Below are 109,272 nucleotides of genomic sequence, written 5' to 3' on the forward strand. Positions count from 1 at the left end.
CATCATCTGGATCTGAGAGCAGACCTGGGGGGAAAGGACGCGAAGAGGCCTGGGGAAGACGCTGGAGCGAGGGAAGGCGCCCCAGGAAGAGGCTGAAACTCAAGAGTCCAGCCTTTCACAAAAGCTCTTAAAACTAAGCTTCCTGCTCTGCTGCCTCTGACCCGTGGGGCTCCCGCAAGAATGCAGTGCCCCCAGGACAGTTGCAGACCAGGCCCCCTCTGGGTTGCTGGGCTTAGACGGAAATCAGGAAGTTTCCTGTTGGATTTGAAAACACGGCCGCCGGTCCTGGTGGGGTTGCCTGGGGACCCCAGCCAGCCGCACCGCGTGGTTCTTCTCACAACAGTGCTGTGATTCCTACTGTGTCGGGGCTCTGGTACTCTGGCAGTGGACTCAGCACCCTGATTTAATCTTTTTTAGAGCAATTTTCATTTAATTTTTGGCTGTGTTGCGTCTTCATTGCTGCTTGCGGGCTTGTCTAGTTGCAGAGAGGGGGAGCTACTCTCCAGCTGTGGTGCCCGGCCTTCTCATTGCCGTGGCTTTCCTTGTCACGGGGTGCCGGGTGCACGGTCTCAATTGCCCCTCAGCATGTCGGATATTCCCGACCCAGGGATCGAACCCGCGTCCCCTGCCTTGGCAGGCAGATTCTTAACCACTGGACCACTAGGGAAGTCCTCCATGATCTAATCTTTACTCCGGTGCAGTATGCTGTGGCTCAGATCACAGTCACCTCTCCGATTTTATCTCTGCCCCCTCTCCCCTTCCTTCGTGGCGTCCTGCCCATCTGGCTTTTCTCTTCCTCAGCCGCACTAAGCTTGTTCCTGCGCCAGCCGCCTTGCGTGCACCGTTCCCTCTCCTCAGATCTTTCCCCTGTCCCCTCTGTGTCCATTCAGCCTTCAGATCAATGGGCACCTTTTCCAAGTGGTCATGCTGCCCCCGGTCCTTTCCTATCCCACCGTCAGCCTCTGTTTTCTTCTTAACACTGTTATTTTGGAGAAGGGAATGGCAACCCACACCAGTATTCTTGCCTGGGAAATCCCATGGACAGAGGAGCCTGGCAGGCTATGAGGTCACAGAGTCAGACATGACTGAGCGACTATCACTTTTTCAAACTACTTTGTTTATTTAGCCACGAACTGTCTAACTCCCTAACCAGAACATCAGCTTCACGAGGACAGGGTCAAAGGCCGTTCTGTTCTCTGCTCAGACCTGACAGCGACCGGGGGATCCACCCAAGAGTCCCAGACGGAGCCGCCCTCGCTCTTCCTTATCCGGCCTTCTCCTTCTTCTCCTAAGTGGGGTGAGCCAGCGGAGAGGGCCCTGCGTGGGCAGCATGCAGAGCAGGCTTCCTGTCTAACTCAGCAGTTTCATTTACCAGGTGAATCGGGCTTCCTCCTCTCCCCAAGTCTGCAGAAGGAACAGACTAGACCCACTGAGCAGAAACTCAGAGAGACAGACTTGAGATGGATGTCAAGAATACTTTTGAACCCTTTTGAATATTCATTGGAAGGACTGATGCTGAAGCTGAAGCTCCCCTACTTTGGCCACCTGATGCAAAGAGCCGACTCATTGGAAAAGACCCTGATGCTGGGAAAGATTGAAGGCAAATGAAGAAGAGGGTGGCAGAGGGTGAGATGGTTAGATAGCATCATCAACTCAATGGACATGAATCTGAGCAAACTCTGGGAGACAGTGAAGGACAGGGAAGCCTGGTGTGCTGCAGTCCGTGGGGTCGCAAGAGTCAGACACGACTGAGTGCCTGGACCACAGCACAACAGCACTCTTGAGCGGGGCTGTCAGTGACTGAAAGACGACGCTGCTGCTTACCCGGGCCAGCTTTACACGTGGCCCATCCTTTCTCGGCCCATTCACCTCCCTCTGCCTCCGTGGGGCCTGACTGCCAACCTGCAAACTCACTGGGCTCACAGGTTCTCGGAACTGGTCCCAGGATGGATGCTGGGGACTTTGCATGGCTGAGGGAACTAGCTCAGACCATCTTTGAGCCATTTCCTCTCCCATTTCAGGGCCTTGGTGGATAGGAATTTATTTCTAATCCTCAGCCGGTGGCCTGCAGGGCCTTCAGGGAGTGACAGACTGGATTAAGATGCTAATTGTGTGCCAGGGTTAAAGCTCGGTGACCCACAGTGCCAGCACACCGGTGACTAACCACGTCCCTCCCACCTGCTGTTTGCTTTGCACTGAAACTTGATCGCCTGAATCAGGAATGCAGAGCCTGGGGAAAACACGCGTTCCAGGCCTGGTCCTCTTGCCAGCTTACTGTGTGAGCTTGACTAGGTTCTTTCCTTCTCTGAGTCTTGGTGTGTGTTTCTGGAAAAATGAGACTATTTGGATTCAACTTAGATGCTTTTAAGGGCCTCTCTTGGCACCCTAACATTCCAGGAGTGAACCTCAGACTTGTGGTCAGGGCTTGTGCCAGCCTTCAGTTCTTCAGCAGGACATCTTTCTTGGTGGACAGCCTGGCGGGGAATCAAGACCGCTGACCTCCATCATCGGAAGCTCAAGTCTTATTGGCGTGTCTGGGTTTAGTCACAGCTCTGGCTGGGCAGAGGACATCGGTATGGGAGCTGTCACTGGGCAGAGCCCAGGATGTCCATCAGGAGAGAGGTGAGCTGAATCTGGCCCAGAATCACCCTGGAGGTTGTCCCACCATCACCCCTGACTGGGCTGCTCATCCAGAGAGCAGGCAAGGGACTTTTTCTTCTAACTGAAGTATAATTGATTTGGGCTTCCCTAGTAGGTCAGCAGTAAAGAATCTGCCTGCGATGCAGGAGACCCCAGTTTGATTCCTGGATCCAGCAGATCCCCTGGAGAAGGGATAGGCTGCCTATTCCAGTATTCTTGGGCTTCCCTGGTGGCTCAGACGGTAAAGAATCTGCCTGCAATGCGGGAGACCTGGGTTTGATCCCTAGGCAGGGAAGATCCCCTGGAGGAGGGCATGGCAACCCACTCCAGTATGCTTGCCTGGAGAATGCCGTGGACAGAGGAGCCTGGTGGGCTACAGTCCAGGGGGTCACAAAGAGTCAGACACGACTGAACGATTAAGCTCGGCAGCATAATTGGTTTACAGTGTTGTGCTAATTTCTGCTCTGTGGCCAAGTGACTCAGTTATACGCACACGCGTATATATGCTCTTTCTTTTGAAATGTTCTTTTCTATTATGGTTTGTCCCAGGAGGTTGGATATAGTTCCCTGTGCTTTACAGCAGGACGTTGTCATTTGTCCATTCTAGCCATGGTCCGCATCTACTAACCCCAAACTCCCGATCCATCCCTCTCCGTGCTCCCTCCCCCCGGCACCCACAAGTGTGTTCTCTAGGTCTGTGAGTTTGTTTCTGTGTTTTAGGCAAGTTCACTTTTTTGAGGGTCCCCGTTTAAGTGATAACATGTGATATTTGCCTTTTTCTGACGCACTTCCCTTAGTATGATAATCTCTCCTTGCATCTGTGTTGCTGCAAATGGCATTACTCTGTTGTTTTTTGTGGCTGAGTAGTATTCCATTGTGTATATGAACCACGCCTTCTTTTTCCATCCATCTGTCCGTGGACATTTACGCGGCCTTCCTGTCTTGGCGATTGTGAACACTACCGCTATGATCATGGGGGTGCAGTACGCATACCTCGACAATCAGAGCATAGATTCTCAGAGGAACAGACCTTTCATGATACAGAAATCCTTCAGATCACCGCTAAAAGAATCGATACACTGGCTGTAAGAGAATATACCTCTCCTATTTACAAAACAAACAAATACTAAAATTTAACAAATGAAGAAGACACAGTCGGTGCTCTCAGAGAGTTTGGACAAATTCTTTCACATCCTCTAAGTCCCAGTCCTGAAAAAGGGGTTAATATTCCCCGTCCACCTTTTTTTGGTAAGCAGCTAAAGGTGACCTCTGAAAAATGGTGCACTATTCACTTGACCCAGAAAACCCCACAAAATCATGCAAATCAGGAGGTTCAGAACTTCATGTTCACTTTAAGGACACGCATGGAATTGACCAGGCCATCAAGGGTATGCATACCCGGAAAGCCACCAAGTACCGAAGGCAGTCGCTATAAAGAAGCAAAGGTGTGCAGAGGCCAAACAGTAGGGGCTGGACGCCGGGTTGGTGGCCCCAAGAGATACTGGATTTCCACTGCACGTGCTCCAAGATGCAGGGAGTGATGCTGAACTTAGGGGCTTAGACGTAGGTTCTCTGATCATTGAGCACCTCCAGGTGAACGAAGCCCCCGAGATGCAGGCACAAGACTTAACAGAGCTCACGGTCGGATCAACCTGGACCTGAACTCTGCTTGGCACATTGAGAAGCTCTTGACTGGAAAAGAACAGATTGTTCCTAAACCAGAAGAGGAGGTTGCACAAAAGGAAAAGATACCCCAGAAGAAACTGAAGAAGCACAAACTTGTGGCCCAGGAAGAAATGTCTCAAAAAATAAATGCAAATAAAAGTAAAAGAAAAAAAATCCCTGTCCAACATTGTTAGACTTAGCAACAATCTCAATTTCAGATAAACAATGAATAATACTTTAGCATAGATATGTCCTATGCAATATGTGGGATACACTTATTATAAAAAAGAAACTATTTACTTTTTATTTTTTTTTAAAAGAAACTATTTATTATTCATTGTTTATCAGAAATTCAAAATTGACTAGCATCTTGTATTTTATCTTACAATCTTACCCCTGTCCAAGCTAGTTCAGAAATTTTATGAGGTGCAAAAAATAGTATGTGAATTAACAATGTATAAAAGTACAGTTTACAAAATTCTATGTCAGCAGGATGACTTGGGGTTGTACTGCTTTGATGGAAAAGCTTCTCTTCCAGGCCAGTGAATCTGTTTTCAGAAGACGGTGGGAGAAAGATTCTGTCTGCATCCAGATGAACTCTTTATTCCAGGGTATGTCCATGCTAAGTCACTTCAGTTGTGTCCAACTCTTTGCGACCCTCTGGACTGTAGCCCGCTAGGCTCCCCTGTCCGTGGGATTCTCCAGGCAAGAATACAGGAGTGGATGGCCGTGGCCTCCTCCGTGGGATCTTCCCAAGCTAGGCACTGAACCTGCATCTCTTGTCTCCTGCCTTGGCAGGAGGGTTCTTCACCACTAGTGCCGCCTGGGAAGCCCCTATTCCAGGGCAGTGACCCAAACCAGTAGCACAGATGGAGCCTGGAGCAGCACGTGCAGAAAGGTCCCAAGAATCTGCTTCACAGAAAACTCAAAGCAAGACCGACTAGGGTAAGAGGCTGTTGCTGCTTCTCAGCACCCCCGGCAGATGAAAAGGGGTAGGAATGGCTGGATTGGAGGGGGGGAGGGTAGAAACCATTGTCCTGGCTGGGACGGGAGTGACGAGAAGGGTTTAACTCAGAGATCTGTGGACTCGGGAGACAGAAGCTGTGGGCTTCTCATCTAGCATGAGTCCTGCTTTCTGGAAGTGCCACTGCCATCCGAGGTGGCATTTTTGCTTCAGTCAAGGGCTCCAAGCAGACATTCTTTGGTGTCCAGAAGTAGGGCACCAGTGGCGACAGCAATTGTTCAAAACGTGAAGGCTGGGAAGCCCTGGGAGCCCCTCACTGCTCCCTCCTTCCATCTTCCAGTCGGGGACACTGAAGACGGGCTGAGAAGTGACTCGGAACCACGGAGTAAGTCAGGGGCAGACCTGGGAGTGGAGTCCGAACCTGCTGCTTCCCAACTCAGGGTCAGATGTAGCATCTGTCCCACGGAGTTCCCCACTGTTGGGGCAACCCCCCGCCCACAAGTAGCCGCTGTCCCCCAAGACCAATAATCCAGAGACACCGCTGACAAACCTTGGTCTCTCAAACCGTTTCACCGTGGCGGTGATCTTCCGCTGCAGGACGGCACGCAGCAGTCTGCAAAATACTTTCACGCCATTTATCCCCCCTTCCGTTGACCTCTGCCTTCCTATGTCCTCTACTCTCTGCCCTTGTCAACTCTTTAATGTGCCCGACTCTCCCAGGGAGAGGCGGTCCGTGCGATGGTTGGGACATGGCTCTGGAGCCAAACCGCATGACACTGGAGCTTGGTGTGAGACGGTGTGGCCTTGGGCAAGTGATGGAAGCGGCGTTCACTGCCCCTCAGTCTCCTCATTCATGAAGTGGAGATGACTACAACAGCACCTACCCCACAGACTTCTCACGTGAGGATAAATAAGTTAACTGGTACTTTTTATTATTATTTTATCATTTTGGTCATGCCCATCAGCTTGTGGGGTCTTAGTTCCCTAACCAGGGATTGAACCTGGGACCTCAGCCGTGAAAAGCTTGGAGTCCTAACCACTGGGCCACCAGGGAATTCCCTTAACTCGCACTTACAACAGTTCCTAGCACACTGTTAAGGGAAGACCCGGTGGCTCAGCGGTAAAAAATCTACCAATGCAGGAAGCCTGGGTTCAGTTCCTGGGTTGGGAAGATACTCTGGAGGAGGGCATGGCAACCCACTGCAGTATTCTTGCCTGAAAAATTCCTTGGACAGAAGAACCTGGCAGGCTACAATCCATGGGGCTGCAGAGAGTTGGACGCGACTGAGAGACTGAACGGCAACAAAGCTTGCTATTACGGTTTCACAAACATCACTTACTGTTACTGTTATTGCTGCTGCTGTGTTCACTTCAGTGCTCTCTTCCGTGACCCCGGAGTCCTCCGCCTCAGTCCTAGTCCTTCTCCAGGACTCAGCTCAAATTCCCCTCCTCTAGGAAGACCTCTTCGATCCTTTTCCCTTAGCAGAGTTAGATGTTCCCTAACATCTTCCAAACTCATTTAAATGCCCACATTTGCCTGTTTTCTGGTCTACCTGCCTGCCTAGCATTCTCTTCACCCCTATCTTTATCAACAACAAGGCGAATCTGTGCGCTTCATGGATGTTTGTTCAATGGCTGATTCCATTGATCTCCCATCTAAGAATCATTTTTTTGTTTTTAACCTCATGTGCTCACTTCTGCGGAGAAGACAATGGCACCCCACTCCAGTACTCTTGCCTGGAAAATCCCATGGACCGAGGAGCCTGGTAGGCTGCAGTCCATGGAGTCACTGAGAGTTGGACACGACTCAGCGACTTCACTTTCCCTTTTCACTTTCATGCATTGGAAAAGGAAATGGCAACCCACTCCAGTGTTCTTGCCTGGAGAATCCCAGGGACAGGGGAGCCTGGTGGGCTGCCGTCTGTGGGGTCGCACAGAGTCGGACACGACTGAAGCGACTTAGCAGCAGCAGCAGCTCACTTCTGGCTTTATTCTTTTTTAAAAAATTTATTTTTAATTGGAGGGTAATTGCTTTAAAATGTTGTGCTGGTTTCTGCCATACAGCAACATGAGTCAGCCGCATGCGTACATATATCCCTTCCCTCTTGAACCTCCCTCCCACCTCCTGGAAACAGTCTTGTTTTCTTTCTTTCCTCCACCCCACACCCAATCTAATAGCAAGTCTTGACATCCCATACCTAAATCAGTCATGAATCACCTTTAGGCCAGTGCAGGCTGCCGCCTTCTCGCCTCTGAACCACTCATTCTTCTCACTGAGCTCTTGCCCTTGCTGCTTCTGATTTCACCTCCATCCCCTCCTTAGAAGGCTCCAGGGACTTCACATTTCTCTTAGAAGAAAATCCCACTACTTACATGGCTACGTCTGTGCATGCTGAGTCTCTTTTTCAGTCGTGTCTGACTCTTTGCGACCCTATGGGCTGTAGCCTGCCAGGCTCCTCTGTCCCTGACATTCTCCAGACAAGAATACTGGAGTGGGTTGCCATGCCCTCCTCCAGGGGATCTTCCCAAGCCAGGGATCGAGCCCGCACCTCCCTCGGCTCCTGCACTGCAGGTGTATTCTTTACTGCTGAGCCATGGGGAAGCCCCACATGGTTACAGAGCTCTGCATTTCCATCCCCCACCTTATTCTGGACCACTTAGTATGCTCTCCCTCACTTAATACACTCTACCTGTTCTGCCTCCTGTCAGACCCTTTCCCACCTCATGACGCTGCACTGGCTGCTCCTTGCAGTTTTTGCAGAACTAGCTGCTTCTTTTCATTTCAGACTGCATGCTACATCCTCAGAGAGCCTCTCCTTGGCCGCCCTAAGGAAATGTTTCCCAGTTTCTCTTTGTCACAGAACCCTTTCTTCTCCTTTGTACTATTTGTCGTAGGCTGTAAATATCTTGCTTACTTACATGTTCATTGCTACTGCTACTGCTGCTAAGTCACTTCGTGTCCAACTCTGTGCAACCCCATAGATGGCAGCCCACCAGGCTCCCCCGTCCCTGGGATTCTCCAGGCAAGAACACTGGAGTGGGTTGCCATTTCCTTCTCCAACGCATGGAAGTGAAAAGTGAAAGTGAAGTTGTTAACAGGTGTTAATTGGCTATCTCACTTGATGCATTGTAAGCACCACAAGGGCAAAGTACTTGCCCTTTTAAAAAATCTTATTCACTAGGATATCTCTTAGTCAGAATTTAATACATTTCTGCTGAAGGAATGAATGATTAAATCCTCCTAGAAGCAGGATGTATAAACCAGGCATTATACTCTCACTTTACAGATGTCAAAACTGAAGCTTAGCGGGTGGATTCTTGCCCTAATGACATAGGCTGGAAGTAGTGTAGCCAGGCCTCCAGATCATGTACTTTTCCTGCTAGACCCTTTCACCCTGAAGGGAGATAGACTCTGGGTGGGGTCCTCAGCTTGACTGATTCATAATCTAATTTCCCAACATGAGACCAGAGAGCCAAGATTCCAAAGTTCCTGTCTCTAAAGAGGTGTCTGTATGTGGCTGAGGATTGCAGTCAGTTCCAAATTCCGGGCTGCATTGATGCATACACCCAGTAAACACTCAATGATCACAAGAAAAGTGCAGTGACTGAGGAAGAAAATCAGACCCACAGGCCTGAGCGCTGGATCTCAGGCCTAATCTCCCAGGATGCTCTTAGAGCTGTTCTAATTTAGGCCTGATGGAATGGGAAAGATGTTGTTTCTAGCTCCTTTAGTTTAGTGTGGCCTAATTTGGAAGATTTTGCCATTTTGAGGTCTCAACTACTGCCTGAGAGCAGACCTTGGTTATTGTCATCATTTAAAAGACTACTTTGGCCATCAGTAGAGAGCTAGCAGCATTTCTTTGATTCCAGGAGGAAAGTTCCTGGTGAGGGAGCCGGGTGACATAAAAGGCCCTGGACCCAGACACCAGAAGGGCGGTGCTGTGCGTGGGAAGGCCCTGGGCCCCCACCAGCAGACTGTTGGCCCCTCACCGGCTCCCAGCTTCCTCCTCTGTAAGGAATGATGCAGGTCTGATGGTCGCCTGAGAGCCAGGGGGTTTGGATCTGACTCTGGCTCTGTCACCAACGTGGAGCGTGGGATCCGGTTAAGGCCCTTTCCTTCTCTGGGTTATCGGTGGATCATTGTTATGAGTTCAGGTTTGGCAGGGCGGATTCTTAAGTCCTCTTCCAGCTCTGATATTTAACTCATTCTGTGGCTTTTTCAGGGAAACATTTGCTCCCCCAAGAATTGGGTTTCCTTATTTTCCAGCCCTTAGAAATCAGCATGAAATCCACATGGCCACCTCAAAATAGTTCAACAAAGAGCATCTTAGTTCCAAAGGCCTGGGGTTCTTAAAAGTACCTGAGGAATCAAGTGCCCCCTCCTGCCACTCTCCCAGCCCTAAACACCAATCCAGTGACAGGTACCCACTCCAATGAAGGGAGCTCTTCAAGAAGGCCGAGGTCATGGGAACAGGTATGGGGAGTATAAACCCACTGAGTGCCTAGACGCTCTGGCCATTAACCCCCAAGGTCATTGTATTCACTTGGTCTTGACCCGCTATGTGAAAAGACAAGGTTTAGGAAAGTCAGATATGTTCCAGTGTCTTTTGAATGTCTACTGTGGGGCAGGCCTTGGCTCAACACTTGTACACACTGTTTGTTCAACCTTGACTTGGGAGACAGATATTATGATCCTCATTCTACAAGAGATGATGTTGAAACCTGGAGCAAAAGTGAGTTGTCCAAAGTTATATAGCTAGAAAGACCAGGACTGAGCCTGGAAAGTTATACAGCTAGAAAGACCAGGACTGAGCCTGGAAAGTTATACAGCTAGAAAGACCAGGACTGAGCCTGGCACCCTTTACTGCTGTGCTTGTTTCTCTCCTAACAACAGAAATCAAAAGTAAAGTTGAGAAAGCTCAGTAAACTGCTGTGGAAATCACTCTGGATTTGAGGACTGAAAAACTGGTTATGAACCCTAGTTCTTCCATTTACTATCTGGACTTCCTTGCTGGCTCAGATGGGAGACCTGGGCTCAACGCCTGGCTTGGGAAGATCTCCTGGAGAAGGAAACGGCAACCCACGCCAGTACTCTTGCCTGGAAAATCCCACGGACGGAGGAGCCTGGTTGGCTACAGTCCATGGGGTCGCAAAGAATCGGACACGGCTGAGCGACTTCACTTTCACTTTCTTCCATTTACTAGTTTGGTGATCCCGGGTTAGCCAGTTGACTCTTTTAAGCAGCAGTATACTGACCTATGGGCGTCCCTGGTGGCTCAGATGGTAAAGAGTCTGCCTGCGATGAGAGAGACCCAGGTTTGATCCGTGGGTCTTGAAGATCCCTCGGAGAAGGGAATGGCAATCCACTCCAGTATTCTAGTACTCTTGCCTGGAGAATCTCATGGACAGAGGAGCCTGGCGGGCCACAGTCCATGGGTCGCAAAGAGTCAGACACAACTGAGCAACTAACACTTTCACTTTAACTATATTGACCTAGAAAGTGGGGATAATCACTTCTATCTCACAGTATAAGGTTAAAAGGGAAAATGTGCATGAAGGGTTTTAGCATGATGTCTGGCATATAATGAGCGTTCAGTAAATGTTAGTCCCTACTACGATTAGTATACTGCTACTGTAACTCTTAGTGGTACAGTATACCCGCTATATCACCACTGATATCACCGCCACCTTCTCTCCAGAGTGGTCCCGAAGCTTGAACGACACAATGACTGGGAAAGCTGTGTGTGTCCTGCACCTGTCGGTAATCCCCTGTATTATAATTATAGCAAGCTAAGGGAAAGAGTTATTTGTGAGGCCCTGACCCCGTTCCTCCCCCAGATGGTTTAGATTCTTTGCTCTGCAGCCAGCGGTGATGACGAGCAAGGGTTTGACTTGGTGCCCACTGTGAATGACGTCCTTCAGTGGATCACTGAGAAGGACAGCAAATGCTTTTCTGAGCTTATTTTAGCATCAGAGGGACTTTGAGGCAGGATTTCAGCATTTAGTTTCATTGGGGAAGGCACTTTGCCATTAATGTGAATTTACAACTTCAAATTTTCTCCTCCTCATCAACTTTAAAAAGAGATAACGTGGAAGCAGATCTCGGATATGGCTGGCAGACATATCCCCAGATCCAGATGAGTTCTGTTGTGGGTTATTCCTGATTATTTAAGTAATGTGTGTTTATTGTTAAAAAAGAAAAAGGAAAAATGTGAAGAAGAAACAATCTGAATACCCATAATGCAATCATTCAGAGACTAAAAGTGTTCGTATTTTGTTATACTCCCTTTTAGACTTTTATTTTGTGTCTATATAAAACGTTGTATTCATATAGATAGCATATAGAATTAGTAATATATTCATCTATTATTTATACTATGTAAAACAGTATATGAATGTAGGACGTCCCTGGTGGCTCAGACGGTAAAGCGTCTGTCTACAATGTGGGAGACCCAGGTTCGATCCCTGGGTCCAGAATATCCCCTGGAGAAGGAAATGGTAATCCCCTCCAGTACTATTGCCTGGAAAATCCCATGGACAGATGAGCCTGGTAGGCTACAGTCCATGGGGTCGCAAAGAGTTGGACACGACAGAGCAACTTCACTTCTTCACTGCAATAAAATATGAATATATTCATATATTTACATAATTGAGATCATAGTCTAAATAACCATGTAAAGTATTTTTTAATAAAGCTATTTTTATTGGAGTTTTTGGTTCAAAGCAAAACTGAGCAAAAGGTATAGAGATTTCCCACATATCCCCTGCCCCGCACACACAGTGGTAAAGAACCTGCCTGCCAGAGCAGGGGACATGGGCGATGCGGGTTCAGTCCCCGGGTTGGGAAGATCCTCTGGACGAGGGCACTCCAGTGTTCTTGCCTGAAAGATTTCTTGGACAGAGGAACCTGGCGGGGTATATATAGTCCATGTAGTGGCAGAGAGTTGGACACGGCTGAGCAGACACGCAAAGCCTCCCTCACTACTAACTTCCCCCACCAGGGTGGTACTCTTGTTACACTTAATGAATCTGCTTTGACACATCGTATTCATTCAGCCTGTTATGGTTTACTCTTGGTGGTGGGCGTTCTGTGGGTTTGGATAAATGGTAATGCCTGTAGCCATCCTTGCAGTATCATTCAGGGTATTTCTGTTTGCCCTAAAAGTGCGCTGCGCTCCGCCTGCTCATCCCTCGTTCCCCTGCCACACCCTGGCTACCGCTCGCCTTTCACCGTCCCCGTCGCTCTGCCTTTTCCAGAGCATCATTCAGGGCATGAGCTTTTCAGATTGGCCTCTTTCCCTCGTAATATGTGTTTGTTTCCTCCATGGCTTTCCCTGACTTGGCAGCTCATTTCTTTTTAGTGCTGAATAATGTTCCGTTGTCCAGATACGGACCTGGTTTATTCATTCACCTACCGGAGGGCATCGTGGCTGCTCCCAAGTTTTGGCAGTTATGAATAAAGCTGCAGTAAACATCCTTGTGCAGGTTTTGGGATAAACAAAAGTGTTCACCTCCTTTGAGTAAATACCAGACAACACACTTGCTGGATCATGTGGTAAGAGTATGTTTAGTTTTGTAGGAAACCACCAAGCTGCCTTCCAAATGGCTGTTACATCTTGCCTTCCCACCAGCAGTGAATAAGAGTTCTCTTGCTCCAAATCCTCTCCCACATTTAATATTGTCAGCATTTTGGATTTTTGGCTCTTCTGGGAGGTATGTAACCTATTTTTCCATAATTTTATATTGCAAGAATTTCCTTCACGAATATTGTTTCTTAAAGATGTATAGGGTTGCAACATAGGGATGACATAGAGCACAAAGTGTTTAATCTCTCCCTATTGTTATCTGTTTGTTTATTTTCTTTGGCCGAGCCATGTGGTTTGTGGGATCTTGGTTCCCTGATCAGGGATTAAACCAGGGCCTTTAGCAGAGAGAACTTGAAGTCCTAACTACTGGACCACCAGGGAATTCCCTGTTATCTGTTTAGACTTTTCTAATTTTCAGTATTATCCATAACGCTCTGATGAACATTTTTGTATATAAAGCTTTATTTACATCATTGTTTATTTTCTCTAGGGCTGATTCTTAAAAGCGAAAGTAACAAGTTAGAAGACAAACACTTCAAATTCTCATCAATTCTGTGGGGCATTCCCCAGGCAGCAACAAGTATTACCATTTTTAAAAAGTTCTTGCCAAATCAATAGCTAAAAATAAAAAAGTAAATTACTGTTTCAGTTCGCAAACCTCTGATTACTTAAGTTGAATACACAATATTTCATGTATCTTAGCCATTCACGTTTTCCTTTCCATGAGTTGCAGGCGTCCTTTGCTGAGCAGAATTTGTTCATAGTGGCCCCAGTCACTAAAGTTGTCTGCAGATGATGCTAAACTTTGCATCTGGCCACATCTGATAGGCTCCGGCAGGATTAGAAATAGTCCATGTCAGCATTGCTGCTTCAATGAAACCAGAAAGGGGAAAGTTTCTATGTTTTATCAGAATCCAAGAAATGAAGTTATTTTTGCTGATTGTATTATTATGCCTTCTTTTCTTACTCCCAAAGCTTCTCTTTTTAAAATGCTGCTCTAGCAGGAAGGTTAGATTTAGCGTATACCTATTCTTTCTTTCAGTGTGTGTTCACTGACCGCCTACTATGTGCAAGGGCCAGGGGCCACAAGGATGGCTGTGGAGTCTGAGAACAGCCTGGGTTTTGGAGCTGGGCAGGGGTTGGGCAGGGGCTTCCCAAGTGGCGCTAATGGTCAGGAACCTACCTGCCAGTGCAGGAGACATAAGGATGCGGGCTTGATCCCTGGGTCGAGAAGATCCCCTGGAGGAGGGCATGGCAACCCGCTCCAGTATTCTTGCCTGGAGAGTCCCATGGACAGAGGAGCCTGGCAGGCTACAGCCCATGGGGTCACAAAGAGTCAGACACGACTAAAGCAACTTAGTGCGCGTGCGCACACATACACATGCACACACAGGCGTTGGGCAAGTCCTTTAACCTCTCTGAGGCTCTCTTTTGCCTTCTTTCAAGCACAGGTGATAACCCTACCTTTGGGGAATAAATGAGTTACAAATGCAAAACTCCTGGAATGGTGTCTGCCACATCCCAAGGCCTCATTTAGCTCAACAGAAAATTCTTGAGCTATTTCTTTTTATTTGCCACTGTGCTAGGTGCTGAGGATCCAAAGAGGGGTCAGCTCTCTCTGCCCTCTGCTGCTGTGTGCATCCCTCCCACCGATTAAGTCCAGTGGCCCCGGACGCCAAGGATGGGTTGACAGCTCTCTTTAGAGCCCTGGGGCTTAGCTGCAGTTCTGGAGCCACAAGAAAAGTATCAACCAACACTGTGTTACACAGAGAGTCCTAGCCATGATTTTTATCTTCTCTTTCCTTAACATATCGTCAGCATTTTCCATTTAGAGCAGTTGTTGAGGGTGCCGGCTAGCGTGAGCCAGCCTTAGTTTGATTTCTGGCTCTATCACTAAGTAACCTTGGGCAAGCTGTTTGACATTTCGATGGTCTAGTTTTCTTATCTGTAAGGGGGGGGGGGATATTAATAGATGGTTAGAGAGCATCACTGACTCAATGGACATGAATCTGAGCAAACTCCAGGAGACAGTGAAGGACAGGACAGCCTGGCGTGCTGCACTCCGTGGCATCGCAAGGAGTCAGAGATGACTTAGTAACTGAACAACAACAATAGTATCAATACCTACTTCCCGAGGTCTTTCTTAGGATTAGACAAGAGAGGCCATATGCAGCTTTTAGGGTAACACGTAGCACACAGTAAGAGCTCAATGGTCGGTTATTAATATTTCTATAATGTCTTCATAGCCACCATTACAATGACTTTTTATGATTAAAAGAGATATAACACCTGTCTCTGATGTTGGTATTTGGAGCGTTCCTAATTTTTAAACACAAACGTAAAATATTATTCCTAAGAAACCAACAAAAAGTCGTCTTGTAGTTTAGAGATAAAGGCAGGACAAGAAATTTAAGTATTCAATGGGAAGTGAATCCACATCAAGACACTTACATTGCCTTTCCAGAAAATGCAACACTTACTATACATGTCAACAGGGTAATTAACTCATTTTAGAACCTGCAGTGGGGGTTGACCCCTGTCTGAGGCAGGGAGCTAGCCTAGATTACTTTGGCAAAGACTTCTAGTCTTTTCTCTGTGATTCTCCAGGCAAAGAAGCTGTATCAGCTTTTCTTTTGTAGTGCCAGAGAATCTCTGATATAGCACAGCTCAGGGCCAACCCAGAATTTTTCAGCTATCACTTGGCATATCTGGTAGGGTGGCTGTCAGGCCATGTCACCTGATGCAGAAGTTGTTTCTGGGTGTGGTCCTTCAGCCAGCCAACAAGGCTCAACGTTAGCACTGGCATAAATGAGACTGAGCACCTTCTGCATGCCAGGCTCTGTAAAAACATTCCCTTCAGGCCTCAGCTTAGCTGAGGCAGAATTCAGTGGTCCCATTTTATAGATGAGGGAACTGAGGCTCAGAGAGGTCAAAGGTTTTTCCTCCAAGGTCACACAGCTGGTAGAGTCATGACCCAGCTCTGTTTGACTTTAAAGATACAAACTCTTCCCAGGGCACCACAGGGTCTCTTTGTGATGTAATTCAAACTAACCAGCATGGATTAGTGCTCACATGGGTTCCCCCTGCTAAGCACTGAGAACAGAGAGAGCAGCCTAATAGGGGAGAGACAGACACAGAAATCCCAGGTTCTAGAATTCCCACTGATGCATGCCTGTGAGAAGTAATAAAGCCACGGGGGCAGTTCAGTTTATCCTGTGGTATACATTTCTGAAAGCCATCCTTAATCCTTTCAGGAAGAGGCAGGGAGTAGATAGATTGATAGATCAGGGCTATAATCAATGAACAAACAAAGGGCAGTGGGAAAATAGGGAGAGAGAGAGATTCATTCCCACTCGGAGATCCAGAAAATTCTCTTAGAGGATATGGTATTTGGGCTGGGGTTTGAAGGGTTAGAAAGAGTCAGCAAAAGACTATGGGGGAGGGGCTTGACCTACCCCCTCCCTTGGCTAAGAGAAGTAAAAACAGAATCTTGATTTGTGCTTCCTAAATATTGGCCTGAAACCAGAACCCACGCACGCCCCTCCCATTTCGCTCCCTCCCCTTACATACATAGAGGGACCTATTAAGATACATTCATGTTGCTGTTGTTTAATTGCTAAGTCCAGTCCAACCCTTTGTCATCCCATGGACAGTAGCCCACTAGGCTCCCCTGTCCATGGAATTCTCCAGGCAAGAATACTGGAGTTGGTTGCCATTTCCTCCTCCAGGGGATCTTCCCAACCCAGTGATAGAACTGATCTCCTGCATTGCAGGCAGATTCTTTACCATCTGAACCACACATAGGTACAAATGTAAAAACACACAGAAAATACACATAAAACACACACCAGTCCACGTGCAGATATTTAAAAACATACAATATGCAAAAATAGATACCAGCTCCCGTACTCAAAAGATCATACAAATATACGCTCATATATACAGACTCACAGGCATGTTTATGTTTCATTACACAAGCACATACATGCCCTCTCCCCACCCACTCCTCATTCAGGTAAACAAGTGCATTTTTAATTAACATGTACACAGGTTCGCACGCAAATGTGATCGCCCAGTTCTGGTTGGAGGCCGGGGACTAATGGGAAGCCATGCACAAAGGAAGCGTCACGCAGGGGAGGCCAGGAATGGGTTGGCAGTGGGGCTGGGATTAAGCCCTGTCAGATGACAAGCGCGCCCGGCCCGGCTGCAGCGCCTATGCGAGCTCTGGATCCTGGGTGACGGTGCGAGGCTGCGCATCGGAATTCCAGCTTTGCACAGGGTTTAGTGTCGCCCAGGGTCAAGCTCTGTGGTCCGACCCACCCCTAGCCCTGCCATAGGCAGGCGGCTCTGAGGACACGCAGGTCTGCGGCGTGGGGCTTGTCCTAGCAGGACGCTGGGTGTAGGCAGCATTAATGAGGGTTTACTGTGGGTCAGGCACTGCGTTAAGCCCTTTCAGGGCATTACTTAATGCTCACATCAGCTCTGTGAGAGAGGGGTGGGCGGTGGGATGTTAGCTGCCATCAACCCCATTTTAGAGGTGAGAAAACTGCACTCAGGCCACAAAACCACTCAGCAGGAAGCTTGGAGCTGAGGTTGAACCCTGTCCATCTCACTCTCCTGGGGGTGTAAGGTGAAGTGTGCATGTGAGCCTGTCACCCTCTCACGCAGGAAGCTTGCACCTTCGACTCCTGACGGGTCCTGCCAGGTACAGCGCCTGGCCCAAAGAAGGTGCCTGGTGAGGGCGTGGGTCTTGGCTCGGTAAGGTCCTCAACAAGGGCCTCAGTTTCCCCATCTCTGAAATGGGAATGCAGCGAAGACCTCGCAGGGCAGAGCTGGGGCCGGGCACTCTCGGGCAGCAGAGGAGGTGCTGCGCTCTACATCCTCGCTGCGGCCACCCTCGCCCACCGCGGGGGTTCCAGCTCCGCCCCAACCCGAGCCCGGGAGAGGCGCTGGCGCCCCATTGTTTAAGAGAGCGGGGAAGCTCCCAAGAGCCGAGTCCCCGTCCCCGGGTCGCGCTCGCCGCCCAGTGGAGCAGACGACTTGGCCCGGCGTCTGCCTCGCCGGGCGCGTCCTTTGTCTGCTCCCCGGTGCCCGGGGCCCGGGGCCCGCGCCCCGCTTCTAGGGCAGACAAAGCCGGGGCTGCCGCTAGTCTGACCGGCTGGAGCGGCGCTCGCTCCACCCACCTCCCGCCTTAGTACCGCCCCCTCTCCTCAGCGCTCCCTGATTGGCTCGTGGGGCCACAAAGAGGCCGGGAAGCGGGCAGGTCACGTGAGACGGCGTGGCCTCCCATAGGCCTGGCCAAGCTGCCAATCAGGGAGGGCGGGCCGTCCGCGCTCGGCCCGGTCGCTCCCTCCGCTCCGGGGCCCGCCCGCCGGGCCGGCCGCCTGTCAGAGGGAGGTGGCGATGGTGCGCCCGGTGGCGGCGGCGGCTGCGGCGGCTTCCCGGGTCCGAGTGCCGCGAGGAGATGACTGACCGACCGGCTGACTGACTGAATGAATGAATGGCGAAGCCGAGCGCGCCATGAGGAGCCTGCCGAGCCTGGGCGGCCTCGCCCTGTTGTGCGCCGCCGCCGCCGCCGCCGCCGCCGCTGCCTCAGCCACCTCGGCGGGGAATGTCACCGGTGGCGGCGGGGCCGCGGGGCAGGTGGACGCGTCGCCGGGCCCGGGGCTGGGGGGCGAGCCCAGCCACGCTTTCTCTAAGGCCACGGTCCCCACAGCCCAGGCCCCGAGGACCGGATCCCCGCGCGCCACCCACCACCGAGCCCAGGCTGCGTCTTCCTCAGCCCAGCCCCCGGAGACCACCCCTCCTCCGACCACTGCCGGGCCAGCTCCGACCACCGCCGCCGGGCCCGCTCGGACCACCTCTCAGGCGCCGCTCGTTCCCTCGCGAGTCACACCTCCTGCGGTGGAACGTACTCCGACTACCCCTCGGGTGACAACCAGACCCGCGCCAGCCACCCTCTCGACGACCACTGGCCCGGCGCCGACCACCCCAGTAGCGACCACGGTGCGGGCGCCCACCGCTCCCCCGAACCCGACCTCGGCTCTCCCCGGCGGCGGCGGCGGCGGCAGCAGCAGCAGCAGCAGCAGCAGCAGCAGCAGCAGCAGCAGCGTCCCACCCACCCCACCTGCCACGGAAGCCCCCTCTCCGCCTCCCCCAGGTGAGTCCCAGCGCCTCCTCGGCCGCCGGACCCTCCCCGCGGCTGCCCGTCCTTCTAGCCTGGGGTTTCTTGGCTGGGGTGGAGCATTTCTGGTCCCCAAAGGTTCCCCAGATTTCGACTTCCAAGGGGAGGTCCAGGCTCTAGATAGCCTGCCCCACCCCCCTCCCCAGCCCCCAGTCTGGAAAGCCTTTTGTCGCCCACTTGGGCTGTGCTTCCTTGGGAGCGGAGCGACTGCTGCCTGGAAAGCGTCGCACCTCCTTCCAAACAGCGCTCTCTGGCCTTTGTCAGACGCGCTGGATGGGCGCAAACTTTTGGGTTCGGTTCGCTCACCGTGCCCCTCCGCCTGGGCGATCTGGGGAAGTTTGAAAACCAGCACAGTACCTCCGGCGACCAATAGGTCAGAAACTGAAGGGATTCCTCCTAAGGCTCCACTTTCCTTGTTCATGTAAATATCAGATGTGCATGTGACAGGTGGAAAAGATATTGAGAGGATTTTGTTTACAAACAGTAGTACAGACCACTTGAGGCCAAAAGAAAAAAGAAATTGTAATCCATGTTTTCCCTGCAAATGAATGGATTCAGTAGTCATTTGGGACAGGTGTGTATCTAGGCTGAGCACATTTGTAAATTAGGTTAAATCCCTTCCTTGCACCATTTTTTTTTTTTTTTCTCTCCTTCCTCAATTGCAAGTCAGTATGTTTGGGCAAATACACAATTTAAGCAGGGAGGCCCATTTTTTCCCTTAAGGAGGGGAATGTTCAGTTTTGCTGATGTTGAGAAAAGCCAATTTCTGTCTGAGTCCTGGTGAAAAATAAAGCTCTTCTTCCTGCTGATTGAAAGTCTTCAAGCAAAGTTAGAGACAACTTCTGTTCTTTTCCTCTTGAGATCTAACGTGGGCCTGGAACTAAACAAATAAAACCTGCCTTGTCAAGATGTTAGACAAGAGTTTCTGAATTCCTTTGCTTTGAGTTGGGGTTTGATTTGTCCAAACCATTTCGCCTTTAGCTGGATTTATATTAATGGATCTCTGACCTAATTCTTAGGCTCAGTGATTTACTGTGGGGTCAGGTATGGACTTTGGACTATAATTGAATTTGTAGAGAGTTTTCCCACATGATTATGAGTCTTAATACAGTCCTGTCTTGAGTTGGAGCTTGGCATTGACATAAGTAGGAATGCAGATTATTCACCCATAAAAAGCCAAGTTGGTATTTCTTCCAGCATCAAGGAGTGTGCTACCTGGCTGGATTTTGACTGTAACCTCTCTTGGCCTCCCTATGGAGAGACTGACATGATACTGTGAGGCAGGAATCGTAGTGTTTGAGCGTGTGGACCTGAGTCCATTCTTAGTTTGAACCCTAGCTCCGCTGCCTTTTATTAACTGGGTAATTTGGGCGGGTCAATTAACCTCTCTTCATCTGAGAAATGAAGATAATAATAGTGTTTAGCTCATAGGATTGCTGTGAATCCTATGAAATTTGCTGTGAAATACTGTGAAAATTAACTAAATGCATTTATAGTGCTTAGAACAATAGTTCTGGGTGCAGAGTAAATTAGCTCTGTATGTATCTTAGCTATCATTATGATAGTTTTTTTTTTTAATGGGATAGAAAGCATTTGAGAAACCTAATAGAGACATGATGATTTTTATTTGTTTTAGTAAAATGTGATGGTAGTATGTGTGGTCAGTCATGTCTGACTCCTTGCGACCTTATGGGCTGTAGCTTGCCAGGCTCCTCTGTCCATGGATTTTTTCAGGCAAGAATACTGGAGTGAATTGCCATTTCCTCCTCCAGGTAAAATGTAATAGGAAAGGATAAATTAGATTTTCCAAAGTTTGGAGCACACAGTAGTGTTTATGTAGGAAGATTCCTTCTTTTGAAAGGTTAGTATATCATAAGTCTGTGTAATTGATGTTATTTTACCTTAAATTTTGCATTGTTATTTTTAAATCACAAAGGTAACCTTTTTTCATGTTGCTTTTTTTTGGTGATAAAATATACATAACATAAAATTTACCATTTTAGCCATTTTTAAGTGTACAGTTTAATGGTATTGAGCACATTCAAATTGCATGACCATCACCACCATCCATCTTTAGGGCTCTTTTTTATTTTCCCCAACTGAAACTGTATCCATTAAACACTAACTCCTCAATGGCCAGCCATCTACCTTATTCCTAGCAACCACCGTTCTACTTCCTGTCTCTGTGAATTTGCCTGTTCCAGGCTCCTCATATGGGGAACTCATAGCATTTGTCCACAAAGATAACCTTTACCTGAAAAAATTACAAAGACCCAGAAGTCCACAAGTAAAGAGTGAAAGTTCCCCCCCACCCACTTTGCTACTTCCCAGTTCCAGTCAGTCCTTAACTGTTACTGCTATTAGCAGTTTGATCTTTTCTCAGAGGCAAGTTGTGGCATGCAGGATGCGTTCCCTCACCAGGGATCGAACCTGTGGTCCCTGCATTGGGAGCGCAGAGTCTCAGCCACTGGACCACTAGGGAAGTCCCTAAACACAGGATTATTAAAAATAGTTTTTAAAAGCTCAAGATGAAATAATATATACATTACATATATTAATATATTAATTATGTATATATACTGCAAGCCATAGCGTTTTGCAACTTGCTATATCCACTTAACTGTGTATCATGGTCTTTTTCTTCATGTCAGTACCTAAAGTGTACCTTATTCTTTTCAGCAGTTGTATTTTTCATCATCAGAATATATCATAATCTATTTAACCAATCTCTTGTTTATGGATACTTAGATTGCTTCTTGGCTTCACTTTAAAAAGCACAGAGAAGAATGTGTTCTTGTTTAATCCATCATATTATATTACTAGTCCATCATATTATATTCTCTAATACCTTGTCTGGAGTTTTGTAGACTCCAAATCGACTGTAAGTAAAGCAAAGCTGGATTGAGTAATATTTGCCACTGGCCTTTAGTAACTTCAAGGCCTTTAGTAACTTCCATGGACTACCGTATACCTATGTCTATGATGGTCTTGGGCAACAGAAATTTTAAGATGCTCAATTTGGTAGCTCTGCTGTGTTGTAAATTTTCTGTAGCATTAGTTTTCTGTGAATTCACTATGGACAGCCTCTGTCTAGTTCTCAGCAGCTGAGCTGCCTTTGTGGGCTTACTGCTTTACTGGGCAATTTCAGCTTTACGATAATGTAGTTGAGTATGGTCTTTCTATCCGAACATGGGCTCTAGTCTACTTTAAACAGTAAATACATCTCCTTGACAGAGGAAAGAGATTTGAAAGACCTGGTTCTAACTGAGTTTGAAAGACCTAGATAGGTTGGCAAAATTGGATTCTCTGGCTTTTGGGAAGATGAGTATAAAACTGAACACCATTGATAATATATTATGTGTCTAGGTGGGTCTTCTGGCTGCTCTTTGAATTAATAAGAATTTCTTCCATAAAGATCTAGTTGAGAGCTCTTGCCTACCCCTCAGTAAGGGCCCTCTTTTGTTTACAGGGACACTGATCTGCAAACTGAAACTAATTGCCCAGCAAGCAAGCATTTTCCTCCCACGGTCCTGGCAAAACATTCAACTGATTGGTTGGCTGGGTAGGACATTTTACGAAGGGTGAAGGGAGAGGCTGTGATACTAGAGTGTAACAGTTATTGATAGTAAGAGACTGAAGTGATGATAAATGTTTGATTTTTAAAATTATGGACCTTCAGGGCTAGATAGGACTTTAGAAGCCAGTACCTCCTAACGAGGCTCTGCATTGCAAGAAATGCTTCCATGGACTTAGCCGAAATATTTCTCTCTGTGGTTAACACCAGCCGGTTCTGACTCTGCCTTTCGGGGCCACGCAGAACAAGTCAGCTCTCTCTGTGCCCTGACAGTTCAGGGATCTGCGGGCAGTGATCGTGTTCCCTCGGAGTCTGGACTAAATAACTTCAGCTCCCTCAACTGTTCTTTATGTGAAATGGTTTCAGATTCCCTTAGACTCTGCTGGTTGCCCCTCTTAGGGAGTTTTTCAGTTTTTCTGTGTCTCTCCTGGAGTGTGGAGCATGGAACTGAAGATGTCGCCCCCGATGTGCTCTCACCCACTCGTGGTAGAGAGGACAGTTGCCTCGTTCTCTCTGGATGCTGCACTACTGTTGATGCGGTTAGCTCCTAATCACAGTAGCTTTTCTGGCAGCCACATTACGTTGTTGACTCATTGAGTCCATTAAGATCCTTAAGTCTTTTTTTTTTTTTTTAAACACGTACTAGACGAGTCTTTCTTCATTCTGGACTTAGAAACTCTTTGTTATCCTGTAAAGTATAAACTGAGACAGTTGCCAAGCATGTAAGATGTACTGTGTTAGGTTCATGCCATCACTTTGGGCCTGCAGCCTGTCAGCGTACCCCACCCAGTCTCTTCACGCTCACCTGCAGGCTGTTCTGTAGACGGAGTCCAAGGACACGTTAGGGCAGGTCTTCTTACCTCACAGGAGAGAGTACATTTAGGGATGATGAAACAGTTTGGAAGGGAAGAGATCGTGGTTTAGATTAGTTCTCGAGGGTCCACCTCTACAGTTCGGTGATGATTTGGTACCCGTGATTCAGGGCACATGACTGCCCCCCAAGGAGCCTTAACCATTTATTTGTGATCTAAGTTAAGAGACGAGGCTTTTTTTTTTTTTTTCTTCCCAAGCAAACCCTAGAGTTTGAAAGCTCTGACTACTGTGGCATGTAAATAAAATATTATGAATGGATTTTATTTGAAAGGAACATTCTGGAAATCAGGGCCCTCCTGTCAGTACTGGGAAATGTTTTCTTCATCCTAAAATTCTGTACAGCTAAGTTCAGGGTGTTGATTTGCTTATAGTTATTCAAGAAGATGCCATTCATTTTAAGGACACAGAAATTGTTCAGACTTCAAAGATAATGTCTGTTCATAACCTTTTATTGAAAACCTGTGGGGCTGGGTGTGTTTCAGAATTTAGAATTTTTCTGATTTTTAGGAAGTTAATAAGTACACCCCAGTGAAGTCTAGGACAGCATCCTGTGTAATCAAACACATGAAGGTATTAGCAGCAAAAATGTGTGTATACTCACACTGAGTGGGTTTTTAAAAAGGCTATAAATAACCTTGCATTTGTTCAGGTCAGGTTTTGCTGCCAAATGAATAACAGAAAAACTTTTGGTTTTTTGGATCTTCTGGTGTTTACATCATCTCTGAGTGAGTGTGGACCACTGAAATAGTGCTCACACTCACACACAGTACTTCCGATGCTGCAGATGCTGTCTTAAGTGCCTTGCATATATTACTTTACTCAGTCCTCACAACAGTTAGGTCTAATCGAGTTAGGTGTTATTATTATCTTCATTTTATAGATAAGGAAACTGAGGCTCAGAGAAGCCCAGCTGTGAGGGAGTCTGCATTCAAACCTAGCCTTTCTGGTTCCAGAATCCATACTGTTGGCATTTAAAGAAGGAGTCACATAGAAGATGAGGGAAGGAAACCGTTTTGCTAGAAACATTCGTCCTTGAACACGAGTCTGAAAGGTTCTCAAATGTTCTCGAGCATTTACTCTCTCCCTTCTCTTCTGTGCTGCTATTCACCTCAGATCTTCTGTTTTACAGCGTTTTACAGTTAGAGCCCCAGTTCTTCCTTTGATTAGGCTCTAATGTGGCCTATGATAGAGAAGATTGTCTGTAGTCTTTAGGGCTAGGCCCAGGAACTTCTGAAGTTTACTCTGTCTTATTCCTGACCCAAATGCCTAGATTTCTGCAGAAATTCCTTAGTGTGATTAGTTTTTGGAACAGCATAGTTAAACTCCAGAGCATTAGTTTCAAATCTACTGAATTCTGTCTCCAGGAAGCCTTCTGGCTAGTTGAAAATTTACACACTGAAATAATCTGATTATGTCTTTTTATCTTGATTTGTTTTAAAGACCCATAAAATTAAAGTGAGCATTACTTTTCATCTCAGAATTTCTAAACATGTATATATTAACTTCCAGACATCTTGGCACCCTTATAAACAGAATGGAAGAAAAATATCATGGTACTGTTTTTACTGATGGGTAAATTATGGGTAGAGAGATTACTGCTCCAGGGCACTTAATAGATCAGAGGGGAATAGAAGTGTAAGATCTTATTTGGGAGAAAGTGTTAGATGATGGTTTTAGTTAAAAATAGCTTCAATTCATGCTTTTTGCCTTGATCTTTATTTTTGTGTGTTTTCTTTAGATATAATATAAACATCCTTAATAATAATGTTGAAATTATATTTCAGGTATCTCTTCTGTAGTCACTCAGCCTTTTTCTCAAGCATGAGTTTTGGTTTATCTGCTTCTCACTAGAAACAACTATCCTAACTGCGTTAGTAACTTTGAGGGGAGATTTTTTTCTTAATTGTCATGAAAAATATAAAAATTATGTCTGGATACATATGTGTTTGAATCACAGTAAAGGTTTACTCAAATCTTTTTACCTGTATCTATTCAAGTACATGTGATAAATGTGTGTCAAAATAATCCCTCTAGTAATGCCACTGTTCCACAATAGATATTTCTCTCAGAAAAATCTTTTCCTGTTATTTTCTTCACTAAGATAAAAATCTCTCTTCTGTTCTTGCTCATTTTTTTTCCACTTGAAACTCCTCTGTATGTCCCACTTTCTCTCGTCTCTTCTTCTTAGACCCATCCATTCTTTCATGTTCTTTAAGGAGCCAAATTATCCTCTCTACTTAACAGATTCCCGCTTTGTCCTCCTTCAGTGCCTCCTCAAAGCCTAATTCTTCTAAGAAGTCTTTGCCGGGGAACAAAAGGTCCTTGAAGATGTCCTGGTAACAGGGTGCATGAGGTTGAACACTTTGCACTCAGAACAAAACCTGTCTTTCTCTGTGACTTTGACTTTTTTTCCTATGGATCTGCTTTTAAAGTCTGTTTAACTTAGATTATTAAGCCCACTTGCAAGAAAATGTCATAGTTTATACAATATTCAGGATGTGGTATTAATTCTTTTAAAAAAAATGAAGAGATTTTCTTTTTGTTCTGTATCTTCTTTATTGCCCAGCTTTCCCCCCGCGTCTCCTGAGGAACAATACAGAAAAACCAATTATCATAGCAGAAGTTATCTGCCTCCAAAAAAACCCCACAGAATTCCAGTACTTTAAATATGTAGCAGATTTCTTTGTTTATGAGTAATATGAGTTGTTTTTGTTAGGTAGATGGATTTGGGCTAACTAGCAATGTAAATGGTTTAATTTGGTTGAGAAACAAACGTTTGATTTTTTTTGAATGACAGAATTAATTAATCAGCTCCTCTCTCATCTAATTTATATATTGGATTTGTTTTTTCAGTAGAGATTTTTGAAATAGGAATTTTCCTACTCTAAAATTCTATAATAAATAAGTTATGGTAATCTGCAAACCATATACATCTATTAAAATGCTTACATTATGTTAAAAGCCATATCCATAGGAGGAGAGAAATATACCAAAATAATTAGGTGGCTGAAGCTAAGTAATGTGAGTATGGGTCGTTTTCATTTCTTTGTGTTCTTCTGGATTTTCCAAGTTGTATTTTTTTTAATCAGTGTACCCAGTTTTATAGTAATAAAAATAAGTGAATAAAATATAAAAATGAGTAAAACGTTATGACACACTTGATGAGCCTTCAGTTATATGTGATCAAGCCAAGCGATGTTACCCTGGGCCGCTTAACTATAGTTTCTGTGATGGATTCATCAGCTTTGATCTCCCTCAGACGTTTACTTGGTCTCGGTGAGTTGTGGTTCTGAGGAAAGGAGGCTGCGGAAGACAGTGCCCAAGAAAGGAGACGGTTCCTGACGCCTGAGAAGTCAGGGTTGTGATGACACAGCTAAGACCTGGTCCCTTCAGGGAAAGTTTAACTGAAATCTTAGCAGAGTCTGAAAACAGCTGATTCTTTACCCATTTCACTCTGTAGAAGGCAGTGGCACCCCACTCCAGTACTCTTGCCTGGAAAATCCCATGAACTGAGGAGCCTGGTAGGCTGCAGTCCATGGGGTCGCTAGGAGTTGGACAAGACTGAGCAACCTCAGTTTCACTTTTCACTTTCATGCATTGGAGAAGGAAATGGCAACCCACTCCAGTGTTCTCGCCTGGAGAATCCCAGGGATGGGGGAGCCTGGTGGGCTTCTGTCTATGGGGTCGCACAGAGTCGGACACGACGGAAGCGACTTAGCAGCAGCAGCAGGGAACTTAAAGCACAAACTTAAAATTAATTAAAGCAGCTTATGGAAATAGCTCTTGTGTAAATTGTGCAGAATTTGAATTCGTGACATTGTCCACAGCCTTTACCAACAGAAGATCTTTGGTTGTCTCTTTCTCTACAGATACAGAGCTCCCAGAAGTTTGGTTTCAGTCTGTGCATATGTTTTCCAGTCAGATCAGATGGGATTGCTTTTAGACTGGTAATACAGCAGCTGCTCTATATGATATCCTTGCCAGGGAGACAGCACTGAGGAAAGGGGAAATTTATTCAGTTGGAAAAAGGAATGTATCCTGCCCAGTCACAGGGCAAATGGTCAGGGGTAGGTATGTTTTCAGCCTGGCTGTAAAATGTTCAATAATCTTTCTTTAGTAGATTTTAGACTCCTGAGATAACTGATTTTGGAAGCTTTTGTTTCAGTCTTGCATGCTTAGAAACTGACATATTACCCAGGACCTTATTAGATTTTTATTTTTAAAAATCTGTAGTTTTTATCTGATGTATGTGAGCAAAAAGGAGAGGTTAGGAGTTAATCACAAGGAGAACAGCACATTCTCTAGTTCCTCTGGTTCCTTTTTAGAAATGATCTTTTAAAGTGAAATTCCTTTAGAACTTCCTTCAAACATTCTAGGGAAAGTTGTCTTCTCTGAAGGAAACTGCATGAGCTGAGTAGCTTTTCCATTCTCTTCAGTCCTGTCCATCGTGTATGGAGATGAAATGCCAGTTTGGGAAGGGTTATTAGCGGTAACAGTGAGGGGGAAGATGGAATGCTTCATATTCAAACATACTCAGTTTTGCGTCTGTATCGAGGATTGATTAGAAGAAGGCGTTGGGCATCTTTTTTCTTTTTTTTGCTGTAGATTTCTCGTGTGACTTCTTATTCCTTATAAGTCTACAGTGTATTTTGAGTTATCTGTTCTATATGAACTGCTTTAACAACAGAGGCCCACCATCCCTTGATGTTGTGTGGGTTAATGAATGGTTATAAAGTGTACCAGAGCCACAAAGCACACTAGCTGTTGGGTATTATTACACTGAATTGTTGGTGTGTCGCCTGCAAACCCATCCTGTTCAACTGGTTTTAGTTTTAAGTTAGTTTGTTGCTTCAACTTGTCCACAAAGGCAGGGCTGAATGGTCCAGCTAATCAGGGGAGTCGCAGTCAGAAGAGATCATTCCAGTCTTTCTTTCCACTCACTCTGTGAGTTCCCGAGCTCGGTTTTGTTTTTCGTAAGTGGGTCTGTGCCTTAGTTTCTCTAACTATAAAATGAAGCCTGTTGCATGCACAGATGCGGTGCCCCTCACATATCTATACCACTGGCTTCTAAACCATCGTCTGTAAGATGAGTATGATAGTACCCACCTAATAGGGTTCTTGACTGTTGACCTAGAATTCAAACCTAGCATTGTCTGACTTAAAAGTCTGTGTTTTTTTTTTTTTTTTCCCTTCCGACTAAACTGTGCTGCAGTGCCAAGGCAGATGGGAGAAGCAGAGAATGAATAAGCATTCCGTGGTTCCAGAGCACATTCTGGGTTCTATTCTTGCCGCCTCCCGAGCCTCCCCCGGCAAGCCCATGCACTGTCCTCCTCAGCACTAGTTCTGAACTACACAGTTTGATTCAGGTTTGATTGCAGGAACTGGTGTGAAAATCAAAATTAGATCAAAGAGTGTTTCTCAGAGGTAAATATGGGTGTGGAGTGTAGGTGGCAGAGGGGATGATGGTAGAAATCAGATGAAAGGACGCGGGCAGACTCAATGTGGATGTAAAGCAGAGCTGAGCAGTAGCTATGAGATGGTCTACCCAGCGCCAGAAGGATTAGGGCAGAGACAATGTAATGCTGATTAGCATTTGGCAAGACACACCACACACTGCAGAATGACGGTATTGATTGTTGTCAGCTTGACAATGACACCTTTCATCTCCAGCTTCATATGGACTCTAGATCAAGATGCTGATGCTAAACTGTGTTGCAGAAAGTAGCAGGTGATATTTGACGGTATGAAAGTCATGGAAAAATCTCAGACTTGTTACTTCCGCAGTCACCTGAGGATGCGTTTCCCCATCCCATTTTATAAACTTCCCTCCTCACTGGGAGGGAAGGTTGTCTCTCAGATGAGACAAGGAGAAGCTATTATTTCAAGTTAGAACCAGCCGTTTCTGAACCAGTTGCAAAGATATTGATGGATGATATACAGAGTGTTGGAGGATTTGATTTGGAATCAAATAGCTTCATAAGTGGGAAAGAGAAAACCCAATATGGCATAGTAACGCATACATGTGTATATATGTGGGATCTAGAAAAATGGTACCGCTGCACCCGTCTGCAGAGCAGGAATGGAGACACAGCCGAAGAGCAGGGACACAGGGACCCAGCGCGGGGAGGAAAGGGTGGGCTGCACCGAGGGGGCGGCGTGACACACAGACAGCGCGGCGCGTGAAGGAGCCCGCCAGGGGGGAGCTGCTGCGCTGCGACGGCGCCCAGGCTGGCGCTCCGTGACTGCCCAGCGGGGTGGGGCGGGGAGAGGAGGGGGCGTGCGTGTGCTTAAATGAGTCACGCTGTCGTCCGCCAGAGACCAGCACCACACGGTAAAGCAGTTATCTTCCAGTTAAAAAGAGTGCACACCACCCCCCCCCAAAGAAACAGCTTCCCTTTGTAATCATTATTACATTCTGCGAGTGCTCAAGCGTCACACTGTGGTCAAGTCGAGCTATGTGTCTATAGTTGCGGCGAGTGTGTAGACAGTGCGAAACCTGGTCACATCAGTCTTCTGGTTAGTAATTTAAGATGATATTTATACTTCAGTGTAATTCTCCTCTGTATTCGCCATGAGTGACCCCAGCCCATTAATGCTTAGGTTTCCTGCTGCTGCTGCTGCTGCTAAGTCGCTTCAGTCGTGTCCAACTCTGTGTGACCCCATAGACAGCAGCCCACCAGGCTCCCCCATCCCTGGTATTCTCTAGGCAAGAACACTGGAGTGGGGTGCCATTTCCTTCTCCAATGCATGAAAGTGAAAAGTGAAACTGAAGTTGCTCAGTCATGTCTGACTCCTAGCGACCCCATGGACTGCAGCCTACCAGGCTCCTCCATCCATGGGATTTTCCAGGCAAGAGTACTGGAGTGGGGTGCCATTGCCTTCTCCAGCTTAGGTTTCCTAATACGTCTTAAAACTTCTCTATAGTCTGTCTCTGTCCTCATTTCCTACCACCCTTCACCTTGTGCTTTAAACTCCAACAGATTCGAGTTGCTTCTGTTTCCCCCCAAATGCCATGCTTATTGTCGTCATCATTATTACTAATAAGACAGTCATCTTTGGAGGCTTTCCTCTGTGTCAGATACTAATGAGCTTTAAATGAATTATAATGACCTTGTCTAATTATCTCCATTTTACTAAGCAAGAGTGGCGGCTTTGAGAGTTGAAATCCATTGAACAAGGCCTCACAGCTAGTAAATGTAGAACCTTGATTTAAATTTAGATCTGTGTAGCCTCAAAGCCTCCTCTCTTAATCGCTAGGCTGACTGGCCTCTTGTTACTTTGCTTCTGCTGTTCCCTCAGCCTGGAATAGCCCTTCTCTTCAGTTTTAATACAGGGCTTAAAACAGAAGTGAATGCTCGTTGATTTAATCAGAAATGGACTTTACTAAACGATTAGTAAAGAGTTCACAGAATCTCCAGGGGAACCAAATTCAGGACATGGAGCTAGAGATTATGCCTAGGGAAAACAATAATCTGGCATTGAGAACCTTTGTGGTGGAATAGCAAGCCTTAAAAATTGGAAATTGGAGAATTTCCCCCAAATAGGAAGGAATTAGTAGCAATTATACTATGATACTAGGCTGCCCCCCCAAAAAGACAGGGGTCTGCCACATCCCTTTTTTCACCCAATTAACTCACTTGTCCCTGAGAAACATGCAACCTCCTATCCTGTTTTACCTTATATATTCTAATATTACTGTACATATTTTTTTGATTACTTGCTTTTTAAGGATTCTTATTTTAAGTGTTACTTGTTCATGTAATTGATTCCTCTATACCTTATTCTTTAGTGGCTATGTCTTAGTGATGTTTGTACTCTCTAAGATATCCCTGAGATAGTGTTCAGCATCTAGTACAGAATCACTGCAGATGGTGACTGCAGCCATGAAATTAAAAGACGCTTACTCCTTGGAAGAAAAGTTATGACCAACCTAGATAGTATATTCAAAAGCAGAGACATTACTTTGCCGACTAAGGTCCGTCTAGTCAAGGCTATGGTTTTTCCTGTGGTCATGTATGGATGTGAGAGTTGGACTGTGAAGAAGGCTGAGCGCCGAAGAATTGATGCTTCTGAACTGTGGTGCTGGAGAAGATGCTTGAGAGTCCCTTGGACTGCAAGGAGATCCAACCAGTCCATTCTGAGGGAGATCAGCCCTGGGATTTCTTTGGAAGGAATGATGCTAAAGCTGAAACTCCAATACTTTGGCCGCCTCATGCGAAGAGTTGACTCATTGGAAAAGACTCTGATGCTGGGAGGGATTGGGGGCAGGAGGAGAAGGGGACGACCGAGGATGAGATGGCTGGATGGCATCACGGATTTGATGGACATGAGTCTGAGTGAACTCCGGGAGATGGTGATGGACAGGGAGGCCTGGCGTGCTGCGATTCATGGGGTTGCAAAGAGTCAGACACGACTGAGCAACTGAACTGAAGTACTCAATAAATAGTTGAGCTGAATTAAGACATAAATCCTCCTTGCCCACCACCGCTAGAATGTAAGTTCCAGAAGGGCAGGGATTTTTGTCTTTGTCTCTCTGTCTCTTTTTTTTTAAACCACTATCTCCCCAGCACCTAGATTCATTCCTATCATATGTTGGGACCTCAGAAAATAGTTAAAGAATAAATGAATATTCCTAAATAAAAATTCTTTATTTCTGGAAATGACACTGTCGTAAAACCCTTGACCATAGCCTTGACTATACGTACCTTTATCAGCAGAGTAATGTCTCTGCTTTTCAACACGCTGTCTAGGTTTGTCACAGCTTTCCTGCCAGGAAGCAGTCGTCTTCTGATTTCATGGCTCAGTGACCATCCGCAGTGATCTTAGAGCCGAAGAAGAGGAGATCTGTCACTACTTCCACCATTTCTTTCTTTTTTTTTTTTTTTTGCCATGAAGTAATGGGGTCAACCTTCTAAATATTTGCTGTTCATTTCATTTTTATATTTTGAATACCTATTTACTTATTGGAATGCTACTTATAATCATTTTAATTCTTCACTACTGCTAATCCTTTCCATTCCAATTTAGTAGTAATACCCCATTTTTCAAAGAGCCTGAGTCTGAGATGAGGTTAAGTTGTTTGCTCAATAGCCACATAGCTTGGAAATACTAGTTAGCTGGAATTCAACCCAGATCCCTCTTTTTTTGGAAGTGCTTTCTATTATGGCAAAACAATGTGCTAAAAGTAGGGTATGGTCTATTTTATCCTCCCAACCCCTGTTAGTTTTTGTTTGTTTGGCCACAGTGTTGCAGACAGGATCTTAGTCCACTGACTGGGAGTCAAACCCTGGCCCTCCTGCAGTGGAAGCACAGCGTCCTAACCCATGGGCCCCCAGGGAATTTCCCATAACCCCTGTTAGTTTTAATGCATCTTTTTTCCCCTGCCACCTCACTCTTTCCTGATCTGTAGTCATTGTTTTTCTGTGCATACCGTAGACCTGTTTACCATCCTTTTTGGTATTCCTCTTGATTCTTTTTTGTAGTAGTAAATATGTATTTTATTTGAGAGATCAAAGCACATCCTCACATATTACTATGCCTGTTTATTTTAATTTCACTTTCATTTTTTTGTTAGCTTTACTGATCTGTACAGTGGATCATTTCCAGAAAAGAAGATGCAGATATCTGTTATGAGTCAGATGAGTAATATTATGCATTAATCAGGATGGCATTTAAGGATAAATAGCATACCCCCAACCAAGGGCCATTTCAGCTGGTAGGACAGGTGAAACCCAAGATTATCAGAAATAGATACGGTAACAAATAATGATACCGAGTTACTACAAAAGCTTTGGAACCTAGTGAAGTACTTTTCTGTGCCTTTATCATTGTTTCACTTGTGAATTAAACTTCTATTGAGAAAGTAGAAATGGATGCCAGACATTTGTAGCCAAAAAAAAAGTTTTATTTAAAATTAATTTCAGAAATTTATTTTTCTTAGCATATGATCTTTCTTGTTAACAATAGTCCTTTTTTAAACAGTTGATCAGAAAGTAAACATTTCTCTTTGCTCTATTTCTTTTGGTTGATAATAGATCACTCATTTAGAAATAAACAACTTAAAGTCAGTGATTAAGTAGTCTTCAGGAAATAAAGCCACAAGTGTCGCAAGCTGTTACTTTGTATTTCCTTTATTGCTTAATCAGTCTGAAGTGGTACCTTCCTCTTTCTTTTCTTTACTTCCTTTCTCTTTCCTCTCTCCCTTCTCTCTCTCTCTCTTTTCTATTGTTAATCATACAAGATTTCAGATCCTTTTTCATGTGGTTTTTTTTTTTTTTTTCCTAGGTGAGGGTTCTCGTCATGTTAAAACTGGCCTTTCAACTATGTTTCATCAGATGGTTCAGCTTAAGACTTTACATTCACTTTTATTTAAGTAATAGAGAAAAAGGTATGCTTTGTCCATAAATTTACTCTGGGCTTTCTGTGTCAACAAAATAAAGTTTTTTTATTCATTTATCAGATCATTGTTGGTTACCTGCTGTGTACCTAGTGCTGGGCTGGATAGATGCTAGAGAGACAAGTGAAATGTGTTTGTTTTCTGTCCTGATCCAGAAAATCAGACTATAGGTGGAACAGTTCCGCCGCAGTGGTGTGCACACACGCCGGGAGCAAAGAGGGCACTCCTCACTCAGACTTGGAGTGGGGAGCCACGAAAGACGGGGTCCTTTCTGGAGGAACTCTTCTCAGAGCGGAGTCTTCAGAGCAAATAGGACTTAGCCAAGTGGAGGAGGGGAAAGTGTGGCAGTGAGAAAGCAAGCACATGCCAGGCCTGTTGAGGGACGCAGAGTGCTGAGTGGCTCAGAGGAGAGGGGCGCGCGTGTGCGGCTGGAACAGGTTGGTGAGGTCTGAGGCTGGAACAGCCGGTGCGTGCCAAACCAGGCGGTGCTTTGTCTGTCGTGCTCAGAAACCGATGCTGAAAGCAGTGAGGAGCTGTAAGCCCTGAAGTGACATGGTGGGGTTTGAGTTTTACGTCAGTCTGGAAACTGCAGGATACTCCTAAAAGTGATCCCCAGCAAAGATAATTAGAGGCCACTGACTGCCTCTCTAAATCTTTCCCAGCATTAATTTTGGATTAAAGGGTTTAAATGCTAAGATAATGTAATAATAGGAGGGGGACATGAATTGGCTTTCTATCCTCTCTTATTAAGCAAACATTTGAAACCTATTTTGCTTGTTGGTATAACACACGGACTTAGATGACTAAAATGAGAGACCCGACACACGAAGCCAGCAGCTGGTGCTCGGCCGCTTAGTGGGTCTGGTGTGAGACTGAACAAACCCAAGGGCTTCCTGTGTGCCAGGCGCTGTGGAGCTGAGAACAGAATGGCGAATGACTTAGGTGTTTACAGTGTGCTGGAGGGATAGCCTTGTACACACATGCTTTAGGAGATGTAGGTATTAGATTCCTTTACTTAAATTTTCCTTTTCTATCCTTATCTCAAACCTTAAAAGTGTGCATGAGGAAATCAAGGATAACAGATTCCGCCCCAGATTTATTAAGATATAATTAATGTATAACATCATATAAGTTTAAGGTACAGAATGTGATGGTTTGATGCACATTTATATGTAAAACATTTATCACAATAAGGTGAGTTAACATATTTCATACCGTTTTATTGTTGTTATGATGGGAATATTAAAGTTCTACTAAGAGAGGTATTTGTGTAATAACGAATGATAAATAGCTACAATTCAGCATTCCGTTTACTTAGCTCCAGAGTTTTCCCTTTTTTCCCATCATATATTTAGCTTCCTGTGACAAGGTGTGCGTGCCTGCTGAGTCACTCAGTCATGTCAGATTCTTTGTGACCCCATAGACTTTAGCCAGTCAGGCTTCTCTGTCTGTGGGATTCTCCAGGCAAGAATACTGGAGTGGGTTGCTATTTCCTTCTCCAGGGAATCTTCCTGACCCAGGGATCGAACCTGAGTCTCCGGCATCTCTTACAGTGACAGGTGGATTCTTTACCACTGAGCCATGTGGGACACCCTCTCTAACAAAGCAAAGCATATATATTTTCAAGCCTGAAAGTAGTTTTCTTCCCATATTCTCTTAATTCTTTCCAACACTACCCAAACTAGGTGAGCCTCAAAGGATCCAGCCATTACGGGTTAAAAATGCAGGCTCTAAAGTCATATTGTGTGGATTCAAATCCTGGTTCTATCACTTACCCTCAGTCCGTCAGCCTGCTTCATAGAGTTGTGAGTCCTGTTATGAGGTAATGTTAAAACAGTGGAAGCATAAGGAAAGAATTCCCTAAGTGTTAGTTGTTAAAATTGTTTCTGGAATAGCAACTCATATTTTTCCAAACACTCAGGAAATTTTGTTAAACTGAGTTTGAATCAATCTACCTTACTCAAATTAATCTTGGTGAAGAGCTTCCACCTAGCATGCATGTTTGAAATCTGACCTCTTAAACAAGAGGGGGTCAGTGAGTGACCTTGGTATCACAAAGGTCTATGAAAATATGCCTGTGAAAGTAGCATAAAGACACGTTAAACTTTTTTTATTGTGTAATATTTTGAAAATAAAAGATGACAGGACAGTGTAATGACCTCCTTCACACCTGTGTCACACACCTGGAGAACCATGCAGGCCAACCCTGCCTCATCCACACCCCCATCCATTCACCCCTCTCCTATTTTATTCTGAAACAAATCCTAAACACCACATCATTTTGTCTATGAATATTTCAGACAGTATTTCTAAAATGTAAAACTTCTGTTTTTCTTAAGTATCTAAATGAAAATATGAATTTTTTTAAATATCATCAAAATGCTTTCTTTATGATTGGGGAGAGGAATCCTTCCTTTTTTCTGGCTTGTGGGATCTTAGTTGCCCCTGCGGTGAAAGCACCAGTCCTAACCACTGGATTGCCAGGGAATTCCCCTTTCCTTTTTTTAGAGCTAAACCTAGAGACATGATCGATCATTTTGGGGGAGTGGTAATGAAAATTGGTTATTTTTTGTTATCATTTCTGACATTGCTAAATACCTCATATAGCCCAACTGTTAGTTGAAACTAACAGTGTAAGGACTCCCTTAATTGGGTAGAATAAGGTACGGAAATTTCATTTTGGGTCGTGCTGGGTCTTTGCTGGGCACCCGGGCTTTCTCTAGCTGCGGTGGGCGGATGCCTCTTGCCTGCGGAGCGTGCGCTTCTCCCTGCGGCGGCTTCTCGCTGTGGAGCAGAGGACACGGGCTTAGCTGCTCTGAGGCCTGTGGTATCCTCCCAGACCAGGGGCGGAGCCTGTGTGCGCTGCACGGGCAGGAGGATTCTCGTCCCCTGTGCCACCAGGGACGTTCATAAGTATTTGCTGAGTTCAAGAAACTTTCCTATTTATATTCCTTTTAAGATGTCTGTGGCCCATGTTATTTTTGTAACAAGGATATTCTTCCTTTCAATCACCTAATTTCTTTTATCTTTCGTCGCTTTAGAATTTTAAAGTAGTTTCCCCTCCTATCTCCTAGCCTAACTTTTAGCTGGTTGGAGTGACTTTAGGGCCAATACAGGGGAAGTTTTGGTCTCCAGCAGAGGGTCAGTTGCAACTATGAAAACAACTCAAGCAAACAGTCTATTGATAGAAGAACATTTCATTATAAAAAGTTCTTTCCAAATTCCAGGATGTGGGTTGCTTGGTCACTGAAGAGTCTGCTCCATTCACTAGCACCCTGGGTGTCTCAGCAGACCTGGTTAGGGATGTGCTGCCCATTTTGAATGAGAGAAAAGGATAGAGAAGCTGCCCACACGCTGCATCACTCAAGTCAAACATTTTACGTCTGCTACACAGGTGATACAAAACCTTAGTCTTTTAGAATTTACTCTAACATACAGATAACTTCCATTTTGAGTGGTGCCAATTTTGATTACAAAATGCCCCAGCGTACGAACCTCTAAATTCCCATTCTCTAATTTTTAAGCCCTTGGACCTCATAATTTCCCGAATATTTTACATACTGCCGACTCAACAATTAGCAGAAATGGTCATGCTGATGAAACAGGCCTTTGATATTGGTTCAGTTATAGATCTGGAATGTTTATTCCCCTGGGCTTTCCAACTGAGGGATTCCCAGCATGAACTCCTACTTTGGAAAATGTCTGAGTAGGCAGCCTTGTTTGCCACATTGCCCTCATTGTCTCTTTGTTTACTCAGCTGAAAAGCTGCGCTTGTCTCTTATACAGTCAGGCATGAATCTCTAGGTCTCAGAAGCTGTTAAAATGGATGGAAAAATGGGGAAGGGAAAGGATGCAAATTGTTATCGGATACTGACAGGGTGTGCCGTGAACATGCTCGCTCAGGGAAGAGCATTATGACTTTCAGGTCATTACCAAGCACAACTCTGATCACATTTTTATAGCCCTGTTCTATTACGGCCTAGGATTCAATGCAGTTTTCCTGCCTTCTGGGTAAGGGACATTGATAATTCATTGGCACATGTGATTTGTTTCTGCCGTAATAGAGAAATGGGTTTTGAGAACACGAGCCACCATCTGGCCCAGCAGCGCTAGCTTCTCTCTGAGTATGATAGTGCGCACGTGCTCTGGCACCAACTTTTCTGGCTGCCGACTGGACTGTTTTCTTTTAGCAGGTCACTAAAGGCCTCTTTGCCTTCATTCTTTCCCAGTCCATTCTCTACACACAGGCAGAGTTATATTTCTAAAATGAAGGTATGGTCGTGACATGCTTTTTTGCATAAAGCTTTCCATGGCTACCCAGTCCCCTTAAGAAAGCCCTTAACCTATCACCGTACTGCCGGGGTCCAGCCCCGGTGGATCCAGGGTGATTCGAAGGTGGGGACGGAGTCGGCGTCTTTGGAAAAATACATATTTAATCACAGATAGAGAGAGATTAGAAACGGATAGTGTAGTAGGAAGATTAGTGGAGAAAAAGAGGCTGAATAACTTGGATTACGTGGAATTGTATCCATGCTCCAGATGGGAATTCAGCCAGAAAAACGGGAGCAAGAAAGAAGCGACATGGGGGAATCAGTCTTTCCGGAAACTGATCCGATTTCTTTATTTTTGGGTTTGCTTATATACCTTTTGTTACACATAGGGATGAATACAGAGTCGTGCGGGAGTCAGCAGTCCTGACCTTTATCAAAATCAGGTGCTTCACATAAATGTATAAAAAAAAGGTCTTAGGGATATTACATCATCTTCTGGCCATGAGTGAGACCTGCTGACATTTTATGATCCTTTCTTTCTGATAACCAAAAACTTATTTCTTCCAAGGGTGTTTTTTTCTTAAACCAGGCACCACCCTCCAAATAAAGTTACATTCCTATAGGGTGAGGGTGTAGTGAGTTACAAGCAAGAAAGGAATTTATTTAACCCAAGGTTAACATGATTAGTCTTAAAGGTTAACACTTATTTCTCCTATATGCTTAAAGGTTAATACTTATTTCTCCTATATGTTAGTTATATTCATTATAAGGGTAGGGAACATGGAGATTTAGCAGCAAACATCAGCCCGACAAATGAAAATCCTTTCACCAATGCTCCCCTTAAGATCTATTTAGTCTTAAGATATGATAAAGTTACATTCTTACATAGCAAGGACACAGTGATTTATAACAAAGTACAGTGATCTATTACAAAAGAGAAAATCCATTAACTCAAAAAGTCTAGTATTGCTAACATCAAAAACTACCATATTTCCTTTGCTATATTCCAAATACATTGATTAATATATTCCCAGGTACCTAAGGATATGGAGGCCTGGCAGTCATTGACTCAACAAGAAGAAAAAGTCCTATGCTAATTAAGACTCTCAAAATACTCCAAAACTCTCTGTGCTGTTTATGGTTGAGAGGTAGTAAACAATCATGTGCCTAGTGGCAGTAAGGATAATCCTGTCACACAAGCTAGTCTGTCAGCAGAGAGGTTTGACCTGAAACATCCTTGTCCCACCCAGAGCAGGGAATTAGCAGCAATTATTGACACAACAAATGAAGAACCCTTCACCAAATAATTCCTAACCAACCCATTATACTAATAATTTCTAACTCCCCAAAAGAATTCGCCTTTAATAAGTCTAAAACATCTCGTGCCTCTCAGATTGGGAGGCTGTAAACAATCACATGTGGCCGGACAAACCTATACAGGTGGGCTAGATAACTTTCAGAGGAGTCCGTAAGCTGAAACACTCTTGTCACGCCCAAGAATTTTTATTGCCTTGGAGCTGCGCGTTTACTCCTTCTCCGAGAGAAACGGTTATGGGGAGAGCCCCCCGTAAAGTCAGAGGGGTAGGTGAGAGCATAAAACAGACTCTGGTTTTGGGGTTAGATGCTCGGGAACAGGGGGTTTCCTGAGGCTTGATCACGCCTTTGCATATGCCAAGCCTCCTTCCTCATGACCTTTGCCATGGGCGGAATTCCTCACGCTGGCCCCTGGCACCGTACGTGCTTCCTATTCTGGGTCAGAGCTGAAATGAACTTTTTCTGGGTTCTCTGCCCTGTTTTACTCCCGGGTCACTACACGTGCTACCCGTTGCCATTCGGGATGGTCTTCCGTTCTTAGCACGGCCATACCTTCTCGTTCCTCGTGTCCCAGTCTAGATTTCTTCCTCTGGAAAGTCTTAAATAGGCGTCTTTCCCTGTGAAAACATACCATGCTTTTGCGTCCGCTGTGGCATGGCTCCACCTGAGTACTTTCCATACTATATTGCTGCTTTGTTTTTGTCTCTGCTCTAAGACCTTAAGCTGCATCAAAGCAGGAACCATGTCTTTTTTCCACATCATGTGTTTTAGCATCTAGAAATTGCATTACTCATTTCTAATTCAAAGCTACTTTGTTGATAATTGAATTAATAAATTATGAGCTTTGCCAAGGATCGTTTCTCTAACAAGATCAGAGTCTCTGTTTTCATGTTCTTGATATTTTTCTTTTCATCTTCTAGTCATATACATTCGTTCGCTTACTCACTCATTTAATTATGCAACAGAAGATTGCTTTGAACCTTTTCAGCCCCCGTGCCTTGCCCGGAGCATGTGGAGAGAACAGGCAAAGGCAGACTCCCGCTCATACATGCCGTGTGCGCTCCTGTTGCCCAGCCTGTGGAAGCTGGGCTCTTCAGCACTCAGGTGCACAGCCCTTCCTCTCCTCCTGCACAGCCACTGGGCTTTGCTTTCCTGCATTGCTTTTCCTTCTTACTATTTAGCTGCCTCCTAACATACTAGGTATTTAAGTTGCTTATTGTGTGTCTTCCTCTGCTGCGAGGCGAGGCCACAAGGGCATGAGCTTTGGTTTATTGAGCGCGGCACCCCCAGCCTTTAACGCCGTGTCTGGCCCAGAGTGAGTCAGTACATGTTAAGACTTGCTGAATGAAGCAATAAATCCATGCCCTTAGACGCGCTTCTCTTTCTTCTTTGCTTTCAGTGCACCTGACTCAGTCCTGCTTCCAGTCCCGTGCTGTGTGTGTTCTTTTACTTTTAGGACTTTACATTTAGTCCTTATCTTGAGGCCATAGTCTTAGCCACCCCAGGCAAAGATTCTGTTTATCCATTTATTGCCTTGGGTGACCATGACTTAACTTGAACCTGACGTCCGCATCTCCTAACCTGGTGTCTGAAGCCCAGAGAGCCATGATGTGTGTTTTGGGGAGGGGCGAGTGTGCACTCAGAGATGGATCAGATGTGAAACCTGTTTTTCTAGAACCCAAATAGGACAGGTAGATTAGTAACTATAGTACAAGGTCAAGTAAGATAGTGTTAATAATGAGGAATATTAATCATTGGGGAGTATGTCTTGTAAAAAATTATGAAATACATCAAGCTTCCCGAAAAGTATAGAAAGTAAGATAGTGAACATCCCCTCTGTACCTAGCTTTTGGCTTTGTAATATCTGAACTGTCTCCCACATTTGCTTCCGGTTTTTTTTGTTTTGTTTTGAAATAAAATACCAGATACGACTGGAGTCTCCAGTGTTCCTCTTTTTCTTCTTTCCCTCCTCGAGTGTGACCACTGTTCTGAATTTGGTCCTGTGTGTGGCTTTATGTTTTAAACTCTGCATAATGACATCTTCCCATGCTTTTTTCACTCAGCTTTTTTTTTTTTTTTTTTGAGATTTATCTTGTGGTTTCTGTGGCTCTACGTCGTCTGTCACTGTGTAGTTTCTACTGTATGAACACACCACCATGTATTGATTTTCTTATTGATAGCTGTTTCAAATAATGCGTTTCTTTACTGTTTCAAATGAAGCTACAGTGAATTTTGCCCATGTCTCTTCACAAAGAGGAGACTTTCTCTGGGACAATGCATTGCAGTTAATGTGCATAGAAATCACCTGGGTATCTTGTTACAACGTACGTCCTGGCTCAGTTGGTGTGAGGTGGGCCTGAGAACCTGCCTTTCTCACAGGTTCCCAGGTGCTGCAGATCTGTGGACCACACTTTGAGTTGCAAGGCAGTAGTAGGTGGTTGTGCATCGTTTTCTTTCTAGAAATTGCCATATGGTTCTCTGACGACGTTGTACAAGTTTATGTTCCCATCACGAGTGAATGAGAGATTTGGTTGTTCCAGGAGTAGCCCCTTATTAATAGTATTGAAATGTAATCTGTAGCCATTTTTTCCTTAAAATTAGAGAGATTTTTGGGTGAGAAAACATGAGTAAAACAATAATTTCAGTGGATAGTTAGCTTAACTATAGTATTTCTTAGGAATTGACCTAAATTAGATATATAGATCCTAATTAAATAAATTTTTAAAAAATCCACTTGTTTCTTTTCAGATTGTCATTCCATTTACCATTGTCATCCCAGACAGGGCTCTGGCTATTAGATGGACTATTCGATGCTCAAGGGGATGGGAGCTGCGTGTCAGGCACTGTGCGGCGCTGTCTCATTTCATCCCCACTTTTGCACATGCTCCCAGCCAAGTATTACGACAAATGTTGCATCCAATCTGTTTGGCTTCAAGGTTTATATGTGAATTTAGTTTACTCCTCTTAGCTTCAGTTATCTGTAAAAAGGGAAGTAGACTGGATAATTAGATCCTTAAGTCCCAGCACTCAATGTTTCCTAGCTTCTCTGATAAATTAAGAAGTTCACACACATACTGTATGATGACAGCTTCCACCTACCTATATTTTTAATTACTAAAAAACACTTAAAATTCACCACTTTAGCCATTAAGTGTATTTACACTGTTGTGAAACAGAGCTTCAGAACGTATCATTTGCAGATTTGAAACTCTCTCCTCATTAAATAGAACTCTTCCTTCCTTCCTCCTCTCCCTAAACCGCTGGTAACTCTCACTGGACTCTGTTTCTCTGAACTTGGCTACGTTAGATGCTTCTTATAAATGGAATCATGTAGTAGTCATCTTTTTGTGACTGATTTCATTTAATAGAATGATTTCATTCCACCCATTTCCAGCATGTGACAGGATTTCCTTGCTTTTTAAGACCAAATACTATTTTGTGGTCGGTACATTGCACATTTTGTTTATTCACACCTGAAGCTGGGCATTTGGGTTGCTTCCACATCTTAGCTGTTATGAATAATGCTGATAGTGAACAGGGGTGTGGCAATATCTTTTCAAGACCCTTCTTTCAGTTTTTTTGGACATATACTCAGAAGTGGGATTACTGGATTATATGAGAATGCCACTTTTAATGTTTTGAGGAATGTCTGTATTGTTTTCCATAGCGGTTGCACCAGGTTACAATTCTGCCGATAGTATGGTGACACCTTCTAATGGCACAGAAAGTAGTGAATGGGATATGTGAAGTCGGAAGTGAAGTAGGAAGAATAGGTCCAGTCCATCGGTGTAAAGGTAAATTTCACTTTGATATCTGTTTCCCTTAGATATTCTAGCTAACATTGCTTGCTTCTCTGAAACTGTTACTTTAGGAGTGGAGGAATTATTTCTTTGTTGATTTGTTACTGACCACCGGTCCCTGAGAATTTCTGAGACGGTTAATTTCCAGCAGTGCTTTAGCAATGATTAGAGGAAGTTAGAAGGTTGTGTTTTGTATTGTTTGCAAGGTTGAACAAGGTCCTTGACATCTTGGTGCTCCCAAATTCTCATTTAAGAAAAAAGAAAAAGAAGCCTTCCAGTCCATGTTTTATTGATAGAATTGTGACTGCTGACCATTTCAGTTTTCTTTTGAGGATTCTGTGAGTGTTTATGTGTGTGTTTGCAAGAGGAGAGATAATTGGATTCCACTTAGCTGTGTGTATAGGAAGAGTTGGAGTGAGCAGTGGTATTACAACAGGAATTTCTTCTCTCTTGTGCCCTTATTTTTGAATCTGAAGTGTTGCCCAAATGCTTAGTCATGATGATAAGGCAAAGAACTTCACAGCTTGCAGTGTGAAACAATGTTTATACTGTATAAGTGTTTGATAATAGTGAAGTGTGGCAGGAGAGTGGGAAGAATTTGTCAACATGTTTTGAGGAGTAAGAGGATTAGATAGGGAACACAGAGTAAGATAGCCCACATCCAGTTTCAAAAGAAAAAAGTTCTTTCAAATGTCTTTTGAAATAACTCAAGGCTCAGCTATTTTCACTTGGCTCTTAACTCCAAACCATTTAAACGTTTAGCCCAGCGGACAGCTGCAGACAGGTATACTTTCTACCTTTCCATGTTTATTGATTCCGGAAGCAAGCAGGCTTAATTTCACTGTATACACACAGGTATCTGTATGTTTGCAGAAGCAATTTTTACTCATGATCCTGCCTGAATTCAGATTTTCCTGTTAGACTGTTACAGTATTTATCAGTAAATCTATCATCTCAACTCTCCCGTCTGGAATCCTTCCTTCACACTGCTGCTAAGGATAATCTAGTCCCAGCTGGACTCCTTAAGGCCATCTGACCTTGAGGACCCTCCATTTCCTTATCTTATCCCTTATATTACCTGTGCTTGCTTATTGACTCCCTGGAAGTTTTACATGTCAGTGTGTGTAAAGTACATAAAACAGGGCCTGGTTTATAGCAAGGAAATAAGTAAACAAATAATGACTAGTAGTAGAGATGGTCCCTGTTGTTCCTGTTGTTGTTGCTCTTTTGTTCTCGTTATTTCTGTGTCTTTTACTTCTGTTTGCTTTTGGTTGAGCTGGCTTCTTGGCCTCTCTCTGGTTGTGGCGAGCAGGGGCTGCTCTTGCTTGCGGTGCTTGGGTTTCTCACCGCAGCGGCGTCTCTTGGTGTGGAGCCTGGGCTCTAGGTGCCTGGGCTCCGGGAGCGGTGACACAGGGGCTCGTGAGTGGTGGTCCGAGGGCTGTGGAGCACAGGCTCAGCAGCCGTGGTGCACAGCTTGAGATGCCTGCGGCACGTGGGATCCTCCCAGACCAGGGACGGAACCAGTGTCTCCCGTGTTGGCAGGCGGACTCCTGCCCGCTGTGCCCCCAGGGCTGCTGCTGCTGCTGCTGAGTCGCTTCCGTCGTGTCCCACTCTCTGTGACCCCATAGACGGCCGCCCACCAGGCTCCTCTGTCCCTGGGGTTCTCCAGGCAAGAACACTACAGTGGGTTGCTATTTCCTTCTCAGTCCTGCTGTTTCTACTTCTGAAGCCCGATTCTGGCCATATCATTACTCTGCTCAAGAATTTTCCATATTCTTTTTTGCCTGCAGCAAACTTTTTGGGGACATCAGAACCATTTTTGAAGCCTGTAAAAAAATGCATATCTTTGAGTCCCTACCTCCCCCAGATGGAAATAGAGATTTCTATTCAGGAGGCCTAGGATGGGACCCAGGGAATCAGAATATGAGTGTGCTCCCCAGGGGATTCTGAAGCAGGTGGTATGGGGCCTTATTTGGAGAATCACACCATGTAGGATGAAGTGCACACTCCTGAGTCTAGAGTTCAGAGCCTCAGTAAAGCCTTTTGGTATATATTTTCTCCTTCTATTACTTCCTATTAGTCTGTTGCAACCATAGTTAGATTTCCTCTCTACTCTTGCTTCCCTGTGTACCCCAGGTGCTTTCCCAGGATGGTATGGCATAATTTTGTGATCGAATATTTCTAATAATCCACAAACCATCTATTTAATAATATGATTAAAACTTACTCAGAGTGAATATTAAACTGTAATATGTGAGACCAACCTTCCCTTTTTCGAAAATTAGGAAATAGTTCCTAGGTAACATCACTGGGTACCTTAGGATAATATTTTAAAATTGACCTTTCCTCTTGCTCTCTTTGCACTGCTCGTCTCTGAACTCATTTTACAGGTATTATACTGAGCAAACAGTTCTAGCCTTTAAGTTGCTCAGCTGTGCTCTGTAAATAGAGACACTCAGACAAATCTAGTCCCAACCTCAGAAGCCACCGGCAGTACTTGAATTTCTTTTATGTTTCTTACCTTTTGTGTTCTGTTGCTACAAAATTAAGGTATTAATGAAATTGTTTAGGGTAATTTGAGTGCTTTCTGAGATCGCTGATGATCCCGTTTAGTTCTCAATACTTGTAATTTTTAGTAACATCTAAGAACACTGTTTTTCTAAAAAGATTACTTATAATAAAATATTGTATGGGGAAGAGAAGGCCCTGTCATAGGTATTTTCTTTGCCTTGTCTCCTCTTATTTTTATTTTTAAAATTCATTTATTTTAATTAGAGGCACTTTACAATATTGTAGTGGTTTTTGCCATACACTGACATGAATCAGCCATGGGTGTACACGTGTCCCCCATCCTGAAGCCCCCTCCCACCTCACTCCCCATCCCATCCCTCACGGTCATCCCAGTGCATGCACCAGCCCTGAGCGCCCTGTCTCATGCAGTGAACCTGAACTGGAGATCTATTTTAAAACACTCTTATAAGTTAGGTATCATTATCCCAGTTTTATGAAAAGTCTTTATAAAGAGTGTGTGAAATTTAATATCATATAGTTTATAAGCAATGATTTACAATATCTGAACCCAGATCCCTTCATCAGGTGGACTGGTCTCTTCCGACTATGGCCTGGAGCCAGATTTCAAGCGTTCAAGTTTGTTTACTGTATTTGCTCTCCTCCTCGCTCCTCATTTTTCCTTAAACTCAAGGAAGCTGTGAAAATGCTGTAAATAATAAAGCTCACCAAAATTCAGAGTTTGATAGAATAGTCATTCTTCCAAGCCATATGGGCAGTATTTGGTTAATTCTTTCAGTGCATTTTGATTTTGATGGTGGCCTGAAGAAATAAAATGCACTTTTAAAAAGTAAATAATTGACTCTTATTAAATGGCAAAATTAATTTTTTTAAAGCCTTGAAAAATGCAAACAAATGGAAAAATAGTGGCACAAAAAGAAAATTTTATGCCTAGGTAGCAATTTAGCATAGTCCATATCCATGACCTTTGATTTCTAAATCAGTACGATTCTTTGAGAGAGATACTGGAAATAGTAATTAGCAGTATTCTCTTAGCCATGAGAATGCACTTAAATAATCAGATCCCAATAGCAGATCATGAGCATGCACGCTTGACTTTGAGCAACATATTGACTCACCAGCCCAAAGCAAATGCAGTGCTCTAAGTCACCAGTTGAGAATCATTTTTGTAGCTGGAACAATTGTTTCACTCTACCCTACTGCTTGACACTCATTTGACGTGAAATTAAAAGACGCTTACTCCTTGGAAGAAAAGTTATGATCAACCTAGATAGCATATTCAAAAGCAGAGACATTACTTTGCCGACTAAGGTCCGTCTAGTCAAGGCTATGGTTTTTCCTGTGGTCTTGTATGGATGTGAGAGTTGGACTGTGAAGAAAGCTGAGCACTGAAGAATTGATGCTTTTGAACTGTCATGTTGGAGAAGACTCTTGAGAGTCCCTTGGACTGCAAGGAGATCCAACCAGTCCATTCTGAAGGAGATCAGCCCTGGGTGTTCTGTGGAAGGAATGATGCTAAAGCTGAAACTCAAATACTTTGGCCACCTCATGCGAAGAGTTGACTCATTGGAAAAGACTCTGATGTTGGGAGGGATTGGGGGCAGGAGGAGAAGGGGACGACAGAGGATGAGATGGCTGGATGGCATCATGGACTCAATGGACGTGAGTTTAAGTGAACTCCGGGAGTTGGTGATGGACAGGGAGGCCTGGCGTGCTGTGGTTCATGGGGTCGCAAAGAGTCGGACACGACTGAGCAACTGAACGAAACTGAACTGAACTGAGGTTAACTCAAGGTTCAGTTTTTTGCATATGAATGTCCAATGGTTCCAACCCCATTTGTTGGAAAAAACTATTTTTTTTTCCTCCATTGAATTGACTCTGCACATTGTCAAAAATTAGCTGATATTTGTGAAGGTCTGTTCTCGGAGTCTGTTCTGTTCCATTGGTCTTTGTGTTTTTCGTTCACCGATAACACATTGTCTTTATTACTGCAGCTTTAGATTGTCTTGAAATCAGTTATTGAGACTCCTCAGCTTTGTCTTTGGCTATTCATGTTTCTTTGCTTTATCATATTTAGAGTCAGCTTTTGCATATCAACCAAAAAATCCTGCTGAGATTTTGATCAGGTTTCATTGACTCTGTAGATCTAATTGTTACGGTATGTCTCTCCATTTATTTAGGTCTTTTGGTTTCCTTCATCAGTGTTTTTTAGTAAAAACACAAAGACCATACATATATTATTTTCCTTTGTACCTAAGTATCTCATATAGACAGATGGCAAGAATTATCTGTACTGTATAGATTGAGACCCTGAGAAGCAGAGCAGTTAGACTTACTGAAGGTCACAGAGCTGGTTAAGTAGCAGCAGATTCTGGTTTTCAGATGTCTTGCATCTGCCTAGTGTTTCTGCTACTCATTTTCATAGCAGAAGCTTCTCATAGAGAAAAGACGTGTACTTTGGAGTTATTTAGTTTGGGTTCCAGTCTTTTCTCCGGTACTGGTTAGCGGTAATGATTTGTTTCATCTGTCTCAGGCTCAATTTCCTCATTCAAAAAACCTTCCTCACAGGATTGTGAAGACTCAAGGGAGTCCTATGTGTAAGTTCCTATGTGATGTTTGATATACATGCAGCCCACGCTCAGTAACTGGCAATATTAATATCATCTTTGTTACCATTCATAGTAGAAGGTAGTTGTTACAGCCTTTCCCAGAACTTGCTGTCTTGTCTCATTAATTAGATGAATTGTCTTTGAATTGTGGAAAACTGGCAGTGAGCCAGCGACAGGCACTAACAACATGGTCCTTAAAGCGTGAGACAGAAAAATTTCTAGAAAACCTACGTCATGCTACCCTTTTATTTTTCATATGTCTACCATAAAGTGGAAGAAAGGTTTTGCAATAGTGAATTGTGATTGAGAATTTTGATGGATATATTTTTAGTTTAAAAGGTAAAGCTTTCTTTAAAAGTGGTGGCTTTAAAACTTTCCACATTTCTACAAAGCCTGGTTTAACTCAAAAACTCATCAACTTTAATATTAAGTTTCCCAGCTTTGCAAAGATTTGTGACCCTACGCTGGCATAACATAAATGTGAAATGTAATTTGAGTATCAGTGTTATGCTAGAGTAAGACCTTTTATAAAAATAAGAGCTGTATGTTGATAATTCCTTTTCCTGAGAACGAGGCCTTTCCGAGATTTCTTTAAACCTACAAAGATGAAATATGGGCCTAATAAAAACTACATTTTGAGATAACATAGTTATTGTATGATTTCCTATACATTTAGGAAATCAGGTCTATAGTCAATACGCTATAATTTGTTTTAGTTATTGTTATTTTCTGTTCTTTCAATGTGCAGGTGAGGTTTGAATTAAGTATTCTTATTCTTGTTTCTGATGATTATTTTTCCTTTTCTTTTGTTTGAGAATCAGGAAAGATGTTATTTTTGTAGATGCTATTGTAAGTTTGTGAAAAAGGGTCAAGTTTTTTGTTGGATAGATTCAAAGTTGTTTTCCCAGTCTTTGTTTAAATAGAGTAGGGTTTTAAATGGTGAATTTCAAAGCAAAATAAGCAGTTGTGTATGAAAAGGGGATGGAAATCCTATATATCTTTATCTTTCCATTTTTTCTTCTTCTCCCTCATTCTACACAGAAGCGATTACAATCCAAGACTTAAGATGAAGCCAAAAGAAAAAAGAAAGAAGGAAAGGAAAATCCTACCTTCTTTCAGTTAAACAACATTTTGAATCAGAAAATGTTCCACAATCCGGTAATGTTCCTAATGTAGTAATCAGCTGAAGCTTTAACCAGTTCTTGCTGTTTTAATTATAACATTAGCTTTGAAAAAGACTGAGCTATTAGTTGGGTCCCGTGTTGACTTTAGTGCCACAGCTCAGCTAAAATCGCTGCTTGTGGCACACCAAAACTTCCCCCTAGCAAAATGGAAGAATCTGGTCTAGAAAAGTCTCATTGCTCTTAAAATTTTTTTTTAAATTTACATCCAATAAAATTTACTCATTTGGTACTTAGTTCTATTAGTTTTGACAAATGCGAAACTCAAGATACAAAACGATTTCATTACACCCTCAAAATTCCCTCCAGCTGTTCCTTTGTGTAGTCCTTCCTCTTACCTCTAATTCCTGAAGATCCTTTGATCTTTTCTCTGCTGTTGCAGTTTTGCCTTTTCCAGAACATCTTGTAAATGGAATCATATAATAAGTAGCTTTTGAGTCTGACTTTCTTCATTTAGCATAATGCATTGAAGTCCGTCATATCCTTGCATGTCAAGGCTTCCTTCTTTTCAATTGCTGAGTAGTATTCCTCACAAGGAAGTACCACAGTTTATCCAGTTCAGTAGTTGAAGGACGTTGGGTTGTTTCCAGATTCCGGTGATTATGAATATGTAATTGTGCTTAGTCCCAGTTGTGTCTGGCTCTTTGCGACCCCGTGGACTGTAGCCCGCCAGGGTCCTCTGTCCGTGGAATTTTCCAGGCAAGATTACTGGAGTGGGTTGCCATTTCCTACTCCAGGGGATCTTCCCGACCACAGGATCCACCCCTTGTCTCTTGTGTCTCCCGCATTGGCAGGTGGATTCTTTACTACTGCACCACCTTAATCTATCATAAAGATTTCAACACAAGTTTTTGTGTGAACATAGGTTTTCATTTTCGGATAAATACCTAGGAGTGGAATTGCTGAATCATATGATGAAACTATATTTAATTTATAAGAAATTATCAAACTATTTCCAAGGTCTCTGTACTATTTTTGTGTTCCAGCAATAATTTTTGAAAGTTTCAACTGGTTTGCATCCTTCGCAGCGATTGATATTGTCACTTTTAAAATTTTTGTTTACTTAACTTGAGCCATGCTGACAGGCTTGTTGCCTCTTATTGTGCAGTTTGCTCTTCGATTTCGTTCAGTAGATGTTGCTATGATTGCATTGTGTGTGTAGAGAACAGAAGCACTTTTAAACATTAGAAAACACCTAATAGAAAAAGAAGGAGAAGGAGAAGATGGAGGGCTAGGAGATTATTCCCTGGGAAGTTGGGAAGATGTGTTTTGTCTTTGACTTTCGGGTACAAAGCAGGAGATGGTGACAGTTGCTCCAGTATGGTGACGGCTGACGTGCCTCTTGTCATGTGACCTCAGTTCATAAAGCTCCCCAAGTAGTTTATGTCCTGGAATCAGCTTCTTCCCATCTAATAATAAGCCTGAGACACTAAATTTCTCCATAATTATAAATGACCTACAGATAGTGCCTTACAAAATAATTATATTTTCCTGAAGGAGATACTAAAGTGTATTTTTTTTTACTTAGGTATAAATTTTCAGATAATTTTAAACTTACTAAGCTTGAATTCTTAATGTTTTATATTTTCATTGTAAGATTAAGTGCTGAGTTTTAAATACTTTTAAAATAGTTTTAAATACTTCTAGTTTTTGCTGCTTTGAGATTGAGCGGAAGATGCTGTCAATATTATAGTACGTTTGGTATATCGTCTGAATATGGGGAAGAATGAAAAGTTTTGAAATATCCCAAAGCACTTTCCTTTCTTTCTCTCTTTGGTCTTCTTAATAGATATATTTTTTATATTCTTTCAGTATCTGAAGATTTAAAAAGCAAGAGTGAAATCATTGTTGAAGGAATGAGTTAGAGGTTGAGTTTGGCGAAGATATTTCCACAGTTTTACAAGAGGCTATAGATAGAATTTCAGGTGTATTTCTCAACTAGGTTCCTGTGAGTGCGATGTGTTGGTTGTATTTACAAGTATTTTTTCGGTATCTGTGCTTAAGTGCAGAACTTGTTTTATAAACATTTCAGTTCAGCAACAGTGCTGCTAGCAACATTTCTTTATGAGATTTGCATCATGAATTGACTGGGGACACAATATTTTCACTTTTTTATTAAAATCTTTCACTTCCTTTATAGCTCCTTTTTAACTGCAAAAGGCTAACACACTATTATTAATGTATCAGACTGCCTTAATCTCCAGCCATCCTAGTTAATAGCAGCACTCAAAAATGGCTTCAAAAACAGGCACAGAGAAGCAAAGTACACATTAATTAGGCCATATTATTACAATTAATATTTTTCCCATTAAACTCCCATTAATGTAGCTGCAAATATCAAAGCATTATTAAAATTCTGTAGATATCATGGACTTTTTACTGAGCTGAGGACATGAGTTGGTTAAAAGTTGGTTGCAAAGAGAAGCTTACCAGGTGTATGAAAAGCCTGGAAAAGGCCTTTATTATGTTCAAGAAAATAATCTTTTACCAGGACAAGTGTTTGTGCACAAAGAGGGGACTTCTAAACGAAATTACTCATTTTTAATTTTTTCTTGAGTGCTAAAATTTTCATCTCTTGGCCTTGGTAAGGGATGTTTGAAAAAGTGCAATGTTTAATTTAAATGTAATGATTGCTTTGAGTACTTTCACATCAAAAGCATACCATAAGTTTAAGGTCTCAGAGGAAAATGTCCATTTATTGTCTCTTCTCTCTTCCTATTTCTATTTTTAAACAGTTTGAAGTCCAGATTTGAGTTTCTTATTCTTCTTTCGGGTTCAAGTCACCGTATTTCATTGTTATTCAGAAGTGCAACAAAAAGAAAATGTCTCCCTGCTAATATATATGTTACTATTCTCATGTTATCTCTGTACAGTTTTCCTAAGAATTACAGGGCATTGCAGGGAAACCTGCTGTTCGAGTGATGTTGAGTCACCTCCTCCGTACATGCTCTCAGGCGACCAGTGAGTCTTCTGGCATTGCACTCAGACTTGTCTGCAATGAGCTTTTAGTCTTCTTCGTGGTTTTCCTTTCCCAGTAACATACACACTAGTGACTCACCATCAGTCATGCCACAGACTCCTTTGTGCTGTTCCGGTGTCTAAGAGTCTACCTCACTAGAAAGGCAGCACTTCATGTCTTGTCTTTGACTATAGGTCCTCCCCACTGCTTTTCTCAATTGACGTGTCTGTCTTTTCTCTTTTCGCGTTGCCAGTCTCCTGTAGATCGCCTTGCTTCTGCATGAGCTCCTATCTGGTTCTGTATGACTGTCTAGAACTGTGAGGGCTCAGAGAGTTTACGCACAAGCTAACAAGTTATCCTACTCAATTTAGTGAGTATTTGTGGTCCTTTGTATTTGTTACTGTTGTTCATACTATTCATTTAATTTGGGTCATTTCATTTGAGGTTAAACATTGAGAAAGGGCCTCAAATTCTGAGCTCCAAACAGAAAAGATGCATGTTTTTTGGCAGTTGGTATGCCTCACTTTAGCTTCCTTCCCTTTAAATTTGGGGAGGAATGTTAATGGGATAGTGTATTTTTGTCTTGATATATCGCCTTCATGGCAATAGAACTTTATCCTGGCACTAGGGTGATCTCTCTTGCTGAAATATTTGCAGTTCACCGTACTACTGTTGGGCTTCCCTTCTGGCTCAGCTGGTGAAGAATCCGCCTGCAATGTGGGAGACCTGGGTTCGATCCCTGGGTTGGGAATATCCCCTGGAAAAGGGAAAGGCTACCCACTCCAGTATGCTGGCCTGGAGAATTCCATGGCCTGTATAGTCCATGGGGTTGCAAAGAGTCGGAAATGACTGAGCAACTCTCACTCAGTTACTCACTCACTCTGCTACTGTTAGGATGGTCAGCACCAAGGTTTTATAATCAATGGTGCTGTCTCACTTCTCCCTGACACCACGGGCTGTGCCCTTCTGTCTCCATCATGTCTGTAAACGTCTTTATTGATAGTGTGCGGAGCCCAGGATATGAAGGGTGCCATCTTCTTCCCCATCTTGCTGACTCACAACTTGAACTCCTCAATGTCAGGACACTAATTCTGCTTCATGGACACTGTCCAAAACTGCCATGGTGATAAACCCAAACTCGGCTTTCAGGTCTCGTCACAAAGCTGTAGTCTGTGAACATGGACAGAGGATGAGATGGCTGGATGGCATCATCGACTCTATGGACATGGGTTTGAGCTAACTCCAGGAGGCAGTGCAGGGCAGGGAAGCCTGGCGTGGTACAGTTCATGAGGTTGCAAAGAGCCGGACACGACTGATCGAGTGAACAGCAGTAGTAATCCATTTCTTCCAGCTATTATAGTTACTATTTTGGAACCCCATTGGAGAAGGAAATGGCAACCCACTCCAGTATTCTTGCCTGGAGAATCCCATGGATGGAGGAGCCTGGTGGGCTGCAGTCCACGGGTCATGAAGAGTCGGACACGACTGAGCGACTTCACTTCACTTCACTTCACTTCACTTTTGGAACTCCAAACCACTTCCACTTTATGTGTTGGGTCTGAGTGTTATAAATATTTAATTATGCCCTGTTTACAGATGAGAAAAAGAAGGCACAAGGAGATTAACTAAGTTCAGTTCAGTTGCTCAGTCGTGTCTGACTCTTTGCGACTCCATGGACTGCAGCATGCCAGGCTTCCCTATCCATCACCAACTCCCAGAGCTTGCTCAAATTGATGTCCATCAAGTCGGTGATGCCATCCAACCATCTCATCCTCTGTTGTCCCCTTCTCCTCCTACCTGTAATCTTTCCCAGCATCAGGGTCTTTTTCAATGAGTCAGCTCTTTACATCAGGTGGCTGAAATATTGGAGCTTCAGCTTCAGCATCAGTCCTTCCAGTGAATATTCAGTGTTTATATCCTTTTGGATTGACTGGTTTGATCTCCTTGCAGTCCAAGGGACTCTCAAGAGTCTTCTCCAGCACCACAGTTCAAAAGCATCAATTCTTTGGCTAACTTGCCTTGGTCATAACTAACTTTGGCTAACTAACTTGCCTAAGGTCTTGAAGTTAGTAAGTGATAGAGCTGGATTTAAACCTGTAGCTGTCTGCTTCTATAGCCCGTGCTCATATCTGCTTCACTTACTTTTTCTTTAAATTACTGTCATATGAGAGTTATAGGTGGTAGATGTTATGGATTCAAACTATGGGTGATAGAATTATAGTTTTTGGAGGAGTAAGTTTCAGCTGGTTTTTTAAATAAAAGGTACATTTAAATGTGTGGACAGGAGACAGAGTTCCATGGAGCACAGAATGAGTAAAGTTGCGAAGATGAGACGGAAAAGAGTCTGTTCAGGAGCTTACAAAGAGATCGAATCAGCTCTATAGAAATAATAAATAACCAGCGAACTGAAGGTTTATTCATAAGACTTTATTGAAAAAATACTTAGCTTTATTCTCAAAGTTCTTAGATTAATTGGGTTCTTCTAGAACACCTCTGCTGCTATCTGCTAAGTCATTTCAGTCGTGTCCAACTCTGTGTGACCCCATAGATGGCAGCCCACCAGGCTCCCCTATCCCTGGAGTTCTCCAGGCAAGAACACTGGAGTGGGTTGTCATTTCCTTCTCCAGTGCATGAAAGTGAAAAGTCAAAGTGAAGTCGCTCAGTCGTGTCCGACCCTCAACGACCCCATGGACTGCAGCCTTCCAGGCTCCTCCGTCCATGGGATTTTCCAGGCAAGAGTACCGGAGTGGGGTAGGAGAGGGCAATGGCAACCCACTCCGGTACTCTTGCCTGGAAAATTCCGTGGACGGAGGAGCCTGGTAGGCTGCAGTCCATGGGGTCACAAAAAGTCGGACACGACGGAAGCGGCTTAGCAGCAGCAGCAGCAGAACACCTCTACTAAAAATTTTATCCATTTGTTGGGAATACTGATTCAGGTTTCAGTTGGAAGTACGTTAGTAAGGAAATAATAGATAAAATTCTCAGTCTTTGTTATAGAGCTTTTTAGTCCGTTCATTTTTCTTGAGCTACGTCTGCCCACAGCAGCATAATTTGGTTGGTTTAACTTGTGATGAAATTGGTCCAGCAGGAGGAATTAAATGTATGTTGGAAATGTGCCAGATTTTGGGAGAAAATGTTATCTTTAACATTCTGGTCATTTTGGTAGAGTGACGATCTTGCCATGAAGTCGCTATTAGAAGGTTTATAGACCACTGAACATGGCTTCCTTATTTACAAAAACCACACACACACACAGAAACTAGAAATAATGTGGAAACATGTACCTTTGCAAAAAATGTCACGCTTCCATAGCCTAGTGAAAGTAAGGATCCCAATTGAGATGGAAAGCTTATTGCTGCCCTAAGTTTGGGGATGAAGAAATTTGAATTCTCCTCTGGGTTGTAACTGATTCCCCACTGAAGCATAAAATATACATAAAATAAACCATTTTGTATTCATTCACTCGGTATATTTACAAGTTAGAAGAGGTGTGAAGAGCAGGGAGATGAGCTGACGCCAAAGGTCAGGAACTGAGGAAACATGGGCAGGGCGGACCAGGTGAGAATATCCCTGTGGAGCCCTTTGTTCTGATGTGGGTGGGTGAGCAGCTTGGGATGACATAAAGAGTTTTAAAGGTTAATTTCCTTATCTAGAACAGAGGAGTAACCTGTTTTTTATAACTTCTAGATTTGCAGTTTATCCAGTATTTTTTTAAAAATCATCAAAGCTTACATTAGTTTTTTCCAAGCTAAACTTTTGTCTATAATTATAATGTCATTTTATATAGTTCCTTACCTATTCAGAAATATAATTTGTGCCATAGATTTCTCTGGGCTTTTTAAACCCAGGTCCATAGCTACTTTGGAATGGGGGCTATTCTTAAAATATGTGCAAGGTTTTATTTTATCTGCAGTTGATTCTAACCATATGTTTTTGTACATACTAAAAAGCCCTGTGTTGATTTTTTGTCAAACTATGTTGAGAATACTTTCTTCTTAATAAAATGTGTGTTTGTTGTTGCTCAGTCACTAAGTTGTATCCAACTCTTTGCAACCCCGTGGACTGTAGCACACCAGGCTTCCCTGTCCTTCACCATCTCCTAGAGTTTGCTCAGACACATGTCAATTGAGTTGATAGTGCCATCCAGCTGTCTCATCCTCTGTTGTCCCCTTCTCCTCCTGCCCTCAATCTTTCCCAGCATCAGAGTCTCTTCTAGTGAGTCACCTCTTTGCATCAGGTGGCCAAAGTATTGGAGCTTCAGCTTCAGCATCAGTCCTTCCAATGAATATTCAGTGTTTATATCCTTTTGGATTGACTCATTTGATCTCCTTGCAGTCCAAGGGACTCTCTAGAGTCTTCTCCAGCACCGCAATTTGAAAGTATCAGTTCTTCAGCACTCAACCTTCTTTATGGTCCAATTCTCACATCAATACATGACTACTGGAAAAACCATAGCATAGCTTTGACTATATGGACCTTTGTCGGCAAAGTGATGTCTCTGCTTTTTAATATGCTGTCTAGGTTTGTCATAGCTTTCCTTCCAAGAAGCAAATGTCTTTAATTTCATGTCTGCAATCACCGTTTGCAGTGATTTTGGAGCCCAAGAAAATAGAATCTGTCACTGTTTCTGTGGATGGAGGTCCATAACATTGTACAGGAAACAGTTAACCAAAACCATCCCAAAGACAATGAATATAAGTAAGAGCAGAAGTAAATCCTAACTGACCTTTAAATGAATCTGCATTAAAAAGCTAAAGCCAACTAGTTCTAAATATTTTCATTCAAAAACTGTTTGAAATATACCTAAAGACAATGTTTATTTTCTAAATCTTTTAATTTGGGAAAGATTTCAAATTGTGATTTGATTTTAACCCACTGATGAGGATGCCCCTGTAGACATTCTCATCTGGGATTTATTGTTCATCATTTCTCATATTATAGTTTAAATTCTCCACTAATTTCTTCCTGGGAAGAATGTTTTGTTCCTGGTTCCAGCCGTAGCATAATCCTGTCTGACCTGTTTGAGTTACTAGTCAACCGTCTGAGCCATAGGCTTTTGCTGCTGTTCAATGGAACTGTTTATTATTTAACATGTTGTCATTTCCAGTATGTGCTCTCAGTTCCATGTAGATAAGCATAGGCCCTGCCTTTGGAGAGGTCTAATCGAGTAAAACTAATAGCATATAGATCCATCCACACATTGGAGTATAGGGTAAGAGGGTTAGAAGATGAAGAGTATTGAAAAGGAAATTGAGAATGTTAGTTTTATAATTAGTTTATGTACTTTACTGTGCATAATTCCCAGTTTGTGCTGTGCTCAGTCGCAAGGTTGTGTTCATCTCTCTGCTGCCCCATGGACTGTAGCCTGCCAGGCTCTTCTTTCCATGGAATTCTCCAGGCAAAAGTACTGGAGTGGGTTGTCGTTTCCTTCTCCAGGAGATCTTCCCGACCCAGGGATCAAACCTGTGTCTCCTGCACTGGCAGGCGGGTTCTTTACCACTGAGCCACCAGTTCAGTGCAGTTCAGTCGCTCAGTCGTGTCCGACACTGCGACCCCATGAATCGCAGCACGCCAGGCCTCCCTGTCCATCACCAACTCCCGGAGTTCACTCAGACTCACATCCATCGAGTCGGTGATGCCATCCAGCCATCTCATCCTTGGTCTTCCCCTTCTCCTCCTGCCCCCAATCCCTCCCAACATCAGAGTCTTTTCCAATGAGTCAGCTCTTCCCATGAGGTGGCCAAAGTACTGGAGTTTCAGCTTTAGCATTATTCCTTCCACAGAACACCCAGGGCTGATCTCCTTTAGGATGGGCTGGTTGGATCTTCTTGCAGTCCAAGGGACTCTCAAGAGTCTTCTCCAACACCACAGTTCAAAAGCATCAATTCTTCGGCACTCAGCCTTCTTCACAGTCCAACTCTCACATCCATACACGACCACAGGAAAAACCATAGCCTCGACTAGACGGACCTTAGTCGGCAAAGTAATGTCTCTGCTTTTGAATATGCTATCTAGGTTGGTCATAACTTTTCTTCCAAGGAGTAAGCATCTTTTAGTTTCATGGCTGCAGCCACCATCTGCAGAGCCACCAGGGAAGCCCATAATTACCGATTTAAATAAACTAAATAGGATAGAAAGTGAATTTGTACTGGAATTTATTCTCCCCATCCTTACAAAATTGTCATGAACGTTTACCAAGAAAAATCAAAGAGTTTATTAAGAAAACATTAACTCTTGATTGATAATATCTTTTTCTGTCTTCTCTTTGCAGAATATGTGTGTAACTGCTCTGTGGTCGGAAGCCTGGATGTGAATCACTGCAACCAGACCACAGGGCAGTGTGAGTGTCAACCAGGTTACCAGGGTCTTCACTGTGAAACCTGCACGGAGGGTTTTTACCTGAATGGTACTTCCGGGCGCTGTCTGCCCTGTGGCTGTAATCCACATGGAGCCCTCAGCACAGTCTGCAACAGGTAAGCAGCAGAAGTTGAAGGGAAAATTAACTTTTTCACACTCAGAAGGTGGCCCCTGCTCTCAAGGACCAGACTGGTGTAAATAAAGGGGAGAGGAGCCATAGAGTCATCAAACATTTCATATTCTTTGTTATCATTTTGACTTGGGGTCCACATTATATTTAAAGACTAGATTTAAAAGGTTCTACTAATACAACATTGTAAATTAACTATACTACAATAGAATTATTTTTTTAAAAAGCTTCTAATTTACTGATTTAGTTCTTCAGAGTACTTGGGTAACCAGTTTTGCTTTATAAGGTGCAGTGCTTAGCTAAGTTCAGTCATGTCCGACTCTTTGCAGCCCCATGGACTGCAGCCCACCAGGCCCCTCTGTCCATGGGGATTCTCCAGGCCAGGATACTGGAGTGGGCTGTGGTGGCCTCCTCCAGAGGATCTTCCCGACCCAGGGATCCAATCCAGGTCTCCTACACTGCCGACGGAGTCTTTGTCTGAGCCACCAGTAGTTTCTCTAGATGTCATAGAGCAAAAGTATTGAGAACGTAGCCTGCTTTCTGGAAGCAATGACTTCTAGGCCCTTCCAGTGAAAATGAGTGTTGGGTGCTCAGTCATGTCCAACTCCTTGTGACCCCATGGACTGTAGCCCGCCAGGCTCCTCTTGTCCATGGAGTTGTCCAGGCAATAATTCTGAATTGGGTTGCCATCTCCTTCTCCAACCCGGGGCTTAAACCCGTGTCTCTTGCATTGGTAGGCGGTTTCTTTACCACTGAGCCACAGGGGAGGCCATGTGGGTGCTTTTCTGTATTTTAATTGCAATTTAGGAAGTTGGTTGGTAGTTTTGTGTTAACATGTAGTGCATTGTAATTTTTTTCATTTAAAATATTGGAGAATGTTAGCATTTATGCAGAATATCTGATTTTCAGTAACAGATGATGCTGGGCAGGTGGAAGATATTATTCTTCCCTCTTCTACGTGAACTGTCTTCTCTTTGTACTTGACAGGTTCTGTCAGCCTTATAGGTCTTTTAGGAATGAGCAGCACATGGGTTTCCATTATCTGCATGATGGCAAAGCATATTGATTTCTCGTACCCCTTACCGTAGTCTGTTCCTCAGTCTTCTAAGGAAAGGCTTGCTTCTCCTGCAGCCCTTACAGGCAGTGGCTGTCTTCACCCTCCTGCTTCTCTTGTCTCTAGACCTGGGGCTGGAGTGTCTTCCTTGTTTCTCACTGCTGCTCCTAGAACGCCTTCCCTTCTGGCTCACTGACACCTCCCTGAGCCACCTGTCACAGGTCTGGATGATTTTTCAGTATCTATAGATAGTCCTAATGACACGTTGGCCAGATCATGACAATGTATGGCAAAATCACAATGTTGTGAAGTATTCATCCTCCAATTAAAATAAATAAATAAATTTTAAAAATGCACTGGCCTCTGTTTCTTGACCTGTCTTCTGATAAGTTTTCCTCCATCCTCCTTCCAATCTTTATTTCTTTTACTTGTCTTATTTCTTGATTGTTTTTGTCCCCAAGAATAAGCTTATTAAAGTTTTTAGATACGTCCATAATTCTTTTCTATGAGTTAGGGCAGAGTAATACTTAAGTTAAAACATTATTCTTTCAGAATGTCAGGTAGTTTGTCAGAGCAAGCACTGCATCACAGAAGTCATCTGAAAACCTGTAAGTCATTAGAAGGAAGGCAGGGGAGCTCCAAATCCAGCGCTAAGCATCGCATGTCTTAACCACCAGAAAGGAAGTTACGTGGGCATGAGCCTGGAGGAACAGAAACAGGACGCTGCAGGGCTGTGTACTTCAGCAAGAGTGCGTGGGTGGCCTCTGAGGAAGCGCCTCCATGTTCTGTTCTACTATAAGGTGTACGTGGGTGACTTAAGGGGAAAAGGAGTTGTGGGCAAGCAGTGTGATATTTGGCAGAAAGGAGATGGAGCCTGAGTCCATTCTTGATTTAGTCACTTAATAACTGTATGATCTTACATTTCACCTCACCTCAGGGTTTTCCTCTGTGAAATAACATGAAGAATTTTTGTGAGAATTAAGCTGTGTCTGTATACCCATTTACACTGTAACTGGCACGTAGACTCAGCTCAGTAACACTCCAGTAGTTGAATATGTTTTGTTTTTTTTTTTTTTAAGTGAGGAATAGAATTGTTGACTCACAAAAGAGGAAAATTAAGTCACCAAGTTTGCATATGAGCAGGGATTGAAGTATCTGTTTCTGTTGGTAGTCTAAAGAAGAAATTGTTCACTGTGAAAGAAAAAGTAGTTTAGCTTATTTTCTTCCATTTTCATGAAGAAACCTATTATGCTTTTTAAAAATTTCAGTTTAAAATAATAGTAGTGAAAATTAAAAAAAAATAATAGTAGTGAAAATTTAAAAAAAAAAATAAAAAAAAATAAAATAATAGTAGTGAAAATTAATTACAGACACACTAGGCATGATCCTGGGCCCTTTGCATGTAGTCATCCATGTAATCCTCACAGCAGCCATATCAGTTAGGCACTATTATTCTCATTTGTACAGGAAAAGAGCTACAGGTTAGGTACTTTGCCTAACTTAGAGCATCAGTTCAGTTCAGTCGCTTAGTCGTGTCGGACGCCTTGCGACCCCATGGGCTACAGCACTCCAGGCTTCCCTGTCCATCACCAACTCCCGGAGCTTGCTCAAACTTATGTCCATTGAGTCAGTGATGCCATCCAGCCTCTGTCATCCCCTTCTCCTCCTGCCTTCAGTCTTTCCCAGCATCAGGGTCTTTTCCATAGTAGCCAGTAAACAAGAGTTAGAAATGAAATGTATGCAGTCTGAATCTAGAGTGTATATTCCTATCTACTATGTTGGTACAGCCCTTTTCAAAAATCTCAGATATTGAGCAGAGTAAGTGAGTATCATGAGAAACTTTGATGCAGTCGTACCCACTACTTGATGTCTTATAGGAATGTCTTTTTAAAACATATTTATTCATTTGGCTGCACTGGGTCTCAGCTGCGGCACGTGGGACCTTTTGTTGTGGCGCACAGACTCCCTAGTTTTTGCATGTGGGCTCCGAAGCCTGTGGGCTCAGTTGTGGCTCAGGCTTAGTTGCTCTGCGGTGTGTGGGATCTTAGTTCCCCAATCACAGATCAAACCCACATCCCCCACATTGCAGGGCGAATTCTTAACCCTTGGATGACCAGGGAAGTCCCTATAGGAATTTCTTCTGATTATATAATTCATGCCATATAAATAACTCTGTCGGGAAAGTAATCCCAGTTTTAGCTTAAGAGACATTGAGAACATTAGGGGAAGTTTATAAATAAACGCTAAATTTCTAAATAGAACAGGTTAGAGTAGGAAACAAGCAGAAGTAATAAGGAGAAAGGATTCCCAAATGAGCTAGGAACTGAGTTGTGCCTTACAGGTTATGGTTTGGGAAGGCAAGAGATAGGAGAATACCTTATCAGGAGAGAAAAACCATGTGAATTCAGGAGAATCTCCTAAGGTTATACAGGATGAGAAATCTGATCAGCTAGAAGTGAAGTGAAGTCACTCAGTCGAGTCCGACTCTTTGCGACCCCATGGACTGTAGCCTACCAGGATTCTCTATCCGTGGGATTCTCCAGGCAAGAATACTGGAGTGGGTTGCCGTTTCCTCCTCCAGGGGATCTTCCCAACCCAGGGATTGAACCCGGGTCTCCTGCATTATAGGCAGACGCTTTGCTGTCTGAGCCACCAGGAAGGTTCGCAATACCAATGCAAATACCAGTGTGAATTCGGTCATGGCCTCCTTGTTCTCTTTTTAAAAAGAAATGAAGGAGAAAAGTGCACTCAATTCTATCCTGATTCCCTCATGTATCTAGTGTTCATGAATCAACAGCTGGCTTTTAAAAAATTCATCTGCCTGTTCTTTATGCCCATATATTTCAGTGGGAGTTGCCCAGTGAGGGTAGAGTTTGGCTGCAGGAACCAGATGTGGGTTGAGCAATGTCTTTGTGTGCAAACACAAGCTCCTTTATGTACTGACAGATGGCCGCCCCTCACATCACCACTGCTGTTCCAACCTGTTTAATTGTGAAAGAGTTAGTCAACAAGATCTTTTCATTTCTGCTTTTGGAATGCATTTCTAATATTTTCCTGACTTATATTTCTAATATATTTCCTGACAATAAATTTAGATATATTGAATTTAATAAATGGAGAAATCAGATACCATTTTATCTCAATAAAGGAGTATGCTTAGTGAGAGCCTGACTGTTAATATAGCCTTAGAACGTTGTCAGGGTTGACTTATATGTAGACAGTCATATACAGATTTGAGGTTTTTTAATGTATCCATAGTAGGTTAGTGTACAAGGTGCATCATTTTAAAACTCTCTCTGTAAGATAATGAAGTTCTGTTGTGTAATATCCTTTCCCATAAAACCTGTGGTTGCTGCTGTATGGTGTGTGTTGAAATATTTACTACTTTGCATTTTTAATTATGGGAATATGCCGCAGGGCAGAAGACAAAATTTTACTCATGAAATAAACTTATGCTGAAATAAATGTCAAATAGAAAGATGACAAAATCTCCAAGACTCATATTCACATGGGACTCTGAAAATCACCTGTTGTGTAATAATCAGGAGTAACAGTTGGTTGTGTAAACTCTTATTTATTACTTTTCCTATAATTCTGGGACATAGAAAAGTTATTTGATCACCAGAAATAATTTAAAATTGAGGAAACCTTTGTCATTTTATCCACACATTTCATTTAATAGAGATTGCATTTGCCAACTGTATATCAAAAGATATTATTCCTATGCTCATGGAGCTTGAAATGGAAAGATAGAAATATAAATAAAATAGCATTTATGAAGTACACAGGAGATTCAGGAGGTCTTGAGAGAGGAGATTACATTTGAATTAAAATTTGAATGATGAGTAGAAGTTTATGTGAAAGAACAAGCCACCTTTAGTAGACTGCAAGAGGCTCACTGTTTCTTGAAGGCAGGAAACACTTCAGGCCGAGAGGAAAGTTTGAGAAGATGAGACCTTTGTCTGTTTGTTTACTATTGTGTGTCTAATACCTAGAGTAGTGCGTGGTGCAAAGTGGACACAGTAAAGACGTGATGAGTGAATAGTTGAAAAAGAAACAGGGCCGGACCACGAAGGGCCTGAGACGCTGTGCAAATTAGTGTGTCCACTGAAGAGTGCTGAGTGTGCAGTGGCATTGGATTTGCTCTTTAGCGTATTTGCTCTTTCAGAGGTCTGCTGGATAGAGAGAGTGAGCTCAGACAGCGAGATCTGGGAGAAGGCTATTGTGTAACTGTTCAAGCAAGAAAAGTTAAAAGGCTGATCTAAGCCATCGGCGTTGGCAGTGGTGCTGGAGAGGAGGGAACCAGTGTACGAGAGAAAGATCTATAGAACTGGGTGGTTGATTTTATTTATGGAGTGAGAGAGAGAGATGGCTCCCATGACTCTTTCTAACCTTAGGCTTTAGCATGTTCATTTTCTATGGGACGTTCAGATAGAGATGCCCGGGAGACCGCTGTGTACACATTGTGTGCCAAGCTCAAGAAACCTCAAACTAGCACACTGTCAGGAAACGAAGCTTCGTAGCTTTAATTTTATTTAAAAACAACTTTACCCCAGTTATTTTTCTTAAAATTATACCTATCTTTAGTTTACATTACCTTTTTTTGGTATACTTCAGTGTTTCTTTCCTTGAAGGTAGAATTTTAAAAGGTAGCCATCTTGGTCAGAAGCAGGTAACTGATGTCAGCCTTTATCCTGTCAAGGTTCGTTTGTTTCAGGAAATGTTTCTACAGTGCCAAATGGTTTGTGTCTTAGAAAATAAATCATGTAAAGTTCATGGTAAAACGGATTAGACTAAAATTCGAATGCTAATAAATGGCCAGACCGGGGCTTATTCAGAAAAGGCGCTGACTGCATTGAGGTTCCAGTGTAAATAATGCATGTCTGTCACAGCTTGGAAAGCTCTGTGTTACTCGGTGCGTTTTTGTCTTAAATCCTCCTTTCAATATAGAGCATGGCCTGCCCTCCTGGTCTTCTAATTATTAACTAAATATCATCTGTAGTCAAACAAATGGAAAAAAAAAATGCTTTTTCCTCCCAGCTATTGGTGACCCTTGTGAACATTAACATAACATGTCACAGTGAATTGATGTAGTTGCTGTTGATCAAACGTGTAATTTTCCCTAAACCATATTGCAGACTGTACTACTTATTTCATTTTATTAAGTCACTTTTAGGTCAGTTGGAAATTTTTTAAAGAAAAAATTTAAGTTTTATTATTTATAATACTAAAAGACTATTATTTTGCTTCTTCTGAGAAACTCCCCCAAATCTATAGTTATATATATGCTAATAATATTAATACAAATAATCAAGTTCATATAAATGTATGAACCATTTGGTACCAAAGTATTTGTTTAACAAATTTATATATATGTGGTACCAAAGTGTTTATTTGTTTAACAAATTATGTACAAGGTACTTTCATAGACCTTGTGGGAAGTAAATAAGACAATGGGAAAACAAAAGGAGCGTCTGGTCTGGTAAGGTTATAAAGAAACAGGCTTCCCTGGTAGCTCAATGGTTAAGAATCTGCCTGCCAAGGCAGGAGACTCAAGAGATGCAGGTTCAATCCCTGGGTTGGGAAGATCCCCTGGAGAAGGTAATGGCAACCCACTCTGATACTCTTGCCTGGAGAATCCCATGGACAGAGGAACCTGGCAGGTTAACAGTCCACGAGGTCTCAAGGAGTCGGACACGACTTATTGACTTAACAACAACCACAAATATATATATAATATATTTATATAATTATAGTACAAAGTACAACCACCACAAATATATATATATATATAAATTATAGTACAAAGTACAACAACCACAAATATATATATATATAATTATAGTATAAAGTAAAAACTGATCCACATCATAAAATAGAAAGATAAAATGTTAAGGAGATTAAGAAACTGGGAGATGTCACTTATAGCTGGAAAAATCAGAGATGGTGTCATTGGGGAGATAGCTTTTGACCTCAGTTTTGAAGGAAGGAAAGGATTTAGACATACGGAAGTGGAAAAGGTGCAAGAGAACGCCACTGAGCAGGAAGCAGCAAGATGCGCATCTCAGAGATGTGCTCGCACAGGATGTCAGGTGGCGGGGGCAGAGGAGACACGTCTGCAAGCCCCGCTGGCGTCAGGTCCCAGATGGGCCAGGCGCACGGTTTGGATTTTATTCACAAAGCACTTTTTAAGCAAATGACAGATCAGCCGTGCGTGCCAGCAGTGTAGAATGGATGGCTGTAAACAGGCGGAGAGCCCAGGCAGAGTGAGAGCTAGGGAGCCTGGGGCGGCTGCCGAGAGAAGGGAGTGGTGAGAATGGTCATCTGCCCAGGGAGAGCAGTGTCTGCGCACAGTTGTCTAGAAAGTTTATGATTTTTCGCTTTAATGATGTACGCAAATCGAGAGGCAGTTTGTGTTTCTAAGTTGAGTGAGGGAGTCGCTCCGGCCCGGGTTCCTCCTTTGTCCCACGCCCGTGCCGTGTGCTCGCCGTGCTTCCTTTGTTGCCCACCGCCGGAGCTGAATCTGCCTTCCTCTGCTTCTGCAGCCGCCACCCACTGCAGCCCAAGGGGTTTTTATTCCCCACAAGCCTTGCTGCTGAGTGCCAAGCAGTGTCCCCATACCCATGTTCTTTCTGTGTTGCTAAAAATAAACCCAAGGGCCCTGTACCTTTGAAGATTTTTGAAAACTATTCATCTTTATAGAGAGCCCTGTGGCGGTAGCAACTATAATAGATACGGGGAAGTTGAGCGCTTATATAACTGACAAGCTTTCCACAAACAGGGTTCAAATGTAGGCATACTTCTTTTATTTTTCCAGTTAATTACTCTAACACTCATATGCCTCAGTAGCACAAACCCAGTGCCCTCTTTTTGAGTTAGTCCGTTCCCTAACAGTTACTCACTAACTTTCCAGTGGCTCTAGGAGTTCGTCCTCCTCTAATGCTGAGTATCGGGGAGACGTGAGTCTGGTCAGTTCACTGATGTTGTTGTTTCTCACTCATGTATTGAATTTGGGGGTGGGGCCTGGCCCTGCACAGCCTGATGTGGTCAGTGATGCTCGATCGCTACTGGGGGTTGATTTTCCTGGTCCAGGATGATTGGCAGCAGCAGTTATCTGAGGGAAGATGAACCCATTCCCTTGGTTCCAAGTTCCTTCAACGATGCTCTAAACTGGGGCTCTAAAGTTACAGAAATTTAACAATTGACTCCTTTAGTCTATACGTGCAGTTCCATCCGGTGTACAAGCCAGTTCCAAGAGTACTGGTTGAGGACATTTTGTAGCATCTTTTACCTAACAAATCCAAAATATCCCTCCTTCGCCAATACAAAAGGTCTTGTTAAACACCTCTCTCAGACAGTGGGACTTGTTCACTTTAAACTTACTAAGGGAACCGTAACTTAAATGATTCTTCTCCCACCAGTAGGATCTGCTCGAAGGTTATTTTCAAGCAAATAACCCCTGCCCAAATGGCAAAGCGTTGCAAACTTCTCTTGCAAAGATGAAAAAATGCACGTATTTAATCTCTAGTTCAACATCTCTCTGATAGGACAGTTTATTATACTTAAAAAGTTAAAAAATCTTACAAACATGTAGTATTTTTCTGGGCTGTACTTTGATTTCTTTCTGAGATAAAACTAGCACACAACACAAGTTGGAAAATACTACTGACATTATTGTTGTTTAGTCGCTCAGTCGGGTCCAACTCTTTGCGACCCCATGGACTGTATGTAGCCCAACAGATTCCTCTGTCCATGGACTTTCCCAGTTAAGAATACTGAAGTGGGTTGCCATTTCCTACTCCAGGGGATCTTCCCAACCCAGGGATCGAACCTGCATCTCCTACACTGGCAGGCAGATTCTTCTACCACTGAGTCACATTATTACTCCCGCCGTCAGCCCCGGAATGTACAGCATTAACCTTGATTGACTGTTTACTATGTGCCAAGCTAAGTGCTCTATATGTCCTATCTTGTAAAGATAAATAACAGCTGATGGAAGTGGAATTCTTCTCATTTTACAGGTGAGGAAACTGAGACGTGAGTAATTTGCCCCCTAACAGGCAACTAGTAGTGTCAGAACGGGGCTGAAACCGACCCGTCTGACTGCACGGCCGTCAGGAGTCCCTGGGGCTAGTCTGTGTGGCTGGGCCTCTGCTGCTTTCCCAGATAAGCGTGGTGACCGTCCTGGGTTCAGCGGCTGTACATGCAGACTCCTAGCACGAAAGTTACCATTTGAGTAGCAAAGATAATGCTGTTAGCAGTAAGTCCTGTGAGCATCCTGTCCTCCCTGATATGATGAAAGGAGGAGGGCATGTTACATCTGTGATATCCTTACCCCAAATTCATAACCTCAGTCTAATCCTGACAAGACAACAGACAAATCCAAATTGAGGGACATTTTACAAAATACCTGACCGGTACTCTTCAAAAGCTTCAAGGTAGTAAAAGACAAGGAAAGACCAAGACACTATCAGATTGGAAGAGGCTAGGGAGATGAGCAAATAAATGTAAGGTGATACCCTGGATTGGACCCTGGAACAGAAAAAGAACCTTGGTGTAAAAATTAGGAGAATCTGACAAAATCTATAGTTAGTAGTGATATAGCGATGTTATTTTTCAGTTTTTATGAATATGCCATGGTTACATGAGAAGCTCACAGAAGGTAAATAGTATATGAAAGCCCTCTGTACTATCTTTACAACTTTTCTTTACCATTATTTCAAAATAAAAAGTTAATAGAATAGTTATTTGGAACAGTCCATCAAGGGAATATGGACAGTGTTACTGTCTTATTATGAGGGAAGAATTGGGCCTGGTGACAATCTTAGCCTTTAGGTTCAGAAGAAGAATCAGGATAAGGAAATAAACTTATTGTGAAAATCTGCCATTTTAGATGTATGACCTTCTGGTTAGAATATACAATCAAATTCATAGCCTATTTTAATGTTTTAAATATCTTTTTTTTTTCTCTAAAGTTTTAAAAGAAGAGCTTCCTAAGTAGACTTGACCTGAAATAGAAGGACACTTGTTCCCGAAGAGAAGGCTTGTCTTTCTGTGTCCCTTGAAGAAGAATTAAATCAGCATGACTTTTTCCATCTCAGATCGTTTTTTCTCATAGCAAGAAATATGTTTCCTATAGGGTAGAGAGAAATACTCATCTTTTTTCTCTTTGATTTGATTTCCACTCAAAATATCTAAATTCCTCAATCTCAGAGAGAGATGTGGACTTGAAGTCTCTGTGGATTTCCTTTAAAAAGGAGTATGAGTGCTTCAGCCATGATTATTTTGATATTCAAAGTGTACGGGACTAGTTCAAAATTAGTCCCATAAAAATTTCATTATTATTAAAGTCATTATCATGATATTTTATTTATTAAGTTAATTCTCTTGTATGATATAGTCCATGAATATATCATATTCAATATATATAATATTCATATATTCAATAATTTGAGATTTTTGAGTTTGTTCCTATGTTTATAAACTTAGTAGGTTTCTGGGGAATAAAGTCATTTACAAACAATAATATTATTTTCTCCTGTACATTTTCTCATTTCATTCTAACAACAACCCTGAGGGGTAGGTAACAATTATTTATCCACCAAATTATAGATGAAAAGTAGTATTTGAAAGTTCCAAGAGAAGCCCAAAGCTGGATATCTATTAATCACCAGAGTGAGGAGGAGTCATTTCAGGGTCTTCTGACACCGTATCCCACGCTCTTTCTGTCGCATTAAACGTCCATGGCGTGCAGTTCTGGGCTTGGTCAGGAGTTCTTAGCCTAAGATGGGGGAGTCCACGAAACGCAGTCGTGATCTGGGCATTTTTCTGTGGAGAAGATCGGCAGCATTCAGTAGATTCTCAAAGAGATCTGAGACCATCGGGTTTAAGACGTTTTCTGAATACTATGCAGGAAGAACATGGATGTTCTTCTCACATTGCCAAAAGCAGTGATGAAAATATGGCTTATGTTATCCATAACAGAATCCCTTCATCTCTTCTGCCGATTCCTAACACATGCACTACACTACAATGCCATCTCTTTAATTTTTATTTTTCTTTTTCTTGAGTTGATTTTTTTAAAAGAGTTCTACAGTTAAATAGGATGTCCAATAAAACAGATATTATAGATGTTTGAAACGTTTTTGCAGGGAAATAGTTTTAGCTTTCTGGACTAAGCTGTTCACCTAAGGAAGTTACATAATTCAGTAGGAGGATCAGAAGGAAATGAACACCTAACGAACACTGGTAAACCTCTATGCTTGATGCTTTACACATATAATGTCTCTGATTTCTCAGAACAGTTTAGCCATCTTGCTCTGAGAGGCTAAGTTCCTCAGCTGTGGGGCCTGACTAATAAGTGTCAGAGCTTGGGTTTGAGTCTAGGTCTGTCTGTCCTCAAGGCTTTCCCCACTGCGTAGGAATGTCCCCTGAAGCAGCGTGAGCAAGACTAGAGATGGCAGCGCCTCAGCGTGAGTGCAGATCTGGGTGTGGGTCAGCGTGACTCATCCACCCAGGAACTGGCCCACTGAGACTCACATCTGCTAATAGGAGTGACGCCCGGGCACTGTGAAGGTGAGTGTGTCACGCGCGCACTTGTGCTCCGCCACGCAGCCGTGCCTGACTCTTTGAGACCCCATGGACTGTAGCCCACCAGGATCCTCTGTCCATGGAGTTTTCCAGGCAAGAACACCAAAGCAGGTTGCCATTTCCTACTCCAGGGGATCTTTCTGACCCAGGGATCAAATTCACATCTCCTATGTCTCCTGACAGGCTGATTCTTTACCACTGAGCCACCTGGGAAGCCCAGATATTGCATAGAAGGAAACAATTTGAAATAATGAGAGTATCTGTAGAAAATCCATATCTATAGAGACTCGTTTGCAAGGCAGAAATTAGCACATTAATGGACATCAAAGCTGTGTCCACCTGACTTGCTGGCAGGCATTTGACATGCTGGAGATCTGAAAACAAGTGTCACGGACCTATCCACTGAGGCGAAAAGTAGGCAGACAGAGCAACTAGGACCCAGAGACTAGCGCTGAGAAATTAATCTATTCAGATAATAATTGAGAACATAGGGGACTACGGTTAACTGAACCAGTAAGCGAATGGAACGTAATGACAGGCACATCACTGAGGTTGATTGCTTATGTTGGAAATGATACCAAATAACAGGTTCAGCACTAAGCCTAGAAGTAGAGATTAGGCAGCTTTGCCAGTCAGGGTGGGAGTATTAAAAGTATTAATAGGTAATAAAATAAGAATATGTCATTAACCTAGTGCAGGGGTCTCTAAGTAGGGTCTCCAGACCAGCATCAGCATAACCTAGGGATTAGAAATGAAAATTCCTGGGACCGACCCTAGACCTATTGAATCCGAAATCCTGGGATAGGGCCGAGCAGCCTTCCAGATGCATGCTTAGATTTGAGCACCGTTGATCTAGTGGACAATATTGCCCCCTAAAACCTAATATCAACTTACATGTAGGAGAAAAGGGAAAGAAAATCAAGTCACTCAGTCATGTCCGACTCATTGCGACCCTGTGGACTGGAGCCCAGCAGGCTCCTACATCCATGGGATTCTCCAGGGAGGTGGGTTACCATTTCCTTCTCCAGAGGCTCTTCCCAACCTAGGGATCAAACCCAGGTCTCCCGCATTACAGGCAGACGCTTTAACCTCTGAGCCACCAGGGAAGCCCCATGTAGGAGAAAACCAGAAGGCCTTCTAGCCTCTGTTCTTTGCTTATAGAGGACTGTGTCCATTAAAGGGGCCCTTTTAGCAGAGTCAGAATATTGAGGTTAAGCAAAATAGCATTTTCGTTGAGAGCTAGTACTTATTTTTGGAAAACAGGTATTGCCTAGTAAAGTTGACCGTGCACAAACTCAATGGCCTTGCCGGACCATTCCTTGACAAGTACCCTAGAGAGATGCATGCTCTTGTGTACAGAAGGAACATATAAGAAGGTTCACAGAAGCCTTTGGTATCCAAAATAACAAATGAAAACAGCCCATATGTTTAGAAGAATGAATAAATAGGATTATATTTATGTGATGAAATACAGTATAGCAGAGAAAAATGAATGACTATAGCTAGAACAGTTTACTGTGATGAATTTCAAAACATAATATTCTGTGGATCAAGAAAAAAGTAAATTGGAGAGTACATAATTATTTTTATTAACCAAGTTTAAGAGCAGGCAAAACTATGCAGTAAATGATTTAGTAATACATACAGAGATGGTAGGGCTTCCCAGATGGCCCTAGTGGTAAAGAACCCACCTGCCACACAGGAGACATAAGAGATGTGGGCTCGATCCCTGGGTCAGGAAGACCCCCTGGAGGAGGACATGGCAACCCACTCCAGTATTCTTTCCTGGAGAATCCCATGGACAGAGGAGCCTGGCAGGCTACAGTCCAAAGGGTCACAAAGAGACGGACAGGACTGAAGTGATTTAGCACGCACACACGCACAGAGATGTTAAAACTCTTAAAAAGCTTGAGAATGATTAAAACTTAATTGCATCTGTAGTAAGAGAAGGGGATGCAGTTGAGGAGGGCTACATAAGGGGCTTCAAATGTCTCCCTGCTGCTGCTGCTGCCAAGTCGCTTTGGTCGTGACCGACTCTGTGAGACCCCAGAGACGGCAGCCCACCAGGCTCCCCCACCCCTGGGATTCTCCAGGCAAGAACACTGGAGTGGGTTGCCATTTTCTTCTCCAATGCATGAAAGTGAAAAGTGAAAGTGAAGTTGCTCAGTCATGTCCGACCCTCAGCAACCCCATGGACTGTAGCCCACCAGGCTCCTCTGTCCATGGGGTTTTCCAGGCAAGAGCACTGGAGTGGGGTGCCATCGCCTGCTCCGAATGTCTCCCTAGTGGATATCAAAGTTTTGAATGTATTGTTCTTTAAGTTGTATTATCTTTAAATTTGTCTACTTTTGAATGAATACAAAATTTAATAATTTGAAAATGAAAATTGAAGTACTTTCCAAAGTTATATCAATAAACTTGCTAGGGGGGTAAAAGAAAGCTTTGCAAGGAAACTGGCTGAAATCGGGACATTTGCAAATAGTGCTAGATACAAGTAGGAAACTAGAGCTCCCAAATCTTGGAATCATACTGAGACGGATTGGAAGCAATATCTCATTTCTTGGGCAGTTATTTTAAAGTCTCATTCAACTGGAGATATTTAAATGACTGATGACTGAGCCAGCAGAAGACCAACATAAAAGCTTCTTCTAGGAGTTTTGCAGGTCTATGAAGATGAGCACATTAAATCCTTCTGAATTGCTTTCATATGTATATAGAAGTAACCTAGAATATAGGAGAAAAACATTGTATTTGTAGGCAGAAGACTTAGGCTGTAATTCTGATTACCCTCTGGCTGTGTGACCTTGAAAACTGAGTCATTCATATTACTATTTTCTAACAATTGGGGGTATTGAGAATATTATTATTTTACCATATAAGGAGCTACTAAAATTGGGAAGACACTTAAATACATAAACTGAGACAATTTTTGAAACAAGTATTCTTATTCTTATTTTTCAGATGTGGAAATTTAACTTGCCCAGTAATCAAACAGCAAGAAGCTGACAAAACTGAGGCTAATGAACATAATATTGTAAGAGCAAAATTAAGTAATGCATAGATAAATATTGCTCTGTTGCGCTCTATTTATAACCCTATAGTAGGAATTAAGATTCATATTATCCCCTGACCACTCCACTCCTTAGAGGGTTCAGAACTCAAAGGCTTAGTTAGGTATAAAGGACTTGGTCCTCAGTTACTGTTAATATCAACATTTTGAGCTAAACAGGTTTTTGTTTGCTCATCTGGAAACTAAACCACTATTTATGCTGTCATTTCTGTGAGAAAATGAGTTCTAAATTCTAAGAACTACAAGTTAATTTTTAGAACACAGTGTGTACACAAATTAAGTATTAATAATTGTCCTTTTACTAAGCAAAACTTTTATAATGGTTACAAAAGACTACAAGTGTTAACATATGTGAGAAGCATAATCTTTTCAAGAACATGACACTGGGACTTCATGCTTTTTCTCTTTTCAAAATGGCTTTTGAAATGCAGAAATCTCCATCAAATAATGGAGTAATTGTGTGGGTTTGAGAATTCCTATGGCTGTATTTCTTCCATTTAAAAAAAATGAAGGAAATAAGAAATAACTGTCTTAGTTTAAGTTTGCTTTCCCAAGTTGTGGCTCTGGAAATATGATACTTTTATTTTTTTTTGCCATTAAGTTTTACTTCTGACTTTTCAAATAAACTTTTAAATTTGATTTTGGTAAGATCAGCTATCAGAAATATTTTTACACTTAGGCAATGCCCTTTTTGAGTATTAAGAATTCTGCCTGAATATGAATTTCCTCTAAAAATATTTTAGACTATTTGCCCTCAAAAAAACAAGGAATGTTTCGCATAATAGCCCAATGTTTTCAACAATAAAGCTATCTTTTTTCTTTCTTCCAGAAAAGAAGCTTTGGTCATTGCATAATAGTCTTTTCCATGATTGTAGAAAGACAGAGGAACACTAAATGCAAATTGTCTTTTGCCAAATTATTGAGTTTCTTTCATAAAAAGGAGATACTGTTTTTTCATTACCTTTACAAACCGAGAGTCAAACGTGAAATTAAGGATTGTTAACTGACTTTTTGTTTTGTTTATTTTCCCATGTAGAAGCTTTTTCTGGTTAGAAATACTTTCACTAGCTGCCTTTTAATACTACTTTTAATATATTGGGAGAGCTTACAAGTAAGAAATTTCCTCTTAATTTCAGATTCTATTTTGACTAACAGTTTAAGTCTCGTTCTAAACTAAATTGCTTTTAGTTATTGAAAGAGGCAGAAGAAGAAAATTAATACCCTTAATTTATTTATCTGTTTCTGTCTCTTGTCCTTTCCATGTCAGAGTGCCAACATGTATGCTGTTTGAAAGAGGAGGAAGGAGAAAAGGCAAGGCTTCTGAATAAATTAATTTTCCCTAATTAGAACTATATCTTTATAGTGACTATGACTGTTTATTGATGACATGATGTCTAAAGGTATGCCATCATGTAAGTTATAACTTATAAATCTTAGGAAGAAAATAGATAATGTTTTTGATAATATAAAAAAATCAAGACATTTGGCAATTTAGAAAAAATTACATCAATTTAGCTGGCTGGTACAAAAGCATATCAGGTCTCTCTGGCTTTGGTCCCACCTAATATAGGATTTTGCTGATTCTCAATTTTTAAATTTTCTTCCCCAAAACTGTTTCTACCATGTGTTCATAATGTTCTCTCTTTTCCGAGCCACATTTTGGCTCCAAACTAGTAGTTACCCCATAAAGTCTTGCCATTTTTCTAGGTTTGTTAACAGAATTTTAAACATAAATAAACTTGTCTGTCTTTGCCTACTCGAGATTCTAACTGATCTTCTTTATAATTCACACAAAAAAATAAAAATAAAAAAGATTTAGGACCCATTGGCTTCATCTTTGTCATTCTTTCATTGTTTTAAATACTGATTATGTGCCAAACACTGTGCTAAGCACCCTGCATATGTGATCTTTAATCCTCACAATAACTCTACAGAGTTTGGTCTAATTATCTTCATTTTACAAATGAGAATACTGAATCCAAGACAATAAGTACTCACTCGTAGCTAATTAATAGCAGAGCTGGAATTTGAACCAAGCTCTCTGTGTCTCCTCAGGCTATGAATTTTCCATAGACTCTGATACCTCCCTTCCTGCGTCCCACCCTTCCTACCCTACTAAAATGATGGAAATTCTGAAGATTCTCCACCCACTCATCTTAAACAAAACAGAACCCTTAAAATGATATTTTGGCTAGTACTTGTGTGACATAAATATGTACTATATCTTGAGATGATACATCTTTGAATTTTCTTTTGAAAAATGAATCACTGCATATCAGAAAATGCATTCTTTGTTTACATTTTGAGAGAGATTTTTTTCAGTGTTTATAATAGTTGTTCACACCTGTGAATGTGATAAAATCTATGCTAAGCACTGACATTGTTGCAGGAAGAGGGACCCCTTCCAGAGCCCGAAACTGGGCTCTTGTCTAACCCTCAGAAATGAATTGTCCGAGGAGACACATGTGCTGACAAAGCAAGAGATTTTATTGGGAAAGGGCGACCGGGTGGAGAGCAGTAGGGTAAGGGAACCCAGGAGAACTGCTCTGCCGTGTGGCTCACAGTCTCGGATTTTATGGTGATGGGATTAGTTTCTGGGTGGTCTTTGGCCAGTCATTCTAATTCAGCGTCTTTCCTGGTGGCGCACGCATCGCTCAGCCAAGATGGATGCTAGCGAGAGGGATTCTGGGAAGTGGACGGACAGGAGGTATCTCCTTTAGACCTTTCTCAAACTCTTCCAGTTGGTGGTGGCTTATTAGTTCCGTATTCCTTATCAGGATCTCCTGTCATAAAACAACTCATGCGAATGGTTACTATGGTGCCTGGCCAGGGTGGGCGGTTTCAATCAGTGCGCTTCTCCAAACATGATCATTTATAATGTTTTCTTGACTTCTTACGTTGCAGAAAGGAGGACTCCTTCCAGGGCCCGAAAGTGGGCTCTTGCCTAACACTCAGAAATGAATTATCTGAGGAGACACATAAGCAAGAGATTTTACTGGGAAGGGGTGCCCAGGTGGAGAGCAGTAGGGTAAGAGAATCCAGGAGAACTGCTCTGCCACATGGCTTGCAGTATTGGGTTTTATGGTGATGGAATTAGTTTCTGGGTTGTCTTTAGCCAATCCTTCTGACTTAGAGTCCTTCCTGGTGGTGCATGCCTTGTTCAGCCAAGATGGATGCCAGCAAGAAGGATTCTGGGAGGTGGTTGGACACATGGTGTCCCTTTTGAACCTTCCCTAAACTCTCCTGGTTGGTGGTGGCTTATTAGTTCCGTGTCCCTTATCAGGATCTCCTGTCATAAAACAGCTCATGCAGAGGGTTCCTGTGGTGCCTGGCCAGGGTGGGCGGTTTCAGTCAGTGTGCTTCCCCTAACGACACTATAAGAAAATCTGATCATTCTGTCTGGGGTAATTTGAGGGTGCATAGTATGTGCTTAGTTATGCTTAGTGTAGCTGAGTCCCGCAGTGTTTGTGCCTCCTTTATAAACGATTCCATGGTCACCTTTCTGACACAGCTGTCCGTACTTCTTTAGTTCTTTGTGCCGATGGTACTAAGTTGCTTTAGTTGTGTCTGACTCTGTGCATCCCTGTGGACCGTAGCTCACCAGGTGCCTCTGTCCATGGAATTCTCCAGACTGGAATAGTGGATTGGGTTGCCATTTCCTCCTCCAGGGGATCTTCCTGACCCGAGCTTCCAACCCGTGTCTCTTACGTCTCCTACTTTGCCCTGCGGGTTCTTTGCCTTTAGCACCACTTGAGAAACCCCAATTAGTTCTTTACTAGCAAGTAACTCATGTCTATAAAAAGTGATGCCAGATGAGGAAATTCCATCTTAAATTCTTGGTTAGTTGATGTCAGTAGTATAGATTTCTAACTTTTCAAAATCCAGTTCTGTGCCCTTATTCTCCAGATATGAAGATGTGAGTCTGCTCCCTTCATTTTAAATCTGTGGATAAGCATAAGTGGTCTATTAACAGGCCTTTTTTTTTTTTTTTTGCTTTTGCTTTTTTAAAAATTTCATTGCATTTATATCATTGACCTTTGCTTCAAAAAGCATTCAGCAGTCTTTAACAGAGGGAGACCATGAAAGGGGGTGTTGTAAAGGCTTTATTCTATAAAAGAAGTCATACAGGGAAAGCTTTATATTTGCTGAGTGATTTAACCCTTATACATGCAGAAGCTGGCCACGGGCCATGAGTAACATGGTGGAAAGGCACTACTACTTGCAGGCCCCCAGCCACGTTTCCCTACTAAAGTCTATATTTTTTAAAAGAGAGAGAGAAAAAAGCACCTCCTCTCTTGTTGTTTTAAAATCTACCCAAGAAAAGTGATGCATGGTATCTAGACTAGTCAATTGCCTTATCAAGATTCATAAAGTCACTTAAAAAAGAAATCAAGAACTGAGGAGCATATTCTCCAGGGAGAAAGATGCTTGCTTAAATCAGTCTTCTGAGTGCCTAGAGCAGAATTATGAAGGGAAAGATCACTTATAGGAATAGCAACTACTTTGGGAGCATTGGCTGTATTATGCTTATGAGATATTATTAGGTGATTGGGTATTCCAAGGTTAATACATTTTTCTTATAGACAGTGAATTGGGCAGACAGTGTCATTAAGTAGCTGTTTATCTTTCTCATTACCAAATAATCTAATATCTATAGAGAAATGGGGAGCAAACATATTTTGATTAACATTTTTAAAGGCTTGGAAACTGGCTAATGAAGTATTGTTAGCCAGTCTCCAAAAGGCACATTATATCCTTCATGATTTTCTGACAGTATAGTGGGACTTAGCAGTTGACTGGTTCCTTCTTGTTGAATCATAAGGTAATCCTGAACTTCATTCTTTGATGAATACAGGTTTACTTTGCTAGACCTTTAAGTGCCTCAGGGTATTTTTATGTAAGACTGTAAGTATGTATATAGGTAGGGTTTTGTGTTTTTTTCCCAGTTGCTTTCTTTTTTGCAGTTACTTGAGTGACATGCTTGGAAATGTACATTTCTGTTGAAATTTTAAAAAGAATAATCATCTTCTCTAGTATGATTGATACAGACTTTAATTAAGATTAACTAAAATAAAATCACTGTGGACGCAGGCTGCAGCCATATTAAAAGATGCTTGCTGCTTGGAAGAAAAGCTATGACAAACCTAGATAGTGTATTGCAAAGCAGAGACATTACTTTGCTGACAAAGGTCTGTGTAGTCAAAGCTGTGGTTTTTCCGGTAGTCATGTATGGATATGAGAGTTGGACCGTAAAGAAGGCTGAGCACCAAAGAATTGATGCTTTCGAACTGTGTTGCTGGAGAAGGCTCTTGAGAGTCCCTTGGACAGCAGGGAGATCCAAGTCAACCCTAAAGGAAATAAACCCTGAATATTCATTGGAAGGACTGATGCTGAAGCTGAAGCTCCAATTCTTTGGCCACCTGATGCAAAGAGCTGACTCCTTGGGAAAGACCCTGATGCTGGGATAGATTGAGGGCAAGAGGAGAAGCGGGTGACAGAGGATGAGATGGTTTATGGTGTCACTGACGCAATGGACATGAGTTTGAGCAAGTTCCAGGAGATAGTAAAGAACAGGGAAGAACAGTGCTATAGTCCATGGGGTCACCAAGAGTCAGATATGACTGAGCGACTGAATAACAACAAATACATCAAAATCTGGGCTGTGTCTCTGAGAACCTTGGGACTTTGCTAGGCTGCAGTGTCTTCAAGTGGAAAAACTCTCAGATTTGTTAAGGGAGATCTGAAACTTACAGGCAATGAGAAGAGAGACTGGGTTTATTCTGGGCAAGGCAGAAACAGCTCACTGGGGTCAGAACCTAAATAAATGGTGAATTGTGGTGCTTGGAATCTACAGAATGAAGCTTGATACCCAAGTGGGTATCATATTATTTGGCAGGCAAATTTATTGTACAAATTTAGAGTTAAACTGAGCAGAGGGTAGGTAGCATAGTGGGAAAGGCTGGCTTTGTATAAATAAACCTGCCTTTATTAGGTGTGGACAGTAACTTTAACCCTTTGAATTCCCTCAGTAGTAAAATGAGGGTTATGACCACCACCTTGTAGAGTTACTTTGAGGATTAGAAAGAATATGTATTTATTGACATAGGCCCTAAATGAATGATCACTTATTGTTTTTATCATCATCACCATTTCTTTCAGATGTTTCCATTTTACATTTTCTGTAAAATTGTTAGTCAAGAAATTGCATAACCTAATATATTAGGCAGCTTTAAGATAGAAATAGAGAGTTTGATAGGTAACTTCTCAGGATATAAGGCTTTAAGATATGTTAAGTATTTATTATTTACATAAGCATGGGTTTCTTTCCTTTCTTGACTGGCTTTGAGTAAAGCCCTAAAAATATACTGTGTAGAACTATTTTTCTGTTCCTTTTTGGCATACCCTGGGATATTGCGAAGAACCATGGGTTAAGTGGGAGAGAGAAGTGAATTTCAACTATAACTGCTCAAAATAGTTTTTTTAGGATAGAAGGCAAAAGCCTTGTTATTTAGACCAGGGCATGCTGATAAACAGAGAGGCACATCTGAATAGGAAAAAAAAAACAAAAAAACAAAACTTAGGTTTGTATACTATAAGTAGAATCCACACAGTTGAAAGTTGCTTTAGTCCCATTCTGCAAATTTTGACCCAAAGTTCCAATAATGCTCAAATTTAGAACTTCTATTTTTATTACAGAAATAGGAGTATGGGAAGCAGTAGGGGATTACTTTAACTGACATGTGTAAGAGCTGTGTAAGTATTAACAATTTTAGCTTGGACTCCTAAAGTAGAATGAACATCCCCATAGGGGCTCATTATTAGGAGCTGAGTCTCTAAAATAATTATATTGAGATGCAATTCTACATTATATTGACTCCCATCCAATATGACTGGTGCCAGAACTCTACTGATATGAATTCTAAAATTTTGATGTCCAGAATGAGCATGTAAAGAAGAGTGACACTGTTGGAGAAAAGGGAAAAGTACTTGAGCTGTTTTGAGAGCCCTGGTAATTAGTGCAGCCTTTCACCTTTCTTTTTCCCTCCCAGTGCTTAACTCTAAAGCTCAGTTTGTGTATTGAGCATTTATTCATCAAGCATATATTAATTGTCTACAACAAGCAGGGTACTATGCTAGACTCTGAAGATAGCAAGGTGGCTAGGGTAGGGTCCCTGAACTCTGCAAACTTACCAGGTGACAAGTATGATGAAGACAGTTAAGGCAGACCCTTCCTCTGCTCATGCTCGTCTTGAAAGTGTTAGTTGCTCAGTTGTGTTCGACTCTACATCTTGAAGATAACTTGAAAAACAGCTGCATGATACGGCCTTTGCTTTAGGCCTTTAACAGTCTAACTAGAGATACGTATATGAAAGAATGTAGAAAAATCCATGATTAGGAATAAAATGTACAGTATAGAGAAAGTGCTGTCTGGAGGCCAAAAGAGCTCCGTTGACCAGTCAGGGAAAAGTCATGGGAAAAGATGAGGCTGAAAGTAGGAGAATGTCTAAGAGAGGAAGAAGAGGGAAGATATTGTAAGAGAGATGACTATAGAGTAAATAACAAGAGATACTTTGGTGTACAACACCCGTGGTGGATTCATGTCAATGTATGGCAAAACCAATACAGTATTGTAAAGTAAAATAAAGTAAAAATAGAAATTAAAAAAAAGAGAGAGAGATACTTTGGAAGAAAATCTGACCAAAACTGGTGGTATATTGAATTTGAATGAGTGAATGGAAGAGCATGGAGTCGAGAGAGAAGAGTTGAAAATTAAAACAAAAGTTTTAATTTCAGTGATTGGAGAGAGATGATATCACTGATGTAATGGACATCTAAGGAAAGAAAACAGGTTAATAAGAAATGGGACACTAAATAAAATATTTTTATTACTTTAGATTTTTAGTCCTTTTTTTGGTGTTGAAGCATGTTTATTTGGGTTTAATTTAGAAATGAATAGAGGTCCTCATTACAGTCATATTCACTTAGTTGTGAATTCCGGTTAATTGCCAGAATTGTGTTAATACAGCATTGGCCTACAGTAGAAAATCATATTGAGTTTCTAGCACATTCATTAGAGTCCTTATTTTTATATTTTTCAACCAAAAGCTAGACTGAGTGGGACCTGGGTGGTTTTTCTTCTTTTCTTCAGATTGGGTAGTTTGGGTGCTGGGGCAATGGTGGATGATTTGGGGGTGACATGCGGCTGTGGTGCCCATCCTATACCCCAGTGCTTTTCGTAAACAAAGATGTTGAAGGACCAGGCACTTGGAACTCCCCATGGTTCCTTTATCATTTATTCTAAACTATCCAAGTGCAGAGGATTAAATTGTCAGAAATGATTAGTGTTATTGCCATGCTAATTGAATTAATAGTCATGAAGCTGCTCAACTTATAATTCAAAATAAAAATCACTCAGTATGTATAGTAACTAGAATCTAGCTGACACTATTTCTGCATTAAGATCATCTGTGATGAGATGTTAGGCAACAAAACCTTCAAACTGATTTATTTTGTTCATTGTCTTTGCTTTTATCTGCAGCTCTGGGAGATGTCAGTGCAAAGTGGGTGTCACTGGCTCTTCATGCGATAGATGCCAGGATGGATATTACGGCTTCAACAAGAACGGCTGCTTGCCCTGCCAGTGCAATCATCGGTCTGCCAGCTGTGATGCCCTCACAGGTACCCCCTTCCCTTACTTTCTTATGTAATTAGTCCATTGTTCTTTTCAGTTTGAAGTCCTTCTTGTCTGAGTTAATTCTTCCCAAAGAGTTTGTAAGGATCTTTCTCTTCTAAGTAGGATGTAATAGGTCATAGCAAGCCAAACTTCTTCTACAACAACTATATGTATATATATAAAAATTTCAAAAATCATATTGATTGGCAACCCATGGAAGCAATGAAAACTATATGAACCAAAATTCCAGAAAGGGTAGAACTCTTCCTAAGTAAGCTGATGCTCACCAGCCACTTTCCTTCCAAGGGACATTTGCCAATTCTGGGCAGAGACTAAGGAGTGGGCTTGGTCCAAGTAAAAGGATTCTTCTTGAGGAAAGATACAAGAAGAACTTTTGGCAGTTATTTGGGGCTTCCATTATGAATTGGAAACTAGAGGAGCCCTAAACACAGGCCAGTTTTCCCACAGGACGTTAAGTAACTGTGCAGGAGATGGAAGGCTGGCCCAAAAGGTAGAAAGAAATTTCTCAGTCTGATGGTGCTTAGGAGACAAAATCTTTTTAGAAAGAAAGGGCCTGCGACAACATATGACCACCTCTCTGAAGACACTGCCAGATTCAAAAGGTAGATTCTGTGGGATTTAGGCTCACATCCATCACTCACATTGTAGATCTATTGCAGTCTTTCATGGCTGAAGAGACACACACCTGCTGGGTTCTCAGTCAAAAGCCTTAGAAGGCTGCGATCAAGCAGGAGTGACGGGCCATAGGTGAACTGCCTCATACTAAAATTGCATTCATCCTCAACCTGTCTCAACTTCTGACTGAACTGGGGCGATCCTCTCATTACATCTGCCTAGCAGAGGGAAGAGGAATCATCTGTGGTTCTTTTGTACACTGTATCTGGCAACTAAAACAGGGGACAATCCTGAGGTAGGAAAATGTGGCCAGTAATAAAGAGAAAAGCAATGGAAGCAGATCCGCAGATGACCCAGGTATTAGAGTCATCCTACAATGAGTCCAAAATAACTAAGGTTAATATTTTAAGAAAATAGAGGAGAAAACAGACAAAATAGGTGAAAAGAGGCAAGATTTCAAGAGGTTTGTAGTCAAAAAATAATCAAAAGAACAATCTAGAATTGAAAAATAGAACATCTGAAATTAACACCTCACTACGTGGACTTAATAGCGGTCTACAGTGTGTGCTGTGAAGACAAGGTTAGTAGATTCAGATGCAGTTCAGCTTGAAATATCCGAACTGCAGCATAGAGAGAAAAAATGCAAAGGAAAGAGCAGAGCAGAAAAGACATATGGGATACAGCCAGAAGGTCTCACATAAGTGCACGTGAAGGCTCAGAAAAAGGAGAGAGATACTGGGGCAGAAGCAAATATCTAAAGAGATAATGGCCAAGAGTTTTCCAAATTAATGAAAGAGACCAACTCACAGATTCAAACAGCTCAGCAAACCCTAGGCAGTCAGGAACAAAGAAAACCATATCTAGGCAAACTTGGTTAAACTGTTAAAAACTGGAGACAATTAACTTCTCTGGTCTTCAATTCTTATTCTTTCCTAAATCTTATTTCCTAAACCTTTCTAAGAAATCTTTCCTAAATCTTCCTAATCTTATTCTTTCCTAAATATAAGGACTAGAGATACTTCCTTGGAAATCTTTCTTCCCCCCAACAACAAAAATCAGAACATACTAGTCTGACAAGTAACAAGTGTTTTTATGAGATTAAGGTAGCAGAATATTTGAACAGAAAGTACTCTGGAAAAAAAATCTGTGTTGAAATCTTATTCTTCGTTTTAATCCTCTAGTCTTCAGTTCAGTTCAGTTCAGTCACTCAGTCGTGTCCGACTCTTTGCAATCCCATGAACTGCAACACACCAGGCCTTCTTGTCCATCACCAACTCCTGGAGTCCACCCAAACCCATGTCCATTGAGTCGGTGATGCCATCCAACCATCTCATCCTCTGTTATCTTCTTCTCCTCCTGCCCTCAATCTTTCCCAGCATCAGGGTCTTTTCAAATGAGTCAGCTCTCTGCATCAGGTGGCCAAAGTATTGGAGTTTTAGTTTCAACATCAGTCCCTCCAATGAACACCCAGGACTGATCTCCTTTAGGATGGACTGGTTGGATCTCCTTGCAGTCCAAGGGACTCTCAAGAGTCTTCTCCAACACCACAGTTCAAAAGCATCAATTCTTCGGCGCTCAGCTTTCTTTATAGTCGAACTCTCATATCCATACATGACCACTGGAGAAATCATAGCCTTGACTGTGTTGAAATCTTATTCTTCATTCTAATCCTCTAGTCTAAGGAGAAACAAATTGATTTAGAAGAAATTGTGTTATTTTTTTCAATCACACGATCTGGTCCCTGCCTACTTGCCAGTTCTATCTTGTGCTGTTCTTTTTCTTTACTGTTCGTGATCCAGTCACACTGGCTTCTATTTCTAAAATATGTTATGTTCCCCTGTCCCAGGGTTCTCGCACATAATCTTTTCCTCTGCCTGGAATGGTCTTTCTAATACACTTGTACCCCCACTGCTGGCCCCTCTGCTTTATTAAACCATATCCTTCCTTCAGGCCTTCAGCTAAATGTTACTTTCACTAGGAAGCAGTTTATGCTCCAAGCTAAATGACAGTTTTCCCAATTATACACTCTCATATACATTTGTATTTTTTCATAGCACACATCACAGTTTATAATAATATATTTTATTTATGATTAAATCATATATGGTGTATTCACTACATTGTAAGTTTCATATCAGTTTTGTTCACCATTTTACACGTTTAGCTTGAAAATTAGTCCATAGTATGAGTGCAGCCATGAAATTAAAAGACACTCCTTGGAAGGAAAGTTATGACCAACCTAGATAGCATATTGAAAAGCAGAGACATTACTTTGCCAACAAAGGTCCGTCTAGTCAAGGCTATGGTTTTTCCAGTGGTCATGTATGGATGTGAGAGTTGGACTGTGAAGAAAGCTGAGCACCGAAGAATTGATGCTTTTGAACTGTGGTGTTGGAGAAGACTCCTGAGAGTTCCTTGGACTGCAATGAGATCCAACCAGTCCATCCTAAAGGAGATCAGTCCTGGGTGTTCTTTGGAAGGAATGATGCTAAAGCTGAAACTCCAGTACTTTGGCCACCTCATGCGAAGAGTTGACTCATTGGAAAAGACTCTGATGCTGGGAGGGATTGGGGCAGGAGGAGAAGGGGACGACCAAGGATGAGATGGCTGGATGGCATCATGGACTCGATGGACATGAGTCTGAGTGAACTCCGGGAGTTGGTGATGGACAGGGAGGCCTGGCGTGCTATGGTTCATGGGGTCACAAAGAGTCGGACATGACTGATCGACTGAACTGAACTGAACTGAAGTATTACTAACTTTTTGTTGGATGAATGACCAAACAAATGGGAAAACTTACAGAGTAAAGATGAGTGTCAGTCCTGGATGACAGAAACGCCTCATCTTGTTGAGCTGGTTTAAATCGCTCCCTAGTTCATCTGTGGTACCAGGAAGCAGTCTACACCTCTGGTTCCCATTTCTGATTTTCCTCATGGCAGTGGGGTAGCTCTCGTAAATGTCACGTAAATCCCAACCTATTTTTGCTCAGGAGATAGTTTAAGGCAAAAGAAATCCTTTTCATGGTTATGATTTCTAAAGGCTAGTAATAAGACATAAATGGTTTCTCTGTTTGGAAGTATAATAAAGTGGAATCTAACATGAGAGAGTATGGATACTCCGTATGACACTGTCAGTTTAGTACAAAATCAGTCTTTGCTTTTGTCTCAAATTTTGAAGACTTTGTATCCCCAGCAGTGTCCTGGTACACAAGATTGCCCTCTGGTGGCCACTTGCTGCGTTTTCAGAGGGCTTACTCCCCCTACGCCCCTCATCTCACCTATACCTTATATTTTAGATTGAATTAGATATTTTAAAGTAACGTTTTTGTGATAAAATATATTGAGAAAAATATTTTAGAAAGCAGTATGTATCAGAAGTCTTAAAAATACTTCCCTGATTAAGTAGTTCTTTTTCCCAGAATCAATTTTTGGGAAATAATTCAAAATTCATAAAAAGCTTTATGTTCAAAGATGCTCACCACAGTGGCAGTTATAATTCTAAGAAATTAAACAACTTTACTTCTAACAACAGAAAATGAAGCAAATCCAATACACTATAAGAGCACAGGAAATGAAATCTTGACTTACCTTGGACTGATGGCTTAGTCTTCTCACTTAGGAGTTTGGTATTATAGCAGTAACTGCCTAATGGTGTGTTATGAAGCTTCAGTGCAGTATGTTTATACAGAGCCTGGCTCATTACAAGCAACAATAAGTGGGCTTCCCAGGTGGCTCAGTGGTGAAGAATCTGCTTGTAATTCAGGAGACTCGGGTTCAGTCCCTGGGTCAGAAAGACCCCCTGGAGAAGGAAATGGCGACACACTCAGTATTCTTGCCTGGAGACTCCCATGGACAGAGAGCCTGGTGGGCCACAGTCCCGAGGGTCCCAGAGAGTCGGACAGCAACATGAGAGGGAGAATGAAGCAGGACATCCAGTTACATGTGCCTTTTTTAGCTTGTGAAAAAGCAAAACCCAAAACTGCTCTCTATAAAAGAGAGATTCAAGGAAAAGTATTCAAAATCTTAATAACAGATTGCTTCGATAACTTTTTTTGTCTTCTTTTATGTTCTCCTGTATTTTTATAGATTTTCTTTCTTCAACACGTATTTCCCTTAAAGTGGAGGTGGGTGGACTGTTATTTTTTAGCTGAAATTTTATGCTCACATGGGCTTCCCTGGTGGCTCAGCTGGTAGAGAATCCGCCTGCCATGTGGGAGACCTGGGTTCCATCCCTGGGTTGGGAAGATCCCCTGGAGAAGGGAAAGGCCACCCACTCCAGTATCCTGGCCTGGAGAATCCCATGGCTTCTGTAGTCCATGGGGTCGCTAAGAGTCAGACACAACTGAGCAACTTTGGCTTCACTTATGTCCACATAGTATATACTTCTTTTTGAGAATTTAAGGTGCCTTCGTGCATTCATAGTGTCGCGTGGTGAATACCTTGACCTCAGCAGCTTGGTGGACTTGGCCACTCCTTCATCACTCAGTGACCTTCTTCACTTTAGAATATCACCCATTCCCCCCCTTTTTTCCATGATCAGTTCTGCTCGGTCTCCTTTTCAGCGGTAAGCACTGGGTTGTCTCAGAGGTTTGTCTTGACACATTCGTCTTCTGCATTTATGCTGTCCCTACATGATCTCATTCAGTCCTTTGAATTTAAATGCCATCTGCAAGTGTTCTGATTACCAGATTTCCATTCTCCCTTGATCGCTACACTCAAAGGTCTAACAGTGCACTTGACATCTTCACTTGAACACTCTATGTGGCATTGTAGCCCTAATGCATCCAAAACAACTCTTTGTTTTACTCTATAAGCTAAGCCTGCTTTGCCCCTAGTGTTCTTCCTCTGGTGACTGGCACCACACGAGTCCCATTTGCTTTTCCTTTCTGTAAATATCCAGGGCTTCCCAGGTGGCACTAGTGGTAAAAAGCCTATTTACCAGTGCTGGAGACATGAGGGGTGCGGGTTCAACCTCTTGAGTCAGGAAGACCCCCTGGAGGAGGGCATGGCCACCCGCTTCAGGATTCTTGCCTGGAGAATGGACAGAGGCGCCTGGAGAGCTTCAGTCCATGGGATCACCAAGCAGTGAACACGACCGAAGCGACTCAGCATGTGCGCGTGCGTTGTAAATATCCAGTCCGCCAGCAAGTTCTGCTCAGCCTGCCATTCAGCGTGACCTTCTTTGCCGTCCTCCTTGTCTAAGCAACTGTCACCTCTTGGAACTGTTTTCACTGTCTCTTATCTGATCACGCTGCGCCTTTTCTTGTCCTGACCCTCTGAGCCCCTCTCTACCACAGTCCAGTCTCCACATAACAACCAGAATGATCTTTTAAAAATGTAAAACCGGATCATGTCGTTCCCATGCTCAAACCTCCAAAGGCTTCCCATCCCTCTTCGAATAAAATTCAAACTGCCGTCCATAACTAGGTTTTCCTGGCCTCTGGCTTCCTCTTGGGTCTTACGGTGATTCTGCTACCCGCTGCCTTGTTTCCTTAGGCCGTCCTCCTTTCTGTTTAACAGGATCAAGTTTGCCTTCTGCTCAACAGAGAAGATTAGGCATTTAAAAAAAACATAGCGAAGTGACTTGCTGCCTTTCTGACAGGTTATATGTGAACTAGAGATAGTGAAATAAAGAAAGAAAAGGCTTCTTACAGGTGGTGATTTATGTTTTCAAAGGTTTGTCACTGACTTTGGTTGGAAGGAACCCTGCATTCTTTGCTTTGGCCAGTTGTTTTCTTGGTCACCCCCACCAGACTCTTTTGCTGCTGAGCCGAGGAGCGTGAGGTCATCTTCAGGACACTCGTTCCCTCTTTCTTTGCTCCATTGGCTCTTTCAGCAAAGAAAATGTGAATTTAAGAGAGTGTTATTAGATTTTGGAGGTTGCAGGCAAAGCATAATGAACAAAGTTACATTTCAGCTAATTCTCATAATATATCATTTATCACAATTGAAAGATTCTCAAGTTTCAGGTTTTAAAAGGAATTTAGATTTCATCCGGTTCAACTTTCCTAATTTACAGATGAGGAACTTGAAGCTTAAAGAGAAAACACTGTATCCTATGGAGTAGTTTTTCACTCGCCGAAATATTTACATATATTAAGTCATTGGCCAAGGAGTTATTATTCCATTTTACAGATTAAAAAAGTGAAACTCAGAGAAGCTATTCGCTGAAGGTTCACTCAGAGAAGCTTCCCTGGTGGCTCAGCGGGTAAAGAATCCACCTGCACTGCAGGAGACCTGGGTTCAATCCCTGGGTTGGGAAGATCCCCTGGAGAAGGAAACAGCTACCCACTCCAGGAGTCTGGCCTGGAGAATTCCATGGACTGTATAGTCCATTGTGTCACAAAGAGTTGGACACAACTGAGCAACTTTCAATTTCACTCAGAGAAGCTATTTGTTGAAGAGGTTCAGCTGAGAATAGAACTCATATCATCTGACATTAAATCATGATAATGATAAATACATATCATTTTTCTTATGCTATGTTGCCTCCCAAAGAGGATTTGTAAGCTGGTAGAAAAGCAGATTCATAGTATTAGTTCCTAGTATAAATGGATTTTAAAGTTATCTTTATTTTTATTATAAAAATCAGTCTTTAATTTTGTACATGAAATGCTTTTTAAGTTGCATGCTAAAGTCTTTGACTATGTGGATCACAACAAACTTCTTCAAGAAATGGGAAAATTCTTCAAGAGATGGGAATACCAGACCACCTTACCTGTCTCCTGAGAAATCTGTATGCAGGTCAAGAAGCAACAGTTAGAACCAGACATGGAACAACAGACTGGTTCCAAATTGGGAAAGGCTGTACATCAAGGCTGCTTATTTAACATATGCAGAGCACATTGTGAAAAATGCCAGGCTGGATGAAGCACAAGCTGGAGTCTAAATTGCCGGGAGAAATACCAGTAACCTCAGATACGCAGATGACACAACCCTTATGACAGAAAGTAAAGAGGAACTAAAGAGCTTTAAGTGAAAGAGGAGGGTGAAAATGCTGGCCTAAAACTCAGCATTCAAAAAACGAAGATCACGACATCCGGTCCCATCCCTTCATAGATGGCAAATAGATGGGGAAACAATGGAAACAGTGACAGACTTTATTTTCTTGGGCTCCAAAACCACTGCAGATGGTGACTACAGCCATGAAATTAAAAGATGCTTGCTCCTTGGAAGAAAAGCTGTGACCAAACTAGACAGCATATTAAAAAGCAGAGACATTACTTTGCCAACAAAGGTCCATCTAGTCAAAGCTATGGTTTTTCCAGTGGTCATGTACGGATGTGAGAGGTGGACCATAAAGAAAGTTGAGTGCCGAAGAACTGATGCTTTTGAACTGTGGTGTTGGAGAAGACTCTCGAGAGTCCCTTGACTGCAAGGAGCTCCAACCAGCCCGTCCTAAAGGAAATCAGTCCTGAATATTCATTGGAAGGACTGATGGTGAAGCTGAAGCTCCAATACTTTGGACACCTGATGTGAAGAACTGACTCACTGGAAAAGACCCTGATTTGGGGAAAGATTGAAGTCAGGAGGAAAAGGGGATGACAGAGGATGAGATGGTTGGATGGCATCACTGGCTTGATGTACTTGAGTTTGAGCAAGCTCTGGGAGTTGGTGATGGACAGGGAGGCCTGGCATACTGCAGTTCATGAGGTTGCAAAGAGTCGGACACGACTGAGTGACTGAATTGAACTCAGTTCTTGAAATATTTTATAACATGCATGTGATATACTTTACAATGTATTCATTTTATAATCAGAAAAATTTAAGATGTTAAAAATAATAGTGATAAGTGCACAGTAGAAACAATTTGAAAGTTAGAGGGGAAAAAGCACTCACCTGACAGTCGCCCCTCACATCTGTGGTGAGCATTCTGGTGTATTTCTGTTTGATCTGTCTGTATTAATTTTGTTTATTCTGTGGCTGTGTTCCAGGTGCGTGTTATTTTTAAACAGTGATGAGTTTTCAAAAACCAGTGAATTCTATTGTTACGCTTGTTTCATCCTTACTTTTGAGATGACATACTCACCATGTAGAGCTATTTTTTTCTTATTAACTTCTCATTGCAGCTTATGGCATAAAACAAATCAAAATAAAAAAAATTTTTCTGGAGAAAATGTAAAATGCTCTAAAATAAATGGTTTAGGAGAGTGAAACTGTATTGTGATAAGCAGAAAGACAGATGCTTGGGGTCTTTTCTAGAACAGTAGAAAGTCCCAAAATAATAAGCATGTAGGTCCAATAACATTATAGGAGCAAAATGTTATATATGTATAATTATTTCCATTGAACATTTTTAATATGAGGAGAGCAGGTAGACAGATTTTATACATAAAGCAAGTTTTGTATTTTCCAGCCTGCAGAACAATTTGACCTTTCACATTATTTTATTTTTACAACAAAAATGTACCGTTTCCTAGTATGTATTTTTCAGCTATCTTTATCATCACGAAGATACATAGCTAAAGAGGGATCAGGATACAATAGATCTGGGAAAAAATCAGGACCTGAAGTGTTCATCACTATATGAGGATATACTACTTTGTTGCATATATGAAATATATCATTTGCATATCAGACCTCAAAAATTATATGATTAAAAGTGATATTTACATGCAAATGTGATTTAAGGATTAAGTGTTCATATAAAATTTTTAAAAAATGTCTTTCTAAATAAGTTCATGAAGTTTCAAAGAACTTTGCTATAATTGCTCAAGAGTTGAGAGTTGACATGTACGTTAATGATTGTAGGTATGTTAATCATTCTTATAGTTTTTCAAATCTTATTCCAGTTGTCAGATCATTTTATTACACAATCTCATTCTGTCTCTTCTTTTTTTGTAAATATTTCACTAGTAAGGAAGAGGAATCAAATAAAACTATTTATGATGGTCTTAGCATTGTACTGTAGTTAGCTTAGCATGTACATGTTTCATTGTCTTCCTAGATTTCTATATAGACTTGACTCATTTCTGTGATAGTAGTTCTGAGTGTCTCTTTGAATGTAAATTATACCACATGGTTTCGTTCCGTCTGTAGACATTATGCTCCTTCAACGCCCGTCAAATGTCCTTCCTAATAGGGGACCAAAGGGTATTATTAAGACACACAGAACTTTGCTTGCCTCCTTCCTTTTCATTACGGTTTACATTTTTATTTTAAATTTTAAAATATAAAGCCATATGGAGCATTATATAAAAAATACTCACGTACCCCCACCTAGGAAACTATTAACATTTTGGTATTTTTGCGTAATAGAAAATTTCAGATAGAGTTGGAGTCCTCCTGTTTGTTTTCTTCCCTACCCTCATTTTCTTCCCTGCCTCTACAGAGATAAACAAAGCATAAAACTTGCCTATACTCTCTCAGTCTATAGTTAGTTTTTGTTGCATTTGAATGTATCCCTCTGCCTAGGGTATCATGTATCCATTTGCTTAGTATTGTTTAGTGTGGCTTTTGAATTTTCACTTCAGTCAGTCGGTCAAGGGCCTTCCCTGGCAGCCCAGTGGCTGAGGCTGCAGGCTCGGTGCTTCCAGTGCAGGGGAGGCAGACCTGACCCCTGGCTGGGGAGCGAAGATCCCATGTTCCTTGCAATTTGCCAAAAAAATTTTTATTTTTAAATTTTTTTTGCAGAGGAATAAAATGTTGAGTTGAGAGGGAAAATCTCTGAACATAGAATTAATTACAAAGCATAAATCACTCTTTTAAATGAGGGTAATATGGATATTTTAGATAAACGCAGCTAAGAAAACTCAAGGCATAAGAAGGAATTGTGAGAGATAAAGATAGAATTAATATATACTGTTTTCATATATTTAGGTCAAGGGAGGAGTGATTATAGTTCATATGCTCTGAGGTTCTTCCTGTGGGGGGTAAAGTTATTGGTTAATTTTGGACGTAGGTTATTTTATACATTTTTATTTTGTTATTTTTTAAATTTATTTTAATTGGAGGCTAATTACAGTATTGTAGTGATTTTGACATACATTGACATGAATCCGCCACGGGTGTACGTGTGTTCCCCATCCTGACCCTCCCTCCCACCTCCCTCCCCATCCCATCCCTCAGGGTCATCCCAGTGCACCGGCCCTGAGCTCCCTGTCTCATGCAGCGAACCTGGACTGACGATCTGTTTCACATATGATAATTTTTTAAATCAATTAATTTGTACAAAATTAATTAAGCACTCCTTTTCTATGTATTATTCTGCAGTTTGCTTTTTTCCACATGATGTTTGTAGGATTTATGTGTATTCATACATACAGGCCTAGTTTACTTATTTAGCTACAGAATCGCAACCAAGAAAACAGCACAGTTTATCTGTTCTTCTTTTAGTAGATCTTTAGGTTGCTTTTTTTTTTTTCTTTGCAAGTTGTTGGCCTGCTTTCGGTATGTAGTCAGTCAGTCAACAAGGGCTTACTACAGCTCTAGCCATATGCTCAGCCTTTCCCTAAAGAGTTTACCGTCTAGCAGGGGACCGGAACTGTAGGCCTGTTCAGTGTAGACGTGAGATGGGATAGAAACTGAATGCTGCATGCAGCCTGTGTTGCGTGACTTTTTCTGGTTTCCTCTTAAGGTTTTTTTGGTTTGCAGGTACATATAATTTATTTAAAGTTACCATGCTTTTGGAGTACATCTTTAACTTCTTAAAATGATTTGCTTCTTTTAGGTGCTTGTTTCAATTGCCAGAATAACAGCAAAGGGGATCACTGTGAAGAATGCATAGAAGGATTTTATCAGAGTCCTGATGGCTCGAAAGAATGTCTTCGCTGCCCTTGTTCAGCAGTGACATCTACAGGCAGTTGTATCATAAGTAAGGCCTTTCTCTAAATACTCATTTTTAGAGGAAGAATCAGTGAGTCAGTGATCTGTAGGTAGAAAGTTCTAGATGCTGTAGGTGAAAGGGAGTTATAAAAACAGTAAAGCTTTGCAGTAGATGCATTTGTGAAATGAGACACAAAGGAGGGATGAGGAAGTTGTTAAAACTGTATTTTATCCTGTCTTACATGATTAAAGAGGAAGAAATAAAAGAATTATGAGTGCCTCTCCATCTCAGTTCCTCAGATTCTTTAGATAAGGACACTTCTTTTGTTCTCTACCTAAACAGGTTTTCTGGACAGTTGATAAATAAGGTGTAAATTGTTAGTTTGGATTCCATGTGTTTCTTAAGTTTGAGAGGAGATAACAGTCAGGGGCTGTAAAATGTTTTTGTGTGTGTGTGTGTCGGTGGGTGGGGGGAGGTTAGCAGTAGTTTTGCATTTTGAAGCAACTTGAAAGTGTACTAAACCATGTTGGTGTTCTTGCTCTTTTAGAGCTGGGTGAATCGGCACCTGAATGTGTCCAGTGTAAAGATGGTTACACGGGCCAGAACTGCAATGAATGTAACAACGGCTACTATAATTCTGACAGCATCTGCATGGAGTGCCAGTGCCACGGCCACGTGGACCCGGTGAAGACTCCAGAGATCTGTAAGCCCGAGAGTGGGGAGTGCATCAGCTGCCTCCACAACACCACTGGGTTCCGGTGTGAAAACTGCCTGGAAGGTTACGATCGAGACCTTGAGGGAAACTGCATCAAGAAAGGTAAAGCTCCACCTGAGGGTGCAAACTTAATATCTTAACTTAGCAATGAAAATGTCAGGACAGCTACTTTTAGCTTTGTAAAAGCTTCCAGTCCCACCAGAGAAGTTTTTTTGGGAAATAGATTTTGGTAGAGATTTGCCCAAAGAGATTCCCTTCGATTCCCGCTGCTCTGCTGAGACTCCAGAGTCAGCTCCAGAAACGTGAGGAAGCCGTTGCAGTGTTCCCACACCCTCTCTTCATCTGTTTTTATTTTAATGATTTAAAAGTCCTGTCATTTTTTTTATCTTTTGCTTCCTGTATTCTCATCACTTCCAGTGATCATCAAAGATCTTTTTAAGTAGACGCCTATAACCTGGCTAGAAGTTAGCTGAGAAACAAGAATTTATTCCAGCTTCTGTCCTAACTTTGAGCCTAAGTTTTCCCACCTGATGGAGGAAGTAGTAAAACTATTCCTTCATTTTTGAAAGAAAAAAGTTACTCATGGCAAAACGTTTCTTACAGGGAATTTCAGTAAGGGTTCAGATAAAAATTAATGATTGGAAATTCAGGATGAGTTGGGGATATTCAGACTTTCTTAGCTCTTCTATAAAATGTTCTTTGACATTCTGACAGAAGCCGAATCCTGGGCTGATACAGTCTCCCTGTGGCAAGAATTAGTCTTTTACCATTTTCTTGATATCCTTATTCTGCTGTGATCAAGGCTCAATCACTCAGATTGGACCCTGTCCCTAGTCCAGAGAGCCTGTCGCTCAGTTCTCTTCCCCACTGGAGGCATATGCCTTGTCCGTATTTAGCTGACCAGACTATGGTGACTTTTCTCATTAGCTATTAGGGAATGCAAAACACGCCTCTTTTTAGGGTGGATTGATGTGGCTGGCTGTGGTGATGAATTGTAATGACAATAGGGATCGTTTTATCGAGTGCCTAGTATGTGCCAAGCACTATGGACATTAAATGTAATGATGTTGTATACTCTATTTAATCCTTCCCAAGGACTCCGTAAAATCGATATCATTATTCCCATTTCATAGGTGAGGAATCTCAGTTTTAAGAAGATTGACTCACTTACTTATTGCTACACAGTTCTACTTGATCCCCAAACTTCTGGTATTTCTCCTGAGCTATGCTGCATTAGAAGCACAAAGCATAGTACCTTAGTTGTAAAATAACTATCATCTAGATAAAGGGAAAATCACTGTGCTGGCAATGGCTGTTTTCTCTCTCAGCTGATGTCAACTATGGCCATTTAAATTGTGTTTTTCAGAAGCAACTAGAAATGCAATTTTTCCTATTTTGTTTTTGCCCCCATTAAAGAGAATTTTACCTTTATGAAGTGCCATCAGACATGCTGAACTTATTTTAGTTCAAACGAGTATTAGCTATCCCTTTCACTTTTAACGAAGTGATTTAGAAGTCACTAGTGACATACTTACTACCTTTTCAGGAATTTGTATGAATCTATTCAAGAGTACAGGAGGATGGAAAACTCCAACATTAGAATTTTCCCAGAGATTTCAGCATGGATATTATATGCATTTTGGATAACAGCCATGGCTGTGAGATCTAGTTTCTAGGCCCCGATTCTTTCCCCTGTATTTCTTAAGAAAGTATTCGTTAGCTTGCCTTTCTTTGAAGCAGAGTATCGTGTCAACATCCATGTCAATTTCCATGCCCATGTGTATTTCTTTTATTGTTTCTTAAAACAAGATATTTTGTCTTTTACATTTCACTCTCTGTTTTTATTTTCAGAAGTTATTGTTCCAACACCTGAAGGTTCTACCATTTTGGTTTCCAATGCCTCTTTGACCACATCAGTGCCCACCCCTGTTATAAATAGTACCTTTACCCCTACAACCCCGCAGACTATCTTTTCAGTAAGCTCTGCAGAAAACAGCACGTCAGCCTTAGCTGACGTATCATGGACCCAATTTAACATCATCATTTTGACAGTCATCATCATTGTGGTGGTGCTGCTGATGGGGTTTGTGGGGGCTGTGTACATGTACCGGGAGTACCAAAACCGGAAACTCAACGCCCCCTTTTGGACCATTGAGTTGAAAGAAGACAACATCAGTTTCAGCAGCTACCATGACAGCATCCCCAACGCCGATGTGTCGGGGCTGCTGGAGGATGACGGCAGCGAAGTGGCCCCCAACGGGCAGCTGACCCTGACGACGCCAGTGCATAGCTGCAAGGCCTGAGGGGGAGCCGGAGCTGTTCTCCTGGACTTTAAGGCCACAGTGCTTCCTGAGACAGCATCATCCTCTGCGCCACAGCCTGGGTAGAGTCGCTGAGATGAGAAAGCAAAGGCATATAGTGCATCGGAAATTTTCAGGTACAAACGTGTAATGTACTTAGCCTGTTACTTTTAGTTTTCCCATGAAGATCCGAAGCAGTCACTGACAATAAGGACTTGAAGTAAAGTATATTTTTGTACCAAACCACATGGGAGGGTGGAAGGCTGGACCTCTCAGTGCAGCCCCAATCCGCTTTGACCTCCAAACAGATTCCTGGGGGAATGTTCACCATCAGTGGAAACAGGATGATGGGTGTGGAGGGGGAAAGGACTGCCAGAAGACTTTAGCTCCATTCCTGATAGAGGACGGCCAGGAAGGATATTCATTTTACTGGACTAAAACACGTCCTTGAGGAAAAGCTGATATTTGGGCTGTGTCATAATACACAATCTTGATTGTTTCTATAATTGGGGCAGTAAAGTCCCAAGAAGATCTTTAGAAGGGTTTGATTTTTCTTTCCAGAGTTTTTGCTCAATAATAAGATTAAAGCACAGAATAAGCTTCTAATGGTAGAGAGAGGAAGGCAATGTCTGGGAAAGCAGAAAGCTGATGATTCTCCTTAGGGCCTCAGTGTAAATGATAAATTGTTTTAAAATAAGGAATATTCCTGCCTCTAGAGAAATAAGGTGTATATAGTTAATGTAGAATATCTGGTCAGCATTGTATTTGTATCTATTTGTAAAAAAAATCATGTCTTATTTTATCATCTAGAATTTATTTGTATAGCAGTTAATGGCATTGTAAAAAGAAAATATGGGGTTAAAATACTGTAAAATAGATGGCAATATTGCTAGAGCTGGGACTCTGGTGAGCATCAGTCATTTTTAGTCCCTCTTTGGACATTGTTGAAATTTATAAGAGGTTGGATGTTTCTAATTTTTCCCTTTTTCAGTCTAAAAGTAGAGTTCTATCGTCTTTGACTTCCTATAGATTCAAGCAATAGATTTTGAAGACAATGATTGTTAAGCTGGGACACAAGGCTGCATCCTCCAAACTACTCACCTGTTTAGACATTAGTGTCTCTATATTTTACATAGATTAAAGTAGAACACATGCTTGTTAAAAAGTTTTTTTAAGTAAAAATCGTCTTCCAAAGGAAGAAATGTTTTAGCTCCAAAAAAAAAGCCATCATATCACTTGGGATCCCCTGTGAAATATCATCCCTGTGGAATATTTATATTCTCTCCCACCCCTAAATGCTTCCTAGATTTGAGTGTAGCCTGCCGCTCACATGCCGCGGGGCGTGCACCGCTCTCTGCAGTGCTGTAGTTCCTGATCTTCTCGTCTGGCTAGAGGCTGGCTCTGTAGTTGAGTGGGGATAGTTAGTCATTGCATTTAGATGCAGCTTTTTCTTTGAGGCCATCTCTACCTTTGCTCTCCTCTAATTACGATATTGACAGAGTGTAGATTAAGCAAAGCCAGGAAAAACAGCCAGAAGTCAAATATAGATATTTATTAGGAGGAAGAACAAACTGTCAAGTAGTTACAAAAAAAAAAAAAGGCAAAAATTAAACCTAGGAAACCCTGCCAAGTTGATCACCTGCCTAACTTCTCCAGAGAAAAACCCGGAATTTGGTCATCCCTCTGCAGTTGGAGATGGTGCTCTGGAGGATGTACAGGCAGATAATCTGCTTCTGGTAACGGAGAGGCTCTGGATATCTGGCCATTTCTCATGAAAGTAGAGATTACATGAAAATTAGATAATGTTTCTATAGCCCTTTGCAGTTTGCAAGGCATCTTTCTGTACCTGTGTCCTTTGTTCCTCACCATGGGCCTTTGAGGAAGTAATTGCTGTTCCCAGTTTATCGGTGAGGTTAAACGTCTTGTTCAAGGCTGCACCATATATCATTAGGCTTGGAATCAGGACTCCTAACTCAGAAGCACATGTTTTTTTCAGCTGTATGCTTGTGCAGAAATGACCCAGCTGCAGACATTGGAAGGCTGGGAGGAAGAATCCCATCTGTGAACGTTTCTGATTTTTGTAAATACAAGGTACAATCCAGGGCTATATAGCCACGAAGGACTTTGCAGAAAGAACACAGGAGGATTACTCTCTGAAGCCAGTGTTGGTGATAAGAAAATAAAAATACCAGTCTGTGCTTCATAAAAGGAAACTAATCTTTCCAAGCAGGGAAAGAAACCCCGATTTCCCCAGCAGCTGCCACTTATGCGTGTAGAGACTGTTCCAAGGAATTGTGCAAAGTGACTTATGCCTTTTCCCCAGATTATCATGACCTCAAAGCCAGGGATTGAGGATGGTGGGAGATGAACGTTTGTTCAACAGAAGTCAACACAGTAAAGAAAGAAAGAGTTTGCTGGGGTCTAAGAGCCAAAGCTGAATGAACAGTCCAGATTCTGGCTGTGTAGACATTCCTTGAAACACGTTAAAAGGAATTGCAAAAGTTTGAATCACAGAGAACGTTTACCTTTAAATATTTATGAACAGAGCCTAGGCCATGTTCTTAATTTATCCTGGTGGAAGAAAATTAAGGTCTTAAAATCTATTTTAAATAATATTCTTTAGTGTTCTGTGCTTCTGCTGGTGGAGGTAATTTTGCTCTGAAGTTGAAATCCTTCATGAAGTGCTCTAACACCAAAATCACACTAGGAATTTGGCGTGGAACGCGTAACACAGCAGTCACTCCTCTAGAAGTATGATCCCCACCTACTATGGTGTTTAGCACCAGGATCCCATGTGTCCTTTAGAAAGACTAACAGTGTCTAAGAAGTAGGAATGTGTTTATTTTCAAATGCGGTAAGACTCGTGTGACTCTCATGGATGAGGGGCAGATACTGCTACTGGATGAAACTCCATCCTCATTAATTCATTGCAGTGAGCCCTTAGGCGTTTCTGGCAGTCAGATGCCCTAGGTGGTGTTGTGAAGTTTGTCTGTCTTCTTCACTTTCCCCTCCCTACCGCTGTCCTCTAGCTCCCAGAGGTGTCTTACTAATAGAATTTCTCTAGTTACAGAGAAAAATGATGATTAAAAACTAGCCCTCATTTATACTAAGGTCCTGTGGACTTAATGTGTTACTCGTAGGGATACCTGAATTTGAAGAGTGAGCAGAGCTGACACGGAATGGGAGGAGAGAGGTTTGGTGGGGGGAGGATTTGTGGAAGCATCTCATTGTATGTCTGTGCTCTCGCCCCAGTATTCCCAGCAGACTGACCGTGCAAGCAGCACTCACTGACCCTGCAGCTCACTGTGGTCCGCTGAGTGCCTGGAGGACGTGTAGCCCCTCTTGTGCTGCTCTGGAGCCAGAGAGCTGGAGCGACAGTCCTTCCTCGCAGCCCTAGTTTGGACTGCATTATTAAATCATTCACTTTGGTCCTGTATTTTTTTTGTAGGACATATGGTCAATATAGCACCTCTGATTATGAACATTCCCTGGTTCTTATATTTTGAGGTATATGGGAAGGAGTTCAATTTATATATCACCAGGAAAGAAAGCTCCCACAAAAATTTCTGAAAAGTAAAAAGCAACCCAAGGTAACCCGTTAGAGCAAAGGAAGCACCTCTGGCCTCATCGACGAAGAACCTTTGGTCTGTTATGATCGTATTGATAGGAGTTTGGGAGCTGAAATGAGTTTGATGTGTGCAGGGCAGTGACAGAAGGTTAGCATATTCAACCTTGAGCCAGTGACTATGCCGAGGGAAGAAGCAGGAAGAACGCACTGATTCACCTGAAGAAATCAAATGATACCACATGAACTAGAAAGGCTACGGATCACCAGAATGTCAGCGGTCAAATGATGCTTTTTCAAAGGCCACTGGGAACCTTCCTTATCATGCATCTGCAGTAACCGCACCAGCAGCTCTAGAACGTGAGACCAGGCCTGAGGTCTGCGCTAGCCTGAGAGCTGACCGATTTAAAGCGACGCTGTCACGCTAGGCACAAGCACTCTGTAACACGCTAAATTTCCGCCCGAGCAATTGGGAGTGTTTCTGAAACATTAAAATCGTATTTATGTCACTAAAATTCTAACGCACATCTTAAAGACATGTCTCATTCGTATGCTGTGCTAGGCTTCATGATGCATTTCTAAATTTGTGTATGATTTGAATATAAGAAAGAATTTATACAAGAGTGTTATTTAAAATTATTAAAAAATAAATGTATATAATTTGTACCTGTTGTAGATTTGCTGTTTTACTTTTTTATGTGGTCACAGTTGTTGGAAGTCTTTTAATATGTGTCACAGATCACTTATTTTCAAGCTGCTTCATGAAAATCTTTGTATGCTGCATTTATTGACCATGCTTTCTGTTTCAAGAAGTTCCCTTAAAGAATGTGTTCCACTTAGGGGAAAAAAACTGCCACGCGAAGAATATTCCCCCCTCTCAAAACAAAACACCCTGAAGCAAAAATCATATATTAACATATAATCTTGTTTAATAATTGTCCCCTATGAGATCCACTGGACTTCCCTGGTAGCTCAGACGGTAGAGCATCTGCCTACAGTGAGGGAGACTGGGTTCAGTCCCTGGGTCCGGAAGATCCTCTAGAGAAGGAAATGGCAAAGCACTCTAGTACTCTTGCCTGGAAAATTCCACGGACAGAGGAGCGTGGTAGGGTACAGTCCATGGGGTCGCACAGAGTCGGACACGACTGAGTGACGTCACTTTCTTTCTTTCTTTCTATGAGATCCATTGGGCACCCCGATGGCTCAGTTGGTTAAGAATCCGCCTGCAGTGCAGGAGACCCCAGTTCAACTCCTGGGTCGAGAAGAACCACTAGAGAAGGGATAGGCTACCACTCTACTGTTCTTGGCTTTCCCTTGCTACTCAGCTGCTAGAGAATCTGCCTGCCATGTGGGGGACCTGGGTTCAATCCCTGGGTTGGGAAGATCCCGTGGAGAAGGGAAAGGCTATGCACTCTATTCTGGCCTGGAGAATTCCATGGACTGTATAGTCCATGGGATCACAAAGAGTCAGACACCACTGGGCAACTTTAACTTCACTTCGATCTCCACTCCAGATAAGGAAGCGTCTTAACCCTTCCTTATGCTCACTACCAACTGAATTAAAATAATGTACAATTTTCTATATTCGCCAGGTTATATGATGTCTTTTTCTCTTTGCTGGTACTGTCTCTTCTATCTATAACATCTTGGAAAATGTTTATTCATTCTTTGCAGCCCCTTGATAAAAGAGGGTTGATAAATCCTTGACATACACCCCCATTTGCCTAAAGAATATCTCTCCTATTGCAGATATTTTATTAAAAATACTTGTTATGTTATGTCTTCCTGGGTAAACTGCAATCCTTGAAGCCAGGAGCGCGTGTTCTTTCGTCTCTAGTATCTGGCACAGTGCTGGCATACCATGGGTGCTCAGGAGATGGCGGGTTAGAACAGAAGGTGCTGGACAGGTGCAGTATTCGCTCTGGACTTATTTGGTGAAGTAGTGTAAGAAGCTTTGTGTTCAGTGGGTACGACAGTATGTCTTATTTGATAGGGATGTCCGCATACGTGATTCAGAGGGTCTGAGAAACTCTCGAAACGGAACACGAGTGTGAAATGCTTACTTGTGAACATAAACCGTTTGTATGTGCCTTTTTTTTTCCTGGAGAAAAGGTCCATACTCTTAATCAATGGCACCCCACTCCAGTGCTCTTGCCAGGAAAATCCCATGGATGGAGGAGCCTGGTGGGCTGCAGTCCATGGGCTCACTAAGAGTCGGACATGACTGAGCGACTTCACTTTCACTTTTCACTTTCATGCACTGGAGAAGGAAATGGCAACCCGCTCCAGTGTCCTTCCTTGGAGAATCCCAGGGACAGGGGAGCCTGGTGGGCTGCTGTCTATGGGGTCGCACAGAGTTGGACACGACTGAAGTGACTTAGCAGCAGTCACAGAGGATCTGGGACCCCCAAAAGACTGACAGCTGCTTGGACGGGGACCCTTTCTATATTTCAGCCATAGTCCTCTCGCCCACTGAATGTAAATCAGTTCAGCCTTAATTCAAGGAATCTACTTCCAGAAATCACAAGAAAACAACCTCAAAAGCAGAAATTTTTGTGCGGGGAAAAAAATCTTCCCCCGAGTTGTATATAAAGTTAAAAAAGTGGAGACAAACTTTAGACGTTCAGCCGTAGACTTGGCTTAGTGCATGCACTGTTAAATTAACATTTGGTCATTAAGCATAAGGAAGAATGATTAAAAACAGAATCAAAACAGTGAAACAATAGACTATTTTGAAAATGTGCGTGCAATTCTACTCCTGGTATACAGTTTAGAGAAACGAATATGTACCAGGACCCACGTTTCAGACTCTTCACTGCAGCATCATTTGTTATAGCAAAATAACTGGAAACATCCCAATTGCCTATCAGTAGGAGGATGGATCAGTTGTGGCCTATCCGTATACTTTGAATAGAATTTTATACAATGGTCAAAGATGAATGAAAGAGTCGGACATGACTGAGTGACTGAACTGAACTGAACTTATCCATATACTTTGAATAGAATTTTATACAGTGGTCAAAAATGAATGAATTACAGCTATCTGCATCAGTATGGATGAGTCTCAAGACATAATGTCAAGCAAAAAAAGCTAGGCATAGAAGACATGCAATATGATTTCTTATGTATAATGACCAAAAATGGAAAATGTAATATGTTGTTTAAAAAGACATTCTACAGGAAAACTCTAAAGAAAAAGGAACAATGAATACTGATGATAAAAATAATGATGATGGATATCATCACATTATCTGGTCAGTTTGAGGGCTGGGACTGTCTTCATTTTTTAATGCCACTGCCAAGCACAGTCCTGGCCCCAGAAAGTGCTCAACAAATGTGAGTGAATGAGTGAATGATGGGCTCTGCTATACTGCAGTGCTTACACTGGTAAATAATGGTAAAGGCATGTAAGAACTGCAAAGAAGGCTTTCAAGTAAAGCAAGTCTAAACCAGGAACCAAATAGACCGCGATCTGGGGCAGCACCAAGTCGCTTGTAAACAGGGATGTTTCTGAGCGATGCTGGGAACAGACAGCGCAGAATCCCCTCCAGTGGAGCAGCGCTGACGAAGCCCACTCCTCAGTGCACGGAGGCCTTGCCCGCAGACAGGACTGTGTGCCCTCACACACGCGCTGACTGGGCAGGAAGCAATCTGAGTCTGCTATGTGGATGCTTTTGGTGTCCTCCCCATTCTGCCTTTATTTTCAGAAGCTTGCAGAACCGAGAGGCTATATCGCAGCTTTATAATTCCCCCCAAATATTTCCCAAATGGGCCATTGTTATCTCTAATCACCAAGGCCAGGGGATTATCCAATTTCATCTGAAGAAGCTGCTTCTGGCAAGAGATGAGATTCTTCCAGGCAAGGATAGGGACATTAATGACTGTCTGTGAAGATTCTGTTTTAGTTGAGGTAATAATTAGGGGGCAGTTAAGCAACCTATGTAGACTCCAATGGGCCATGAATCTCCAAAGGAATTGTCTGAAGTGGAGAGGGCTTTATATTCCAGAGCAAGGATCAGAGTTTGGTTAACAGTTATGTTTTGAATTTCCTCCAGTTAAAATGGAAAGGAAGCAGATATATTAACAGATATTGGTCCTGGGTAAGGAACGAACTTCATTTACTTATAATTTGTACCTCACATTTTTGTATTAAAAGACAGAGATCATTAAGCCACTGAATTAAGGATGAAAGGACCAGTATAGTATACCAAAGAGGAGGAGGAGGACATTAGCGAAATTAGGCTAAGACTACATGAGCATCTCTGCCAAAGCCTCTGACTGTGTGGATCACAACAAACTGTGGAAGATTCTGAGAGAGATGGGAATGCCAGACCACCTGACCTGCCTCTTGAGAAACCTGTATGCAGGCCAGGAAGCAACAGTTAGAACCAGACATGGAACAACAGACTAGTTCCAAATAGGAAGAGGAGTATATCAAGGCTGTATATTGTCACCCTGTTTACTTAACTTATATGCAGAGTACATCATGAGAAATGCTGGACTGGAAGAAGCACAGGCTGGAATCAAGATTGCCGGGAGAAATATCAATAACCTCAGATATGCGGATGATACCACCCTTATGGTAGAAAGGGAAGAACTAAAAAGCCTCTTGATGAAAGTGAAAGAGGAGAGTGAAAAGTTGGCTTAAAGCTCAACATTCAGAAAACTAAGATCATGGCATCTGGTCCCATCACTTCATGGGAAATAGATGGGGAAACAGTGGAAACAGTGGCTGACTTTATTTTTCTGGGCTCCAAAATCACTGCAGATGGTGACTGCAGCCATGAAATTAAAAGATGCTTACTCCTTGGAAGGAAAGTTATGACCAACCTAGACAGCATATTAAAAAGCAGAGACATTACTTTGTCAACAAAGGTCCATCTAGTCAAGGCTATGGTTTTTCCAGTGGTCATGTATGGATGTGAGAGCTGGGCTATAAAGAAAGCTGAGTGCTGAAGAATTGATGCTTTTGAACTGTGGTGTTGGAGAAGACTCTTGAGAATCCCCTGGACTGCAAGGAGATCCAACCAGTCCATCCTAAAGGAGATCAGTCCTGGGTGTTCATTGGAAGGACTGATGTTGAAGCTGAAACTCAATATTTTGGCCACCTCATGCGAAGAGTTGACTAATTGGAAAAGACCCTGATGCTGGGAGGGATTGGGGGCAGGAGGAGAAGGGGACGACAGAGGACGAGATAGTTAGATGGCATCACCGACTCAGTGGACATGGGTTTGGGTAGACTCCAGGAGTTGGTGATGGACAGGGAGGCCTGGCGTGCTGCAGTCCATGGGGTCGCAAAGAGTTGGACACGACTGAACTGAACATTAGCAACTGACATCTAATTTAGCTTACTTTCCCAGCAATCAATGACATAGATTACTTGTTCAGTCGCTCAGTCATGTCCTACTCTTTGTGACCCCATGGACTGCAACACGCCAGGTTTCTCTGTCCTCCATTGTCTTCCAGTGCTTGCTCAAATTCATGTCCATTGAGTCAGTGATGCTATCAACTGTCTCATTTTCTGCCACACCCTTCTCCTCCCACCCTCAATCTTCCGCAGCATCAGGGTCCTTTCCAATGAGTTGGCTCTTCACATCAGGTGGCCCAAGTATTGGAGCTTCAGCTTCAGCATCAGTCCTTCCAATGAATATTCAGGATTGATTTCCTTCTCTATGTACCAACTCTCACATCTGTACATGACTACATAGCTTTGACTATACAGATTACTTGGCTATTACTAATGAATGGACACATCTTGGAATATCAACAGAAAAGCTCTTTAACAATACAAAGAGCATCAGCTTTGGAAGAAGAGAGGATTCCAGTGTGAGCTCCAGGGTAGTGCCTTGGGCAGGTGCCTTGGACTAGAGGGCCCCTAGTACTTCTGTCCTCCCTGGAGAAGAGTAATGATGCTGACCCCTTAGGGCCACACTGAGGATGCAGGGAAGCACCCCAGCGCATGCCTCATCTATAATGAGTGCTGGGTCCTGTCCTCTCTCCCTTTTATTTAGGAGCCTTCAATTAAGGCAGTACCCCCCTCCCCACTAAAGGTAGTGTTCTTCTTTCTCCGTTGAGTAGTACCAGGTGGCTTGTTCTCTGAACAGAAAACCAACCCCTAGCCCAGTATTGGAGGAAGCCACTCCTAGGTTTCAGGTATCTTTGGAACGAAAGGAGATGCTTCTCTCAGCTGAATCGCTGCTGCTTCTGCGCTGTGGTGGGTGACCCGGGACGGGGCGGCGTGCACCGGGGGCTGGAGGAGGCAGCGTGGCATGAGGCAGCGTGGCATCCCGCAGCGTTCCCGTGCTTCTGCGGGGATTCACAGGTCGGTGGGTTTGCCTATGGGGAAGGGATGGGAAGTGAGTGCTGGGGAGTGAGGAGAGCTCAGGCCTTGGCGTCTGCTCTGATTTTACACAGTGAACCAGGGCAGGCCATGGATCCCACCAGTTCTCAGTATTTCCATTGATACATCCAAGAGATTGAGTTCAGTGGTTTCTGTGAGAGCCTTTTTTCACTCCTGTATTCTGTCAGGCAGAGAAAAAAGTGTTTTGGACCAGGTCACTAATTCTTATAAAGATTTATAATTCATTCTTTCACCAACATTATTAAACACCTATTATTTGCCATGCACTATAGGAGATCTTTAAAATCCCCCTTCTCTGGAGGGTCTTCCCAGCCCAGAGACTGAGCCCAGGTCTCCTGCACTGCAGAGTAGTCGGACAAAAAAAGAAGAATCTAAATTGGAAAGGAAGAAGTAAAATTGTCACCATCTGCAGATGACATGATGTTTTACATAGAAAATTCTAAAGACACCACTAAAAACCTACTGGAGCTCATCAGTGAGTTCAGTGAAGTTGCAAGATACAAAATAAATACGCAGAAATCCCTTGCAGTTTCTATACAGTAACAGTGAACTGTCATAGAAATTAAGAAAACAAGCCCATTTACAGTCACACCAAAAAGAGTAAAGTATGCCGGAATGAGTCTAAATATGGAGGAAAATACCTGTAATCAGAAAACTATAAGACCCCCTGGAGCAGGAAATGGCAGCCCACTCCAATATTCTTCCCTGGAGAATCCCAGGGACAGAGAAGCCTGGCGGCTACAGTCCATGGGGTCGCAAAGAGTCGGACACGACTGAGCAACTAAGCACAATAATAGACCTTAGGATATAGAATGCAAAGTTCCCATTTTCAAAGGAAGCCAGGCACAAAAAGTGTACATATTATAATGGCTGGTACATGAAGCTCTAAAGAAGGCAAATCTTAAATGCTAGAAAGCAGATCATGGTTTCCTACATAAGAAAACAAACATGGTTTCCTTAGGGGAGAGAGAGGGGGGAGGGCCAAATTAGGACTATGGGATTAACACATTCAGACTAAAATACAGAAAATAGATAAGCAGCAAGGACCTACTGTATGGCACAGGGACTTATACCCAGTATCTTGTAACAGCCTGTAAAGGGATATAATCTGAAAAAAAAAAAACAAAACAGGAACGACTCACTATGCTGTACGCCTGAAACTACCTAACACTGTAAGCTGACTGTACTTCAACAAGAAAGACGGAAGGTTAAAAGGTTAAGTCCTTCATTCCCATAGCCACATTACCAGGGTTCAATAGCCACACGTGGCCAGTGGCTGCTCCGTCGGACAGTGCTAATTCAGAACATTTCCATCATCTGAGTTCTTTTGCAGAGCACTGTTCTAGACCTTGGCTGTGGCGGTGGTTACCTGGGCATATCCACTTGCAAAGCAGGTCAGAATGTATACTTAGACTGGCTGCGTGTTACTGTATGTAGATTATATCTCAGTGAAATTGATGGACAGGGAGGCCTGGTGTGCTGCAATTCATGGGGTCGCAAAGAGTCGGACACGACTGAGCGACTGAACTGAACTGAAAACTGATTTAAAATAAAATCCTGTTCTCAAGGAGCTCAGTCTAATTGAGGAGACAGGCAAGTTAGTGGATGATTATAGAGCTGTGTTAGTGCCATAAGACCAGGGCACCCTGGAAGTCCAGAGGTGCGGCAGCTGTAGAGATGGTGGCCCAGAACATTCTCTTAAACTGTGGGTGGGGAAACTCTGGGAATTAGGCCGAGAGGGGAAGGAAAGGGATTCTAGATTCTTCAGAAGCACTAGCACACAGAGCTCCTTTGGGAGAGTTAGGAAAAGATGCCCCTTCTTTGGAGTGGACTCAGCGTGGGAAGTGGAGCCCCCAGCCTGGCAAGCAGAGTGTGGGCTGGACTTCAAGCCTCTGCCTGTCCTTGGCTGGGCGTCCTCAACAGGGCGCTGCCTGTGCAGCCAGGGAGAGAGGCATATGCGGGGACACAGGTCCCTCACATTCATCCCTTTGAGGAATCCGGTCCTACAGCCCTTCCTTGCGGGCCTCCTTCACAGGTCCTGGCCTGTTCTCTTATTGGGGATTCACCACATTTAAGGGAGAAGCGACGTGTACCACCCCATCCTGCAAATCATGATCAAGACATCGAGATTCTTTTAATCTGCAAAATGTCCAGAAGATTGATTAGCTCAGTTATCTGTCTTTGCCTACAGCTGTTGCTGTTTTACATATTCAAATGTGCAGCTGGGAAGAATGCTTGGAAGCTCCCCCTGGCGCCTTAGTTTTCCCAGAGGTCTTTGACTCTCTTATAGCCAGACTCTTGGTTTAGCTGCTTGGGGATCTGGCCATGGTACTGAGCATGATCAATTTAGGCAGGGAGATCTTGATTTGAGATGCCTTCTGTAAGTTTCACACAGGCACGCGTGCGCGCACACACAGACACAGACACACACACACACACACACACACACACAATTCAGGAGCACCAGCTTTTGGCAACTAGAAAACTTGAGGTCCAAGTTTCTTCCTCTGT

General features: G+C 42.6%; 1 protein-coding gene and 1 non-coding gene across 2 annotated transcripts; one reads left to right on the plus strand and one right to left on the minus strand.

The window, feature by feature from the left end:
• Positions 1 to 6,249: 6,249 nt before the first annotated feature.
• On the minus strand, positions 6,250 to 6,323 carry TRNAE-UUC (transfer RNA glutamic acid (anticodon UUC)). The gene has a single exon. It is a non-coding gene; the product is annotated as a tRNA-Glu (tRNA).
• Positions 6,324 to 18,221: 11,898 nt separating this feature from the next.
• Positions 18,222 to 101,066, plus strand: MEGF9 (multiple EGF like domains 9). The gene is made up of 6 exons (XM_027964060.2): positions 18,222 to 19,015; positions 58,817 to 59,018; positions 82,286 to 82,425; positions 93,725 to 93,868; positions 94,368 to 94,637; positions 96,387 to 101,066. Exons 1-6 carry the CDS (start codon positions 18,352 to 18,354, stop codon positions 96,836 to 96,838), a joined length of 1,872 nt encoding a protein of 623 aa, XP_027819861.2. The 5' UTR covers positions 18,222 to 18,351; the 3' UTR covers positions 96,839 to 101,066.
• The last annotated feature ends 8,206 nt before the right edge of the window (positions 101,067 to 109,272 follow it).

The sequence above is a fragment of the Ovis aries genome, chromosome 2, assembly GCF_016772045.2.
Source record: "Ovis aries strain OAR_USU_Benz2616 breed Rambouillet chromosome 2, ARS-UI_Ramb_v3.0, whole genome shotgun sequence".
NCBI lineage: Eukaryota > Metazoa > Chordata > Mammalia > Artiodactyla > Bovidae > Ovis > Ovis aries.

Bases quoted from the DNA above. Each gene is read 5' to 3' on its own strand.
- MEGF9 (XM_027964060.2), top strand. From the start codon at position 18,352: ATGAATGGCGAAGCCGAGCGCGCCATGAGGAGCCTGCCGAGCCTGGGC. The intron at 19,016-58,816 runs GTGAGTCCCAGC...TTCTCTTTGCAG, and splicing joins CCCCTCTCCGCCTCCCCCAG to AATATGTGTGTAACTGCTCT. The intron at 94,638-96,386 runs GTAAAGCTCCAC...TTTTATTTTCAG, and splicing joins GGGAAACTGCATCAAGAAAG to AAGTTATTGTTCCAACACCT.